General features: G+C 45.6%; 1 protein-coding gene across 1 annotated transcript; it reads left to right on the top strand.

Annotated features, from left to right (window-relative positions):
* Positions 1-33,422: 33,422 nt before the first annotated feature.
* On the top strand, positions 33,423-132,443 carry EGFLAM (EGF like, fibronectin type III and laminin G domains). The gene is made up of 20 exons (XM_058680050.1): positions 33,423-33,443; positions 41,317-41,434; positions 42,247-42,382; positions 60,527-60,693; positions 85,867-85,985; positions 86,563-86,881; positions 87,806-87,906; positions 88,942-89,042; positions 91,419-91,563; positions 94,840-95,029; positions 98,352-98,477; positions 99,648-99,891; positions 103,658-103,769; positions 107,539-107,655; positions 110,261-110,441; positions 118,630-118,708; positions 121,279-121,422; positions 128,218-128,301; positions 131,232-131,335; positions 132,099-132,443. Exons 4-20 carry the CDS (start codon positions 60,573-60,575, stop codon positions 132,251-132,253), a joined length of 2,442 nt encoding a protein of 813 aa, XP_058536033.1. The 5' UTR covers positions 33,423-33,443; positions 41,317-41,434; positions 42,247-42,382; positions 60,527-60,572; the 3' UTR covers positions 132,254-132,443.
* The last annotated feature ends 11,736 nt before the right edge of the window (positions 132,444-144,179 follow it).

The raw sequence follows: 144,179 nt of genomic DNA, 5'->3' as shown, positions 1-144,179 counted from the left end.
GGAGTCAAATTGTGTGGCAGGGTTGGAAGGAAAGAAAAGAGTAGCATAAAATGCCATATAAAATTTATAGTTATTACACTGGGTAAGTTGAAGTTTCTATGAAGAATCATGACTATTTTTTTTTTAAACCACGCTCTGTGTTCCTCTGGCTAAGGAACATAGAACAGAACGGTGCTCTTGTGTGAAGCAGGCCTACTGGAAATCTCTTTTCCTGTTTTGTGTCGGTTTTTAGGTTGCATCCTTTATTTCTGCTTTTGAGCCCAGACTCCATGTGCTTTTCATTGCCACTTAGAAGAGTTTGAATTGTTGTTCACTGAGAACTTTTAATCCAATAACCCCTTTATTTTTAACCTGTTAATTTGTCTAATGTTTTAGCCCAGGAAATGCCTTGCTTTCTAATTGCTGCACTTTGGTGCAGGATGAACACGGGCTGGAATCAGAAGACCTGGCTTTGAATCCTAGCTCCAACCTCCGCAGTGTGACAAGAGACAAAACCTTCAACCTTTCTGAACTTGTTTTCTTGTTTGTAAAATAAATTAGGTTGACAAAGCTTTCTGCTCTACAGAGCCATAGTGAGGATTAAATTCAGCCTATGCATCCTACAACTTTTAACTGGTTTTAAAAATGATCACTGCCCTAGTTGTACTGCCACTGTACTTGGCTGCCAAGAATTCCCCCGTAGGATGATACTCTGCTGGCTCTGTCTTCAGACCAGAGAGGGTATACCTAAGAAGCCGTAGAACTTGACTGGACAATAAGATGCTGGACTCTATGTTTGGTATATGCTTGCAATGGGGGAATCTCAACTGAACTTGAACTGTGGTTATGCAACAAGGTGGAGGAATCCACCATGGTGGGAGGGTTTGGGGAGGGGTGGGGAGAACCCAAGTACCTATGAAACTGTGTCACATAATACAATGTAATTAATGAATTAAAAATAATAAATAATAAAAAAAATAAATTAAAAAAAAAAAAGAATTCCCCCGTAGGTCTTCTTCCATTCCTGAAATACTTTAATCATAAACAGTTATCCACACAAGAAACAAGGGAAAACATGTTTTTGCCTTAGCAGTTGCCTTTTTTTCTGGTCCCCAAAGTATGTTCTTAAATGACTCTTGCAACTATAAATGATGCAGTTGTGGATTTTATGGGTTATTTCCTAAGATCAGTGCATTCTATATTATATTCCCAGCCTTTTATGATGGTTTTGCAAAATGTAACATATGGGGTTTGGCATCGTCACAAGTGACTTTGATTCACAGGAGAAATATTTACCTTTAAACAGTAAAAGCATGTTCTTGGGTTGATACTCACTCTGGGATGTGCAGGTGGGACCTGAGATCTGTGGAGAAAAAGTGGATTCTGGATCTTCTTTCATATTTAGTCCGAGTGCTTGCTCACAGGCACCCTTTATATTGATTTTTCTTTGTTTTTAAATTACTCTTTCAACCAGAATAGTTAGCCACACTCAAACTCAGTGGCTTCTAATATGGTCCATTCTCAGCGGTGTCTCTGCTGATTTCTGTGGTCAGGCTGGTCCAGGCTGGACGTAGGTGTACAGTGCTCAGGTTCTTCTGGGCTTTAGTCCTTGTCACAGACTGAACTGCAGTCTGCTCCCCATGGACCTGTGCTGGGATACAGGCGAAGGAGGCAAACTCAGATGTGAAAGACCCCTTCACGCATCTGTTGGGTCATGTATGCTAGCCTCTTACCAGCGGAGCAAGTAGTATTGCTGAGCTTTGAGAAGGGGAGAAGGATATGAATTGTGCTTACCATGTGCCAAAGCAAGCCACATGGCCAACTCAGTGGCAGTGGGTCTGGAATGTGCACTAGTTCCATGTGGCAGTGGAAAGATTAAATATTTTTGATCAGTAGCCTAATCTGTCTCTATTGCGAAGTGCATAGATAGTTGAGTTCATGCTAGAAAATCCATCTGGCTATGTGATTTTTCAGTACGAGCACAGGTAATCCGGTGCTGCTTCACTTTAGTGAGGTGGCATAGAGGGATGGTCTCAGGGTCGGTCTCTCAAATAGAATCATTCTCACTGCTCGGTAAAGATGAGAAAGGCTTCACTGTTGTCCTGCTTGTAGTTGCAATATCCAATTCTTTTCCATTTTTGGAAAATATGCTAGAATTTGAATTCAACTGATATTAATGAAGCCTTCACTTAAAATCTATCTTGATTTATTTTAAAATGCAAGTATTTAAAAATATTTGAAGGTTGAATCTTTGAACATTCCACAATGTTCTCTTCATATGTATGTATTAATACGCACATACATATGTTCTATTTTTCCTTAAAAACAGGGCCATTGATATCACAAAATGTAAGATTCATGACAATGATCATAATGTGAAGAGAGTAAGATATATTATATACATGGTAGAGTTCAGTGAAACAATATAAATAAATAGCAAACAATATAACTTCCACACAGTTTAAATATTCCTTCTATGTGTATTAACTTCCACAGTTGAGGTAAGATGTATGTCATTTGTTTTTCTGGGTCATATCAAGTGTCAGGACTCTTTTTATGGCTAAGTAACATCTCATTGTGTACATTGGCCATATTTTCTTGATGTATTCATCACCTGATATAGCATCATCTAGGTTGATGCTGTATTTTTGCTATTGTGATTTGGGATCCATAAACATGGGAGTGTAGATTTCTCTTTCATGTTCCAATTTTATCTACTTTAATTATATTCCCAAAAATGGGATAACTGGATCATATGTAGATCCATTTTTAGTTTTTTGAGGAATCCCCATACTGTTTTCTATACTGTTGTACCAATTTGCATTTCTACCAGTGGTGTATTAGGGTACCCTTTACTTGACAACTTCACCTGATTTTTCGTCTTGTGATTTGGGAATAGTAGCCATTCATACTAGAGTAAGGTGGTTTTTATTTATATTTCCCTGAAGGCTAGTGATACTGAGTTTTTTTTTTTTTCAGGTGCCTGTTGGCCATTGTTGTTGTTGGCCCTGTTTTGTTGTTGTTGAATTTCTTGCATTCTTTGTATATTCTGCATAGTAGTCTTTTATTAGATTCAAAGCTTGTAGATATTTTATCCTATCATTTCTCTCTTCACTTTGCTAATTATTTATTTTGCTGTGCAGAAACTTCTTAGCTTGATACAATTCCAATCATCTAGTTTTGTGTTTATTGCCTGTGTTTTTGGGGTCATACCCAAAAAGTCTTTGCCTAGGCCAATGAAAAGCAAATTATTCTTAAGCTTTGGGACTTTACATATTATTAGCAGCAAATTGCTTGTAAAACAAAACCTCATCTCAATAGCAATACGTCATGATTAAGAAACATAGCTATCGGGCCCGGCAGCATGGTCTAGCGGCTAAAGTCCTCACCTTGAAAGCCCCGGGATCCCATATGGGCGCCAGTTCTAATCCTGGCAGCTCCACTTCCCATCCAGCTCCCTGCTTGTGGCCTGGGAAAGCAGTTGAGGACGGCCCAAACCCTTGGGGCCCTGTACCCACGTGGGAGACCTGGAAGAGGTTCCTGGTTCCCGGCTTCGGATCGGCACGCACCGGCCCGTTGCGGCTCACTTGGGGAGTGACTCATCGGATGGAAGATCTTCCTCTCTGTCTCTCCTCCTCTCTGTATATCTGACTTTGTAATAAAAATAAATCTTTAAAAAAAAAAAAGAAACAGAGCTATCTCCCACTAACTTTCAGCTACTGTGTCTAGACAAATGATTACATAATGAAATTCATGGGACATTGAATTCTATAAAAGAATTCCCATTAGTAAGTGTACAAATGAGGAAAATAGGAAGTCATCCAGGCAAATACTGCAATAACTGATACAAGAAGGGTCTATGATAGATGCTAAAATCAGTATGCAAAAGTTTGAGAGAAACAGCATACTTCCTAGGAGCTGTAGAGCCCCCACTCAATGCTAGTTGTTCATTTCAAAGGGGAAACAACAGCTTTAGAATGATTGACAGATCCCTTTGTGTGACCAAAATCAGAGCCCCAGCAATCAGACATGCTGACAATGTGTACCCCAGGATATGATGCAATTCAAGGGATACATCTCTACTGCATATCCGTACCCAAAATATACAACCTCAACCTAATTGTAAAAAAAATCACAAAGCCAAATTGAGCACTATTTTATAAAATGATGGACGAGTACAGTCTAGAAATGTCAGTGTCACAGAAGACAAGGAAAGACATGATAGATTGGAGGAGGTTAAGGAGACTTGCCAACTACATGTAATATGAAGTCCTGGATTTGATCCTGAAACAGAGAAAGAACATTAGTGGGAAACTGGAAAAATTTGAATTGGTGTCAATTTGGGGGGATTTTCTCATTGCATTATGGATATGTAAGATTTAATCTTGGGGGTAGCTGGATGAAGTGGAAATAGAAACTTTCCATGCTATTTTAAGTTGCTGGAGCAGCATGTGGCATAGCAAGCTAAACCTCCACCTGTGAAGCTGGCATCCCATAGCGGCACCAGTTTGAGTCCTGGCTTCTCTACTTCTGATTTAGCTCCCTGCCAATGCACCTAGGAAAGCAGCAGCAAGCAGATGCCCAAGTACGTGAGCCCCTGAACCCATGTTGGAGACCTGGAAAAAGTTCCAGGATCCTAACTTTGACCTGGCCCATCCCTGGCCATTGTGTAGTCTGAGAATGAACCAGTGGGTGGAAGATTGTCTCTGGCTCTTCCTCTCTCTCTCTCTCTCTCTCTTCTCTCTTCTCTCTTCTCTCTTCTCTCTTCTCCTTCCTTCCTTTGTAATTCTGTCTTTCAAATACATTTTAAAATATAGATCTTTTAAATTAGTTCAAAAGAAAAAATAGAAAAGTGAAGAAAGATAATGGTATGGTTAAAATTAATACTTGTTAAAATAAGTCCCAAATGACTTACAGAATCATTAAAGATTTGTCCTTTTACCAAGTAAAGCCCATACTTTTTATTGTTTACTTAAGCAGAAACACAGATATTTTTAGAATCTTTAAAATGTTTTATCTGTTGGAAATGAATTCCAAATTGCATATTTTTTAAGCATTTAACTGTCAGTTGGATATTTTATTCCCTTTGATTTGTGGATTTTGGAATTTTTCTAAGCACTAGGCAATATGAACAGTAAATCGCATCAGAATCAGAATACTTCTAAGACACTGTGCCTTGACCCAAGCTTCCTTGAGACTCTCTTCTGTAGTAATTACCTGGTGTTTATAAAAGTCACACTTCACAGACAAAAAGCTAGCACGTCATTCATGTGTACCCAGGAGCAGCGGCAAAACATTTCACCCCTTGTTCCTGGACTCTCTTTCAATAACAGCACCAATATTTTTCGGTCTGTGAAACCTCCCACTAAAAACTCAAAGCTGTTCCTGAGCACCCGCAGCCCCTGCATTGTAAATCATCTGGTAGAGAAAAGTGGCCAAGGAAATGACAGCCTGCAGCTGGGATCACCATGCTGGGGCCAGGAGCCCTCCCGTGCAAGGCTGACAGTATCCAGTGCCATTCAGCCCCTTCTGCACCACATGTAGGAAACACTGTGTGAGAGAGAGGCTTTGGAAAAGCTAGCCTCTCCTCCAGGGCTTCTGTAGACTCAGATGGACCATGTGTCTGAGTTTGACAACAGAGATAACAGAGGAGGGACAAAGTGATTCTCTACATGCTTAGCCCTCAACCTGTGCCGGTGAGTCTATCTTTGAAGTTATCTTCTTTTAAGTCTGTGTGGCAATCAGCATTGTTAAAGGCTTTGCTTTTAACTAAGATTCCAGCTGAATCTCAGCAATGTCAGAGTAATCTTCAGAACAATTTCCCAAGTCCTGCTTCCAAGGATGGTTCTTTATGTAAAACATCCCAGCTCCTTGTACCTTTTTTTTTCTGTTGTTCCTTGTTGCTGCTCTTGCTGACATTGTATAGCTCACTCAGTTCTAATGAGCCCAGATTTACACGAGCCGCTGTTCTTTGACCATCTCAAGCTGTAAGTTACTTCTAACCTCCTAGGTTTGTGTTTTGAGATGATAGTAAGTGCTCGAATGTGTGTTAACTACTACACAACTCTATAGAAAGTGTGAGTGTGAAAGCAAAGATCTTCACTAAATCATCAAAACTGAATTTCAGTACAACATGTACTTTACCAAGTGTTATCTAAAGTTTTGGAATGTTTATTATATACTAGGCATTGTGCAAGTTCGTTATCTTATCTAAATTAACCCTAAACTTAAAAAAATCTTTAAAATATAGGAATAACTTTTCTGTACAATTTTACAATTGAGACAGCCACGGCATGTAGTTTCCTGGCCAATCTCCTAGGTTGTTAGATAAGATTCACCTGAATGTCTTATGGATAAGGCATCATTTGCGGTACTTGAGGATGCCCTAAGTGAGCAAAAAGAGAGATTCTCTGCCATCTAGACCGTCCATTCTAGAGGGAAGATGAAGACTCTAAAGAGCATGCCAACAAGCACATGAATGTATTTTGATGCTAAAGAAAATCTAGAACCCTGATGAGTCCTGTGCAAAGACGCTGCAGGGTTCCCATCAGGGGGCTTGTTTGTTTGGGTTTTCTTTTATGAGTAACTCTCTGACTACTGGGTGGAGAATATACTCTAGGGTGCTAAAAATAGAAACAGGGAAACCTGTTAGGAGATTATTTTAAGCATCCAGGACTGGAAACCTGGTGACTCAGTCCAGGGTTGTCGCAGCGGAGGTAGAGAGAAGTGCTTGAATTGGGTTGTATGTGAAGATCAAGCCAACAGGATTTCCTGACACTCTACACGTGGGATATGAGTAACAGAGGAAGGAGCCAAGAATGACCCTGAGATCTCCAGCCTGAGCAACACCATTGAAAGATTTCACTTCAATCCAGATGAGTGAGGCAGTGGCTCAGCAGGCTCAAGGGTGGTGCTAGGCATCAGAGTTCTGTCTTGGGTGTGTGACATTTGAGATGCTTGGTATGCCATCCATGTGCATCGGGGAGGCAGCTAAACATGAGTCCAGAGTTTAGAGGAGAAACTGTGGGCACAGCCATGATGTGGAAAGCCAGCAGTGGGTAGGGGAGGATTCTAGATAGGCAAATGCTAAGTCAGTGAGCCAAGGAGAAACTAACAAGAAATCTCAGGAGGAATTAGGTAAAACCCAAGAGGAAGCCAGGGGAGTATGAGGCCCTGGAAGGCAAGTGTGTCAGCAGGAACAAGTGAGGAGCTTACAAACACTGGGTAGGTTTTGTGTAATGACAACGGGTAATTTACTGATGAAGTTAAGAAAGGCATTTCAGTAGCATGGTGAGGGTAAAAGCCCGACTGAGGGCAACAGGGGTGAGAAGAGGGGACAGAATAGAGGCAGTGAGTGTAGACAGGTGACTCTTCTGGGGAGTCTTGCTGGAAAGAGGAGGATAGAAATGGGTTAGAGTTTCCAGGAAAAGTAAGATCAGGGGATTTATATATATGTAATAGTAGGTTCAAATGATTTATAGGCCAAACCCTTTAAATATCACCATGACACCTTTCAATACTGGGGTTATCATATAAAACAGTGTAATAAGATATTACTGCTGGGGTCTTGGGGCTTGGAAATCAAATACAGTATAAACAAGATGAGAATGATAATTGGAAGAAAAAAAGGTTTGAGCACTGACATTTGTGCAATTCTGTATATTTTCAGAGCTGGTTACTAGCTATGTCTAAAACTGTCCAGTGTCTTGTGCTGGGTGAGTTCCTAGTGCAATGCCTGGCACACAGTTGACATCAAGCTCCCCTCACTCTGCCCTGCCCCCAACGGCCACAAAGGTGCAGCTGAGGGCTGTGAGAGGAAGAGGTCAGTCTCCTTTAGATGTGTAGACTTCATAACCTCGACTGCAGAGTGGCAGAGCTCAGACAGCAGTTCTTCACCGTCTCAGTGTGCTGGACATGGCACAGACAAGGGAGTTAGGCAAGTTTATGTTCCGATCTCACATGGACAGGCACCTGCCCTGTGACCCATGGCCAGCCTCTGAACCTCCGCTTCCGTAACTGAATTCTGAGAACCATCATGATGACCACTCCATAAGATTGTTTTAAGAATTCAATGAGTTAATAAACCTAAGTTCAGATGTTGGCAAAAAGCAGGGAGAGTAGAAATGACCTCAGTTTCTGTTCCTTGGATTTGTTTTCCCTCAGTCGTTCAGAAGTGCGTCTTCACACCTTGACGTTTTAACACTGTTTCTTTAAGAGATTTTTTTTTTAATTTGAGGTGTCTGAGGATAAGATAGAGCACCTGGGAAACAAGCCTTTTCTTCTCACGCTCAAATAACTGTAAAATGAACAGTATAGATTTTTCTAAAGCTTCCTTCACACCGGGTAAGTGACAAAGTCCTAGTTATTTCAGTCCCCGGGTAATTTTCTGAATCAGCGCTAAGTGTCTGAGTGAAGGTTTCCTCCATAATCCCCACCCTTGTGATTCCCCAGCTCTCTTCTACCCTCCCAGGGGCAGGGAGCTCATCCTGGAGTCCAAGGGTTAGCAGGTGTCGTCTCTCCTGCACGGCTGCTTGTGAGGAAGGTTGGGGGGAAGGTTGCCTTCCCCATCACACAGGAGAGGGAAGGAAGCACACACCAGCATGGAAGAGCACTTCTTGCTCCTGGAACTCGCCCTGCAAGCTCTCTAAAAGGCTCCATTAAAGAGAAAAAACACCAGGGCTGGCACTGTAGCGCAGCAGGTTGAGCAGTGCCTGCAGCACCAGCATCCTACATGCGTGACGGTTTGAGACCAAACTGCTCCACTTCCAGCCCAGGTCCCTGTGGATACACCTGGGAAAGCAGTGCAAAATGGCCTATTTGCTTGGAGCCCTGCCGGGACTCCTGGATGGAGCTCCTGGCTCCCTGGCTCTGATCCAGTCCTGGCTGCTGCAGTCATTTGGGGGATCAGCTAGTAGTTGGGAGACTCATTCTTTCTCTTACTCTCTCGTGTGTACATGTTCTCTCTATCTTTGAAATAAACAAACTTTTTTAAAAAGAGAAAAACACCAATTTTTCTCTTCCCAAAACTGTTGTGGTGTTCTTACTAGTCCTCAATTAGTGAAAAATTGAGGGGAAAGGAGGCTTAGCAGGTGCCTAAAGAGTGCTAAATATCTCAAGGAAGCAAAACTTTCACTGAAATGAAATGAGAACTATCGTAGCTATCAGAACACCTCTCAGAGGAAGTGTTCTGTGTTGGGAGATAAATTTTGATTGTGATGCTTTGGGTTGCCGTGAATGTGGTGAGTGCAGTTATGTTGAGGGTTTCTAACTTTCACTGAGAGAGCTGTGCAGGCAGGGGTTAAGAGCTGGATTTCTAGGCAAGAGGACTGAAGCTTAAAACCTGCAAGACATGTCACCCCTCTTCACCTTCCCTTAGGTAACGAGCAACCTGTCTTCCTAAGTAATTCTTGCTTGTGTCTGTAAGAAAAGTACTGGTTTGGGTTTCAGATGTTAGGGGATTGCTGGAGATTCAACACACAACCGCTGCTACACAAAGCTCTAATTAAGTTACCTTATCAATATTTTTGGAAAAAAAATCACAACATTTTTGAAATTAAAAAGTAAACAGAAATGTGATAGGTCCAATAATAGCCCCAGTAAATAGATTTCTAAACTATCTGCAAGGGAAGTTGAGGGTCCATCAGATTTATATCTTGGAATTTCCTAAATTCTCTAAGATTATTAGCAACAAGTACCTCCGGAAGTGGGAGGTGAAAGGGGAACCTAAAATAAAGACTAAAGCTAGCATTATGAAGGAGAGTTTTGTATCTATAACACTTGCAAAGCTGGGGTATGGCTTCCTTCCCAAAAGACCAGTGCAGCTAAAGTTCTGTTCAATGGGAGCACCCACCACGATAGGGGATATAAACACCACAGTGAAATTGGATAGGCTCTGGATGACACTCTTGCGGAAAAATAAAGTTAATAAAATATCTAGCGTGGATGAATGTCTGGAGATTGGCAAATGATGATTAAGTAAAACAAAATAGCAAAAGTCACATGTTATCAAGGGAATTGAGGGAGATTGGAACATGAAAGTGGATGCCATATGTGAGGGGCTTTGAGGATACTGCCTTTACCAAGGCAGGAGGAAATACTTCGTGCTTGAGTCTAGTGTCTTTGAAAAATACTGGCAAGGGCTCTCTTGCATAGAATGAAGCCAGCCGTGTGAAGGCACCCTGGTTTTGTTGTGGATAATGATTCTTGGGTTAGAGCGGGCGAGCAGAAGTACTTGCTACATAGAGTATCCTAACTAACTGGCAGCTGAGCTGAGAAGTCATCCGAATAGGTTTCGGTGAGGCAACAAAAGACAATAATGAACAAAAAAATCATAATAATTTAACCTGTTAGGTTTAGGGATTATTTTTCAGTAATGGCTACTGTATGACTGTATTTAATGTTTGTATCCATTCATCTGTTGCACCTTGTAGCTAATATAGCCCCCTACCGATCTGTATTGGCTTTGTTTTTCAAGCAGTCCTGAAAAAAGTTTGTTGTTCCTTGTGCTTTCTGCAGATTTTTGCAAATGATTCTTTTGAGGGTGATATTTGTCTTTGTGTAGCTATACAAAGTATTTTAAGCTGCTTAGATATACAGGAAATTCAATGCTTTACTGTCTATGAATTCAGTGACCAGGATTTTCTAGTTTTTTTTTTTTCATCACCAGAATTATACTGGCCTTCAGTCTTTGTACCCTGTGTGGGCATAACTTCCCTTGACTTTGCTGTTGTAACTGTTGATTCTGTTTGCTTTCAGCTTCTAGGGGAGATCTGCTTATTCCATTGCCATAGTTTTGTGTGGGAAGGAATAGTTTCCCATAAAAAAATGTCAAGAGGCATCCCCATAGGAATAAACAAACTTCCTCCGCCATGCTCTTTCCAAGTTGTCCCCATCAAAACCTCTTCCTTTCTAGAACTGCTGTATGGAAGAAGAAAGGATGCTGTTAGGAATGACCCATTACTGGATCTCTGACAGCCAGTAGGCCAAAGAAAGGGGTGGGCAAATCCAAGAATTCACAGAATGTAATGTAGTAATTAGGGACTGAGGGGCAGCAGAACTCAATGCTTTAGAGAAAGAAAGAAATGACTTTATGGACAGAGATGACCTCTGACCAGTCAGAGGCTCCTGCTCTTTCTTAAGAAATATAAACATTCATGAGGAAATATTCCTGGCACCAGTTAGGGATGGGAGATTGTCTCTGTGTAATCCATAGGGGACTAGAATGAGGACCAGGGTCAACAAAGGGCAGGATGCAGTTATATCAGATTAAATCCTTATACTAGCTATTACCATATAAATATGCTACAGCCCATGCATTCTTTTAAAATCCGCCTGCCCTGCTCCTACCCTTTTAATCCCATCCTCCCCAGGGATGGGAGACCCTGTGGACCTGTGAGGCCACCGCTCTTCATCCTTTTGTCTCCTGGTAAGGCTCTCACTGTGTATCTCCAGCTCACGACAGAGGAAGGAAACTTGGCCACTTGGTACAGCTTGGTACATCTGAATCAGAATCCCAAATCTGGCTTTTTCCTAGCTGTGTGATTCTAGGAAGCTGACTTGGGCTCTCGGGTGTCTTCAGAGATGGGCTCTCGGCTTGCCTTCAGGCTTGCTTTCCTAGGTTGTTCCAGGGTCTAAAAGTAAACTGTGTAAAGAAGCTAGAACATAGAATGTGGAAAACTAAGACCAAAACCCACAGATAACAATATGAAAAGGAAGAAGATGATGAATAGATTCTAGAGAAAGAAATAGGGATGAGAAAGTTCATGAATGCTGCTTTCTGTCAAGCCTAACTTAACAAAATAGACAGATGAAGACTAGGGGAGAAGAAATAATTTTTTGAAAGATTTATTTATTTTTATTGGACTGTCAGATACACAGAGAGGAGAGACAGAGAGGAAGATCTTCCATCCGATGGTTCATTCCCCAAATGAATGCAACAGCCAGAGCTGCGCCAATCCAAAGCCAGGAGCCCAGAGTCTCTTCCAGGTCTCCTACATAGGTGCAGGTTCCCAAGGTTTTGAGCCATTCTCTACTGTTTTCTACAAGCAGGGAGCTGGGTCAGAAGTGGGGCCACCAGGATTAGAAACAGCACCCATATAGGATCCTGACGCATGCAAGGTGAGGACTTTAGCAGCTAGGCTGCCACACCAGGCCCAAGAAATAAATTTGAAAGAAGAAACCAAGATGCAGTGTGGTTTGCATATCACATATAGGGTTAATGTGTTTGGTTGAGCAGCTATGAACTTCATTGCCCAATCATACAATAGAATGTGGTGACTCTCATTCCCTGGAGATTCAAAACGCAGTAGTGGTAATCCTTACCCTAAACTGAAGTCTAGGACCATTTCTGATGCTTTCTCAAGAATGGTAGCAGAGAGCTAGATTGGAAGCTGAGTAGCTGTGACTTGAACCACCGCTGTGAAATGAAATGCTGATGTCACAGGCAGACTTTTAAACCACTGTGCCATGATGCCAGACCTGTGTTGGCTCTTCTGATTTGACTGATTTTTAAAGATGTTTTTGGGGGCTGCAAAACTATATATATGTGTGATGTTTTGAAATAAACATATATTCAAAAAATATATATATATTTTGAGAAAAATATATATATATTAGCTTGATTTGGTCATTCATTGTATGTATGGCCAAATTTATATATGTATGTATGCATATATGTGTGTGTATATATATATATATATATATGAATGACCAAATCAAGCTACTTAACTTATGCATGTTTCACATATTTATTTAGGATAAGAATGCTTGAAATTTAGGCTCTTAGCACTTTCAAATGTATATTATTGTTAATGATAGTCATTGTGTTTTGTGAAGTATATCTACAACTTACTCTAACTAATTGAAACTTTGTACTCCATGAACACAGTTCTGATTTCCCACATTCTCCTTCCCTACTGCCTACTACTCTCTACTACCATGAGTTCAGCCTTTTTAAAATATCATCTGGGGCCTAGCATGATGGCTCAGTGGCTGAATCCTCACCTTGCATGCCCTGGGATCCCATGTGGGCACTGGTTTGTATCCTGGCTGCTCCACTTCCTTTCCAAGCTCCCTTCTTGGGACCTGAGATATTGTGCCTTTAGATATTGGTGTCTGTGCCTTAATTTTGGTGCCCAATCCCCTCAACACTGAGGTATTAGTTTCAGTGATTAACGTGTCCTGTTTTTTCTCTCATAAAAGTGACACATGCCTTTTAGAGGAAAATTCAAATGTACAAAAAGAAAAAAAGTAGAAAGAAAAATTGTTCCCTTTGAGCTTACTGTAATTAAGCTTTTGCTGACTTATCTTAGGATTTTGTATTGTATGGTACTCATAGACTGTCATGTATGCATAATAATCATTTTCTTGTTCTATAAAGTTTATGTATTATAGGCATTTGGGGATGAATATGCTTGTGCCGGAAACTTTTTTCATATCTGCAGTTATTTGCTTAGGATAGATTGCAAGAAGCACACAATACTTGAACACATTGATATATACTGAAGAGTCACTCTATGGTCAAATTATTTTATGGAGGATTTACACTACATAGAACCACTATTCAAAATGTGTGCAAAGGGGTGGTTATTGTGGTGTAGTGGGTTAAGCTGCCGCTTGGGGTACCTGCATCCTATGTTCCAGTGCTGGTTCTAATTCTAGCTGCCCTGTTTCTCACTCAGTTGCCCTCTAATGCATCTAGGAAGTAGTGGATGATGGCTCAAATACTTGAGTTCCTGCCACGTGTCTGGGAGACCCAAATGTTGTTCCTATTAGTAGTTTCAGCCAGACCCAAAAGGCCTTACTGTTGTCGCCGTCTAGTTGTCTACGTCTCTCACTCTATCACCCTGCCTTTCAAATAACTGAATAAATCATGAAAGAAATTTATACAAACACTCCCTTTATAAAACTGGGTTTCATCAGTTCAAACAATTAATTTATAGGTAGGCAGTAACCCTCAGGATTGCAGTAAGTTGTATTTCTTTAACTACTCATGTGTTTGGGTTTTATTTCTGTGAAATTTCAAATTTGATCATTTCTCATAATTTGTGTATTTAAGCCTCTTGTTCATTTTATCTGTGGACCATAAAATGTTGATGCTGTGTTTTGAATGGGCTGTTTATATGCTAAATGATATGAATATCTTGTCTGTGAACAAATATTTGTCCTCAGGCTGTATTTTCATTTTGGTTGTTGCTTTGTTTGGAAGGAATTATTTTTAGAAATAGTGGTATAAGCTGTTTTTTTGTGCGTTCAAGTTCTCCTATTAAGGAAAACTTAAAAGTAATTGTACTAGGGTGGGTGGGGTGAATGGGGAGAATTGTCTTGTTTTATGGCTTTACAAATGTCTATTTCTTGAATTCTTTAATCCATCTGCAGTTAAAGTTATGTTGGTGTATAGTGTGAATTAAGGCTAGAAATCGATTTCTTCCTCTAATTTGCTAACCAACTGTCCTAGTGTCATCCTCTGAATAATTCTTCCATTCCCCATTGATCCAAGAGTCCTTTCTTATCGTAAATTAAGTTTTTATACATTACTGAGCTATCTGTTCAGTTCTATTGATCTGCCTGTCCATTCTTATGCCAATACCCTAGTGTTTTAATTACAGGTGAAGGCTATTTTAGGAGACAGCCGGGCAGAGCAGGAACAGTTATATGAATGGGGAGATGGTGGACAATGCATTGTTACAAACATCTGAGAATTTCCTTGTCCATCTTTGGATATTGAGCAGGTCACAGAGTGATTGCTGTTTGTTGAAAAGATATACTAAAAGATGTAGAAGTGTCCCTGGGCAGACTAAATGGAACTCTTCAAAATGTATTTCAAAAGGGGTGGGTACTGTAGTGAAGTGGGCCAACCTGCCATTTGGGATGCTTGCATCCCATGTTCCAGTGCCCGTTCTAATCTGGACGGTGTCCTGGGCATTAGGTCCCTGAGATGGGACCTGGGTGAACAACACCGTTGCCTCTCTGACTCTATGCTGCACATGAAATCTGACCACTCACCCAAAGGACACCTGTTGCACTTCAGTGGGGCTCTATGACTAACTCTGCTCAAGGAAAAGTGAATGGTAAGGGAAGCCTAAAAAGTGAGCCTGTGGTTTGCCAGGCTGCAGATAAGGGTGACTCAGTTAGGATGGTTAAGGGAGAGCTGCAACCAACCCTGAGTGGTTTTGTAGAACCTTTGGTAGATAAACTCCTGTAGTAGGCCACTGTATTTTACAATCAGTGTGGCAATAACATAACCCAGAGAGACCAGCATGAGCCCTGCCTAACCAAATAGCTTCCTGCCGTGACAACTGTGCGGAGGAGGGGTTCAGAGGGGATGATTTAGCCTTGTACTTCATTCAAGGACACCCCTTTAAGGTGACTTTGCATAACTCAAATCTCATTTCCTGGGTATTGATTTTCTAGCAGGTTTTATAGTCTCTGGTGACTTAAGGCCCACTGGTCCTCTGCTGTGCTACCACAGACATGAGTTACTTGTGCCAGAGAACAGACAGCTCTCAGATCTTACAGTTACTTACGCTTCCCTCTTTCCTTCATTGGAATCGTAAATCCAAGTGGGTACAGTCAGTGTGTGCACTGCTTTGTGGTGATCACCTTGGAATAACTGCTCACCTCTGTTTCACAGATTCCTCACCTACCTCATAGAGCTTTGGTGGGCCATGATGGATCCAAAGACCCTAGAACTGTAATTTCTGAATCATAAGTAAGCAATGTGTTTTTAGCTCACTGTTCTTCATTTCTGCATCTTTGTGGTTTTGGCATCTTTTGTTAGTGATGTGGCATCCCTTTAATACTGCAGGCTCAATTCTGTCGCATTTTACAGCCTTCCAAAATCCATGTTCCCATAATGTGTTCCTCTTGACCTCTTGAATGTCTTTGACATATGAGATTCAATCCTGCTGTTCTTGTTTTTCTCCTGAAGTATGACCTCGGGTTGTCTCTCTGAACCCAGAGCTTTCTGGTGTCACTTTTTTAAGATCTTCATGACAGTGGATGGAAGGCAGAGAAAGATTTGCTGTGTTGGTCCAAAGACAGAATGAGCAATACATGCAGTTGCAATAATTCCTGCTATCCACTGCTCTCCCACTGAGCCAATCTGTATGTTTTTTGCACATTCCAGTAGTTATTCTGTCCCCAAACCTGGAAGCAATTAAGAACATGGATTTTGCTGTTAGAGAGACCTGTGGTGAAATACTGACTTATCTAACTTCTTTGACCTTGAGCATGTAAAACACCGTCCTATTTCCTCATTTGAAAATGGATATAACACTGACTTTACAGTTCAGTTGAAGAAATTGAAGAGAGCAGCATACATGTTATGTGTAGCTGAGAGGGTACCAATCTGCAGTCTAGCCTGGTCTCACCCTGTTAGACCTTGGATTGTTGAGGCCAAAATTATCTATGAGGGAGTATTCTGGGCAGAGTAAGGATGGGTGTGAGAGGTCTGGAGGAAGGTACATTTGCTCATCACACCTGTGCTTGACCCAAGAGTTTTCTGGCCAGAATGGACAATCCTTTTTCTGCTTGCCTAATATGTCCTATGGACTTAGGGGTAGAGGATCCTCTTTGGGAAATGTCCAGACTGCCAGTTTTAGAGGTAATAGCCAGAAAGTTGGAATTGTTTGCCATCCGTAAACAAGGGCATATGCCAGTACTGTGAACCTGTCATCTTCAAACTTCCCAGATACGGAGGTAAAGCTAGGTGCTTGATTTCTTTTCCAATTTTAAATGAGTAGTGATCTCCATTCTCTGAAAGGCAGCTTTTCAAAATTTATTTATTTTTATTCGAAAGTCAGATGTACAGAGAGAAGGAGAGACAAAGATCTTCCATCCACTAGTTCACTCCCCAAGAGGCCACAATAGCTGAAGCTAAGCTGATTCAAAGCCAGGATCCAGGAGCTTCTTCTGGGTCTCCCATGCACATGCAGAATTCCAAGACTTTGGCTCATCCTATACTGCTTTCCCAGGCTACATTCAGGGAGCTTGAAGGGAAGTGGAGTAGCCAGCATATGAACCAGTGCCCGTATAGGTTCCTGGCACATGCAAGGCGAGGACTTTAGCCACTAGGCTACTGCACTGGGCCCAAGACAGGCATTCTTAAGCCTTTGTCATTATGTACAGCTTTGTGTGGCTTGTTAATTATTGAGCTCGTGTTTACTAATCCAGTGGTTTGACCAGGAAGAAGATGGAGAGGACTTGGCACAAATCCTTCCTGCTGACACCATGAACATGGAAGAGGCCAGATTGTGGCCCAACACAAAGGAAAAGGAAAGCAACTTGTTTAGATGGTATAAACTGGGCACACCATCACCAGATGTGCTGCCTGATTCTGCCAGAGATCAGTGCTGGCAGGAAGAGACAGGACAGGAACCTGATCCTGAAAACAAGAGAAAGATTAAAGCTGCTCTCACCAAGGAGTCCACTGCTGGTATGGGCACCTAGCTAGGATCCAGTCAAGGTCTCAATTTCAGTTCTTCAGTAACTGCTGAGACTTCACACAGGACACTCAGCTGCTTTGACTTTTTAATCTCCTCAACGATATTAGTATCAGAGGTTGAACAATCAAGTTCAGGAACAAACATGGTATCAGAAGTTTCTGGGAAGTTAGTAGGAATGCAAAGTATTGGACTCCACTCCTGCAGAAACTCAGGACAGGGCTCAGGGATGTCATTGTAAGTCTTTTAGGAGGCACTGATGACCCTGTGAGAATGGCTGTGTAGAAAAATTTGAAACTCCCTTTTAGTTTTAAAGTTTTGACACCATAGGGAAGGGCATCTGGGGCAGCAGTGCGCAGGGCTCAGAGCCACTGCTTCAGACAGCCAAGGCCGTGTGGAATGGGGGTTTGCTCCCTGGAATTACACTGCTAGTCACGGATTAGTCTGGAATGGGGGCAAAGCTCTGAGCCCTTAGCAGTGCTGCCCCAGCACAGGACCAAGGAGAGGCGTCTGAGGAGTCCCTGGAGCATAGGGGAGAAGGATAGGTGTGATCTGTTTGATGCTGATGTGACTTCCAGGCTTCTAGAAGTCAAGACAGATTGTGATGCTATTGACTGGATTACCAGAGAGACTAGGGTTTACCAGAAAGATGATGCATCCCGCCTCACCTGTGGAATTGGAGAGCCCATCTTACATCTGGTGCACCTAGCAGTCGGGCATATTAGGCCAGCCACTCGATATGGAAGAGCTGAACTAGAGGAGCAGATTTTTGGGGCTGTAGTGTGGATGTGGTGGTGCCTGCAGAGGGTGCCGCCAGAGCTGAGGGTAAGGCCAGGCTGAATCTAAGAACGCCAATGCCAAGGTGTGGGGAGAGGAAGAATGCCTCTACCTTGTTCCTCATTTCTGCCTCCTTCTGTCCTCTGCTGTCCAACTCTGAGATCAGGTGACTCTAAGCTTGGTTTCTCTGTATAAGGTGGAAACAGGGTCTTCCCCTTCTATCCCATATTGTCATGAGGAGCCACTGAATTCTGGAAACAGGGTCAATTGAGCAGACGGTGCCTGGCTAGTCCTTTTGTTTGCCGCTAAAATTGTAGGGGGAAACGAAAACTGATTGCTTCTAAACTGGAGTGGAGGGAAGTGGGAAATGTGTACCAGCCAGACAAGAACTGGGGGGGGGGGGGGTGGCAGTGATCAGGCATTTGGCATAGAAGTTAAGTCACTGTGTGGGACCTCTGTTGACTGTGCGGGTCTGGCGCAGGTCCCAGCTGCTGTCCTTCCAGTCCAGCTTGGATGCACAACCTGGGAAGCAACAGGTGATGGCTCAAGTAGTTAATTCCCTGCTACCCCTACGGGAGATCCAGATATGGGTCTAAGCTCCTGGCTTTGGCCTGGCCCAGCCCCGGTTGTCGTAGACATATAGGGAGGAGGCCGGATAGAAGATCTCTTTCTGTCTCTTTGTTTTGACCTTTTAAACAAAATGTAAAAAGGAAGTTGGAATCAATAGAATTTGGAAACCAAAGGGTACATGGACTGGTGGCAACAGATTTAAAACTCAGGAAGATGATTTCTAGGCCAATAGTGAGTAGGAGAACAAAATCTGTCTAATGTTTGAGAATTGTTTTGAAATTTATGAAGTTCTAGCCTAAACCATCTCTCTCCCCCCCTTTCTTCCCCTCTCCCTCCCTCTCTCCCTCGCTCTCCTCTCTCAAGCAATAAATGTTCAGGTGGTGGAGATCCTCATATATCACAAGGATAAACCACAATTTGGTTAGCCCTTTACTGGTGGGTGATTGGGTTGTTTCTAATAAAAAGAAATGAATGAGTAAATACAAGCAAGGGGAACCAATGGAGTTCCCCCTTCACCATGTACTTTATTTAGCTTTGTTTTATTCCTCTTTTTAAAATAGGTAATCAAAACTCCAATTATGGCATTGTGTAAATATTAGTTATTCTGAGAAAGAGAAAAGATTCTCCCAATCAGTGTGTGGAGGCCAGAGAAGATACACCGGCCTGGTGGGAGGATTGTGGGCAGCCTGTTGGGAGCACCGGGCTTCCAGCCAGCTCTGCCTCAGACTCCTCATGGGCATGGCAAGCCAGGACCCTGCTCTTAGGTGCGTCCCTCCTCCCATGCACACTGCAGGGCTTGACCGGAGCCATCTCCCCAGACCCTGCCTCCTAAGAAGCTCAGCATAAGGGACAACATCGTGAGACAGCGTTGAGAAACACATTGGAGAGAACCCAGGGCACAAAGAGCAGGACATTTTTCAGTTAGGACCAACCATCAAAATGGGAACCTTTCCTACAGCAGCCTTTCCATGGCTCAGTAACCAGTTCTGTGCATCATCATTCATGGTGTCCATTGCCTCCTTCCTGGGTGTTATCTCCTGTTGCTGGGGAGGTTGGTTTGTGTGCTAGAAGGTTCTTTTATGCAGGTACGTTGACTTTGTTGCTAACAGCTAAAACAGTGAAGTGTTTTGGCCTCACTGCTAAATGGAGAAAAACGGATCATAAAGCTGAGACAGCACTGTTTACTCTAACCTGACTGGTTCTGAGTTCTTGAGGCATTATTTTATGGATTTCCTTTAGAATCAAGGAGCATTGTTACAGCCACAGCCATGCAGCTTTTGGTCTTTGTATACAAAAATACTTCTGAAAGTAACTTTTAAAAACTGTGAAAAGGGAACACTTCTGGAAGGCTTGCCAAGTACAAGCAAATAGGGTAGGAAGACATGCTTTATCTCAGCCACGCTAACATAATAATTAGCCTTTTCCTCTTGATTTCAATTTGTTTTTCAAATGACTGTGTTACATAATGGTAAAGGTGGCAATTGAACATACTCTTTTGTTTAACACTGCATTATAAATTGGCCACAGCGTGATCCAAGTTCTGCTTTTTAAGAATAGCCTTTTCACTTTGAAATGCATTTAGGTTTATAGAAGAGTTGCAAAGGTAGTGCAGAGAATTCCTGTACACTATGCACCCACTTTCTCCTTTGATTAATACTGCATGCAACCATGGTACATGCCACACGTAAAAAATGAACTAGTAAGAGGACTAACTAGTGATAGTACAGTAACTGACTCACAGAATTCACAGAGATTTGATTGGTTTGCTCACCAATGTCCGTTCTTTGCTCCAAAGTTCAACTCATGATACCTCAAGTTTTGTTTCCCTGCAAGTCCGTTCAGGGAATGCATTGTAATTGACCAGTTGCCCTATGCACACATGTTCAGACCGTTGATGGTTTCTTTGTCTCAGGCGCAGTTCCAAGAATAAACACCTTCGTGTGCTCAGCCTTCTCTTCTATGAAGGATCTTTCTCCATGGGAGACTCTAATCACACACGTGTCTGGGAGCCCCCAGCATAGCAGAGGATTAATGGCACCGAATCTCACTGTGCTTCACCACATTGTCCTCCAAAATGCCCATCTACTCACTTCCACTACCATCTGTAATTTTTTGAAAGTAGCACATTCACATACTCTTGTCAGTAGGAGTTATTAAGTACTCACCCTTAAATATTTTGGCTCATTGAATAAGTAAAAAAAATCCCAATTTTTAAAAACTGTTTCTTTAATAACTGACAAATTTGAATATTTTCATGTGTGTGTTTACTAGCCTTCTTCTGTGAATTGTCTGTTCATATTTTATTTATTCAGGTCTGAATATGTTTTTATCCATATGTATGAGTTTTATAATAAAGAGATCTCTTGGCCTGTCATTTTGCTAGTTATTTACCCCTTGATCTGTTGTTTTGGATTTTTCTCTTGTAATTTTTGAAGAGTGTAATGAAAGTTTTATGATTTAGAGTCCATTACTTTTCTTTTGATTTATTTTTTAACTTCTTCTAAGTTTAGGAATGTTCCCACTCAAAAAAATCTGATTTTAAAATCCAATTTTTTATGATTTGCTTTTCTATATTTAACTAGTTCACAGGGAGTGTTTTCAGTATTTGGTTAAAATGCTGATCTGACCTCCTCTCACTCACCACTGTGCACCTGCCATTTCATGGACAGAAAGAGATATCAGCACGTTCCCAGCTAAATGAATTATACAAACCTCCTCCTGTGGTGTTGGCCAAGCCAGAATCCTTGGAGTCTTCTGGCATCCTCCTCATCTTCTACCCATAACTATGCAACCCTGGGGTTCCATGGTGGCTATTATTATTATTATTTATTTGAGTGACAGGAGATTACTGCTCAATAGTTCTCTTCCCCAAAGCGTACAACATCCAGAGCCAAAACCAAGAGTAGGAAAGTAATCAACCCAGGGCTCACATTTGGGTGGCAGGAACCCAGTGATTTAAGCCAGCACACTGCGTTCTAGGGTCTGCAAGTTAAACTCAGGTGCTTCAATGTGAGATGTGGTGTAAATGCCTGCTCCTATTCATGGTTATCCTTTGGGAAAGACCGTATGTTGCTTCCTTGCCATGGGACCTATTTTCCATACCCATATTGTCCACCTCATTTATGTTCATACGTCAGGTAGAGTATGTCCTTTTGTGTGCTGCCAGAGTGCCCTATATTTCCCAGTTTCCTTACATCCAGTTGTTACATCCTGCTAACTTGTGTTTTCACAACTCTTTCTTATTGTAGCATTGTTGACTAACCCAGTGCTTGGTGTATAGAGAGAGCTCAGTATATATTTGTCATATATGATAAATGAGTGAAATGCCAGTGGCAGTCACACATAAACTGTGTTCCTGCATGGTTTTCTTTTGATCCTTCCCTAGAGAATGTGAAAGGCAAGGGATAGTATATTGGAATTCATGTTTTCTATTCATACCAAGATGTCATGCTTACCTCAGGCTTACTTGTTCACCATCCACTTTAACCTCCCAGTGCTGTCACTGTAATGATGTGGCTGAAGAAGAAAAAAAAAGCTACATTGGCTAGGCTCCATTGTGTCCCGTGTTCTGGGAGAATGTGAGGTCCCACTAATCAGATGTGCCCTTGGTGGGCATAGAAAAAAGGAGGGAGGGAGAGGTCGGTTTCCTACTGTGTTTCTCCAGTCAGGGCCATCACAGCATGAAATTCATCATTCTTGAGGGTGGCTATGGCCAATCATGGCAGTAGAGAGTGTCAAGACTCACTTTCTTGCGATGGAGGCTCCTAATTCCTTCCCTCCAACTGTTCTACCAGCCTTCATTACTTTCCTTATTGCTTGAAATGCCAAGAATGCTTTCTGTTTTGAACCATTGCAGTTGCACAAGGGGTGTGAGGTCTAACTCTCCTCTTATTGACCACATTAACTTGCCTCAGTTGATTGCAGTTTTCTTGGGGTAGATGGAGTGAGTGCTATTCCCAGAACTGTGGATAAGACTATTCTTACTGGTCATTTTATGCTTCCGTAAGGGACTGGTCAATTATTTCCTTTATCTTTCTCCCCTTTTCCTTCCACTTTCTAGATTGTGTTAGCATAGACTTCTTAATTCAGCAACAAAACTGGCCAGTATTACAATCACAAAACTACACAGGAGGGCTAGAGCTACATGATAGTCTAGAGGCTAAATCCTTGCCTTGTATGCCTGGGGTCTCTCATATGGGCATTGGTTCGTGTCCCAGATGCTCCACTTCCCACCCAGCTCCCTGCTTGTAGCCTGGAAAAGCAGTAGAAGGCAGCACAAAGCCTTGGGACCCTGCACTCATGGTGGGAGACCTGTACTCCTGGCTTCTGGCTTCAGATCAGCTCAGCTCCCGACACTGCAACCACTTGGGGAATGAACCAATAGATGGAAGATCTTTTTATATGTCTCTACTTCTCTCAGTATATCTGCCTTTCCAATAAATAAATAGCTAAATAAATAGCTAAATAAATAAATAAATAAATAAATCTTTTAAAATATTTAATCCAATTTTGAAAACTACATAGGGAAAATACTGGTGAAGAAATAAGATCTATAACATATACAAAGTTCTTATAAACCAATGATATAAAAAGTATTAATGGCTATATTGGAAAATGTGCAAAACATGAATATAGAAAGAAAAGCTGTCTCTTTTTTTTTTCTTATAAAATTTCTGGAGTTTTTTTTTTTTTTAGTTCACTCTATTTTACCCAAATTGAGAGGAAGGTATAGAGATTTGCCAGCAGCCCCCCTCAGAGTGGCTCATATGTTAGACTTGATGAACCCAAATGGACAGTTACCACTGGAAGCCCATAGTTCACATCAGGCTTCACTCCCCAGGTTGTCCATTCTGTTAGTCTAGAAAGATGTGTGGCAGATGTCCACCATTGGAGTATCACAGTAACTAAGTGTTCTGAACTCTGCTCCCTCCTCTTTCCCACACAATCCCTGATCACACAGATCTGTTCTCTTCGTCGTCTTACCCTTTCCCATCTCTAGCTTGGCAGCCTACAGGATGTAGCCTTTTCTAATTGGCTTGTTTCACTAACTGAAGGCCTCTCAGTTTCCTGCCCATCTTTTCGTGGCTGGATAGCTCAGCTCTTTTTAGTGTTGAATGATATTCCATTGTATGGAATACAGTTTACCCACTCAGCATTTGAAGGACATTTTGATTACATCCAAGTTTTGGCAGTGATGAGTAACGTGCAGGGCGCTCATGAACACTAATGTGCAGGATTTTGAGTCAATGCTAAGGGGTGCAATTGCTGGGTTGTATAGTAAGAGTATTTCTGGTTTGTTAAGGAATTGCCGACCCATCTTAGGGGGCTGTGCCACCCTTCATTCCCATGAGTGATGCTGGGGAGTTCTTGTTGCTCCAGGTCTTTGTCAGCATTTGGTGCTGGCCTGTTCTGGATTTTAGCTGTTCTAAGAGATGTGTAATATCTCATTGTTACTCCAATCTGCATTTCCCTGATGACATATGACATGTGGTGTGCTTGCTTGGTGACTGTTAGGGTTCTAGCCTAATTTTAAATCTACCTGTTTTTCTATGAATGCGTTTTAAGAGACCGTTGTTGTCTTACCTTTGTTCAACTGCTGTAAATTAACTAGGTTGTATATAAATAACAGAAATTCATTTCTCATAGCTATGGAGCTTGACAGGTTCAGAATCAACATGCTGAAGGATTTGTTGTCCTGTGGGGTCCCTGCCCTCGTTTGAAGATAGCCGTCATCTCACTGTGTCCTTATGCAGCAGGAGAGATGGAGGTTTCTGGAATCTCATGGGAGGGGCACGAGTCCCATTCGGAGTGCTCCTTCCTCATGACCTTATTGCCAAATACCGTCACATGAGGGATTGGGTCTCAGAATCTGAATTTTTGAGAGAATGCAGATAATCAATTTGTATATTTTGGATAGTAGCCTTTTAACAGGTATGTCTTTTGCAAGTATTTCACCCATTGAGTGGCTTATCTTTTCCTTCTCTACGCAGTGTCTCATGTAGAGCAGAAATATTTAGGCGGTACAGACCTTAGGCTGTGTTACTTATACCAGACATTTGCATCTATGTTGGTTAACTTTCTAGGGTTAAGCTTGATTATTTTTATTAGAAGTCTGAATTCTTTTCAAAGATCAATTTTATTTATTTGAGAAGTAGAGTTGCAGAGAAAGAGGGGAGACAGACAGACAGACACACACAGAAAAAGCTCCTGGGACACAAACCAGTGCTCACAGGGCAAGCTGGCATTGCAGGCAGTGGTTCAGGCCACTGCGCTACCATCGTGGCCCCAAAGTCAATTATATTAATCAGTAATTTTCAACAGGGACATTTGTAATATCTGAAAATATTTTTGGCTGGGAGTGCTACTGTCACCTCTTGGGTAGATTAGGAATACAAGGAACAGCCCCCACAGAAAACTATACTTCTCCACACGTCAGTGGTGACAAGGTGAGAGACAGAAATCCTGCCGTCAGAACTCACCCCAATAAAACCATTGGGTATACTTACACATTCATTCATTTATTTTTGGAGGGAGAACAATAAGTTAAAAATCAGTGAAAAATAAAATGCATGCACCCTATACTTCTAGAGGATACCCAGCCTAAAAACAACTCATATGTGTGCCTGAGAGACACATAAGTAGTGTGTTTGGACTTAGTTTGAGCAGTATCTTTAGAAAAGAGTCTAAATGCCGATCAGTGAAGTAATAGTGACTGTGTATGCATGCTCTGCATGGCGTGATCCTACGTCCTTTGGCTGTGATCCTATGTCTTTTTTCAGTGCCCTCAGCTGGATAGCAGATTAGTCCCCATGGCTCTACATCCTGGAAGGCCCCAGTTTGGAAACCAAAAAGAGAAAAAATCTTTTTCTCTCTTTCTCGTTAGTTGAGCCTAGAGAAGCCATGTGGTCTAAATTTGTCCAATTAGATTGGCATTTTAATCTTGAACTAAGCAGAGCCAGAAACAGCACTGAAGATTAAATTCTTTAAAAAAAAAAAAAGTAGGCTTGAAAGGCAGAGAAAGAGAGAGAGAGATCTGCCATTGTTGGTTCATTTCCAATAGGCCACAACAGTAAGGGCCGGGCAGGCCAAAACCAGGATTTTGGAGCTCCATTCAGGTCTCCCACATGGCTGATGGGGACCAGGGTGCTGTGGCCGTCATGCACTGCATTAACGGGTGCATCAACAGGGAGCTGGAATGGAAGTGGAGCAGCCAGAAAGCAACCCAGCGCTCATCTGATGTTAGGATGTTGCACGTGGTAGCTTAACTTGTTGCACCATCACACCAACCCCAAAGCCTCGATTTTTGAGTGGCAACAGTTTGTACCTGTCTTTGCAGCAGGAGGTAGCTGCTCCCTGACCTCACAGCCCTTGCTAAATGACAACATTGAGCCTTTCCTTGGTCCACCAGGAGAGATTTAAGTTCTGTGGAAACATCACTGAGGGTCCCCGGCAATAGAGTGGTGAAGAGACTACGGTCTCCGAGCATTGCAATATCCTCACTGATGTGATGGAGATGTACGTGGAGCTGTTAGAAAGCCAGTTGGGCACAATATTAGCAAGTGGTAAATCCAACTGGAGATCATTCATTCGCTTGAGGAGTATTTGTGAGTTCTTCCTATTTGTTAGTGTCTGTACTCTGAATAAGGCTCACCTAGTGCCTGTTCTCACGTAGAATGAATTAAGATAGCAAATGTCAGGTCCAACATTGGAACAAAGCTGGTTGGGCTGCCCTCCTGCAGCTTCAGCAGCCGGTGTAGGCACCATGTCAAGTCCCAGCTGCTGCGCTATTTCTCTCACTCTCTGTAACTCTTTCCAATAAATGCATAAATTTAATTTAAAAATGACAATATCACAGTCTGACAATAGTAGAATGATAAATACTGTTTACTGTGACACACTCACAAAGTAATGGTTATACTGGTATATAATCAGATTATGACGCATGCCGTTAAAAAATAATGATTTCGGAGTAGATGTTTAGCCTAGCAGTTAACAAGACGCTGACATTCCTCAGCCAGGTTTCTCAGTTCATATCCCAGCTCTGGCCCCTGATGCTGGCTTGCCCCACACCTGAGAGGCAACAGTGGTGCTTCTTGTTATCCATGCTGCGGGCCTGGGTTGTTTTCCTGACTCCAGCTGGGGCCTAGTGCAACCCTGGCTTGTTGGGATTTGGAGAATTAACTACCTAATGGGAGCTCATTGTCTCTCTCTCTCTCTCTCTCCCCCTTAAATAAATAAATTTTCAAAATCTTAAATTATTATTCTAATGATAGCAAATACCCTATTTATCTACTTGTACGTACACACACATACGCACTAAGTGAAATGATATTTAAAGCTATGTGCATATACAAGGGATTTTTAAAGTTCATGGGAAGTTGAAGCAAAAGTTAAATGTATTTTGGTGCAAAAGAATTTGAATTCCATGCATGTTTTTTCTTAATGCCTATTTTTCTCTCTGTTTTTAAAAGATTCATTTCCTTTCACTGGAGAGGCAGATTATAGAAAGGAGAGGAGACAAAGAGAACCATCAAGCTGAGCCTATCCAAAGCCAGGAACTTCTTATATGTCTCCCATGCAGGTGCAGGGTTCCAAGTTTGGACTGTCGTCCAGTGCTTCCCCAGGCCCTAAGCAGGAATTGGATGAGAATTAGAACAGCAGTATAGGATGCAGACGCTTGGAAGTAGAGGATTAGCTGATCGAGCCATTGTGCCAGCCCCAACAGAATGCATATTTTTCACAAACTTGTTTGAAAACTTCTTTTATGCATGAATTTCAACGTTTTTACTAATGATATCAATCATTTAATTCCATGTTCTATACAATATTTGAAGTATTATCATTTACGTATTTATATGTATACAATTACTATATGTAATAAACAACAGTAAGACTAAGAAAAACATACACAGGTGCACACAGAATGAAGCAATTTTTTAATTGCAAGTAATGATATAGGAGGTATACCAAAGTGCTGACATGCCTGAAAGACAGACTTATAAATGGAAATTTTTGATCACTTCTAAGTTTTGGCAATTTGTTTATGTTGTTTTTTGAAGTTATAAACTTTATTTATAACTGTAAAATCATTTAAGTAGGCAGTAAAGCATCTGAATTTTCTAAAAAATTTATTTGAAAAGCAGCGTTACATAGAGAGACAAAGACAGATCTTGTATCTGGTAGTTCATTCTCCAAATAGCAGCCAGAGCTGGGCCAGGCAGAAGCCAGGAGTCAGAGCTTCTACAGAGTCTACCACCTGAGTACTTGGGCTGTCCTCCATGGCTCTCCCAGGTGTATTATCAGGGAGATGGACACACACTTGTATCCATACATGATGTCCACAGAGTGGCTTAACCGGCTTTGCTGCAGTGCTGATCCAAAACACTGGAATATTTTAAATTCCATCGTATACCCAACTGTTTCTTAAAGGTTCTGTGATAAGAATATACTAACTGCAGAAGCAGACAGATCTTTATAAAATATACATGATATTGAGCAAATTAAAAATTTATCATCTGGGGGCTGGCATAATGTCATAACACCTCTGCCTGTGTTGCCAGCATCCCATATAAGCACCAGTTCTTGTCCCAGCTGCTCCGCTTTTCATCCAGCTTTCTGCTAGTGGCCTAGGAAATTAGCAGATGGTCCAGGTGCTTGGAACCCTGAAATCACGCGAGAGACGCTGAGGGAGCTCCTGGCTGTCAGCCTCTGGACTGCCCTTAGCTCTAGCAGTGGGAGTGAACCAGCAGGAGGGAAACCTCTTCTTTTCTCTCTAATTCTTTCAAGTAAAACAAATAAAATTTTAAATTCATCTTCTGCTTTAATCCACCCCATATTCGTCGTGCTAGGCAGAAGTGATTGGTCTTGTTCCCTGACGCTCCCTCTGCTGGTCCTGATCCTTTGGTTGCTGCAGAAGGGACTGAGGGCAATGGGTGGCTGATTTTTCCTGCCAGACTGGGAGGGGACAGCGAAGTTCTGTCTCTTGCAGAGACATGGCTGTGTTTCCGGCCTGGGGAGCGGTCTTGAAGAATGTTCTCCAGCTTGTATGAATACACCAAGTGGGATGCTTGGAGCTTCTAACATGATCTCTTTTCCTTGGGGGACAGGCAAGGTGGGGCCTCCTCTGGACATCAAGCTCAGTGCATTGAACTGCACAGCTTTCCGCATCCAGTGGAAGATGCCACAGCAACCCAAGAGCCCCGTCACTGAGTACACAGTGAGTACCTGGGCCCAGGACCCTCTGCCAGGGGTGTGTAGGTTGACTGTCCATCCTTCCTGTCCTCATGCCTCCTGTGCAGGTGGAGTGTCCCCAACCCCAAAATGCTGGGACCAGGAGTGTTTCAGATGTCACTGTGGATTTTAAAATATTTACATATAGATAATGAGATTTCCTGGAGATGGGAGCCAAGTACTAAACCTAAGATTCACTTATGTTTCAGATACCCCTAAACACATATCCTAAAGATAGTTTTATTTATACAGTATGTTTAGTGCCCCGTGTGCTGACTGTGTGCTGTCACATGAGGTCAGGTGTGGAGTCTTCTTGTGATGTCATTGTCAGTCTCCACCAGTTTCAGCTTTTGGAACATTTCCGATTTCAAGCTAGCAGCACTCTCTTGTTAATAACGACCCCCTTCTCTGTGGCACTAGCAGGAATAGTTCCCCTTCAAGAGCATTTGTAGTGCCCTAAACATTGTATTTGTATTTTACATTCCGTTCTTTCTCTGCTGAGTGATGGGAAAAGATTTACACAGTAGGAAACATGATCCCTACTATCCACCTGCCTATACACAGATTTGGAGAAGAGTACAGAGACCTGAGAAAGCCAAGGAATCACCATGGAATGTTGTCAAATAGATGAAATAATATACAACCCAGATTAAAGGAGCGGACTGATAAAGGGAAGAGAGTGTGTTATCAGTAAGAGATATGAATTGGGCAGATTGCAGTTTACCAAAATGTTTTCTGTGCACAGTGTTTTTAGAAATGACTTGACCTATTGAAGTCAGGACATCGTATACAAACATTTGGAGTTCTCCAATCTCAATGGTGTGGATAGAGCTGGCTATGCTGTGTCCACATGCCTTTGGGCACCTGGCCCATTTGGGCTAAGCTCCCCATGTAGATGGGGTGTAAGCTACTGCATGACACTGGGTCCCCCCAGCTCTGCACCACGCCACTGGAGAACAGTAGCTGTTGGTCTTGGCCTTTTCCTGCTGCCTCCTTAAAGTGCAGAGTTGTATTTCTCAATTTGTGTCCTGTCAAAATGGAGAGTATGAAAGCTTTCCTGAGAAGTCACAGTTTAGAGGAAAGTTAAGAGGAGCTGGGCCGAGCCCTCCCTCACTGACAGGTGTCTTCCTTCTGGCTTCTGCAGGCTCCTGGCTTTGGAACCCTGTCAAGAATGCCTGTTCCACAGAACTAGTGTGTGGGGCTGAAGCCATGGACTCCACTACTGTGCATGGGGTTCAGATCTTGGAACTTGGAGAATAACTGGCTCTGCCCTCACCGTGGTGTCTGCCTCTCTTGCAGGTCTTTTACTCTGAGGTTGGCACAGATAAGTTCCTTCAGGAGCAGTCACATAGGGTGCCTGTCAGCCAGGACACTTTGGCCATTGTAAGTATCACCCTCATGACAGTTTGCTGCACACATCTGGGCACTTAGCATTCAGGAACACTCAGGTGGATTTCTGCTTTGTTGTATGTGAGCTGCTGCATATGTCATAATAAAAGCTACTGATCGTTTAGCCTGTGATGATTTCTAGGAACGCTGAGGTTTCGCCTAGTGCTAAAGATGCCTGTTATAATGCCCGTGTCCCACATTAGAATACCTGCATCCAATTCCTGGCTGAGACTCCTGACTCCAGTTTCCTATTTATGTAGACCCTGCGATGCAATGGACAGGTCTGGTACTTGGGTTCCTGTCACCCATAATCCAGGGAGATGTGGATCGATTTCCAAGCCCCCAGCTCCAGCCATGGCCCAGCCATAGGTTATTGCAGGCATTTGAAGAGTGTATCAGGATATAATCAATCAGCTGATCAATCTCACTTTTTCTCTCTCAAATAATAGTAATAGTAATGAAGACAAATTTCTAACTATCTCACATATACATTACCTGCATGACATGCTGTCTGTATCTTGCAAAAGGCAGGTGTCAACCCAGAATCCTGGGCTCAACTGCATCTTATCAGACGAGGAAAAAGCCATTCTACAGCTGTGTTCCCTTGTTCTTTTCTTCATAAAGTTCTGAAATTCCAATAAAGCTTTATAAATAAATATGATGCATTTGTGTCTTCCCAACTGCCTGGAGGCACAATGCTGTAGAAAATGATGTAATTTGAAGTATGTATTCAAACAGGCAAGTTGTGTATTCTCTCCTTTCAAGCCCAGCATCCTGTCCTTCCACTAGCCAATTGTTGGCTCCTCATCTGTTTCCTGTCAAGGTCTCTCTGGGTGAACTTCTTGCCTTAGGCATCTCTCATCTCTCCTTTCACCGCCCTCCTCCATTCCTATTTGTCTAATCCTCTCTCCAATCTCTTAAATTGCTCTACAACGGGTTACACCACTGCCTATGACACTGTTATAGCCACTGTGGTGAATGTTTGTGGCTTTTGTTTAGTAAAAGCCTTCTGAGTGTGGCACGTGGCTCTCAACCTGTTTGCCGTCTGCTGCTTGGTGAATAACTGTCACTTTGTGGAGCATCCAAGACCTGCTGCACGACCGCTCATGCTTCGTGCTTCTTTGGCCATTGGATTTTCACAACCATCCTATGACCTGATTTGACTGACAAGGACGTGACACTTTAAGTTATTTCAAACAAGTAGATTAACTTTCCCAAACCCCACCTTAGTAGGTGACAGAGTCCACTGCTAATGTAGGACTGACCGGCTCCTGAGCCCTGGCTCTAGTTAGTTTCCTAAGAACTTGTAGGACTCAAGAAGAAGAACTGCCCATCTCCAAGGTGCTCACACTGTGCATAACAAGCTTTTGATCTCTAATCAGATTTTTGCTGATGTACCCCTTTGGCCCCAGTGACCCTTGTCCCCAGTCTACGGTATGCTCTGCCCTCAGACGGGTAGACAGGATTGGCCCTATGTTGAGGTTCCCTGTCCCCTTTCAGCCCTGGGGCTTCCAGCAAACCCAGAGGGCCACCGAAGGACTGCATTGTCCCTAGTTCTGTCCCCAGCCATCCTGGCCTTGTGTCCTGCAGGTCTCACTGCTCTGTGGAAAATACAGTCCAGCTACTGGGGACATCGTGATGGAGACAGATGCCTTGGAACCTGCACATTGCCTTGGCAGTATATGTCCCGCCCATGATATGGAACTTAGGCTGAAAGCTGGTGTCTCTGTGAAGGTCGCTGCCATGAAAACACAAAACAGAAGGAACAGGACCAGGAGGGAGATCAGTACCCAGGCATCCAGACCTGTTTCTTCCACTCCTGGGTTGGAACTTTGGCCAAACTGTCAGTAACTTTGGCCAGAGTCACTTAACCTGCATAATCCTTAACTTTTTCATATGAAAGGAGTATAATAATTTACTGCTGTGAGAACAAAACAATCACATATGGAAAAATCTTCAGTAAAATGTAAAACATACCTGCATGTGAATTGTATGATAAGCATGTTCTCCCCATGGCAGCCATTAGACTATGCGACTAAATTCTAGCATCTGATCACCTTGCTGGTTTCAACAAACTTGCCTAGTGGCTTTTGTATGTCCAGCAAGAGATAAAGCAGTTACTGTTTTGAGGCAGCTTTGGGTTTTGTTGAGAAAACCACATTCCCACTGACAAAACAACAAGGGAAGGACATAAGGCCAGATGTCCTTGCCATGCCATTTAGTAGATAACAAGTATTTAAGAAGGAGAGATGAGTGTGGGAACAGTGGTATAGAAGCAAGGCTCAGGGGGCTGGTAGTTGAAATAGGAAATTTTCTGGAAATTCAGACTTGTGAGAAAGGTATCCTAATGAGAGGGAATATTTGAACTGAAGGAGTGTGTGTGTGTGTGTGGTTGATAGTGTTTAGGACATACAGGCTGGAGAGAAGAGGTAAGAAGTAGAAGTGAGGGGAGTGGGTCAGGAAGAAAGAGGCAGAGGCTGGTATGGCTTCCTAGGTCTCAATTTCCCATCAATAATGTAGGACCTCGAGGAACACTAATATACAGTTCCCAAATTGGGCCAGGGTTTCCTGACACTCTTCAATGATCACAGCAACAGCGTGGAATATTTAAATATTTCAAGGGAAAAGGCAAATCTTTGGGTCTGCTGCTACTAAGTTGTTTGGATCTAACTACTTAATAAGTGGAACTGTTGGGTGTGATTTTAGCTTAGAAGTGCCTTGGAAATATTACTGAGACACCAAGCATGCGTGAGCAGAGAAAGATAGGGAACCTCTGTCCTGTATCATGTCATCCCATAGCATAAGGACAGTGTGAATATACAGTGAGGCAATGGTTGTCGAGCCCTCAGCATGACACTTGGCAAGGCATAAGAACTGAGTAAGTGGTCGGGCTAAATCATATGTGAGTGAGAGGTGTGTGTGTGCTAGACCGTGACTGTGACCAGAAAGGGCAGAGGCTTTGTGGATTCATTCTAGACATGAAGGTTTTCTTTTGCTCTTCTTTTTACCTTCATTTTCTCTCCTCTCCACGGACAACGGGATCATCAGGCAATTTTTGTAAGTATGTTTCGGAAAAATGAACTCCCCAACCCAACCCAGGCTGCAGGAATCTCTTTTCATCAGCCTGCTGCTTTTCCCACTTCCTCACACCCCCGCCCCCCAACAACAACTGGTCAGTTCTAGTGCATCTTGGGACTGTCACTTGTACAAGGTGAATTTGTCATCTTTTAGAAAGGGCCCTTTCATCCTGTGTGTGCTCGTTTCAATTTCATGTGGCTGAGTGAGGTTCAAAGTAACATTTTTATAGGGCTAATAGTTTAAGCACCGTCCAAACCCTAGGTGGAACCAAAAGGGAAGGAGGAAAACTTATTTATTTATTTATTTACTTGAAATGTGGAAGTAAGAAGGAGAGAATCTTCCATCCACAGAGTCACTGCCCCACATGGCCACAACAGCCAGGGCTGGGCCAGACCAAAGTCAAGGGCTAGAATGGGTCTCCATCATGGAGATTTGGATCAGCGCTAGAACAGCTAGGACTTGAACCAGCACCTCAATGGGATGTTGGCATCACAAACAATAGCTTATTGTGCTATACCGTAACACTGATCTAGAAAAAATGTGTCAATAAATGAGCAGCACCCTGGGAGTAGACCCCAATCTCCTCCCACCTAGCTGCTGCTTTGCTTAGCCATCCTAAAAATTCTAGGTTGTCTTTCCAATAAGGTGAAACCGCCCTCCCCACCCACCACCCCCAAAATGGTAGATTTGATTTCTAGATGGAGTGCCAAACATGATCAGATTGATAAGCAGTTCATCTGGCATAAATGATAACTAATAGTGTGGAATTTGATATTTGGTCATCTGCTTCTTGAAGCTTCTGATTTAGTAAGCATTTCACATGGACTGTTATCTTTTTCTGAGAAAAATCTGGACGTTTCCTTTTGGAATGCAAACTAGTAAAACAAATCAGGGCAATTTGGTAACTTTTTGGAGTTAGTAGTGAAGAAGGTTTAGACAAGTGGTCTCCATACTTTTCTGATCATGTATACTATCAGTTTAAAATATGCATCATCATATGTATACATGTATTTATAAATTATGTATATACTACTATATTAATATTTTAAATGCATTGCAAAACTCCAGGAAATTTTAAAGGAGGAGCTAATATAGAAATAGAAAATAATTTTTTTCCAGAGCATTTTGGAGGGTAGTCATGTTAACCCTTGCAGAAGTGCCACCATCCTGTTTTGGAAACCACAGATCTGGCTGACCAGAGCAGTGATTCTACCTGGGTCTATCCAAGGTTAGAGGGGAAAAAAACTTAACCTGAGTCAGTAGACTTGAATTTAGTTCCTGCTGTGTCATCAGGGCAAGAGTGAGTGCCTCTGAATTTCTCTTCAGCTAGGAAAGGAAGAGATGGACTATCGGTGGTTTGCAGGTGGAGGCACCTTGACCCCTGAAGGGGCATATGGAAATATGCATGGGCATTTTAATGGACAAACATCAGAGATGCTAATTTTCCTGCCACACACAGGACAGATCTTCACATGAAAGATTTGAGTCATTGCCAAAGCCAGTGCTGCCTCAGCAGCAAAGCCCTGGGAAACGCTAACTTTCCATGCTCACTAAAGAAATGGCAGTGCCTCCAGCTTGTCCCTCCACTCTGTCCTGTGTAGCTTTCCCTAGTGCCACGGCACAGAGTGCTTGGAAGGGACCTCTTTTTCTATTTCTCTACTGCTTTAATCAGAGGGTGCTAGGTGTTCTCAACAGTTGCTAAGACAAAAAAAGGCTGAACCATGTTGCAAGGTCAGTAGTGAAACCAAGTCCAAGTTTATTAGCTATCCGTGAAAGCTGTTGAAAGAAGATTATTCAGCATGTGCCCTAGAGAGACCAAGTAACACACCCAAGGCTACACAGCCAGTTTGGCGATGGAACCTGGGTCTCCCGGCTCCTGGTCCAGTGCTCTTCACACTCAAGATTCTTTGAGCACAGCTGGCCTGGTCGTGAGAGGACAACAACCGCTAGCCCCATTTGCGGAGGCAAAGGAGCTGCTTCCTAACCATAGGAACAGAGAGCAGCAATGAAGGTGAGTGAATTTAGAATGATAGACTTACGTTTAGAATTATATAGTCCCACCTTCTTGAGGTAGGGCTTGTCATACCTGCTTAACAAGGTTGTTTCTGTACATTGGGTCATATACCAGAGGGTGTAAGACTAGCAGTTCAGAAACCCATGACAGCAGAGATTCTAACAAGGTTTGTATTTGTGCTTCCCTATGTGACTGAGAATAATCAGTTTAGAGCGTTCCTGCTGACTTCCCTGTATCAGTGACCCCATTTCATTCCATCCCATTGTTGTACTAACATTTTAAGTCCTCCTCTCTGTAGTTCAAAATGGATCACCACTACGTTGGAGTTCTAATCAATAGATGAGGGAAACAGAAGAAGCAACACACCCCTCTCCTAAAGAATAACTCAGCATTTTTACTGGAATCCTATTGGACAGGGTGTAGTCACATGGCCACACCTAGATGGTGGGGGTGACTAGTCCTTGAGTAGCTATGGCCCAGCTGAAATAAACATTCGGAGAGAAGAGAGAACGGATGCCAGGTGTGAATAAGGCAGCTCAACATCTCTTCTTACCAGAAAATCGGAGATGCTTTGGCTAGAAGTCAGGCCATTGGAAGCACATCAAGCTGTGGCATGTTTTGTGAGGGGGAAACCCCCTGCCTACACCAAGGCAAGTTATATAAACTCTTTGGTGGGTCTGTGTTGGTCATCTAAAATATTGAAGTAATAGAGCTGACCTCTCAAGGCCATTAATAAGGATTCAAACAGGCAATGATGTACAAAGATTTCATGAATTCCAAGGTGCTGCATAAGTGCAGACTATTAATGGTTATGCCAGCCAATCAGAAGAGGGAAGCTGGGTGTGATGGCAATCTATGAAAAAGGAAGGGTCCTGGGTGATAGTTCACTTGGCTCCAAGCAGCACAGGCTTTCTGCTTGAGCTTTGTAACATGACCTGCCCAGCTTCTCTGTTCTACAAATGTCAATTCACTGATCCGCATGACAGTCACCAGTGAGGCTGAGAGAAACGGAGGGGTTTGCCTTTTAGAAACAGGCAGATAAGCCCAGGGAAAGGTTATTTTGCAGCAGTGAGGTCAACTTTGCCCCCCTAAAAAATGTGGGGAAGGGGTGGAGAGACTGTTGGCTCTTTCTGACCTCTCCTCCATGAAAGAAGTTTGTCTCACTCCACTTTGCAGCCTGTCTTGTGTAGAAGCAAAATCCAAGAGAGAAACTGCTTGCTTTATTTTCAGACTTCCATAACGCAACCAAAAAAAGAAAAAAAAAAGGCAAAACCCTGTTTGTTTTTCTACTTGTAAAAGAGCATATTCAGCATCATCTCCAGTGTAGCATGAGACTGAAGTAGTAAGGCAAGGTATTGAAGTCACAGTAGGAGGAAGGATTTCAACCAGCAGGAGGGTGTCAGGAGGAGATTACAGGTCTGTCATGAGCCAGCCCCTCTCCACAGCCCCAGCCACTCACTCCCTATGGGCCAGCTGGTCAGTATGTCGGCTCGGGCAAATGGCATGTGGAGATGTGCCCCTCTGCCTCTCGGAGTACACCCAGCTGCGGGGAGCACTCATCTGTGTCTAATAAAACGATTCAGCAAATAGTTTTTCTTAGTTTTCCGTGGTAGCAGTTTTTTGCTTGGGAGGCAGTGAGAGATAGAGTGAACTCCCATTCACTGATGCACATCCCGATGCCCATACGACCAGAACCACACTGGGGCCAAGCTGGGAGCAAGAATCTCAGTGCTGCTGGGAGTACTGTCCCTCATAGGTGGCAGGAGCCCAGTTACTTCAGCTGTCACTTCTACCTTCCAAGATCTTCATTAGCAGGAACTTGGAAACAAATTGGAGCTTGGATTCAAACCTAGGCTCACCCATGTGAGCCAGAGGCATTTTAACTGCTAGGCCCAATGCCCATCCTGTTGTCATATTTACATTTATGTTACATTACCTTCCATATTTGTAGATGAAGTGGTACCAACATAGTCTTCAGTGTCCTTTGATAAGTCTGGTTGTTGACAGAAACATTACTTAATATTTCTTGCATGCGTATCCAATTAAAACTTGGACCTTGGAATCAAAGTGATCAGGGTTCAAGTGTCCCATTACTGCATATTGAAAGCATGCCCTTGAGCAAATTATGAGCTTTGTTTTCTTGTAATTGTGAGTTTTCTTCTCTGCAAAGGAAAGTAAGAATGATATTTCACTGAACTGAAGAGTTAAAGCCATGTATGCAAAGACCACTTGTGCCTAGAGCAGAGAAGCTACCCCACAAGTAGTAATCAATCATAGCTGAACTTAGCATTGGCTCATAGCTAACATCTACCATAGCCTCTGAAGCTATGGCACCACTCCTATACTTCTTACAATATGACTTCTCCCAGAAAAGCATTCTAAAGCCATGTGAATGTATGGTGTTGGTTTGAAAGTCTTTCTGCTTCTATGGAAAAATCCTGGAGGGGGACAAGAACTGGGATGTTGGAATCACCTGTTACCTCCAATCACTTGACCATCCAACATTGACATAAGGCAGAGCTAGAAGGCATGCATGTGCAGAAATAGAGTGGGAACCAGAAACTGTGAAAGCAGGCCTGTAGTTTTGTGAAGCTGCTGTAGGGTGGAAAGGAAATGACAGGGAGGGAAGGAAGGCACAAATTAGAGACAGATGTCCTCAAGAGGCTGTGGAAATGGCTCAGGTAAGCAGTCCAAGGACCCTAACCAAGGGCACCGAGCTAGGAATGGAAGAAGGTTGCAGGTGTGCAAGGCAAGGTGGAAACGGGCAAGGGGCCGTTGGGCCTATCTCTGGAGTAACTGACTCCTGGGATTCGGGCCAAAAGTCTCTGTTGGTTTGCTTTGTGTTGCTGTAGCAGAGTACCACGACCTGGGTGATTTACAAAGAAAATATATTTAGCTTATGATTCTGAAGGCAGAGAGGTCCAAGGGCATGACTTCAACATCTGTTCAGCATCTGGTTAGGTCTTTCATTCTGTGACATCCCATAGCAGAAGGCAGAAGGTGGCTGAGCTCACTGTTAGAACAAGTGCAATTTCCTAGCAACTACCCAATTCTCACAGTGAGATCAAGCCATTTGTGAGGGCTCTGTTGGCATGACCTGAGTGCCTCTCATCAGATTCCATATCCCAGCCTCTTGCTTTAGGACTTAAGTTCCCAACATTAGAACTTTGAGGGACATATTCAAGCCGTACAGATGCTATGAATCAACGTGGAAGGGTCAATGGTAGGTGCTGGTTTTGTGATGAGGTAATGTGTATATAAGAGACACTTTGGCTCTTGATGTCTTTTTTTTCCAATTCAGTTTGTTTATTCATTCATCAAAAAGCAGTCATAAGCATTTGCTCTATGCTCGATAATATGCTAAGCTCTGGGATAACAGAGAGGTAAGCTTGCTTCTTGCCCTCAAGTGGGGGAGAAGGTGACAAATAAACAGACAATTACAAGAGAAAGTGAGTGGTGCTGAGATCGGAGATGCCAAAGAAGCATAGAGGAGGGGCACCTAACCAGACCGGGGGCTGGGGTCAGAGAAATGAGGTAATGTCTCAGCCGACTGAGTCATGAAGGATGGGCAGGTTGAGCTGGGGAAGAGCAGAGAGAAGGGCATTTCCTGTATAGGGAGCAGCAGGTTCAAAGGCCCAGAGGCAAGGAATTGGATGGCATAAATTTGAGCCCTGCCAAGTTGTTAAGAATGACTGGAATGTAGAATGCAAGAAGGGGAGGTGGCATGGGACAGTGCTGGAAGGATATATGTGGGATAAAAAGATATTATGGATTTTTAAAGTGGAAAGTGACTTGGGATTTAGGAAGACGCTTCTACTGTAGCAACATGGAATCTAGGCTGAAGACGGTGGGCAGTATTTGGTGACAGGGAGAGAATTAGAGTCCATTGTAATCAGGACTTGGACTTAAATTGCTGGCAGTATGAAATGACCTAAACAGATTCAGGTGATGTGAAAGTGGTGGCATCAGCTGTATTAATAACTGATTGGATTGGTGTTTAGAGAGGAGGGTTGAACACAAAGGAGTGGGTAATGAAAGGGAGGAATGAGGGGACATTGTCCACGTGTTACATTGTTCTGGAGAATAGGAGGAGGTGTGATTAGTTTTGAGGTAGAGATATTCAACAGGAATCCTGGAAGTCAAGAAGCAGGCTAGAGCCAAAAGCATGGATTTGAGGTACATGACCATGTAGGCGGTGCCTGAGGTTGAGGGAATAGGAGAAAAGACAATGAAGCTGACGATGGATGATCTTGAAAGTACCAACACTTGGAAGGAAAGTGGGTGAAGATACTAGCAAGGAGCAACCAGAGACCTAGGAGACCAAGGAGGGGCAGAGTCAGGTTGTCCAGTGAAGCAAAGAGAAGAAGACGCAAGATTAGCCAGGCCCACTGGATTTACTGTAAAGTTGCTGTGAGGACTTTGGTTAAGAGTATCTCCGTAAGTTTCTAAGAGAAGGATGCCAGGTGGGAGTAACATGAGGAGAGTACATGGAATGAGAAGGTAGACATAATTCCTCCAAAAATTTGCCTCTGAGGGAGAGGAGCCAGAGGTGCCTATGCTACGAGATGGTTGTTCCATGGGAGAGAGAGAGACTTAGCATGGTGGCTCTGGTCCCCAGACATTGTGACTTAAACAGCCCAACAGCTACTCCAGGTATCAGCACTGTTTCCTATTTGCAGATGATTCTCATGTGACATTAGCACTTTTTCATATGCAAATGATTATGATGTGTGTTTAATGTTTTTAAAACCTCTATATATAAGTGTTAAATCATTATTTAAAGGTGCCCTTTGGATCTTGTTAATTCTTAGCAACAACTAGTGGTTAGTGCTCTACAGAGGTGCTTGGGAAAACACATAAAATACAGTCCTGCCCTGAGATGGCTTGGGCTCTCATAGAAGAGTTAGTAACAATTGTAGTAGAGGAGAGTGCCTCAGTCATGGCACAGTACTAAGTAGGGGGAGGTCACCACGCCCATGTGGTCGAGGAAGTTGTCACTTGACAGGCTGTGAGAGCCTTGGACTGATCAGGAATTTAGGTGATCTGAGAAGAGGAGGGTGTCTGCATGGCCAAGACAATGATCAGTAGGACCCAGGTGAGAACACCCTCTGTGCCAGCGACCACACAAACCTTATCCCAAACATCATGATCACAGGAGATGCTCATGTCATACCCACTTTACAGAGGAAGCAGATGAGGCTCAGGGAATTTCCCATGAAGGCTGCAACTAGTCATAAGTGGCCTAGACAGGATCCGTGCCTGGGACTGGCTGACCCCAGTGCCAGAGCTCTTTCGTCACCTTGTGCTGCTATTCCTCAGCGATGTGGGTCAGGCCTCTCACTTCGCCATTTAGTGCTGGAGCCTTGGAAACACCCCAGTTTTATCAGGGCACAAGCAGAGCACATTGTCTTCAACTGGGGCTTTCTGGTAAGAGTGAACCATGCGGGAGAAGTTCGCATTTTCTCTGTCTCACACACACATCCATCATCAATGCCAGTGGGTCTCAATAGGTGATCCCTGGATTAGCAGTAACATGCCAGCACAAGTTAAAAATGCAAATGCTCAGGCCCTGACCCCTCGACCCAGAATTCTAATGCTTGATGGTGAGAGTGATTTTCAGTTCTGGGACAATATGGAGGTTCCGTAAGGGTAATCTTCCAATCTTGGAAAATAGTTCATGATGTTTTCATTTTTAGCCGATTTTAAAACTGGATCAATCCTCCTCAAAGCTTAACTCCTTCTGACTCGAGCAGTGTCTCAGGGGCCTGGGCATGGAAACTTCATGGTTTATGCAAACAGAGCTAATCATTGGCACCTCTCTTGTTTGGTCACTGACAGGAGGAAGTGATCGGAGATTTGCAACCAGGCACTGAATATCGAGTGAGCGTAGCAGCTTACAGCCAGACTGGCAAAGGACGGCTCAGCTCGTCTCAGCATGTCACCACCTTGGCCCAAGGTAAAAAGAGGTTGAAATTAATTGATAACAGCAAAGGAATAGATTGAGACCAGATAGCACACCAGGATATGGGAATTCAGTGGTGGCCAAGGTGCAGCCCTGCTCCCATGGTATTTGCTGGGTGAATTAAGATACCATCTAATTAGGTGCTACTCACACCTCCAGGAATGTGTGGCTGGAATAAGGGAAGAACTTTCTGAACAGATAACAAGGAGGTGGAGATCTGGCAGGAGACTGGGAATTAGGAAAGTGAGGAAAATGCAGAGGAAATAAGGGCAGATAACATGTTCTAGGTCCACCTGGTGGAATTCACAGAGGCTGGGAGGTACCAAAGTCAGCATCTGACGATACTGACAGCAGCTACATGTGGTGATAGGTTCATGGGTGATTCCTACCTCTTTACCCACCAAGGTGTTTCCAAGAGGGCCTCTCACTGCATTTCATGTTTTCTACTAGGTGCATATCAATTCCAACAGACAAACAGAAATGAAAGATCATTAGGATATGACAGTGTGATTGGAGAGCCTAAGGGGTCACTGTATTGGATGTCCCAAAGTCACTGGTTGGGATGTAATGGCTGGATTTCCAGACTTGGGTGCTGGAAGAAGATGAGAAGAACATCTCCTATTAGCACAGATGTTCCCCAGTGTATGCAGCTGGGATGAGTATGTTGTGTTTGCTTGGTTTTGTTTCTGAGGATGTTCTAGGTGAAGCACTTGGGTTGTAGGCAGCACATGGGTTTGTTATGTTTTCAGTCTGGCTGGCAGCTGGGACCACCAGCCACATCTCAATGTTGTTGTCGCCCTGCCTAGATGCCTGCCTGCCTCCAGCAGCGCCCCAGCAGCCACATGTGGTTGTAGTTTCTGATTCCGAAGTGGCTGTGTCGTGGAGACCTGGAGAGAGTGCAGGGAGCTCCCCAGTTCAGTACTATTCTGTGGAGTTCATCCGGTAAGTTGGTGTGTCGCTTTCAAGAGCCAAATGTGTAAAACTCAGGTGTTCTGTAAGCCCAAGGGGGAATCCTTCCAGCTCTCTCCCACATGTGTATCTAAGAGCACACACAACAAGCCAACCCTCTTTTCACGCTTGAAATTGGTCACCCTGGCCTTGAAACATTGATTCATTTATATTTGAAATAAATAATTAATGAATTTTTTTTTGCCTTTGGAATGGGGGAGCCTGTTTAATATTCCATGGTTTCCTTCATATCCCTGTTACCCAGGGACATACATCTTGATTTGCTCTCAGCTTTTTGTGTGTGTGTCAACCTCTCCAGTGTTTGGTCTTCAGCTTGTCACAGGGGAGACAAGTGATGAGAACTTCCTATAGAGCTTACAGATGTAAAAACAATGCATCTTAGTGCTGCTATGTAAGTTTACTCAAAAAGAAAAAACTAGAGGAAGCAAACAAGCATAGGTGAACAGAAGGAATACTCAATCGAAGGACTGTCCTGAACTCTGCCTGCAGCTCGATTGAAGACTGATGCACTGGTTGATGAGTTTGTCTAGGAGCAGTGCGCATGGAGCCGGTGTCTCTGAATTAAACATGATGGGGCCTGTTGGAGGTCTGCTGCCTCGCGACTTCACAAGCAGCCCGGTGCAGCACCTCATTCCGAAGGCTCTCTGAAGCTGGGACAAAAGGATTGCCAAGTTTTGATGAGCTCTGCCTCTGCTCTGTGACTTCCTAGCCTCTTGCTTGGTAGTAGAAAACAGACGTTAGTTTCTGTGGGGAAGCAGTGGGCTGGGTCTGTAACAGGGCCACTGATTGCTGGAGTGCAGAGCTTGTGTCAGGTCAGCCTCCTTCAGCTGCAGGAGCCCGAAAGGGCAAGATGAGACAGGTGTGTATTCAATCCCATGGCTGTAAGTCTCATGACAAATTGAAATTTAGGAAAGACGACTGGTCACCTCAGCCGTGTTCCCATCCACCTTTCTGCTTGGTTGCCTTCATTGTCAGGCCTTTCCTGTAGGGTGGCAAAAGAGCCACTCAAGGTTTGCAGTCTAGTGAATTAGCTCCATCCTGGAAAGAAAACAGCCGTTTTCCCATAAGCCCACCAGGGCCTTTGTGGTCACTCTAACTGATCGTGCTTAAGTCCCTTTCCTTTGTCGGAGCCAATCACTGTGGCTGTGTTGAGAAAAATTCAGTGTGTGTTCAGGTATTTGTCCCATTGTAAGCTCTGGAACGAACAACTGGTGGGCCTGGGAGTTGATAGATTACAGGTTTAAGAGAGTTGGACTCTCAATGGAAAATTGTACAAGTTACTAGATGGGTAGGAACAGATGATAGGAAAATCAAAAATAAGTACATATTACATGTGTGTCGTATATGTGTGTGTGTTTATGCATATATCCATCCACCACAGAGCCCCAGAAGCTGCTCCTTGAGGACAGTCTCAATCCTGCTGTTGATAGACTTGGTAGGCAAAACCTGGAATACGTCTTGAATAGAGAGAACTCTAATCGCATCTCCAAACCCAGCCCAGTGTGCAAAGCAGCATTTTAACACTTAAGCTTTCTCTGATGTAAAGCCTGGGATAAAATAATTACAACTGACTTAATGCAAGTAAATGAAACCCCAGCAGATCAAAACCGAATACTTGGAGATTTATAAAAATATGAAGATTTTTTTAAAAGATTTATTCATTTTTACAGAAAGGCAGATTTATAGAGAGAAAGAGATTCAGTGAGAAAGATGTTCGGTCCATTGGTTCACACCCCAAGAGGCCGCTATGAGTGGAGCTGAGCTGATCCAAAGCCAGGAGCTTCTTCTGGGTCTCCCACACAGGTGCAGGGTCCCTAGGCTTCAGGCTGTTCTCGACTGCTCTCCCAGGCCACAGACTGGGAGCTGGATGGGAAGTGGGACTGCTAGGACACAAACTGGTGCCCAAATGGGACCTGGGTATGTGCAAGGTGAGGATTTAGTCACTGGGCCATCATGCCAGGCCTGAAAATGCCAACATTTTTTTAAGGTAATCTAGCAGATCATGTCTGCAACCTCCAGAAAGTATGAGTTATTTTTGGTTTTGTGCTCAAATGCATGTTTTTTTAAGCTTGCTGTGTGTCTGCTGTTTCTTAAAAGGTGGGTAGCACTTTGATGAAAGATTCAACTGCAGAGGACCAGGAGAGGGCACTGCCCCTCCTGCTTGCCAGCTGCGTGAGCCTGCACAGGTCACTTCTCTCTTAACTTCAGTGTCTCTCATGGTTTGGGATCGATTCCAGAGTAGAACCTTGGACAAAGACTTGGTTGCCAGTAGTTTATTTGGAAGTAGCAATGAAAGCATGAGGAAAGTGACCCAGGAAAGCAGGTGCAACGTAAGAGTGTGTTACTACAGTCACTGGACAGGCTCCCTGTGGCCTTGCTTCATCGTCGGCTCTCCAAAGCCTAGAGAATGTCTCTATCTTACTCGTCCATAAAGGGAGAGGAGACATTTATGTACTGGCTTCTGTTCGCTCCTGTTGTTTGAGGGTTCCTCTGGAGGCACACCTTAGTCTACACTGCTGGCTATGCCAGCATGTGGCTTAAAGAAGCCAATGACAAACACCTCAGGGTCTACCCTTCACAGGTGAGTGTCTGAGATAGCTGTTTGGAGAGAGCTTTCCTGGCTGTAAATCAGAAAACCGCAGTTCATGTGCACACTGTGGGCTGAAAGTTAGTCCTCCCGCCGCCCCACCCACCCAGGTTCATCTGCAAAGATCCTAACCTTGAAGTGATGATATTAGGAGGTGGGGCTTTGGGGAAGTGACTGGGTCATGGAGGTAAAGCCTTCCTGACTGAGATCAAAGAACTTTTATTTTTTTTTTTTAAAAAAAAGGGTCCAAGAGAAGTCCCTCATACCTTCTGACATTGGAAGGATCCAGAAAAATGTTGCTGGGAAGTAAGCCCTCACCAAACACTGCATCTTTTAGTGCCTTGATCTACGAGTTCTCAGATACCAGAACTATGAGAAGTAAATTCCTGCTGTTCATAAAAGTTCTCCAGTTTATGGCACATTCTTTAGTGTCCACTGGTTTCAGGACATGGCTCTGATTGGATGATCAAGTGTCTTACACAACATAACATAGTGTTTGCCTGCCAGCTATGCACATCTCTCTGTGTACATCAGGTCATCTCTAGATTACTAATGTAACCTAAGAGAAGAGCTATGTAATTATTTGCTCATACTGCATTGTTCAGGGAATAATGATAAGAAAAGATCTCTGTACATGCTCAGTATATATGCAATTTTGTCTTTAAATATTTTTATCCAAATTCATTGTAGTTCATAGATATAAAGCCTACATAGAAAAAGGACCAAAGTTATATTTTATTATAAAAGCTTCAGTAGATCAAGACAGTCTGAAAGGCTTTTTGGTTTTTACAATTATTCTTTTCCCTAGATAAATCCATTTAATGTTTAATGTTGTCTATTTTCCCAGGAACCTCATGTGTACAGAAACACATTGACCATCCCCATGTGACCCAAGATTTCCTCTTTACTAGCAACTAGCACATCTTTTTTTGTCCCATGGCTAGGAAATGGTAGAAATCAGTTTATCTGAGAGGTTATCCTCTAAGTTCCACCTCTCCATATGTGGTCCTTGTCTAGGTGGTCACTGGAAACGTAGGCTCTGGTCCTGCTGCTGACACAGAGGCACTTACACAGCACCTGCTCCCCATCAGTGGGGATGATGGCATCAAAGACTTTGGTAGGGAATAGTCCAATAACAGATTGACCCGAGAAATTACAATAGACCAGAATACAGGAATGCTATTTATGAATATTTGCTAGCTTTTTTCTTTTTATTATATTTTTAAAAGATTTATCTATCTTGAAGTCAGCGTTACAGACAGTGAGAGTAAGAGATGTCCCATATGCTGGTTCTCTCCCCCAAATGGCTGCAATGGCCACAGCTAAGCGAGGCCAAACTCCAGAGCCAGGAATTAACATGTGTGGCAAGACTTGGATCGTCTTCCACTGCTTTCCCAGGGAGCTAGTTCTGAAACAGAGCAGCTGGAACATAAGCCGCTGCTCACAGGAGATGTCAGCACTGCAGGCAGCATCTTAACCAACTGCATCGCAGCACTGGCCCCTGTTTGCTGGTGTTGTGTACTTATGACTATTGCTTGAGTGCTAGCGACAAAGCGTGTTTTTGTCCCTAGTCCACCTGAAGGAGACCAGCTCTGGTGCGAGTGCCTGGAAGGGATGCTCTCTGATGGCCTCAGGATGAAAGCTTTTCCATGGCAGTTGTTGTGTGATCTTCCCTAAACTTGGCACTCTTCATTCACTTCTTTGATGCAAGTAGCTTTATTAATGTTTGAACAGTATAGAAAAAAATTGAAGAGGCAAATTCTCAGTTAATCTTTAGGCTGTAGCATATTTTGCAATTTTTTTAAATGCTTCTACCTGTCTTTCTAAATCAAAAAAGCCGTGCATTTGAGGAAAAGGAGACTACCTCTTAAGCAATGCTTAAATTTACTTTGTAGACATCAATGCTTAGTGTTCGTTAAAGTAAGAACCAAGCATAAATATAGCTACCTATGTTTTGAAATTGTTGGGCTATAAATAGCTGAGAAACTTTACTCCTGCTGCTGAAGAATTTCCCCAGGGTGAGTTCCCCTCTCATAATAATATTTTTGTTTAAAAAAAAAGCTACATATATGATGGCAGTGAAAGCCGAAGGCCTGGGAAAATGTGTCTCATCCTATCATTACTGGTCTTCCAGCTGGGGTGCCTTGCTGCCTCTATATTATTCTGGTCGAGCTTATTACAGGGAAAAGCTAGTTTTCATGAAACTTACTGCACGGTTTTTCTGCAGGCATCATGTGACTGGTTAACATTTTGTCATCCGCTGTAAGAACAGATTGAACCTTTCAATGATGGTTTTCAATGGAAAGTCTCCCACTGAAGGTGGGCATTAGGCACAGTGGTAAAAGCACCACTTGGGACTCCTGCATTCCATAGCAGAGTGCCAGGGTTCAAGTCCCAGCTCTTCTTCCATTTCCAGCTTCCTGGTAGTTCGCACCCTAGGAGGCAGCAGGTGGCAGCTCAAGCACTCAGGTCCCTGTTGCCCACATGGGATGCCTGAGTTGCGTTCTGATTTCCTGGCTTCAGTCTGACTGTGGTGGGCATTTGGTGAATGCATCTGTGGGTGGAAGATATTCTCTGTCTATCCATGTGTCTCTCTGCCTTTCAAATAAATAAAACTAAGTAGATGAATAATACTTTTTTAAAGTCCACCACTGGTTTATTTTGAATGTATGTGATATTTCAAAATATTCCTTTTTAGGGAACCAGGTTAAGAACTGTTGTTCTCTCAAGCTCTGCACAAGTCAGTTATATAGTAAGTGAAAAGGGGTAAGACTTTCTCTGGTCTCCTTTTTTCACACTTTTCTGCCTAAATAGTTTCCTGGTTCCTTACAGACTTGCAGTCCCAGCTTTACACGAAGTTGCTTCTGGGCTAACTGCTGCCGTGCCTGAGGCACACTAGTTTTGTTTGAGAGCATCACAACTTGCCACCTGGGTGGGATTTAAAAATTACTCTTCGCAACCTGATTTTTTTTGTCAAAGGTCACATGTCTTCCCATCCCATCATAAATGCTTCTTTAATCTGCAAATAATGAGCATCTTCCTTAGTTTCATCACAGAAAGGGACCCTGCAAGGGCCGTTATTGAAATGAGGCTGGAGTCTGGGATTTGGACTAGAAGCTGAGAAGACTGGATTTTCCTTAAGAATCTCAGGAATGATGTGATGGAGTTTTGCATTCATAATGGAAACTGACACCCTGATCCATGGTGTCATCGCAGAGGTTTAAGTTGGTCCACACATGCAGTCAGATGTGACTGCTTTGGGCCAGCTTGACAAAGTCTTTGGATTCCAAGTCTCATTTTTCTCACGTGTGAATAAGGCTGAATTGTGTAAAACACCAAAAACTCCTGGGCTCTTATGGTCAGTACAACACAGGTGGGACAGTGTAGACTGGTGACTTAATACTCAGGCACCGAGATCAACTCCCCAGATAAAGCTTTGTCCCTACCCCTTTTCAGTTGTGTGATCTTAGGTGGATGGTTTAACTTATCTGTCTTAGATAGTAGAACAAGAGAGAGTACTTATCTCACTACCCAACGGGGTTGAGGCACAGGGGAGCTCTTCAAGCAGTGCCTGGTGTACAGTAAGTATTTAGTGGCCTTAACAATGTGCCTTTCTTTTTCTCTCTGGTGGCCATGTTCTTTCCTAGGATGTTAGCTTCTTAAAAATACTTGAAAGGAGCTCCAAAGGAAGGATAGAGAATTTTTTCCTGGCCTTCAGTCTTAGAGGTTCACAATCCAAGCTCAGAGAGTTCCATGGGTCAGGCACCTGCGGAGGTCAGAGGCTGGCAGAGGCACACTTACGTAGGTGAGCCAGGAAGCACCCTCCTCCTTTGGGTATGTGTGTTTCTGCTATGTTATGATCAGGGTACTACTCCACCACTGCAACCACATCCAAGCCAGTCATGTCCCCAAGACTCTATCTTCAGACACCAGAATGTCGCATAGACACTGCCCTTCACTTGCCAGCCATTAGCATAAATCCGTTGGCTTTTAACATGAGACTTTGATATTATAACATCTTCATCAGTTTGGGGAGCCAAATCCTGTTTGAATCATAACACCTGGTTGTAAGTCTGTGTTTTCTCTGTCAGGAAAACTATTGTCTTCTTAGCTTGCTTTTTTTCGGTGGGGGGGGGGATGTTTTTTATTTTTATTTTTAAATTTGTTTGAAAGGCAGAGAGAGATGGATCTTCCATCCTCTATTCACTCCCCAAATGCCTCAGACGGTTGGGGGTTGGACCAGGCTGAAGCTCCAGGAGCCAGTAATTCCATCTAGGTGTCTCACATGGGTGGCAGGGACCCCAAGTACTTGAGCCATCAACTGCTGGCTCCCGGGGGGCGGGGCACATTAGTAGAAAGCCAAATCCAAAGCAGGGTAGCTGGAACTCAAACCAGGTACTGTAATGTGGAATACAGGCATCCCAAACAGCAGCTCAACCTGCAGGGCTGGACAACCTGTCTCCACTTTGCTTATTCTTATTATTCATCCTTCTAGACCCCTCCACAGCTTCCAGGAAGCCTTGCTTTACTGCCTCCTTCTACTTACAGACTAGCTTATGTATACCTGCACCACTCACTTGCAGTACCCAAAATACTTGTCTTGTATTACTTTCCCCAGATCTATCTTATTCATGCAACAGGGAGGCAGGACATGTTCCCCTTTGTACAATACAGCACCTTGCGTGGACTAGACAGCTCACTTGTTCACTTGGTGCTGGTGAACACTTGGACACAGAAAGTCACAGGACTGAATTTAGAGAAGTCCAACCATCAGGTAGAAGCTTGAACGAGGGGCTTAGTCCTGTCAGCCTCCCTCTCAGCTGTGAACTGTGGATGGTAGGACTGGCTACATCTGAAGAGCTGTGATGGTGAATAAGACCTGTTGGCACTTGGCAGCAAGGCTCCTGCAGGGTCATTTGTGTTGATTCTCTTATACTGGGCCACATGGAATTGTACTGCTTCACTAGGTGCTCTTTGTCTTGAAGCAGATCATTTAAAATTTGTTAGCTACAGTGGCTCGGTGAGTCGCTTAGAAGTAATGGCAGAGACCTCAAAAGTAACAGCATCCCCCTTCCCTCTAGAAAGAAAAACCAGGGAACCCAACACGGGTCTGCACAAACACAACCTCGTAGCCTCCACTGCTGCACCTTCCTCCCCAGCAGGTGACTGATGGCTCTTGTTTGCTCACCCTAAAGGGGACATGATAAAGCTTCCATAACATCCAGATTTCTCGAACTTCAAAGTTCATACTGTACTTTTATTTCCTAATAGAATGCAAATCTATATTCCAGAAACCTGCATAAATAAGTGAATTGCCACCCTTTCCAGCGCATTTTGCTAGAGTGTATAGCAATAATGAAGCAAATGTCTGTAAGATTTTAGGGCGAGGTAGCGCGCCATGAGTTTTCTAGCCACCAAAAAATTAGAATTGAAAATATTTAAAGAGTTGTTTTTATGCAATGAGTTCATTTGGGGGTGAATGGGAAAAGCAATTCCAACTCTCTTTTCAGGAAAATGTTCTAGAAGCTGAGGTATTTAAGTATGAGCTTTCCATATCACCAGCAGTCAGAATTAGAACTAAGCATGAAGGGGCTTGCTTGGAGATCAGCTGGGATTTCATATTAATGAGTAGTGAGTGCTTCATGAAGAATTTGTTTTCCTTTAGTTTTGAACTTCAAAATATCAGGTGCCCCTTCACAATCAGTTCCTGTTCCCAGAACTGTCCTCTCAGGCTCAGCTGGAAGGGCTGTCCACAGGTTTTCTGCAGGAGTCTGACCTGCAGTTCTACACATTGATCCCTTAAAGCTCCAGGCCCTCCCACCATGAGCACTCCTAATGTAATTCGTGGTCAGACTGATGGGAGTTGACGTAAATTGAAATCTTGTGTAACAGCTTTGGGAGCCATTTGAAACCTGTAAATGAATAGTGTGCTTTCCTATCACCTAGCCTGGACAGATTGCCAGCCGAGTTTATCATCACCCCTTTCTACCCATCTGTTTGTCATTTGGTTGGGTTAAACCAATTTTGTAGATAGAGAGGCTTAAAACTGAAGGTCAAATAATACACGTTTAAAAAAACAAACTACTATTTAGTGGTTTGGAGCTTTTTCTTCCAATTCATTTTCTTGTGAAACAAATCCCGAATAAGACCAGCCTTAAAATTGACAGGCCGGTCCTCAGAGTGTGTGGTTCTTTCTCAGTGATGTCCTGTTTGTCCTGCCTCATCCTGGGGTTTGTGTCTCTTCTCTTAGATCAGGGTGCTGAAGCTGCATCCGTAGATCCCCCAGGGCTTCCAGGAGTGAACTCAAGGGGTACCTAGACTTTGGTTAGGAATATAAAGAGCAAATCACATGGAAATTAGGTGTCACAATTCTGGTGACTTTGTTACCATTCAAATCACAAGTATTTTCTTACTGTTTTATAATTGTTGTGCATATATTAAAATAGCCATTTAGGTTTATTACTACTATGAAATTATCATAGATAGTAAATTTATTGCTGGGTTTCATAATTTATTGTGTCAATACAGAAGCATGTAAATTGCCACATCATGAGTTCTATGATTGTGGCCATTGTCTTCAATCGGTTTCCTTTTTGTTCCTATGGATTTATTTCATGCATTCATTCTGAGAAGGGATTTATAGGCTCACCCAGCCTGTCAGAGCGGCATTTGCAAGGTTAAAGGTAGATCAGTGGGTGGCAGGCTTTTTCAAAGGACCAGATGCTAACCAGCAGGTGCTTTGCTAGCTTAAATATCTCAATGTCGATCTTCACAATAAAAAGGCAGCCATAGACAATAAAATGTTGAGTGCATGTGTATCCCCCTAAGATTTTACACTGGTAGATGGCTGAAATTATTTGGATTTGGGACAATATGTTATTCCTAATGTTAAATTCTGAAGATACTTAATTCAATGCAACCATTTTTTAAATTGGATACCTACTGGGAGCACATAGTCATCCAAACATGTGTATTGAGAATCTTCCATGTGTAGAAGTTGTGTAAGAGGTTTAGCGGTGAATGAGCTGTAGCCCCTGCTCTTGAACGGTCTATTGAGGAGTGCAGGTGTCCACAGTACAGGAGCGGGATTGTCACAGGCAGGGACGAGGACTCGGGGCCCAGAGACACATAGGCCTGACATCCAACCCAGTTTTGAAGGTGACTGCAAAAACTTCTTACTGGAGCTGTGAAGGACACATTAGAGATACCCAGGCAAAAGAGCAGGGAGATAGTAACATGAAAGGCTTAGGAGACAGGAAACCACTTAAGCAATGGCTTGGAGGTAAGGAGAAAATGTTCTTGGAATTACTTAGAAAGCCTGGAGCTCTGTATAGTGAGCAGTGGCAAGCAAGAATGGCATCATAGTGGAACTTGTATTTATCCTGAAAGGAATAGGTAGCTATGGACAGTTTGAAGTCTGGAAGAGACTGGTAGTATTTGCATTTTTGAAAGATCATACAGACATCCCAAGGATAGAAAGGGTAAGACGAAGTCACCATGCTTAATAACCTCACAGCCTAATACGGAATATAGTATCACATGAAGAAGTGATATAATTAGTGTAAGAATAGAGTCAAGGGCCCAGTGACCCTAGTTGGCCTAGTAGCTGAAATCCTCACCTTGCTTGTGCTGGGATCCCATCTGGGTGCCAGGTCTAGTCCCAGTGGTCCCACTTCCCATCCAGCTCCTGCTTGTGGCCTGGAGGTGGGGGCCAGTTGAGGATGGCCCAAAGCCCTGGGACCCTGCACCTGCATAGGGGACCTGGGAGAGGCTCCTGACTCCTGGCTTCGGAACAGCACAGGTCTGGCCGTTGCAGCCATTTGGTGAGTGAATCATCAGATGGAAGATCTTCCTTGCTGTCTCTCTTCCTCTCTGTGTATCTGACTTTACAATAAAAAAAAAAGAATCTTTAAAAAAAATAGAGTCAAGTTCAAGGCATGAGATAAAGTGGAGGGGAGTCTTATTCTGCTTCTGAAATGATACTTAGAAGGAATAACATGGGAGAAGATCATTAGTAAATGAGCAGTCAAATAACCCAAGGTCCTCCAGGAAACATGAAGCTGTGCAGTGAAGGGCTCAGTGCTGATGAAACAGGACACACGCATGCGGGACTCCAGAAAGTTCATGGGAAAATGGAATTCGAGGGTACGTTTATTTTGGTACAGAAAAAGTTCTGGAAATTCATTCATAAAATTCTTGAAGGTTCACCAAGATTGTCTAGTATGAAAAAACAATGCATGGATTTTGTATTTTTGCAGCAAAACACATTCTAACTTTATCATTTCCGTGAACTTTTTAAAGCACCCGTTTATCAGGTTGTGCTGTAATTGGGTTTTCGGTCTACTTCCTCTGTGGCCAGTAGAGTGGCCTCTACTATCAAGGCCATCCCAAATGGTCTTCTGTATTCCCTAGAGGACAGTTTTATACTCCAATAAATTCCACTCTCAAAAATATTTTTATCAGGATTTAGCTACTTTTAGCTCAAATTCCTACTTACTGTCATATACTTGAATTTGTCTACTCAGCTCCAACTGTCTAGAACAGGGGTTCTCAAACTATGAATGATGACTTCTTAGAAAATAGTGACATTAGTTAGGGGGGCAGGGTTGCCCCACAGTAATTTTTGGGTGTTTTGGGTTGTTTTGTGCAATGAGGTAAAAGAAAATAGAAACTACCAGAAAGTGTCACCTAGTTAAAACAATCATCATTGGTGAAACTTGTGCTTCAGTTTGTAGATGTGTGAGAGAGAGCAGTGTTTACTGGGTCACAGTGTCCAATGTATGTCAACATGCAGCTCAATCAAAAATATGGCAGAACATTTCTCTGGAGTGTGGTGGATCCAGAGAATCTTGGAGCTTGACAGTCTTTATTTGCTACTTTCTGGAGATTTATTTAACTACAAGTAATAAATTTTTCCCACTGGAAGCTGTTTTCTCTGTTCTTGGAATTTGAGTTGGAAATACCATCTAAGATGTTCTGGGAGAAAAATGTCTAGTCCAGTGGGTATTAAATTTGTGGCCACACTTCAGTGAGTGGTGATATTAATTTACTGGATTTGTACTAGCAATTTTTAAAAACAGGAAAAGAAAATAAATTAAAAAGGGAGACAGGAGAGAACAAAACAAATACTTACATAAGGATAAACATTTTCTTTGAAACTTTTTCAGTTTTGTGTTCATACATAAGTAAGAAGTGTATGAAGACACTTCAGAAAGCTCATGGAAAATGGAATAAAAGATAAGTATATTTTTAATGCAACAAGGTTTGAAATTCATGAACTTATTGAAGAGTCCCTCATATATACATATTCAAATGTATAGGCATGTTGGATGATATGAAAAAATGTATTACTGTAGGTCAGAGACACTGAACTAAATTTAATCTCCTATCCTGTTCAGGAAGTTACTTATATACTAATATATTTAATTGATGGCCAACCAACTTCTCCTTTAAAAAAGAAAGATGATGATGATGATGATGATGATGATGATGATTTGAAAGGCAAAGTTAGAGACGGAGAGACAGAGAACAGAATCTTCTATCCACTGGTCCACTCCCCAGATATCTGCAATGGCCAGAGTTGAGCTGATCCAAAGCCCAGGAGCCAGGAGCGTCTTCCAGGTCTCCCCATTGGGTGCAGGGTCCCAAGGACCTGGGCCATCCTCTGCTGCTTTCTCAGACCATAAGCAGGCAGCTGGATCAAAAGTGGAGCAGCCAGACACAAACCAGAGCCCACATGGGATGCCAGTGGCACCAACGGAAGCTTAGCCTACTACATTGTGCTACCAGCCCCCAACCTCTGCTTCTTTCTGAGGCAGTCTGGTCAGCCACTGTTAATTGCCTTCAAGAAGAGTTGTCTATTATGAACTGTAACCAGCTTCCCTGTCAGGAAGTGCTGGTCTTCCTAGTTCATGCGGAAATCTTACATGGTGTCCCCATCATCCTCTTTGACACATGCCCTTTCTTTTCTGCCCGTGTTCATGTGTGTTTTCCACCAAGCCAAACAGTGAATTCTGCCTCTGAGGAGATGGGTAAGAGCATACCTTCCGCCAGGTGACCAAAGTGGAAAGCCACTTCTGCCTGGTATATGGACTCTCGGCCTTCTCAGCAGAACTGGTCCAGAGGAAAAAAAAAGAAAAATGTAGACAACCCATGTTTAAAATTCTTATTAACCCCCATTCCTCTTCTTAGCTTTTTGTCACACGAGGTTTGTCTTACAAGTATGCAACCAATTTTTAAACCAAAATCTAATGGGAGAAAGGAAGGGAGGGAAGGACAGAGGGAAATATTACATTCTTAGAATTGTATCTGTGAATTACACTGAAGCTGTTCTCTGTACTGATTCCACATTAGCCTGAGAATCACTGACAATTGTATTGTAATTATTATGCATTTTCTATGACCCTGAGAATCTGATAATTATTTCATTATAATTATTTCATTTATTTACCCTTATAATTATTTATACCCTTATAATTATTTATTTATTTATTTTCATTCATTTGAAAGGCAGAGAGAGAGCGGGAGTGACCGTGAGAGAGAGAGAGAAAGATGCTCCATCTGTTGGTTTACTCTCCAGATACCCAGAGTAGCCAAGGCTGAGCCATTCCAAAACCAAGCACTAAGAACTCAAACTGGGCTTGCACGCGGCTGGTATGAAATGAAGTACTCCAAGCCATGTCTAAGGCAGCTGTTCATATTCCCTAAAATTATTATGGCTATTTTGAATTACTTAATGGAGAGGGAGAGAGAGAAGCAAAGAGACAGTTCCCATCTGCTGGTTCATTGTAGAAGGAATGACTCAAAACAGGCCCCAAAAACTGACCCTCATCATCCCGGACTCCACACCTCCTTGAATGCACTACTGTAAATCCCCTGGGTCTTGGTCCCATTAAGGCCCACTTGCCTGTGTAAGCTTAGTGACCCTCAGGTTCAAACTATGCATTCCACCAATCCCCTGAGGCATTTGTCGCTGGTGTCCACTTACAGCTGCACCTGCCAGTCCCTAACCTGGCACCCCAGACCCACCTCAAGGCTATAAATGTGCCTCTTCCCGTTGTCCTGGTCCCTTTCTCTCCTCCTGGTTCTCTCTGTCTCTCTGCACTCTCTATCTGTTTTCCCCGCTCATGTACTCTTTCTGCTCCCTCTTTTCCCTCTCCTTCCCTTCCCCACAGCCACCTCCCTGCCTAACTAAGGGACCTCTCCTGTGACTCATGGAATCTGGTGTCTTGGGTTTGTGGCAGAAAAAAAAGACAAAACTATCACGTTCCCCAACTGCCCACGATGGTCTGCGGGATAAAACCTGGAGCCAGGGTCTCCCTTGTCAGTGGCAGGAGCCAAAATGCTTGAGCCATTACCTCTGCTTCCTAGGGTCTCCATTAGCAGGAAGTTGAAAGCAGATGCTGGAATGGAGCTCTCATGAGGGGTGTTGGCATACTAAATGATATCCTAATCACTAGGCCGAATGCCCCCACTCTGATTATATTATATAAGACTGCTTACGACTCCTCTGAGTTTAGACTCGAAATCCTCTTCTATTTTTTTTCTATGTTTTTAACTTTTGTGTAGAAAAGTCTATCAGTTATAGGTAAGAGAACAGAGCTGAGCCTTCTGTATTTCCTTGAGGATTATTTTCCCTGACAGATTTTCTTCTCCTTAACCATTTGTATTGTTCTTGGGAAAATCCTTCCCACATTCTCATTTGCCTTTTTATTCATTTGGACCTCCTGGAGACATGGGTAATTCAGGCAGGCTGATAACTTTGAAACCTAATGAAACAATGGTCATTAATGTTTTTCAACACTTGTTTACAGCAGAGGCAAAATATCTAGGAAAGTGTAATTAGCTTTTTTTTCCCCATTTTCTCACAAGACCCTCAGTAAGGTCTTTCAAGGTTTTTAGAATCCAATTTTGTGTTCTTTTGGATCAATTCTCTCTTAAGTAGGACCTTAAAAAACGGGAAAAAATATGTGTGCTTGTGTGCAAATACCAGTATGACTTGGATATAAGTAGGTTCAACAAGACTTCAAAATTCAAAGAAAAAAGAAATGAAAAGGTAATTTTGTCTGGGTGCAAAAAAGTTTAGAAATTCATGCATGTATAATTATGACTATAAAACTAGTGAAAAAAATGCCTATTCTGAGAAAATTGAATCTATACCTTTCAAAATTTTTTGCACCAAAACAAGCATCTTTTAATTGTTTTTTCCCCACAAACTTTCTGAAGTATTTTAAGAAATTCATCCATTCACAGACTTTACAATTTCTTATAGGTTTTTGTTAGGGAGAATAAAAGGATTTTTTTGTTTTGTTTTGTTTTGTTTTGTAAGAGTTAAAGAGATAGGAGAGACACAGAGAGAGATCTTCCATCCATCTACTGGTTCACTTTCCAGATGGCTGCAGCAGCAGCAGGAGCTGGACTGGTCTGACTGGGAGCCAGGAGCTTCTTCCAGATGTCACACATGGGTGCAGGGACCCAAGGACTTAGGGCATTCTCTGCCGACTTCCTGAGCCTCAGGCTGAGAGCGGGATGGGAAGTGGAGCAGCCAGGTGCCCATATGGGATATGAGTGTCTCATGTTACTCTCTTTAAATATGCCACTCAGTATTTTGCATCTAGTTGACACTTCATTTACTCACATCACACACATTGCTAGATTTGCCCTGGTCACTCCAACACCCGAGCCTGTTCTGTTCCCTTTCAGCCATGCAAATGCAAATACACTGGATAACTGGCTTAAGTTTTTCCTGGTCCCTATAGACTTTCTCAGGATTCCAGTTCACACTGACCTACTCAAGTTCAGCTCTTGAAGTCTGCACTTTGATGCTGGCTTCCTACTGATTCTCAGATGTATTATGTCCCCAGTTGCCTTAAAACTTCCTCGAGAAAGGCACTGTGTTTATACTTCCTTGGAGCCTCTGAGATTATATCTTCGGTGATGTCTGCTTGGTTGATCTTCATTAATCACTTTGCCAATTGACTTGCCCAGTGCGGCCACCTGCTGGGTTTCATGATACTGTGAAAAATGATTTTTTTTACTTAGGTTGAGATTGGCATTGGGCAAGGTTGTCAAGATGTCACAGAAAGGGGATAAAAACAGGAAGTTATACCACCCAGTGGTTCTGTGACTGGTAAATTATTCTCCCTCAGTGTCCTGTGGGTAGAAAGAGAAACTCAACTAAATCAGTGACTCTGGGAGCTTTCCAGCTTGTTATTACCTCTGAAAATCTGATAAATGCTGAGAACTCAGGAAAACAAGATGTGTTCATATAGAAAACATTGCACATATAGGAAACATTGCACATATTTTCTGAGTGTCCTGACACTCAGGTCTTTGGGCCAAATGATCTGAATCTCAGCCTGCATCCAGCCCCAGTAACCAAACTGGATTCTCATACTGCCATTGCTGATAGCAGGCGCTTTTCTTACCCAAATGTGCCACGTCTTTAGTGACTTGAATTACGGAGTTCTTAGGAAACATCACTGACCGCAGTGGATGGGTACCCCCAACTCAGAGCTTGTCCCAAAAGATGACCCAAGTGACCTTTTGTCTCCAGCTCTCTCACTACTTGGAAAAGGGCTTGAAGTAAACGCCTTGCTGGTGACCAGCGATTCTACCCTGGGATGATGCACGTTCTCAGTCAATCTCTCTGTACCTGTATAGTCTTTTCATTGTTGGGGAAAGTGCTGCAATAGTGTTGCTGTGGTGATATCTGAGCAGCAATGTGGTAGTTAGGATAAAATGATTTTCTTGATAAAGGTATTGTTGAGGATGATTTACACCAGACTTTTGCCTGGTTATCTCTCAGAGCCTCACCTTTGCACTTCTGTATCTCAGGGGAGTCTGCAAACATTCTAATGAGAACTCACAACTGGGGAAGAGGCAGAGGTTCAAGGTTTTGAACTGGCATTCAATCTGTCTCCATCTAATGAAATTAAATGTTAATGATTGCAGTCTTATTCATTAAAAATAGTTTTCCCTCCTGCACTAAACAAATGACAAATACAAAATCATCTCCTTGCTTTTTGGCTGTCATTTCTATGTGAAGATCAGTGCAGATAATTGCAGTAACAGGATAAAAGTAGTACATCCTCAGAAAAGATACCGAGTATTTCTTCTCTAAACATGACGCAGGAAGCTTAGTGAAGGATAACAGGAGGATTTAGTCTGAAGATCACATCTTTTCTGACTTGACTTTTTTAGATCTCCCCTGTGGCTTGGATGAGCATTCAGGTTGCTCCCGGTTCTTGTTGTTGTGAATAGTGCTAGAGTCCACATGGAAGTACAGATGTCTCTTCAACAGATGGATTTAATTTCTCTTGCATATACACCCACTAGCATGATTACTGGATCACACAGGAGCTCTGTTTTTAGTTTTTGTGGAATCTTCATCTTGTTTTCCACAGAGGTTGTCCTAATTTACATTCTCACCAACAGCATACCAGGGTTGCCTTTGCCCTCACTTCCTTGCCAGCTCTTACTATCTGTTGTCTTTTTGTTGTTGTTATTAACACTAGGGTAACTGGACTGAGTGGCAGCTCGTTGGGATTTTGATTTGAAGTTCCCTCATGATGAGTGACTGCTGAATGGCTTTTCACCAACCCGTTTTCTGTTTGAGAGATGTCTGTTTATGTCTGCTACCCCAGACTCTCAAGTGCTGAGTACATGGGCTAGTGGTGCCACATACAAGTGTGTGAGTACAAAGCTAGCAGCCAGCCAATGGTTATCTTGAACAAGTCCCTCAACTAGTGTTTACGGTGGGATGTCGTGCACTAGCCTACAAATTAATTTCTCATTTACTGTTTATGAGAGTCTTCTTTTATAGGCACTTTTGTCATGTCCATTTTACAGATGTGAAAACCAAGATTTAAACAAGTTGAGTAGCAGTTAGCAAGTGGTAGAGTCAGGATTTTGACTCAGCTATTTCTGTCTCCTACCCACTCTCTGTATATTGATTTCTAGAAGAGAACTTTAAGTAAAAGACCTCTCCATAACCTGCTCAGAAAGCTATGTGACAATTCTGTAAGCTGCCGCAGCTGTACAATTTGTTAAGAGGGAGAAAATGCCCATGAACCTATCATCTTAGATTTTTTCCCCATAGCAGTTTGTGCAATTAGTCACACTGTAAAGCTTACATTTGTTTATTTGTGATCAGGCCCCGATGGAATCTGTGCTCTCCTGGTCTCTGGGGTTAAGACTACCAAGGGCAGCCTTGTTTACAAAACATCTGGAAAACCAAATCCTTAAAACTGAACTCCCTTGTGTGGGTCTTTTTGTCACAGTCAAGGCCATGCAAGGAAAAGTAGATGGTCTTTAGGCACTGCTTAAAACTGGCCCTAAGAATGATCTATTTGTTTTTATTGGCAGGGACATGCAGATGATGACCCATGATTTAAAATCGGGACCACTGTCAGATAGGAAATGTTAATTCATTTTTATGAGCATTGCTTCCACAGTTTATGCAGCCAGCTCGCCGCCCTTCCCTTTTGGGTTTCTCAACTACTGCTTTGTGCTTATATGCATGGACACAGGCCAGACATCGACAAGCGTTGGACCTTAATCCAAGAGCGAATCCAGATGGAGTCCATGGTCATCAAGGACCTCGATCCAGATACCAGCTATCAGTTTGCAGTGCGAGCCATGAATTCTCATGGCCCCAGCCCCCGCAGCCTGCCCAGCGACACTGTCCGGACCACCCGTGAGTACTTGGCCTTGGAAAGGTTTACAGCCATGTGTTGCAGGCAGCTACCTCCTATGCTTTTCCCAGCCCTCTGGACGTCACAGGCTTCCAGCAGGGTCTCAGGCTGTGTCTGTGTCCAGAGGTCAGTACCAGATTTATTTTCGTATCCTCTTTGGGTAGTTGGAGGTCAGTTTTCTTTTCTGATTGCGTAATGGGCCATGATGCAGAATGATGGCTTTCCATCATCTCTGAGCTTGTGGGAGAATGAGCTCATCTTGGATCCACAGGATGGGAACCCAGAGCTCCCAGACTCTTCTGGGTTAGTGCTTCACCTGCTACGGAAAGAACTTCAAGTCCCATCCACCCTCTGAAGGATGGTCAGGAAGTGACTTGTTGCTTGAGGGTATTGCCAATGGTGAAAGCTGGGGGAAGCTTGGGTCGGTGTGTGTCAGATCACCCAAGGATTTTGCTGGATGTCACATTCTGTGTCTGGTTTAGGAGTTAACAAGTTCCAAGATGTGGTCATGAAGCATACATCAGTTAGCAAGGACTTCAGCTACTTGGCCAAGCCTAGCCCAGCTTAGAAATCTTTGTGTTTTGAAACAGGAGTGGTGGGGTATGTTTTGGAGTTTCTGATCCTGACTTCCCCAAGACTGAATTCCAGTTTTCTGTGCTAAGTGGGATAAGGTGCATGACATTTTCTAAGCTTTGTAAAGAATGTGCTGTAATGGACTATTTAAATTATGGTTTTGATCATGATCACTTATAATGTTAGAAAACATTTTTTTTTCTGGCACATTCTCTTAATTTTTTTCAGTGATTACTTTTGCTTTTGAAATTCATTTTTTCTACAGATAAAATTGCCCTATTGCCAAATAGCACTTACTCAAATTGTAACAGATTCTGAGTCTCACAGTTGCCTACCATGAATCAGGCATTGTGCTGAGTGCTATAGCTAGAAATGCATTGAATTCTCACAAAACCCCTGTGCCAGAGGACTGGTGTGCTCTCTTACGACTGAAAAACAAGGAATCTTTGAAAGGTTGCACATTTTGCTGGGACTGATCATTGGGAAAGTGAGATTGGAGCATGGATTTGGCTAACTGCAAAGCCACTTGCTTCCCCGAGTGAGACTCGAGTTCAGAGGTCACCGCTCTTCAGCTGCAGTGCAGTGGGCAGCATCAAGGTCAGTGACCACACCCAGGGCAGGGGCCAGTATGTGTCAAATCGATGGACTAAGAGAACTCTTGCAGCAAAACTTCCAAGAGTTCTTTCTTATATCTTGTCTTTATTTTACTTTTAAAACTCATGAGACACCATGTGCACCGTATCATGATTCAAATACTTATGAAGGCTGAAAATCAAGCCACAGGCTGAGAATAGCCTGGAAGCTTATGGCCAGCAGTGTTTTCCCATTGATCCAACCCACACCAAGCCAGCCAAATATTTATATCATAGTTACCTTTTAAAACTTGAAAAAAAATGTTGATTGACAACAATTTACATACTCATGGAATATTAGTGAGACCAATATTTATATCTATTGGGCCTTCCTGCTTCCCATTCTTCCTTCCCAACTATGTGGATGTTTGCTTGATTTAATGCCACTTTGCTTCATGAGCAGCCTACTTCACAATGAAAGTTCCGGAAAACCCTTGAGTCACAGAGTGCCCCTCGATCTCACCAGACATGCCCTGGGCTCCTCTGTGGCCCACTGTAGGCCTAAACTCACTCTCTTGTAAGGAAGGAGCACACATAGGCTCTATTCATCAGATAAGTGTTAACTTTCCGCTAGTCCTATTAGTGCCAGAGCAACTCTTAGCAGCTTAGTTACCTAGTGGGTAGTTGGAGACACCCCCTTGCTCTTCTGCCGTTGGCTGCGGAAAGCCCAGTGTTCTGGTTACAGGTGCTCAGCCCATGTGAGGGAGAATGCTGCTTCCGCTGGTTTCATGGGAGTGTTGAGAGGTGTGGCGCATACAGCATCCGCAGAGTCACAGTGGGAAGGAACGAATACCATGGCTGTAGTGCACAGGTGTGCTGGAGAGAAACAGAATCATTTTGGTGACCTTGAGCAATAGGATGTGGCCCTCGGTTTACTTCTGTCCTTTGATGGGACACTTCCCACACAAATCGGTGCCCACTGTTTCTAAGAGAAATCAGAAAGAAGACCAAAATCACCATCTGTCACTTTTTCTCTGCAAAAAGCAGCACCAGCAACATCACAGTTTGCCTGTGATCTGGTGCATCAGGCATCTAGCGTACACAGGGGGCGCTGTACGGGACATGTGTTCATTCGCCTCCTCATGGAGACCCCATTCATCAAGAAATCAAGGACGTGAATCTTCTTTCTTTTCCCCCACAAAGTTCTTTTTGATGAAAAATAACTCCCAACTGTAGCGTATGAGCAACTCGAGGGTTATATAACCTTCCCCGGGCGTGAGCCCTGGTCCTGTCACCCTGTGCCGCCGACGTTTTGTATTCTGTCTGCACAGTCTAGGCAGGGAAGGACTAATAAATTTTTCAAAGAAGTGAATTTGGTTTCCTCAGGGCAGTCCCTGGCAGAAGGTGTTTTCAGTTCCCAGCAAAACCCATTTCGCTGTTTCCTGCCTCCGGGCTTCGGCACCTGCTGTTTCCCTTTCCCGGAACTTTTCTTCCCCCGGATCTCGGATCTTGCGTGACCTGCCTTCAGCCCACAGCTCAGGTGTCCCTGCCTCACACAGGCTTCTGGCACCTCGGCCCGCACCCCTGCTGCGCTTCTCCACAGCACCTGCATTAGGCGCAGTGATCTCACAGCCTTTTCTTGCCTCTGTCTGCCCTCTTGGAGGAGCTGCAAGGACTTACCCAGGGCTGGAGTCTCACACCTTAGGTGCACTGCACATATGTGAAGTTGAGTACGTGTGTAAAGGTGGCTAACGAACCAAGGCCCAGGACTGCTTCAGAGCGTGAATAACCACTGGCTGCTGCCGCTGTGCCAGGGGGTCAGAGGGAAAGGGAGGAGAATGTTAACCTGGAAACCCAGCCAGGTCAAAGGGGTTCCCCGATGTTCAGGTTCATCGGGCAAAGTCGAGCCTCAAGAATTGCGATGTGGCATGAGTAGGGGGATGGTAAATAAATAGATGAGAGCGAGAGGAGAACTGCAAAGAAGGGAGACAGTAAGTGGAGTGAGTTTAAATTCAAGGAAGAAAGAGTGGCAAAGAGGCCTGGGAGATTCTGTGACAGTATGATTTGCCGCAGCGGTGATGACTAAAGGAGGCCCATTTTTCCTCTGGTCCTTATAATTCCGGTTACAGCCTTGGACCCTGGAGCACCACACAGCAAATACAGCATCATTTTGCTTTGGTTTCATGTTTGCCATACTCTTCTCCCCAGAATCCATTTTCCTTTGGAGCTTCCAAAATCCGCCCTTTCACTGAAATGAGACAAGTCCGCCTGTCTCAGATCAGTGCAATTTCTGGAGTCTGACGCCGCACTGTTCCCTTGCGCCCCACCTTCTCTAACACACTGCTGCTTCCTCGGGCAGGGCTCTGCACAGCTGTTGGGGTTGTGTCTGCTTATACCCTTCATCATGCAGTCGTCCATATGGGAGTCTGGCTTTTGCCCAGTTTAGCGCAGAGGCTGGCGCCCTGGTTTCTAGTTGCCTGTCTGCTCAGAGACCAGTCTCAGCCTATGAGGGCTCTGGGGTACACACTGTCACCTACACAGCAACCCCCACCAAGAGATTTCCCTTGTCCCCATTCATGAAGTGGGTGGGGTCTTCTTGGTAACATTGCCCCTGAACCAGCTGCAGCAGAAGCAGAAAAGAAACGAGTAGAGGCAGAGAGTGGTGGCCTGTTTTAGGGATCAGTAGGAAGAACCCCAAACCCACATGACTAATCCTCCCTCTGCAGTACCCACGCAGCCTGCCAGCTCTTTTAGTCAGTGCCTGTGAAAAAGCCTGGCCAAGCCTGCAGCCACTCCCCCAAGCGACAAGTCTTAGAGCAACATCCGACAAGTGAGTCTGAGCTCAAGGGACTTTGCTGTGGGAGTGCTTCAGGAAAGTGACATTCTCTCTCTGGCCCTCAGTTTCCTCATGTCTAAAATGGGTCCAGCATTGCCTTGAGCAGATAACAATTTTCTGCATCTCGGGATTGCTTGGAGGAAACCCAGGTGGAAAGGAAGTTCAACACCTGCTGCTCTTCAAGATGAAGGCAGCATTACTGAGTGTTTCCTCTGTGCAGCATGACTGAAGGATGGCAGCTCTGACCTTCTGCTGATGACTGCATGCCAGGAGCTCTGTTCCTGGACTGGAGACATCAGCATGTCCGAAGTCAGGGACAGACTCAAAAGGAAAAACTTCCCTGGCTGAGAAGAGAACAACCGGAAGAAGCCGTTAGATCGGAGAATGGCTGGTGTGAATCGTGGCTGTGTAGGGGAGCATGCTGTCCCCTCTGAGGTCCCATACGGCCCTGTGGATTCATCACAGTGCAGGTGTGCAAATATATCGTGTCCCTGGGAAAAAGCGAAACATCAGAGAAATCTAGAGGTTCATAAACCCTCTTCATTAGGGATAGGGGAGGCAGGTTGAAGGTAGAGTAAATGATTGTTGGACAGAAGATTGGGCTCCTAGAAGGAGCACAGGGACACCCACCTCCTGCCTCCACTCCTGTGATAGGAGTTCAAGAGGCCTTAACTGATGAGCTCTGCGGGGCGGGCTTCCTGCCATTGTGTTTCTCTTTAGACAGAGGATACTGTTCCCCACGTGCGCTCAACCTGAAATGATCAGCACAGGACAGTGGCTTCCGTCGGGGTGGCATTTTCTGAACTCCCAGCCTTCAGTTGGTTGGTTACTTTTCAAAGACTGCAGCAAAAAGAACATCTGAGAATTGAAACTGCCAAGTCACTATGAACTTTGATAATAAACCTGCATATTGCTCACCACCTAAGCCCATCCTATTTTCAAGCAAAAAGGAAAAAAGAAAATCTTCACAGAGCTACTGTATTTTACCAGCAGTCTTTATTGGTTGGTTGGTTTTTAATTACCCTAAATCGAACCACTTACTTAGACCAAGATCAGCAGATTTCTTAAAGAGAAAGATAGTAAATATTTTAGGATTTTCAGGCCAGCTTTGCAGTTGTAGCATTCATAGACAATAGATTAATATGCATTGACTATATTCCAATAAAATCATATTTATGGATGCTGAAATTTCTTAAAATTTGCATGTGTCACATAAAAGTTAGTCTTCCTAAACATTTTTTCTGGCCGTCTAAACATGTTACGACCACTGCTAGTTCATGTTCTAGTAGTGGCAGGCTGACTCTGGCCTGCAGGTGCAGTCTGCTGCCCTGGGTCGGCACTGGAGAGCTGAAGAATCTCTTCTCCTAAATTTCAAGATTCCCCAGGAAGTTTGGGAAGTTCCTGCTTTGTCAAGATCAAAGGGAAAGTGGAGATGCCTGTGACTTCATTTCACAGGAATGAGTTTTCTATATATTTTGTTATGTATTAAAGAGGCGAAGACGGGGGTGAGGGGCTGGGCTGGGCTGGGCTGACCCTGGAGCTGAAAACACAATACAGATCTTGTAACTCTTCCATGCAGATGGCAAGGACCCAGTTTCTTGGGCCATCCCACCCTCTGTCAGTGTTTCATTAGTGGGAAGGTGGGGTCAGGAGCCAGGCTAGGGGCTCCAGCCTGGGACTTGGGCATCTTCACAGCTGCAGTACCTGTCCCACGGCATGCGGATGTTCTTAAGAGAACCTGCAACTCGATCACAGGGAAGCAAGTTCATGGTGAGAGAGGGAGAGTTGTCATGCTGCGCATTCCTCCAGGAGCTTGGGATAGGCTGTTGATCAGTGAGCTGCTTAGATCTGAAAATCTTTAGAATGTAAGACAAAAAGGGGGAACAGCAGGCAAAATAAATCATTTGCTTCACTCAAAGCCTAAACAAAGCTGCATGTTAAGTGTGCATTTGTCCATAAACATAACTGGAAATGCGATTGTACTTCCAGGATGCCCTGCACTGTAATCACTCTATTGATTTGCTAATTCCTCCGTGGATGTAAATCTGAGTAACACTCATTTGCACAACTTTATTGGTGCTAAAGGGAATGATTCACTTTGCTGTTTAAATGCCTGCTACCTATTAATTGCTCTTCTGAGGCTTTTGTACTTCTCACATTACCATACATTTACTTAGAAACAGCAACCATTTCCACCCTCTCTTCCTGGATAGAGAAGAAAGGCAATGGATAAGAAAGTAGAATTTTCCTATGCCAAAGAACTCTAGTGCTGCTCTAGTTTAAACCATAGCATCTGTTTGGTGAGTTGGTTGAATCAGAAGGAGCTCATCTGATTAAGCACCAAAGAAATACATACAGGTCGATGTAGATGCAAAGCAACTGTTGGAGAAAAGGTACCAGCTGCAGACAGAGGAGGAGGGCCACTGGGCAGGAGCTGTGACTCTGAGATCTGGCATGTGACCACCACATGGGATAGAAGTAGGGGGAAGTCTCTTGACTCCTTCCTCCCCCATTCTGTGTCCTGGGGCACCTGCCAGTGGGCCAAGACCCAGTAGGTCAGCCTCCCAGGGCATAGTGCAGAATGAAGACCGGCAGAGGTGGAGGAGCAGGGGGAGGACCTCACCAAAGGGTGAGGAGTCCCATTGCACAGAGTACGAGCACCAGATGCTATTATGTGGAACCCCGAAATGTGGATTCATTTCCAGCCTCTTACTCATCCAATCTAAGGTACAGGAACCTCATCCTTCTCAGTGTGTTCAGCATATTGGCTTGAACACCACCGATTACAGACAAGCTCCAAAAGACTGTCAACTGCAGGAGCTGGGAAGGCCCTGCCCTCTCTTGAGGGCCTGAGAAACCGAGGCGTCACTCAGGGTCCTCCCCGGTCAGCTCAGCCGCAGATCTGGGACAAGAGCCCAGCTGGGTGACTGCTTTGTACTTGGGATCCACAGCTGTGCGATTCCTGTTTTTCCCTAAAGGATCTCCCCCCCCCCCCGCCCCACAAGTTCAAGTTCAAGGAAGAGTAAGAAAGACCATGTGTAGCAGAAGGAGGAGCTCTCTGGGAGGAGTGGGCAGGGCAGAGTCAGGCCATGGATGACCTTCGGAGGCCATCAGACTGGGCTGTGTCCCTGCCAGAGACACCGAGACTGGGAGGGAAGGGCACTTGACCAGAGGAGTGAGCGACCTTCCTTAGGGTTTAACAGCAGCAGGAAAATCTGTTGTAGTATAGAGGCTCAAGGACAAGAGCGAAGAGACTTAGGAAACCGTTGCTGTAATCCTGAAACGAAGTCTCTCTTTGGTTGTCTCTAAATAAGAAAAGGTTATTGTGCTTTATGAAGCTTATTAGAAAAGAGTCAGGTATTGTAAAAAAATTAAAATAATTAAAATGAAAATTGCCACTAAACATCTAGCCATAGGCACTGTTAATATTTTGGTGTATAGTATATCCCAGAAGTGTCTCTTATCCCTGTGATTAGATTGATGATTTTCTGTGTGATCAAATTTTATGTATACACACATAAAAATATAAATTAATGTATCATTAATGACCATGCATTCCATTGTAAAGTTCTATGACACCTACGTAGCTAATTTCTTATTGATAGCTATGTAAGGGGATTTGCTAATACAGAGTTGGGTCTCTTAATATTGTTTTGTACAACTGCACATTTACTCTTTAGGCATCTCTTGGAGGTAGAGGAGGCTGGCACCATTCCTCCTCCCACATGTGGATGATACGCACACATGATAGATGAATGTGCACAGCCAGGCAGCAAAGTGGATGACATCTGAAAGTCCAGCTTCATCATTAACCCATATTACAATAGGTAATCTGGACTAACAGATACTTCTTCCACAGATCTTTTGAGATGAGCATTTTTTTAAAAGCAAAAATGCTGTATGCTGTGGAGATCTATATTTATGAAATTGGGCATCATGTTGGAATTTTCTGGCTGTTTCAGCCTCTCATTTCCACAAATATGGAGAGCCAGAGGCCGTCTTTAAAACAACCATCACTCGCCACTGACTTCCAGCCTTAGCTCTGCCATGTTGAAAACACAGCTGTATCTCCGTCTATCACCATTTTGACCCAGTGGACTCCTTCCTTGACTGATCATGGTCACGTTTTCAGAATGGACTTCCAGAGGCCAAGAGCAGAGTCCAAGCATTAGGAGATGACTTGCAAGACCCGCTCAGGAGTCATCGCGCTGGCGGCGGTAGTTCAGAGTTTATCCAGCAGATGGCGATGACCCACAGACTTTCTGAGCTGGAACAGGCTTTCAGAGTCTGTGGGGTGTCCCAGAAGTGGTTGAGGCGAGGGCATCAAAGAGAAGGTGCCCTGGCTGTCCCCTCGGGTGACTAGTGCCAGCCAAGCCAGAAGTGTTAGATTTTACCTCTGCAGCCAAGAGTAGGGCAACTGATTGATCCTGAATTCTAATGATACACAAAAACCTATTCCTTTGTAAAATAAGAGCTGTCAGTTCAGAAAATCATAAATAGTAGGAAAGATGAGAGGAATTTTTAACACTTGAAAGTTGTCACACCTCTTTCTTTTGGGTTAACTTATTCTGAAAACTGTGTTAATGATGTGTGGAAAAACCGCCTGAACCTACAGTGGTCATGGCACTTGTTGGAGGCCCATACACCAGGACCCACTAAGGTGTGAGCAACACTGTCTCTGCCAGGCCATTCCGGGGTGCTGGGGTTTTAGCAGGAAATAAAATGGGCAGCAATGCAGGGCACCCCGTCTCAGTAAGTACCTAAGTCTGTATTATAACATGTGACATGAATAGTACAGTGTTTATGATGATCAGTGCTACAAGGAAAGGTAAGGGACAAGAGCGCACAGCGCATGTGGGAGCCACTCTGGGACAAGCTGTCGCAGGAGGCTGCTCCCGGAGAGAACCGAGCAGAGCGCCCCCATGTGGCAGCACAGCAAGTGCGAAGTTCCTGGAGTGGCAGTGCGCTCAGGAGAGGTCATGAACAGTAGGAGTCTCAGGAAGCCAGAGCCCCATATGGTCAGCGAGGAGAGAATGGTAGAAAATGAGGACTTCAGCGTTAGCAGGGGACTGCAAGTCAAGTCTTGTCAGTCTGTATTTCCTGTGAGGACTGGATTTTTCTTTCCTAGGTTAGAGGCGAAGAAGGTAGACAAGTAGGGGGTGCCTGTGGCATCTGTTGGTAGAGGCCAGAGACACCTGCAGGCCATCCCACAGTGCACTGGACAGTCACCAACTCAAAGCGCTCCCCAGCCAGCATGCCCGGCCACAGTGGTGAGATTAAGAAAGGACAAAAAATAAAATGTGAAAACCTAACCCCTGCTCATTGTAAAGCAGCCATCATCCTGGAGAACAAACAGGAAGTCCAAGAGAAACAGTGAGAGAAAGCATTTCTCAGACTTAAGGCACACATGAAATCTGCATAGCCAGCCAGGACACAACAGCAAAACGCCCGGGTGTGTGTGTGCCCAACAGCACGGCAGTTACCCTTGGCAAAGGCAGAGCTTTCCTTTGTCATTCTGCTCTGTTTTTGAACAATGTGGTTGTCGTCCACCGAAGGTTTTGTGCAGTCCACTAGTGGATTGGAATTTTTTTTCTAGGAACAATTTTAAGTCAAGTAGGCAATGGCAGTGAATAGAGCGTCGTGTAAGCTATTTTATTATTAGCACCGAAAGGTATAAAGTTGGAATGCATTAGGTAAGTCAACAAAAAGAACAGATGTTGATTTTGCAAACATTCATTGTTGCCACATGCTTTCTGAAGGGAGCCAAGGCTGCCCTTGCCCTTCAAGGGTTCAGGGTTGAGTCCAGTGGCCAGGTATCTGAACAGCCACCTGGTTTATAGCATGTGTCATAGAAAACAGTCTGGAGTTCTGAGGAGGGCAGGGTTGAGAACAATCACCAGGGGTTGGCAAAGGCTTTACAATGAGGTGACGTTGCGTGGTTCTGAGAACTGATTGATGTGTCCCCAAAGGGATGAGAAATCAGTTCACCCAGGCCAGCGATCATGTGGGTTGAGTGCTGAGAGAGGCCGTACATAGTATGCCCAGGTCTTGTCGAGAGGTTGAAAGGAATGAGGACAGACTGGTGAGGTACCTCAGCTGTTGAGCATCCTCTGCAGTGGCTCTCTGGTCTCTTCTTGCTCACAGGAGAGAGGTTACCACCCTCAGCCTGAGGTCAGAGTCATCCACATTCTACCACCTCCCTTAACTGCTCCTGGTTTCACAGCATGACCCCCTGCCTGAGCAGATAGCATTCCAGCTGCCCCAACTCCCCAGAGCCTGGGCTTACCCTTCCACCTTCTCATCTTTCTCTGCTCATTACATCCCAGCCAGTTGGCACTTTCTCAAGGTGCAGGTTGCAACTTGCTTCACCCACCATGTCATCCCATCCATTAAGCAGTGAGTGCTCAGCCTTAGCCATCACGGATTTCCCTCTAATGAACAACGGGTTCATGATGGCTCCATGCTGCATTGCTTCCCAGTGGCTGCGCAAATGGGTTTGGCTCCTAACCACTCCACTTCTGATCCAGTGTCATGCTAAAGCTCCTGGGAAGGCACCAGTTGATTGCTCATGAGGGAGACACAGATGGAATCCTAGGCGCCTGACTACAGCCTAGGCCTGCTCTGGCTGTGGAGGGTCTCTGGGCACCTCAACAGTCAGCATGTGCCAAATCTAGTGGATGGCAAGTCATTCCCTCTCTGCTTTTCAAAGAAATAAAATTTTTAAAATCTGGAGATGAGACAGTAACTTAAGCCTTGAAAGTCGCTTACTGTGGTGTTCCTGTTAGCAAAGACAAGAGAGAAATCAAGGTCTTAAAGAACTCTAATTGACAGATGCAAACCAGTTTTTCAGTGGAAGCAATTTGATTTTTTTCCTAGTTGTATTTATAGGGTAAAGCTATTGTGTAAAGAATATGGAGTGTTATAATGAACAGTGCCGGTCATAGAAGTTCTATAGTAGATAAGGATTTTATTTTCAGATGGCTAGATTTTTACTAATCCCCATTGAAATTAAGGACGTCAGTTTGAATTGCGGAGAAGTAATTGATTTTCTGCAGAGATGACTGAATGTAACAGAAGGAAAACCCTTAGAAAATTAAGTGTTGATGATTTAACGTATTCATTAGAATTATTTGGCCAATTCTGCATATACATTCTGGAGACTATCAGTAATATACACATCCTGCTATTGCTGGTGTTTTTCTAATAAACCAGAGTTGAAACTGATTTTTTTTTCATAAAAAGATGCATTGTTTATTTGAAACACAGAGTTATAGAGAGAAACAGGGAAATCTTCCGTCTGGTGGTTCACTTCCCAGATGGCTGCAACGACCAAGCTATGTCGGGCAGAAACCAGGAATGAAGAGCTTCCTCTGGGTCTCCCACATTGCTGTGGAGCCCCAAGACTGGAGTCATCTTCCACTGATTTCCCAGGTACATCAGCAGGGAGCAGCTCGGTCTTGACCTAGTGTCCATATGGGATACTGGCATTGCAGGCAGCAGCTTAACCTAGTATGCCACAACACCAACCTCAAGTGATAGTTTTTACTTTGTTTTATTTGTTTTAACAGAGAAACTGGTACATTTCCATCTACTGGTTCATGCCCCAAATGCTGACACAGGCCATGCCTGGGCCAGGCCGAGGCTGAAGCAAGGAGTTCAGGCTGTGTGTCCAGGGTGTGTGTCGGTGACACAGTCCTCTGAGTCATCACCAGGAACTGCATGGCCAGGACACTGACCCAGGAGCCAGAAACAGGCAGGGAACTGAGGTGTCCGGTGTGGGGTGCAGGCGTCTGAGCCACCAGGCTGACGGCCTGCACCCTAAGTGATAGTTCTGAAGTATTTTTGTTTTTGTTAGTGCAGATACTTGATCTCAAAATAGTTGAATTTCTTTGCCTTCTGAATTTGTCTGCTGTGGGCCGAGTCTAACGTTCAGGCATCACCTCCTGGACCATGTATTCCACCATCACCCATTTCTTAACTGTGATAACTTCTTTCCTACACAGAAATTATCCTAATGTGCATGTTTTATACTGTGAAACTTTTGTCTGTCGCTATAGAGCTATATTCTCTTCATTTTGTCTGAAATATTGTCCTTTTAAATTATTTTGCTCCACCACATGCAAAAGTCCTATTTGTATGCTTTTAAGTTATAGTCTAGTTCACTGTATTTTGATAAATACCAGCAAAACCTCTCAGTCGCTGAGTTTAGCTCTCGTCCTCTGTGCGCCACCTCGGCTGTCATTCTCTCCTGTTGTTCAGCCCACGTTCTCAGCACACTGGAAGATCTTCTCAAATTCATTCCCCACATCAAAGTTTCGAGTTTTTGTAGCACAGATTTTCATTTTCATTGTAGGTGCAAATTTTCATGCTCCCAGGTAAATTTAGGCTGTGGTTTCATTCTACGATGAATGACTTTAAGCATACTAGAAATACGAGAAGCATGCTACTCACCGTGTCCCGGCCCTGTTGGATTTTGTCAGGGAATACCTTTGTTCTGGGGGCTACAGGAGCTTTCTCAGCAATTGGGGCTACCCCCAAGTACTTCCCAACGTTATTCCCTTCCATCTTTATGAGAGAAGCTTGCAATTCATGTTTGTGATTCCCCGTAAAAGTTTTAATTCTTTCACTAACAAGTATATATAACAAATATATGTACTGGTAAACAGCATGGTGGTGTTTTGAATGTTTCAGCATTTCTTATAAACAGTATGATGTGGCAAGCTTCTTTGTGCAACTAACTCCCCCTATAATCTCTCCTCTCCCCAAGTTTTATTGCTGTAAGGGGTTATACCATGTGAATAACTTACTCCTCAGTTGCTTTGTTGTTAGACATTGAAGTTTCCGTTTTTGTGATGGCGAGCACGTTTGCGATGAGCAGTCTCACACGTGCCTTCTTGGACATGTGTGCGTGGAGGTAGCAGTGCTGGGCGGCAGCTCTGCTGAGCTGAAGTTGGTAAGAAGCCATGCCTCCAGGGCTCTTGTTCCACATCCTTCCAACACTTGTATTACCAGACTTTTAGATCAGATCTGTCTGATGACCATAAAATGATACACTGTTACCGTTTGGATTTACACTTCTCCATTTCTAATGAGGTTCGGTGTCATTCATAGCATCCTGTAAATCAACTACTTATATGATCTGTTCATTTTTATCGATATATTCACCTACTTAGTAAATATCTGTTGGAATACGGTTGTATGCTAATAAAATATATTTAATAAATGTTATCTATGCATGATTGATAAGTAATCCTTACTCAGTAATATGCATTGTAAATGTCTTCTGCTAGTCTGTGACAGCTTTCACCTGAGTTATGGTAGCAATTACTGGATAGAAGTATTTTACTCTAATGTAATTAAACACGTCAGTATTTTCCTTTGTGGTTCATACTTCCTATTTCTTACACTATTTCATTTTTCCAAAATCATAGTGAAATAACCTACAATTTATTCTAAAAGTTTTCAAGTTTTCCCTTTCGTGTGTAGAGATTTAAATGTAGCTCAACTTTACTCTTAGAGATGCAGAGAACCTAGCTTAGTGTTTTATCGCCCCCGGAGGACCAGTGTCCCCCACGCCTGTCTCCCATTTGTGTGTCTGATATCTCTGCTGTCGCTACATTTCCGCATCTGCTCCCGAGTTCTACCAGCTTCCGCCCCGCCCCACTTCAGGATCAGTGTTGGCTCTTCCCTTGACGAAGCAGATCCTTCCGGTAGATCTCTCTAGTCCTCCTTACATTTCTTCACAATTTCCTGTCTTTCTTTCCTGGATTCTTTGTCCTTCAGTGGAAATTCCGGAACAAGTCATTCTGTTTCATGAAAAACTTGGTTGGGATTTTAAAAATCAGAAATACCTTGAGAGTTAAAATTAGATTTGTATTGACTACATAAGTTAATTTCGGAAGAGCCGATGCCTTTCTGCTCTACAATCACACCATCGTGTCCGTGTTTCATCTCATTTGGATCACCTTCAAAGTCGTAGTGCACTTTAAGCCTTTTCTCCTTAAAAGTCCTTTATACCTTTTATCAGATTCATTGCCAAGTCCCTACACTTGCAGTCTGTTTAAATTTCTTTGATCAGGATTTTCAGTATCATCGTTCAAGTCTTACAGATCCTTGCTAATTTTGTATCAGTTTGATCTATCAATCATTAAGAGAAATGCATTTAAAAGTGCCCACAGTATCTCAATTGCACTTCTCGCAGTTTTTCTCTTGATATATATGTGCAGTTGTAATACTGGTACCTAGACTTTTAAGATCATTTTATATTCCTGACGATTCTTTTAATCCATATTTCATAGCCACGTTGTTCATTAATGATGTTTCTTCCTTTTTTCCTTGAGGCCTGGCCTGCCCAGTGAGAGCACAGGTACACCAGCTTGCTGTTGCCTGGAATATCTACGACATTGTTTCACTGTTGATCTTTTTGCGTCACCTTTTAGGTGCTTGCTGGAACTATGATGTGGCTCAAACTTTCAAAGTCCAGTCTGACAAAGTACTGTCCTTTAAACAACCAGTTTCTTACCCTTGACGATGTTATAATTGTCGGTGTGTTTTACATATTTCTGCAATTTTGTGGGGGTTTTTTTTGCTTAACTTTTCCCAACTTCTTAAATGGAGGATCTTTGCTTCCACTTTTGTTTTGCTATTTTCTGTAGGAGTGACTGTATTTTCTTATCTCTAATGGCTCCTTTGTGAGGATGAAATATGCTTTCTCTTATTTACTGTCTGCCCTCAACAGTCATCCGCATTGGCCTCCAAAGCCAGGAAAAGACCGGGATTTCATCTGTATGTCAGTTCTTCCCCTGGAACATTAGTTTTCAGTGTTTTTTTTTTCCATCATGTTTTTAATAGCCACACATTTAGGCATGTATTTAGTTGCTTGTTTAGACTTTTCCATACATTAACTTGTTTCCTTGCCCACAACTCGTTGAATATTATTCTTTCCTTCTGCCTGTTTGCTTGAACTAACTTTTGGATAAAGCCTCTCGCAGGCTTTGTCGTCACCTTTTGGTTTCACCCCCGCTGTGGTTCAGTCGGCTCACTGAATACAGATTTCTGGGCTGACAGTTCTTCCCAGTGCTTTGTCTTACAGGAGGGAGGGAGGGAGAGAGGTTGTGAGTACCTCCAGGTTGAACACTTTGTTCATCAGAATACTTAAGAGAGATTGGAAGCATGGATGTTGGCCAAATATGAAGCCACTTTTAGAACCACGGAAACCCATTCAGAGTTTAAGATATTGTATCTCCTGCCTAGTAGGTTATGACCTCATCTCCCCTCTCTCGGGCATGTCAGTGTCCCTGTTTTAGGTCATGGTCCCCAACTGCGAGATTTGAGCTGAGGCCCCTCCTGAAGTGAGCCACGGTAGTCGTGCAGGACTTCACCTGTCAATGGTTCTGAGACATGGCATTGCTGGGCCATTGCTTCCTTGTGAAAACCTCGGAACATTCACTTATGCACACCTGAATGGCGTAGGCCAGTCACTCACTGTAGCCTCCAGATACAGGCAAGAGATGCAGAAAACACAGTGCCCGAGACTGCTGCTGCAGGGACGTGACAGACAGCTTCACCGCAAAATGAATTTTGTAAGCAAAAAGAGTACATCCTAAAACAGTGGCTACAAAGTAGAGTGCAGCAACTTCATAAGCCAGTAGCTGGCATTTATCATGGTTGAGTGGTGCATACTGTACCAAACTGGATGGGCCATTCTTGTATGTGACTGACAGCACAGAATAGAACCCAGCGACACCACAACATGTGAGGAGTGTGGTGTGCTACAGTGTGACAGCAGCCAGTGTCATTGAGCCATGGGACCGTTTCAGTTTCACTGCGCTATATGCAATCCGTTGCAGACCGGAACATCCTTGTGTGCTGAGTGACTTTTTCTGGCACTCCTAAATCCACCTGACAATCTAATCTTTATAACTGAATTATTGCCTTTGGCATGCAAGCATGATTCCGTATCCACAGACAGGCTTCCCTCAACCTCACAGCCATCCGCCGGCCATCCCAGTTCTGTCTTCCTGTAAGCTGGAGCCACTGTGCAACATTCATGGCGCACTCTTTTCCGGTAGCCTCCTGTTCACCCTTCAGTCCACTCTGTGCGTGTGAAGAGCACTGAATTTTTTACTTAAATACCAAGTCATCTCACAGACATGTCACTTTCAATTAACTTTTTTTTAAAAAATTAAATGATAACAACCACTTTTACTCTTAGGATATTTTCCTATCAGTGGAATTACAAAGTCAGTCAACTGAAGCACTGCCAAATTATCCCATAGAAGCAGAGATGGGAGCGTGACATGCACGTGGGAGAGAAAGAATGGGGAGAGATTACTTTCAATGTCTCCTGGCCCTGCGGAGAGTAGTTTTCTGCCAGTGACAGGCAGTTCATAATTGCTACCCAACTCAGTGAAAATGACTTAGATACTTAGGGCATCCTCCATTTTTCAGTTGGGGTTTTCAACAAAAACTTACTATTGCATTTATCATGAGCAGAGTCCGTGTGAAAAAGATTTGGCTCTCGCAAGGAACATCCATTTACTTACTCCCGTATTTAACAAATTCATAATGTGTGCCTGCTGTATACATACATAACACTGAAATCTTGATGCTAACCACAATTTCAGCCATTTGGGATATATGAATTGCCTGTGTTTACCACCTCCACACCTGAAGTATAACTACAGAAGGTGGCTCAAAATTTGCCATTCATTATTCTCTGAAGTTTCAAAGACTTTAAGTGTGAGATTTCCAACATACCATGAAAAAAATAAAATAGGGCCTCAGGTTTACCTGCTGTGTTCACAGCCAGCTCTCACATTACCCAGTGTCTCTTCAGCCCTTCCGTGAGCAGGTGCAGAACACCTTGGCTTCTGGCCATCTTGGGAACATCCCACAGTCCCACTAACTGTAGAAGGGGGGCCTCTAAGGGAAGAAAATGCAACTTGTGCTGGAATGACTGGTTTAAGCTCTCCCGGAGGCGGGGACCCCTGGAGCTCTGTGCTGGTGGAAGCTTTGAAACCAGAGCTCTAGAAGTCAGTTGGTGCCTACAGTGCTGTGCTTGGACTAGGGTCAAAGAGCGAGTTTTGTGAAGCATGATGAGCAGAAAAGAGCAAACTTTTCTGCCCGTAACAGGTCCTGAGAGCTGCTCTCTCCCAGGCCTCCCTTCCCAACTACCATAGAAACACGCACGTGCACACACACAAACACACACACACACACACACACACACACACACACACACACACACACACACACACACCAGTAGGTTCATTCTGCCATAAGGCTGTGGCCCCTGGGAACACAGCCAGGCTTTGTAACTTAACCACTTGGCACAAATACCTGTTTGCAATATTTCCCAAAAAGGGATCTAACATTATAGTTTGATCATCATCTATTCCCACTGGTCATGCATGAGGTGCTGCGGTTCCACTCACCAAACCCACCTTCACTGCCCAAGACAATGTTCATCTCCAACAGTCTGCCACTTGCCTTTAAGCTATACAACATTTTGCTTAAGATCCTCGAACGGATTCTTGGTAGAGTTTAGATTCTTAGCATGCTTCTTGTGGTTGGATTTCTGTGAAAAAACCCAGCTGCCTGCTGCTTTTTATGCACTTTCATTATTCCTAATCCTGTAGAAAGTTTTTCTTGATTTTCCTGCGTTGTGTGAGTTCCTGCAGTGCGCCAGGAGTGAGCCAGGTGTTGATTGTACAATGGAAACCAAAATAGATCATATTGCTTTCCTAAGGATTTTACAGTCTGGCAAGAGAGTTACATTCATGAAATCATCACACTGTAAGCATACAGTTGCAAACTCAAGGTTCTACAGGAGGAAGACATGAGAAGAACAGGAAGGACATGAGATCTTAACTGGAGTACAAACAAGGCATCCCTATGAGAGTGATTTTGAGCCCAGGTGTAAAAAAGTTAAGAGTCAAGGGATTGGGCAGTGACAGGTATTTGGAAGCATAGGGACTAGCAGGTGCAGATACCCCGAGGCAGAAGATAGCATGAGTTATCAACAAAACTAAAGGAAGAATCAGTGTGGCTGGTGTAGGGTGAAAGACAGACATGGATGTGAGATGAGGCTCAAGCACTTGACCAAACCACAAAGGGTTCATTGAGATTGTCAGAGACTCAGGCCCTGGGTCTGATCTGTCATTGTTCCACCAACCAGCCAGTCGCTGAGCACTGCAGCAAGACAGTGCCCCAATTCTGCATCACTACGTGGGGATATACCTCGCTAGGTAGGATACAAAGATCAGTTACTCCTCACTAACTAAGTTATTGAAGATTTCTCTGTGCATCCCTCTTTTTTTTAATTAAATTTATTCATTAATTACATTGTGTTGTAATTACATAGAATCTGGGATTCTCCCCCCCACCCTCCCCCCATGGTGGGTTCCTCCACCCCGCTGCATAACCATAGTTCAAGTTTAGTTGAAATTCCCTCCCTGCAAGTATTTGCCGAGCATAGAGTCCAACATCCCATAGTCCAGACAAGTCCATCTACTTATTGGGAAGACCCTCTCTGGTCTGAGGGCAGAGTCAGTAGAGTATCTTCCCGGTCAAATAAAAGCACTAATATACCATCTGCAACAATTAACATCATTATGGAATTAATTGACATGGTATTGAGCAGTCAACATGTTAAAAATAAATGCGATTTCTTAACCACTTTCTGTGACCCCCCATTCACAGTTCAATTTTAGTTAATATACTACAAATGACATAATATCCATAACATAACATGATATGCTTAACATCATATCATATTAAATTAAGGCAAACATGTGGTATCTAACCTTTGGGGATTGGTTCATTTCCCTTAGCATTATGGTTTCCAGTTTGGCCCGTTTGGCCCATTTGGCCACAAAGAACTGCATTTTGTTTTTTTCAATAGCTGAGTAGTATTCCATGGAGCAGATGAACCATAGCTTTCTTATCCAATCCTCTGTTGATGGGCATTTTGGTTGTTTCCATGTTTTTGCAATTACTGATTGTGCTGCTATGAACATAGGAGTGCATGTTGGTTTCTCATAAAACAGGTGTTCTGGATATATTCCTAGGAGTGCTATAGCTGGGTCATACGGTATGTCGATTTTGAGTTGTTTGAATATTCTCCATACTGATTGCCATAGAGGCTGTACCAATCTGCAGCCCCACCAGCAGTGGAGTAGGGTTCCTTTTTCCCCGCAACCTCGCCAGCAAGTGTTGTTGGTGTTTTTCATGTGGGCCACCCTTACTGGCGTTAGGTGGTATCTCATTGATGTTTTAATTTGGATTTCCCTTATTGCCAGGGAGCTTGATGTGCATCCCTCTTAAAACTGTTCCTCAGTCGTTAATGTATGGCTTGTTAGATTATAAGCCTGCTTGGATTATCCTAAAATTCACTAAACTCAGTAAAATCTGGCTTGAATACTATAAGTTGCTAAATATAAATATGAAAAAAAAAAACACAAGACAGCTGAATAGTACCCTACAACCATTTTAAGGCTTACAGCAGTCGATTATGTATAAACTAAAATGGAGATGTCAATGAAGTAGTTACAGGAGGTAGTTGAGAACTTGCATTTTCTAGCACATTGGTCATTCAGTAACATATTAGTGAACTTCATGATGTTGTAAATTTCCATTTTTCTTTCTGTTGTTGAATTTGTGTTGTGGCTTTTCATTTGAGGGGAGGATATTCTGCCATTACTTTCAGATCAAAGATGGTTTCCCAATGAAACTGGTGAATTTATCTTGACAATAAGATGCTGGACTCTGCCTGGTCCATGCCCGCAATGATGGAATGAGGACTGTTTACGAGCTGTGCTACTGTAATAATATGGAGGGAATCAATGTGGGGGAGGGCCTGGGGAGGAGTTAGGGGGAATCCTAGAGCCTATGGAGCTGTGTCATAAAATGAAATAATAATACTAAAAAAATAATGTGCCTGGGAAGGCAGTGGAGCATGGCCCAAGTCCTTGGGACCCTGCACCAATGTGGGAGTCCTGGAAGAAGCTTCTGGCTCCTGGCTTTGCAGCTATTTGGGGAGTAAGCCAGCAGATAAAAAACATTTCTCAGTGTCTCTCCTTCTTTCTGTAAACCTGCCTTTTAAAAAAAAATAAAAGGGGGCCAAGCATGATAGCCTAGTGGCTAAAGTCCTCATTTTGCATGCACTGGGATCCCATATGGATGCCAGTTCTAATCCCAGTGGCCTGCTTCCCATCCAGTTCCCTGCTCGTGGCCTGGGAAGCAGCTGAGGATGGCCCAAAGCCTTGGGACCCTGCACCTATGTGGGAGACCTGGAGGAGGCTCCCAGCTTTTGGCTTCAGATTGGCCCAGCTCTGGTCATTGTGGCCACTTGAGGAATAAATCATTGGATGGAGGTATACCTCTCTGTCTCTCCTCTTCTTTGTATGTCTGATTTTCCAAAAAAATAAATAAATCTTTTTTTAAAAAAATCCTTAAAAAAAAAGAATACAAGGCTCAGTGTACAACCCAGTCCCGTTGATTGAAGAGGGGCTGTGCTACATGACGCTAACGTGCATCTTCTGGTGAATCTGTCGTCTGGACTCACAGCTACAATCCTCAGAGCAGCTGACTCCCAGGCTGCACTGTTTCTGTTTTTTTCCATGTAAGTAAAATTATCTAGTGATTCCTTTTCCAAATTTTGCTTGATGCAACGAATACTTGCGATCACTCTAAGTCAAGTGTGAATTCTGGGATCAGAGAATGTTAGTGCTGGGAAAGAGCTCGGACTTCATCAGTCCAATCCTGTTCCTTGTTAGCTTGGAAATGCTGTGACCCAGAGATGAAGGGACCCGGGTTATGTAGCCTTCTGGCAGTCAGTTGGATTCCATGACCAGAGATATTTCCAAGAATCTCCTATTTTTATATCCAAGAAACTCATGATTTATAGGAAACTCATGCTGCTCAAAATAAAGCAAACATACTAGGTTTTCTAAGACAGAAGTTCTCTTTTAATCTACTAACCAGAATTTACATATTGTTTATTGGTTTTTCCCTGTAATGGATCAACCCAGGAACTTGTTTTGCATTCAGTTAGTGGCCTGATTATTCCAGTTCTAATAAATGTCTCCCTTTTAATGTTCTCATTTCCTAATTAACCAAGTGCCAAGTAGAAAGAGATAAGTTATGCTGTTTAATTACAATAACCCCAGGCTCCTGGGAGAATTCTTATCACTGCCTTGAACTGTACGTCCTGTGCTAACTCAGAAATAGCACTGGTGAAATTGTTATGTACGCCATGGATTTGAGATCTGAGGTGATGGGTTGTCAGGGAATGAGCAGTGAACTTTAATTTAGGTTTCTTTGAGTCGTGCTGGGTCTGGTCCTCTTTGGGCTTATGTCTTTCCTTGAATTAGTAAATGACTTGTAGCCAACATTGTTAGGAGAGACAGTTTGGAGTGCTGGGAAGATCCTGGAGTATACCACCATTAATCCAGGTTTGCAGGTCAGCTTTGCTACAATGAGCTCTCTGTCACTCCAGGTTTGTCACACAGACTCTGAGCCTCAGTTGATTGCTCTGTGAAATGGACTGGGGATACCAGTTGATCTCTAAGTCTTCCACAAACACTACAAGTTCTTTGACTCTAAGTCCTTAAAATTCTGTGATCCCTTTCTCTACCTCCATTTTATGTTTTCCTTCCTGAAACTGAGTGACCTCTGATTTCAGACATATTTTTGTGAAAATCAAAGGACTGTATCAATGGAATAATATGTGTCTTAACTTACTAAGTGAGCAGTTAATCTGGATTTTTATTTTTAAAGATTATTTACTTATTTATTTAGTTATTATTAGAAAGGCAAAGTTACACAGAGTGGGAGAGTAATCCTTCACCCACTGTTGTTCTCCATTGTCTATGATTGTCAGATTGAGACCAGGCCAGAGTTGGGAGCCAGGAACTCCCTCCTGGACTGCCACATGGATGACTGGGGCCCAAATACATGGGGCATCTTCTTCTATTTCAACCAGAAGCTGAATCAGAAATGCAGCAGCTTGGATAGACAACTATTCCAGTGTGAGCTGCTAGCTTCAACAGTGGTGGCTTAGCCCCTTGCACCACAAAGCTGGCTGCTCGTTGTCAGTTATCCATTGTAATCATGACATCATCTCATAGCAATGTATCCGTGACCCTTTTCTCCAAGAAATCACTCCCAAGATAAGGGCATCTCCATTCCTCCACCAAGTTCTTTAGGTCCTGGGTTCTTCTTGGTGAAGTATCTTCTTCTTTTTAGTTCCAAAATGCATGCATGGTAAGGTATTTGGAAGGGTCATGTGATCTGGTTATACTTCAGGCTCTTCTTCCTGTGAGATGCATGATGTTGGTTTGAAGAGAATTGCATGGCTTTAGTTTCCACATCTATAAACCGTGACAGTTGGACAGATGGCACTTATGATCTTGTTCAGCCGCAAACTTCTAATTCTGTGAAAGGCACGGGATCAGAAGACTTTTTGGCAGGGGGTTGGGGACTGTCTTTGGATTGAGGGGCAGAGCCTCACTTTTCCTCTGCAGAAACCTCCCCTCTTAAATAGGCCTAGCTGAGGACAGTCACACCATAGTTTGATGTTGTTGGGAGTCCCTCCTCCACCTGATAGAGTGTGTGTATGTATGTGTGTGTGTGTGTGTGCACCTTTGGTGTATATGCGAAAAATATTGGTAAAAAGAAGAGTAGGAATTTCAAGAAATCTAAGATGTGGTTCCTACTGTCACAGGGTTCAGAATTGAGTTTGGAAATGCAAGGGCAACATCCTCAGGTAGGGAATTCAGAAGACGCACATACCATTGAACACATCTGTTCATTTCATCAAAGGCTGGCAGCTTCAGCATGTATCCATGAATGGATCACCCTATTCCAGGAGAGGAAGGAATGCCCTACCCTGATCTTGTCTCCCAGAAGGGTGTAATAGTCTCTACATTATCACAAGATTTTGGTCTTTTGGTGATCCCCCTTCCACTTTATCTCTGTAGAATCCATGCCAATGGGTAGGACAGGCAAGACATATGTAGGGAGATAGCGAAAGGAACAAGACGATAGTGTGGAGCAGAGTATTGGCCAAGATATATTCAGGACACACACAATTTCACTGTACTGTGGCTTTTGTAAGGAAAAAGAATAAAGTTGCAAATACAATTTGGAGTTAATAAGTAACCCAAAAGAGAGACCAAGGAAACACTCTTACATTTCCATCTCCATGTTTTTGAGAAGGTTATTTCATCTTTCTAAGTTTGTATCTCCACCTGGCAAAATGGGGACAATAACGCCAATTTCATAAGATTGTTGTGAGGACTAATAGAAACAAGATGTAAAGAATTCCACTGAGTGATGCGTGTGTGTTCATTTTGCACTTCCCAGGCTCGCTCTTCTTCCACAGTGTTGTCTTTTCTCGACTACTGGGAGAGAAGTCACCAGATAGACCTTGGATTTGAGTTAAGCTTGGCCAATTACTAAGTCATTGATTTTAAATTGTTTAATCCTTCTTAACCTCAGATTACTTATCTACAAATTGCGATTAATCATATTTATATTGCAAGATTATTGAAAAGCTTATAAATGTAACCATGTTAAATGGCCAAAGATAACAAGGAGAGAGACGGTAGGTTTGCATAAAAAATGGTGATGGATGCAAAAGAGGTATTGTCATGGAGATCCCTAGACCAGGGAGACGGACTGTACCTTGTGGGACACTGGAGGTAGCACGTCAGGTGGCATGCCGTAAGACAAAGATGGAGGATCTGGACATTGATGAGGATATGTACAAGAATGTCAAGAATATGCACAAGGCAAGGGGAAACTCCCTGGAAGTAGAGAGAAGTACCAGCTGAAGGCAAAGACCAGCTCTCTATGTACGCATTTTATCATTCTTTTTCCCAATGGATTCTTTCTTATGAAGTCCAGCGATTCTGAATACAGGAGAGAAATGGAGAGTGAGCAAAGGACAGAAGGAAGAAGGAGGGAGAGAACAAGGACAGGAAGATAGACAGATGGAGAGAGATGAAAGGAAGGTGCTGTCCTCTAGGGCTGGTTGTGTGAAGACAGTTGGCATGGCTGCGTTGCAAGCAGGCAGCTGGAGAGAACGCAAGGCAGAACCTGCGTCCAAGTGCACAGGTGGCAGTGACAGGCTCGAACGCCAGCTGACAAGGGAGCCGTTTTGAATAAAACTGTGGGGAATTGACATGAGGAAGTGAGAACATCACCTGCACTATGCTATCATACCTCCACCAAGGTGTGCCTGAGCCCCTGGAGTGATATCTGATGGGCATCAGCAACCTGCCCTCAGCTGCCGGAGTCAGCCCTGACCTAAAAACTGGGGCATGAAATGATGAGTGTAGGGCTAGCCTGTGCCCACCCAAGTGTGCTATAGTGAGGGATGGGAGTGTGCCATGAAAGGCTTTGAAAGGCCACCACCTGCCATGAATCATTATTTATATATATGTATGTATGTATGTGTATATATATATATATATCCCTAAATTATATATATATATATAACCCTAAATAAGACATTTACTTTCTGTTGATTTTTATATAAGTGGCATCCAACTGGGTGTGTGATCTTTTAGGAGTTGGAATTTTTTGCATGGTATCATGTGACTTGAAGCCATGTGACACATCACACGCTCATTCATTTCATTTCCCCTGATGTGTAGTTCCATAGATGTAGCGTGATTCACTTACTCATGCTGTGGTGATGGACATTTGCGCTGTTGGTTGTTCCTGTGAACAGCAAATATTTGGGCACTTTTTGCTATTGCCAATGCTGGTGTTAATGAACTGGTTTTGCACCTGCCTCTGGGTGCACACGTGCAAGAGTGGGATGTAATTTCTGGGTTCAATGCTATAATCATTTTCTGCTTTACTAATTATGTCGAAGTATCAGTTCTCTCAGCTAACATCTGTCTAAGAGTCCCCATTGGTCCTGTCCACAGTATTATTTTTGTTTTGCCTGGCTCATGTCTTTGCCGGTCTGCAGTACAGAATGGTAGTTCTTTCTCATATTCACTGGCATGTGCCTTAATTTCATGTGCGAGGAAACTTCATTTTTTTTTGTCACTGGTGCTGCTTCATTTTGGTGGAATTCTTTGTGTGTGTCTAGCACACCGTGACCCATTAGCCACACCCGTGTCTGTAGCTGCATTAAACAAATGCTCACCGGAGTTGTGTTGCTTTTGTCCGTGAAGGCACCGAGCAAGCGGGCAGTGGCCACTACGGACCCCGTTATATCACGGACATGGGAATCAGCGATGACGATGAAGACGAATTCGAAGATGACTTAGATTTGGATATTTCCTTCGAAGAGGTAACCACTGTCTCTGTTGGTAAAACCCAGGCTGTTCTTGTTGCCTTGCCAAACAAGGCAATTTAGCCAGTAGACTGTGAACATTTTGCTTAACACTTACACTAGACCATTTGCCGTTAGCTTTCATTTGTTCAGACTACAAGGCTCCAGGTAATCATTCATTAGTAGAGGGGAAGTACCTAACATACTGAGGTTCTATGGAGACATGAACAATCCCTGCCTATGATCCTCACCATCTGGAAGGAAAACCCTACTTAGATTTCCCACCAAGTGGCATGTTATGGAACCAGGTGTGACACAAACAGGATCCACCTCTTGACAAAGCAACACACCTGTGTGACTGCAGGGAGAGGAAATGCTGCAGCATTCTTTCAGAAGAATACAGAGCAAGCAGCTTAAGATCTCGGGGCCTCAGCTTCTTCCTGCCTAAGCTTGGATCAATGCCATTTGTCCCATCTGCACTCAGGGTTTTTGCAAGTATCGATAGTAAACATAGCTTCAACTATTTACCAGTAACTACAAGTAGAGCCAACTTGTTACCACTCTGTACGTGAACACTTCCCTTTTCCGACTCTAGGTTAAACCACTTCCTGCTACCAAGGGAGGGAACAAGAAACTCGCGGTGGAAAAGCAGAATGCACCTCTTGCTAATCCCAAGGCCGTTCCTAGGCTTGTCCCTCCTACCTCCGCCTCTCTCCCCACACCCACTGGGGCCCCCAGACCCACTCCGGTAGGGAAGAAGAGGAAGGACAGCGTGGCCGTGATGTCCAGGCTGTTTGACATGTCTTGTGATGACGTCCTATGCTCCAGCAACAGTTTCTGCGTTAATGACTACACCTGGGGGGGCGCACGATGCCACTGCCACCTGGGTAAAGGTGGGGAGAGCTGCTCTGAAGGTAGGTGCTTGGGGGAGGGGAGAGCATGGTGGTGGTAGCCAGGCTGGAAGGCAGGGGGGAGTCTGTAGTCTGTATGGTTCCTTTTTGAATGATGATCCCGTCCTTCTGTATCTGTCAGTAAGTTTATTGCACAGGCCAAATTGTGAGGTAGCTTTCATGACTTCTCATTAATTGGCAGCCCTGTGTATATATTTTTTAAATTTTTATTAATTTTTTTATTTGAAAGACAGAGAGATCTTCCATTGCTGATTCACTTCCCCAGATAGCCAAAATGGCTGAAACGGAACCAAGCATAAACCAGGAGAGTCAGAAACTCCATCAGCGTCTCCCACATGAACAGAAAGGGCCCATGCTCACGGGCTATCCTCCACTGCTTTCCCAGGCACATTAGCGGGAATGAGATTGGAAGTGGAGCATCCTGGACTCCAACAGGCTCTCCTATGGGATGCTGGCATGCCAGCTGGTGGTTTAACCTGCACTTGGATACCAGCCCCAGCAGTCCGATGACTTTGTCTGTCAAGCGAGCAGTCTTGGGGATGCTGGGCTTTTCTGTTCTCACATCTATTCTGACACTGCAGCTACAATATGTGCACAACATTTTAGGAGGATAATACTTAGGCCAGCTGACAAGACACATATACATAGCTGGAAAGCAGCGAGGGGCATCGAAAGCCATTGATTCTCTTTTGGGAAGCAAATGCCAATGTCCAAAACTCTAACTTTCTAAGTATACTTTCTAAGTATTTCAGAAGCTCCAACTTCTCAAGAGTGAGAATAGTAGGTGGGACATGGAGCAAAAGAGAGAGCTGAGTTAACAGATGAGCAGGTTTCCCTGGATGCTAGCCAGGCAAGGGTGGATGTTGATTTTTGCTTTTGAGGAAATGAGGAAGCAACATGTTGGTGTGTCTTCTTTTTGCTTTTCAGATATTGCTATACAGTACCCTCAGTTTTTTGGCCACTCCTATGTCACGTTCGAGCCCCTGAAGAATTCCTATCAGGCATTTCAAATTACTCTTGAATTTAGGGTAAGAGGGATTGTCTCTTCATGCAACAACATGCTACATCAAAATGGAGGGGCGGAGGGAGAGAGAAGGCAGGGGACAGGGCCAAGGGAGCCTGCTCTCACAGTGACCCACAGGGCAGCGGGAGCAATGGGCACTGGCACTCAGACAAGAATGCAACAGGAGGGCTGGTTCTGCCTGGCCTGAAACTTTTCAGCGAGCATGTTGCTTATACCAGGGACTGCCCCCATGCCACAGCTTCAGAAGAAGTAATGCACCCCCATTAGCAAATCCCCTTTCAAAGGTGCCCAGTCTCCGCCGTCATCACCATGGCTATCACTGAACACATGCCCAAACTGTGTGCTTGGCATATCACAAGAGTCCTGTGGATACTCTCTGATCGAAACCGGAATTCAATGACTGGTTTCAACTTGAAGAATATCTCCAAGAAACAAAAGTGTTTGCAAGCTTTGAAACCAGTTCTCTTGGGGTCCTAGTGGGTCCCTTACTATGTAGTCCCACAATGTTGACTCTAATAAATGACCTGTGCTTGGGGAGACAATGAGCTTGGCAATCTACTGGCTTGTTTTTAGCATCCTGTCCTCCTGAAGGAGGGGAAGGAGCAAATTTGCATGCCTGCCCAGAGGAGAAAAGGTGCAGGAAAAAGAATAAAGAAAAAGGAGTGCTCTTTGTGAGCACAGAATTAATGAGTGCAAGCAGTATTCTCTCCGTGACTGTGGTCTTTGCACAGATGGTCTTCCAGCCACCCTGCAGGTGCATCCACAAAGCCATGGAAAGAGCAGGTCGGAGTGAGTAGCCCCTTGCTCTCACTTCATTGCTATTCTGCACACGCTGTTTCCATCACAGTTGGAATCCGTCTACTGAAAGTGAACTGGGGCTGGATACCTGGGAATGAATCAGAGTCCACCTGTTTGCCCCTCTGTCATTAGGATCTCCAAGTAGAATGCTCACGCTTCATCCTCATGGGGGCTTCCAGATGGTGCTTTATGTTGGGGGAGGTGCTCATTGTTCATGGAGCTTTTGTTTGTACGATGACAGGCAGAGGCGGAGGACGGCTTGCTGCTCTACTGCGGGGAGAATGAACACGGAAGGGGTGATTTCATGTCCCTGGCTATCATCCGACGTTCCCTCCAATTCAGGTAACTGCTGCAAAAGCCCTGGGCATTTTTTGTACTGTCCTATATTATATTTACATGTTTATTCAGTGAGTAAATATATACTGGGCACATTCCAATGTATAAAGGAATGTTGGAGAGAAGATGAGCGTGGGCCACTTTACTAAGGAATTGGAGAACCAAAATTGCCCAGAAACTTGGAAACTTGAGTTTGGGAACTTTGGAAGCTTCCATTCAGTCAACAACCACTGATCCTTCTAAGATTTATTCATTTGAAAGGCAGAGTTACAGAGAGAGAGAGAGAGAGAGAGAGAGAGAGAGAGAGAGAGAGAGAGAGAGAGAAAGAATGACAGACACACAAAAATCTTCTGGTTCACCCTTCAAATGCTGCAACAGGCAGATCTGGGCCAGGCCAGAGCCAAGGACTCCATTTGAATCTCCCACGTGGGTGTTAGGGACTCAAGGACTTGCTGCTTTCTCAGGTACATCAGCAGGGAGCTGGACCAGAAGCAGAGCAACTGGTACTCCTACTGGTGCTCATCAAGGATCATCACAGGTGGAAGCTTAATCTGTTGTACTGCAGTGCTGGCCACCGCAACTGGTTGAGCACTCAGAGTGCTGACTCTGCTGCAGACCCCATCTCAAAGTGATGAAGTTCCCTGCCACCCAGAGGTTTCCACCCAGGTGGGTTTCTTCTAAGTTCCTAGTAGCAAATAGGACTGATATCACAGAAGGCAAGGAGGACCCAGCAGGAGAGAAGAAACTTTTTTCTGCCAAGGGCATTTGAATATCCATAGCATCACTCACAGGCCATATATAAAATGGCCAACTTAAAATTTTATCAGCTATACATTTACTGAGTTTTGAGTTGTGCCTGCCATTGCCTTGACAGGGCCCAACCAAGTGATTCCATGGGCCATATATAGCCTGTGGGCCAGATGCTCCCCCACTCCCATGACTAGGAGGTTCATGGAGGCTCATACTCCAATTCCATCTTCCCGTAGGGCTGTGGTAAGCATTGGCTTCCCAGCTCTGCCCTGATCATTTGTGCCCCAACGTGCTTTGGAAACCACATTTGGCTTCAGTGCAGACATCAACGGAACCAAGTTTTACAGATGGCTGAGAGGCACCCCCAGCACCTGTCTGCCAATGGCCAGTGCTCAGAAACCTTGGCCTTCTCCATGGTGCAGCAGCTGACATCCTGAAGGCACAAGCCGCTGCTGCCTGACCTGCCATGAATAACCTCCTCCTGCCTGTGTCTGCTCTCAGGCCTGTCTTGAGGATCGAATAAATTTATTCATTAACAGTGGTTACAAAAGTCCTGGTAGCAAGCACCAGAAAAATATTGACTGTTATTGTATTTTTTTCAATTACAATTTTGGCATAAAATGTAGTTAGGTTGGAGAAGACTTTTCAACATTTCATTAAGGTCAGAAAAAGGGGCTCCATCCTTTGCTAAATGATCTGATTCCTAAAAGTTTAATCTTAATCACCAGGATCCAATGCAGCCAATGCACGCTTGTAGGAATCCTGTACGTGGAGGGAAGGACACACTCTCAGCATCTTGGGCATTATTGGCAGGAAAACAGTTTTCCAACTTTGCTGCTCCTACCGAGTGATGCTGATATCCATTGCAGGGGAGGCTGGTGTCTCCATCCCACTCTGCAGAGGATCTGGGCTGCAGATATGGCAAATCCTATGAAGGACAGGGGCTGGGCACATTTCCTTCCCAGGATCATGTGGGAGTGGCATGATGGCAGCTTAGAAAATAGCCAGAAATGACTGAGGTTCTTCGCATCAGGCATCATGGACAGTGGGCACCCCTGGGCTTAGAGGTGGGGAACAAAGCAACACCACTGCAGCCTTCTGAGGATGCTTCTCTGTCTCTCACCTCGCACATGAGTGGGGGCCTCCTATGTAAACTTCACCTGGGTTTGCACCCAACAGAATGCAGATGGCAGGACTGGCCAGCTTGCCAAAACCACCATTAAGATTTGGGTTTTCCCACCTTACCAACACCCCTGGGCCTGTCCTTGGAGAGTCAGAGAAGGGCCCCCAAGAGTGCTCCGGAAGCAGAGTGACCCGGGCTACAAAAATCCACAGTGCTGGAATTCACTGTAAACACTTCAGGTCTTAGAAAAGGATAGAGTGGGTGCTGGGTTGCCCAACATTTCTGATCTGCAGAGAAAATCAAATAAAGCAGATGTTAACGTGAATAATGATCAGACTGAGACCACCCTGGGAAGGAGGGGTGCTGTTCTTCCATGTGAAGATTTGGAATGTACTAGAGACCCATAAATACAGTTCTGAACAGAGACCCTGGGAGCAACGTCTGTGAGTCTAAAAATATAGCAAGTTGGTTAATCCAAGCATCTTCCTTTGCTGTTTTCTCCATTGCAGGTTTAATTGTGGAACTGGGGTCGCCATCATTGTAAGTGAGGCCCAAATCAAGCTGGGGGCTTGGCACACAGTCACACTATACAGGGATGGGCTGAATGGGCTGCTGCAGCTGAACAATGGCACCCCTTTGACAGGCCAGTCCCAGGTGAGTTGGAACTGCCTGCTCCACCCCCACCCAAGAGGGGTTCATGGCACAGAGCCAAGGCAGAATCAGTAGGATTCAAGCTCTGGCCAGGTTCAAGTAGGCCCATTGTTATGGCAACCCCATGCAACTGAACTTGATACACCCCAGCTACATCTGATCACCTTAATAAGGGCTGTTGGGGCACACTTCCAACCCATGTCTACCACAGTTGGAGAACTGAACTTATGAAATTTATCAGTCTTGGGTGCCCAGGTCCTCTGGGTGCTATGTGTCCTCTAGGCCATGTGCCCAGAGACATGCCGTCTTTCCTCAAGGACCTTAAAGCCATGGGGAGAGGAAGGCCGTTAGGGTGAAGCATGGAACCCATTTTAGATGCCAAACACAAAGCTTCCTTTTACAGAAGAGATGGCGCAATCCTGTGGCTGTAGAAAATGACCCTGAAAGGTTCAGTATACAGGACAAATCCGTCCTTCCGCCTTGGTAGGGAGCCATGAGAGTAGGAAGTTGTACAATAATGGAATTTTCAGGCTACTCAGCGAATCGCCTAGGTAGTCACATATTTGTTATGCTCTGGGCAATTTGAGGACTGGGTTGGGAGTAAACAGTTTGGATTAGCAAACTGCCAAGGAACCTAAGCTGCAATTACAATCAGGAGATGCCTGTATTCTCTGAGGGAAAATATAGCAAGAGAGCCTTGGTGTGTATGTCTGTACCTCCTCCCTGGCTGGGCCCCTTACTACACTTGCTTGGTCTTGCTGATCCAAACATTTTTAAAAGTGAATAGAGAATAAATAACCTCCTGGATTTTGACCCTAAAGGAACACGAATCCAACTCTAGTGAGGGTGGAGCCAGGAGTTGCTTCTGTCCATGTTGATAGGGAAGCAGAAGGCAGGGTGCATGAACCACAGGGTCAACCAAAGCCAGACCATAGGCCCAAAGTGATCAAATGAGCTTTTATGGGAATAGCAAAGTTTAACACGTGGATCCAGAACACTAAGGAGAAAACACAGAGAAGCTATAATAAGCCTCATATCTCTCAGGGCTTAAAGCAAGGAAGTTCAATAGTGCTTAACAAACAGGACCATGTGATCACAACAGCTAAAGAAACTACAGGATGCAAGAACAGAAGCATAGCACCTAGAAAAGGGAGGTGCTGATCCTACTCTGTTCTAACAACTGTGTGACAGCTTCCAGTGGCTTGAGCGGTGACTCTAGTCCTCTAAGAGAACTACGTTTTTGCTTGTAGTCATATTCTCAAGAGAGCTACCTAAAGAGGGCAGATGGTGCATTGATGACATACATTCCTTGAATGACTAATCAGAGGAGTGTCATTTAGTTTGGAGAAGGTGGAGGTGTAGGTGGTGGAGTGTCCTTGGTAGAGTCCCAGGGAATGTCTTTGGGAAGAAGGATTGACTCTGCAGAGTCCCAAGACTGAAGCCCAATGAGAAAGCCTTGAGAATTTTAGCTGCACCTGAGTGCAAGGAAGTGTGTAGTATGGCAATGACTCTCCCTCCCTTGGACTGTTGCTCTGTCTTAGGGGAAAACCTTGTAAAAGTAACTCATCCAAATCTGTTGGGAAATGTACACAAGGAAGTGAGCAGCCAGTGGAAACTAGAGTTGTATGAGCTTTCCTACTTTTTCCAATTCTGAGACTCGAGTTTTGATGGTAGGTTTCCAGAAGCAAACCTGAGATGAGGAATCATGTACACAGGATGCACTGAGGGGGTGTTCCCAGGGAAACTAGTGAGGGGGAAGATGGACACAAAGAATGAAGCCAGCCAGAGTGAGCTCTCGGGAAGTTCTTCAGTGCTGGGCTTTAGCCTGACCCACAGGGAAGCTCTGCAGTGTAAAGGGTGTCGCAGAGTTTCCCGAACTGTTAGGGGATGCCTTAGAGGAAGGCAAACTCCAAGGTGTTTTCATTTCTCTGCCAAGCAAAGCAGTCCCCAGGGACAGCAGTCAACAAAGAGAGCCAAAGACTTGACTCAAAGGAGATGCCCTGAAAGGTACTGACTGCTTTAGGGAAAGACAGACAGAAAAAGAAGGGAAGGAGGAAAGAAGGAAGGAAGGAAGGAAAGGAGAGGAGAGGAAGGAAGGGAGGAAAAAAGGAAGGAAAGAAGGAAAGAAAAGTAGGAAAGGAAGAAAAGGAAAGAAAGGAAAGGGGAAAAAAAAAAGCAAGCAAGCCACCGGAAGTCCTATATGATCCTGAGTCAGGAAACAGGACCAGAGAGAGAGAATGGGGCTTGGAAGAAGGGAATTCTGAGGATCTTGAAATAAGCCCAGAAAGTATGTGACTGATCTAGTGAAAATAGAATGCTCAGTGACTGGTGAATAATTTAAGGATTAAAACCTGCTGTGAGTACCATACAACTGCCTCATAAATTTATTTATAAATTTTTTTTACTGTAGAAAGTATTAAAAAAATGCATTATCTACATGTTTATGATGAACACTTACAGAATACATATTGCTTTACCTGGCTTAGGTTCCTGACATTTTATAAGTTTTGTCAATATGTCTTTCCCAGCACTGTTTTTTGACCTTTGTTCCGAATCATTAAAATGCTTTTGTAACAACAAAAAGAAATGTTCAAGGGCGTCTTCGTTCCAGCCCATCTAGTGTTCAGCTCTGTGTTTGGTGACCTCCAAATCTGCAGTCTAGATTGTAGTTTGGCATAAGATTGGAAATCACCCTACCTCACTGTCATTAACACTTAAAGTTTGTATCCTTAAGTAGATTTCAAACCACTCAACAATGCGATCTGCTTCACGTTTAACTTCTACATATTTCTTGTAGGATTTAGTGCAGAGGTAACTTTAGGATCAAGGTCAAGTGAAGGGATCATAGTCAGTTCACTTACAAGCTTAATGACTTCTATTGCCTTTGAGGTACAGAAGGGTATGTCCAAGGTCTAGGGTGAATTGATGGTGGGATTTGGAAGGGGAAGCTCTCTGGATGGCTGGCCCAGTCTCCTTCCTGGTCCCCTGCTCCTCCCTTGCTGAGTGGGTTGGTCGTGGCTCTGGGCTGCCTTTTCCTTCCTTTCCAGCCATTTCCAACTCATCCCCCTAGACACTCAGCCCTCTGATAAAATCACTGAATTTCTCATGGTAACCACGATGTCATCTTCCCCACTGAACAATCATTTAAAGGTAAACACACCAAAGAGAAAGCAAACACAGGGGCTGTGGCCTGCACCTTCACCAAGAACCTCAGCAAAACATGCTGTGTTTTATCCATTGACTTGGTTTGCTGACATAGAGTTTTGCTCTTTCTTAAAGGGACAGTACAGCAAGATCACCTTCCGGACGCCTCTGTATGTGGGTGGAGCTCCCAGCGCATACTGGCTGGTCCGAGCAACAGGGACCAACCAGGGCTTCCAAGGCTGTGTGCAGTCACTCTCTGTGAACGGCAAGAGAATCGACATGAGGCCCTGGCCACTGGGCAGAGCACTCAATGGTGCTGATGTGGGTAAGCAGCTACCCCAAGAATTGGGATTGTATCTCCAGCTTGGGCCATGGAGGTGAGCGGTGACCTAGGTTGCAATCCTGGCAAGCTGAGGGAGGTAGAACTTCAGGAGGGAAGTACGGGCTCTGAAAGCATGTTGACCTTGAACCTGAGAACAGTATGGCACTTGGATGTGTCCCGCTGCCATCTTAGACCTCTTCATGAGGTGTGACAGTCTTACTGGACAAAGCAGCGAACGATTCATTCCCTTCCCCCAACTCAGCCAGTCACATAAGGGCTTTCATGGGCTCTGTTTTAGGAGAAATGTTGACATTCTAATTCTTGATCCCTGAACCAACATTTTCTCTTCACTCTCAGAGGAAGAAGGAATTATTATCTAGGGGGCAGACATTATTATACCCATTGTGTTTAGATAAAGCAACTGGGGCTTATAATGTTGATTAATTTGTACTCAGGCAGAGCCTGTTGCTGAGCTATTGATGAGGCTGTCTCCATAGCTATGTAAATGCACTGAACTTGCCAGCACCCACACATTCTGCCGCACCCTGGGAGTTGGGAGTCACCCACCCTCTGCCCGTCCTTCCCTGCTTGGAGTCGCCTGCCAGGATTCTCTTCTCCAGAGCCTAGTGGTCTCTAACTTTTAATGCTTTGGTGAAATCTCAGAAAGATTTTTTTTTTAATTTCAGTGGCAGACAGATTTTCCATCTGTTGTTTCACTCCCCAAATCCCTGCAACTACCAAGGTGAGGTTAGGTCAAAGCCAGGATCCTGGAATTCAGTCTGTGTGTCACATGAGTAGCAGGTGCTCAGATACTTAGGTCATCATCTGCTGCCTCTAAGTTAATACAATAGTAAGAATCTGGAAGCTGGGTTGTAGCCAACACTCAAATTTACCCACACTAAAATGGGATGCTGGCATCCCATGAGGAATTGTAACTACCATACTAAATGCCTGACTGAAGAATGTTTTTAAGTGCTGAAAAGAATATACATGATATAATGAGAGGAAACAATTATGTTGAAATGTAGCTGTATGATATTTTTAGGTTTTGATATTACAATAATATATGTGCTTTTCTATAAAGCATGAAAGAGCAGCATTATTTAATGGTGGGTGAAATGACTGCCACAATTTCAAAGAAGCAAGGAGTTGAAATGATGTTTTTGCAGTATCTGCCACAAATGGGATGTGACATCAACTGTGGGGTCTGTTGGTCACAAGGCACAGAGAACTGCTAGTGCTACAAGTAGGTTGTCTGCCTCAGTAGTTGCGGGAAGCACTCCATCGAAACACTCAAATTTCTCAATTTCAGGACTGAGAGAATAAAGAAGTGTTTTTCCCATCTGGCCAAACTCTTGCCTATTTGTAGCCTCTCTCAAGTCCTCACCAGTTTACACAGTGCTGTGCTTGGCGCAGCCCTGTCCGCCCTGCAGAGCTGGGAGCTTGGGCCCCTCTTTCCTTCCTCCAGCCATGGAGATTTCCAGTCTTCTTGCACTGTAGTTATTCCCACTCCTCCTCTACTTCTGTGGAACCAGTTCCTGTTCACAGCCACCCTTGTCCCTTCTTTCTGTGCTCGAGCCCCGTATCTGGAGACCACACTGGATTCTTCTACCTTCAGCCTCAAGAGTGAATTGCTGATTTCTGGCGTTCTGCCCCATCTCTGCCATTTCCTCTGCTTTGTGCTTGTCCAGGCCGTTTCCCTCCCCCAAGGATTTCTTGCGGTCGCACAAGCCCCCTGCCTCACGGCACTGATGCCCTGCCGTCACCAGGGCAATCAGACACTGCCATCCTCACATAAAGAGCTCTGTCCGTCTTCCCTGACCTCTCCCAACCCTGCCCTCACCTCTTAAAAATAAAATTGTTCCAATGCAGACACTCTGCAAAATAATTTCTTCCATGTGTGTCTAAAATAACCCAAGGATTCCACTTCCTCCTGTGGAGTCAGCCCTTTTCTGAGAAGAGAATCACAATCCCTGGCAGCTGGCAGGCCACGGGGACCTGCAAGTTTGTCTCTCTAAGGTCAAAGCTGGTACCTATGTGGAGACCACAAGTGCCGGGGGGCCATGGTCTTGGGGCTGTGCCTGCAGAGACCGCCCGTCCCCGCTGCTTCAGCTCCCTAATAGTGGCAGCCAGCTGGAATTCACAGAGGCCAGACTGCCCTAGCTAAGGCAGCAGACCTTCCAGAGGGCCTTTAGTAAATTCTCTCCACAGTGCCTGACATCAGACTCCTCTCCTGGGTCCACAATGGGTGTGCAGTCCTGCTGCCACCACCTCTGAGCCATTACGGTAAGCCTGGATCCACTCAGTGCAATAGATGGCAGGGAGAGAAAGGAGAGACACTTGGCCTGCTGAGATAACACCAGCAGCCTAGAGGGGGATTTTCCTCCTGCATGGGGCAGGTCCCAGTTCCAGCAGGTGCAGTCCCAGGAATAGAATAGAGAAGGGGCTTGACTTCAGGCAGCAGATGGACACCCCTTTTGCCGCCACCCCCAGAAAGGCTATGTTGTCTCACCTGTGCAGCTATGGGCTATACACATAAAAGCAGCAGAAAAGCAGCCCAGGAGCTCCCTTTGTTTGCACTTCATCTGGTGATCTTGAACATGACCATGCAGATCCTTCTGGAGGCCTCTGAGGCAGCAGGCAGAGAGCACTAATGCCTCCTGTGGCCAGCCTGTCTCTGCTTGTCACTCTGGAGCTACTTCCAAAGATGGAAACTTTGGAGGTAAGAATTGCGGGTTCTGGAACCCATGTGCCACGGAACCCTGGGGTCCTTCCTACCTGCCTCCTTTCCCCCAGACAGTGGAGTCAACAGTTCTGGTGAGTTAATAAGCTCTGACGCGGCTGCTTAACTCCTTTACTGCTTGTCCCACTTGTCTTCACTCTGAACCAACAAGGCAGGAGCACTTAAGCTAATTGGGGACATAGAAATTAGCATGCTTTTAACATAGATGCTTGGTGGACATGGGAGAGAGTGAAATCTGCTCGTGTGGGAAACAACAGAGAGATGGATTAAAGCAGAAATGACTCTGTCATCTCTATCAGGGCCATGACATAGCCCAGCAACTTAGTGTTTGATTTACGGTAGCCACCATATTTTAAACAAAGGCTCTGTGATTCTTCATAAAGGACACACCAAAATCAAATTAAAATGGTGAGAAGGCTGTGCTGCTCGTGAAAGCTGACCTGTGGTTGTGTTGTGCAGAGGGGTGCACACAGGAGGGGGGAAGGTGCCTCATTTGTCGAGGGCAGTGGGCTCTTGGCGAGGTTGACTTCCTCCCACGGCACTGACACCTGCACTGATTGGCTTTGGGACTCCCATGTTTAGGGGAATGCAGCAGCGGAATCTGCGATGAGGCATCCTGTATCAACGGTGGCACCTGCACAGCGGTCAAGGCCGACTCCTACATCTGCCTCTGTCCCCTGGGCTTCAAAGGGCGACACTGTGAAGACGGTGAGAAAGGAGCAAGTTGGCGGCGGGTTCTCCCTGCACACTGATTCACAGGGGTGCAGTGCTTCCTCAGTGGACTTTTAGTCCCACACATGATGGGGCCAGTGTTACTTTGTCAGGGAGGACAGGAGAATCTTTATTGGAACACTTGGAATATTTCTGAGTATCCAAGTTTCAAACCAACCAAAGACAGGTTCGTTTATAGATGATGAATGTGACTGGGCTCTGCTAAAGCTTGTCTTGTGTGGTTTACATCAGACTGAATTCAAAGCATTCAAAGTTCATGTCCTCATTTCTGACTCTTTCAAAGACTGGGGATTATGTGCAGAAAATCTAACAATGTGATGGGACACAAGTGATGTTGCTTTTTCTTTATACTGTTCTGCTGAGTGATTCTGCCCTCAGTATCCCAGTCCTGGACATGAATAAGGAGATGCACACATGCAGACACATATAGGCACACACTGTTTACACGTATGTATATATATATACTGTCATATGTGTATGCCTGCCTGTGCACACATACACACATGTACACAGATAACAACAGCACATGTAAAAGTTTTTTTTTTTTTGAAAATCAGGTGGGCTTGAGTATGCTTTCAGTTTTCTAGAATTTCAAAATGAAAAACTATGACGAAGATCACAAAACTAGACACAGGTCATAAGTCATTCAGATTTGGATCTGAAATACTGCAGAGGGGAAATTTAGAGTAACATCATCTTAAAGTTCACATTACTTGAACATGGGTGCATGAGTCGAGGTAAGCTGCTGCCGCCGCACAGCATCATGTAGTCCAGCAGCTCTGGGTAGTAAAGGCCGATTCTTGATCATGTCACAAATCCCTACAGGTTGTGGAGGGAGGGGGGAAGCAATGGCACTGCTCCCAACAGTCATTCGGGCACATGGAACATTCAGGGACATAGAATCTCAATTCCAATGGGTCTTGAAGTGCCTTAGAGTCCTCTTTTGATTTCCTGCATCCAGTCAGCAGGTGGGAGGAGAGAGAGAACAGGAAGGATGGAGAGAAGAAAAGCTTTAGGGGACAGAATTCAGTCCCACCACCCAGCTAACTGCAGGAAATGAGTTGGAGGACTGTACCCAGGAAGACCAGAGCAATTTGTGGGGGCAAAACCCTGCAGAGCTGCCTGACACCATTCTTGTCTCCTCAGCCTTCACCTTGACCATCCCACAGTTCCGAGCCTCTCTAAGGTCCTTTGCTGCCACGCCCTGGCCCCTGGAGCCCCAGCACTACCTTTCCTTCATGGAGTTGGAAATCACATTCCGGCCGGACTCAGGGGATGGCGTCCTCCTGTACAGCTACGACACAGGCAGCAAAGACTTCCTGTCCATCAACATGGCAGGGGGCCATGTGGAGTTCCGCTTCGACTGTGGCTCTGGGACTGGTGTTCTCAGGTGAGGACTGAAACCTCCCAGAATTCCCTCCTCCAAAATGCCAATCAGTAACCACTTTGAGGAGAAAAAAAAAAAAACCACTAATACAGGATCTCACCACTTAACACTCTTGCTGTCTTAATTCAGCCTGGTTTGGACATTCTGTCTGCTTCCTGAAAGTGACAGGCTTGCTATCCATGGTATTCTCCTATCTGAAGGTTTCCTTTACTCAAATAACTCTGTGGGTCACAGTTCTCTGCTTCCCGTGGAGGGTGAATGCCTTGCCTGCACACTAAACCTGACAACCTTGACAAACCGTCCCCTTACCCAATGCATGCTCCCCAGTGCATGTTGGCTAGGTAGAAAAGTATCGGCCAATCCTGTCATACAGAAGTGTCTTGATGACTTTACTTTCAATTCCGACTTTCCTCTTGAACCGCTTCTATATGGAGATGGCCACTGAGCCACCAGCAGTGCAGAGGCCCGTGCCCTGACCAGTATGCGATGAAAGCTTCAATGGCACAGCCACGAAGGCTTGCTTCTAAAACGTTTGCTGCTGTTGGGGTAGTCCAAACATTCCTCCCATTCAGTAGTTTGACTGTGAGAGCAGTTAGCAGACGGATTGTTCCTGTGCCACTGAGTCAGTCCGTTTTGGAGTTCCTCAGAGCCTGGGGTTGGAAGGGGCAGCATTTTCCCTCGTTGATGTCTCTCCCTTCTCACTATGACCCCCCTTGGTGGTTTTAACCTTCAAGTCAGAGGAGCACTAATTTAATGTTTCTACATTTATCTAATTCTTTCCTTCTGAAACTCAACTATACTTTGCCGCATGGTGCCCTAGATGGGGATATCAGCCAATTTGTTTTACAGGAAATTGCAGTTGTGTTCCATCACTGTTCTTATTGCTCACCTGCCATTTACAGAAAGTCCACAGGTGAGACGTCACCATCATCCATCGCCATTCACTGCTGATCACTTTGCCAGGCTAAAGGGAAATCCTCACCATGTTGAGTTTTAACAACTCTTTTAAAAGAAAAAGTTGGTTGGTTTTTGTCCTTGTGGCTAAATTACCACTCGTAGGTGACATTTCCCACCTTGGGGAATGGACAACAATTTTTTGTATCTCTGATTATGCAAAAACAACCTATATCTCATGACAATTTTGGTGGATATTTAATTGATTCAATTTACATATGATTATGCAAAGCAGCCTGAACAATTCACTTGGAACTATATGTCAAGTTGAGAAGGGAAGCCACCTTGAACATCACCTTGCACTTGGAAACAGCTTCTTCCTAAATGAGGAGTGACCAAAGGGAGCCAAGGGAGGCCAGGGCTCATCAGCCCTCCTTCCGGACAGGCTGCCCTCTCTGCCCTTTCTCTCCGTGGTGGCAGCTCCAGCTGCAAGATTGCGGGCACAAAAACCCTTACAGGTCTCACGTTTCTCCCTCTCATAACGCCATGCCTATTTTTGGCAAAGGATAGTTTTAAAAGTGTAAGACAGAAGGCAGTGCCTCTCCAGCTGTCAGGAAAAGGCAAACGGGAACAAAGTGCTTGAGTACTAGGGAGTGTGAAGGAGGCAGGAGTTTTCCAGGTAGGAAGCACGGTCCACACTCATCCCATCCTCTGGCCAGCCTCTCCTGGAAGTAGCGAACCTGTTCAATATTTTAGCTGTTCCCTTGGAAGCTGTTTATTTTGAAAACCATTTGCAAAGACTTCCTGCTAATTAAGAAAATTCAGTGTAAGCCTTATCTATACGAAGTTCAGGAATTGGCCATATCATATTCTCTCTAGGAAAAGGGAAAGGTAGTGAGATTCGTGATTAACATGATTCTAAAATTGATACATTTGGAATGAGCTCTTGATGGCCATGCTCGATAGCACTGAGCTGGGGAAGGTGGCATATTGACAGCACATGACCTCTGCCAGACAAGAACATGACGATGCTGCTGCTGTTAGTTATTATGGAGATAGACCACTTTCAAAAGGGCTTCTTTTTTATTGCATATTGATTTAACCAAGGTGATTAAATTCTAATTGCTAAGGACAAATCACAAAAGCTTTTGCCAACACATATACACACGCACACACAATCAAGTTATAGGGTGGTGACCCTGCAGTAATGATGCCCGTTGGTATTCCTTGTGGCTTTCTAAAGATGATCCAGGACTGACAAATAATTGAGAGATTCAGGGGTGGCTAGGAAGTATACATCATTAGAAATACACCTGTACGGGGCTCGGCTGCCTGGCCTAGTGGCTAAGGTCCTCACCTTGATCCCATATGGCCGCTGGTTCTAATCCCGGCAGCTCCACTTCGTCTCTATCTCTCCTCCTCTCAGTATATCTGACTTTGTAATAAAAATAAAATAAATCTTAAAAAAAAAAAAAAATTTAAAAAAAAAAAAAAAAAAAAAAAAAAAGAAATACACCTGTAATGAACATGCTCTTTCTGCATCCCTCACTTTGAAGTGAAATGCATACAGCTCCCATAAGTCTCATTTAAACTTCAAGTGCTTCTACCTTTAATTAATGATTTGAATTTTAATGTAGTTTTTATTTTTTACGCAATATCATAAAACACAAGCTCTAGTCTCCTTTCTCTTAGTCCATTTTGTGCTGCCATAACAGAATCGCTAAGACTCGGCTACTTATTTGTTTGTTTTAAAGATGTGTTTATTTATTTGAAATACAGAGTTACAGAGAGACAGAGATTATTTATCCACTGATTTACTCTCCCAAATAACCACGGCAGCTAGTACTGGGCCAGATTAAAACCAGGAACCTGGAAATTCATCCACATCTCCCATGTAAGTGGCAGAGTCCTAAGCTGGTTTTCTAGCACAAGCTGAGAGCTGGATCAGAAGTGGAGCAGCCAGGACATGAACCAGTGCCTGCATGGGATGCCAGGCAAAACCTTAACCCACTGCACCAGACTAGGTAATTTACAAAGAATACGTTTACTTCTGATAGTTATGAGAAGTGCCATAACTCACTGTCTACAGCTAGACGGCAAGGAAAGCTGGTGATGTGTTCCATCCAGCCTAGAAGGCCTAGCAACTAGGGGATCCCAGGAATTCAAAGGTCTGAGAACCAGGAGGCTGCTGGTATTAAGTCTTTGTTCATGTCTTGAAGACCACAGAATTAAGAACTTTCATGTTGGGCCTGCTACAATGGTTCAGTTGGCTAAATTCTTCCCTTTTAAGTGCCAGCATCCCATATGGGCACTGGTTCATGTCTTGGCTGCATCTCGACTTCGCATCCAGATCCTTGTGTGTGGCCTGGGAAAACAGTGCAGGATGGCACAATGTCTTCAGACCCTGCACCTGTGTGAGCCATCCAGAGGAAGTTCCTGGCTCCTGGCTTTGGATCACCTTAGCTCTGGCCATTGTGGCCACATGGGGAGTAAACCAGTGGATTGTAGATCTTTCTGTCTCTCCTTATCTCTATAAATCTGCCTTTTCGGTAAAAATAAATAAAAACAGACAACAAAAAATGTTCCATGTGAAAGGACAAGAGAAGGTGAATGTCCCAACTCAACAGTCAGAGAAAGTCCTTCCTTCCTCTCCCTTTTAATTCTGCTCAGGCCCCCAGCAGGCTAGCTGATACCAGCAACCTTGGGGAGGACAATCTCATCTCTACAGTCCATATACTAAAAGGCTAATCTCTTCTGAAACACACTCAGAAACACACTGAGGGAGACTGCCCAAACTCCTATTGCATCCGCTGTCTGGGCATCCCTTAGCCCTCAAGTTGACTCATAAAGTTAACATCATATCTTCCTTCAACAGGAGTGAAGACACCCTCACCCTTGGCCATTGGCATGAGCTACACGTGTCTCGCACAGCGAAGAATGGTATCTTACGGGTGGATAAGCAGAAGGTAGTGGAGGGAATGGCAGAGGTAAGAACAATACACTTTCCCTTGATGGTTAGTGTGAACCAGATTAATTTCTGCTTGCTATTAAACTGTGAGCATAGTGGTTAAGCACGCTAACTCCAGTACCTCAGCTGAAATCTCAGCTTTCCACTGGGCAAATTACTTTTCCATTCTTCCTCAACCATGAATGGGAATAATAATAATTGTACTGGCCTTAGTGAGTCTTTGTAGGGATCAGGTAAGTTATTACTTCATAAACACAGCACTTCACAGCATTGCATTGTACTCCCTTTACCCCCAAATTTCATCTCTGTTATTACCAGTTAGTGTAGTGTGAGTTAAGGCCAGTGGTATGGGGCACCTCGGACTAGAGAAGACTATAAAGCCAGACTCCTAGAGTTCAAAAGATAGCTTCACCACCACAAGTGGGATGAGCCCATGCTGGTTCCTGGACCGCAAATCACACTGACCTTTTGTGGATGAGGGTAATGTGATAATGCTGCTGTTTCTTTCATCAAGAAACAAGAACTGAAGTAATTATGTATGTGAGACACAACAATGCCCAGTGCATAATCAGGGTTGTGAAACAGTCTTAAAATGAATTTTCTAAGTTAGTTGATAATGTGCTATCATGGATTCAAGACCTCAAGATTTCTACTCAAGTGTGCAACTTTTTTCCAGGATTCTGTTCCTAACATCATGACTAAAGAAAACTGTTTAAGAGAAGAACATTTTTTTCAAACTATAACCTGATAGGATTCTTCATGCACAGAAATGCGCAGCCCGCAAGATGGAGGGAACTTTGAATTTGCCAATATCTGCGTTCCCAGTAGTCTTCCTTCTGTGCAGAGCAAGGTGCAAGAAGGGCATTAGTGCAGTAGCAGATTGCTAGAGAGGAAGGAACAACTTTGTTGGGAAATAAGATATTGGTCTAAGGAGGAAAGAAGAAAGGCAGACACTTGTCTAGGACAGTCTTAGGGGGCACAGTGGTGGCAAGAGGACCTGCCTTGGGAATGAGAAAAAACACCTCCTTGGGAATGAGAAGAATCCCAAACTAGGATGTGCTTCAAGAGGTGGACACCCTTCACACCTAGAAAATTCTCTGTATGTGTTTGAGGAAAGTAAAGGAAAATCTGGGAAAGGAGGAAGAAGGAAGGGGAGGGTGAGGAAGGAGAAACAGAAGGGTGGCCAGGAGGAAAAAGGAGCCCCCTCTCCTCCCACAGGGCCTCACCCCTGCACTGGACACAACCCAACCCACGCTTTTCCAGAACAGCCTGACTGCTCTGAAACCACCCCTTGCTCCTGCATCTTTCTCTGTCACTTCTTTCTTTCTTATTTAAACTTTTGAGCAAGAACAAAGTCAAGGAGAGACGCCTGTGGATTTGTGCTGGCAGCTCCTGTCTGGAGCAGTGTTCTGTGGGCCCCAAGAATTCCTGAAAAGCCCTCTGCTTCTTTGATGACCCCCGGTTCAGGAAGAACCCTCCATGCTGCCTGGGAGTTGTTGACCAAAGGCCGCTCAGTCCTTCATCCCTGTGCGTGCTCCCTAGGGTAAGGGGTACATTCTCTTCCAGGATCCCTCTGCCACCTACCTCCTCTCCAGCTTTGAATCCCCCCTTAATCTGTGCTCCTCCTCCTGGCCAAGATCTACCTGAACAAACTGTCCTCTTTCTTTTCAGCTTACAGGCAGTGTTTTATCTGTTAGGTAGAGTTATGTTGCCAGGCTCCTCCTAGCCAGGTTTATTTTAAAGGTGAGAAATACAGACAGGGATAAAGTGGGCCAGGAAGGGAAAGGATGAGGAAGGTTTTTACCTTCTGTCCTCAGAGTCCACCAGTAAGGAGAGAGAAGGAGAGCGGACCCCTCCCAACACGGGCTCCTAAGGGTTGTGAAAGGGAGTGGCCACATGACACCACCCCTTTGAGGTCCCAGGTAAAAGAAGGTATTCTCTGGAAGGAACTCATTTGATTGACAGATGGGCAGATAGGATTACATGGGTGGGGAAATGTGGCTTCCAAATTTGTGACCCTGAACTAGCTGCCTAAGTCTATCACCCAGAGTGTACTCATTTCCAGGTATCTCAACATTTTATTTATTTCTGTGACATTACAGGATGGTTTTTTTCTTTAATGAGATGGGCATTTTAAAAATTTTTTAGTAATTTTTATTGGAAATGCAGATTTACACAGAGAAGAGACAGAAATCCCAAATGGCCATAATGCCCAAAGCTGAACTGGGTAGGTTTGAACCTGGGAGCCGGGAGCTTCTTCCGCATCTCCTACATGGGTACAATGGCCCAGGAGCTTCTTCTGAGTTCTCCCATGTGGGTACAGGAACCCAGGGTCTTGGGGCCATCCTCCACTGCCTTCCCAGGCTGTTAGCCAGGAGTTGGATGGGAAGTGGAGTAGCCAGGACTTGAACAGGCTCCCACATGGGATGCCAGTGCCCAGGTGGAGAATCAACTGCAGCTATACAGGATTTTAACAGTTTTGTTGCCTACAGCTTGTAGTCAGGCCCACCTTCATCTGTGTGGGCTGTTAAAGCCGTTTCAAGGAGAAGTTTCTGGAAACTGGCTCTAAAGGTGTTCTGGAGAATTTGGAAGGGGAAGAATGTCTGTGCCATTTGTTTTTGATAACAAGGACTGCTTCTCAATCCATCCTGTCCTTTCTGGCCTTCTGGATCTCCTGTCCTTGCCTTACTGACTGTAATATAATGATGCCAGCCATACTGAAACAATGATATTGCTTGCAATTCTGGCCAAGTGCTAAATGAGTGTTAGTTCAGCCAGCAGGAGAGCCAGATGGCACTGCAGCCAGCCGCACTCACTCCCGAAGTGTCAGTAGCATATAACAAGGATTTAGTTCTCACTTGTCTGTGATTAGCTGCAGCTTTCATTTGAGGCTGGGCTGAAGGAACAGGGGCAGGGAGAAGAGGCCCTGGTGAACCATTCTCTGAAAGCTTCTGTCTAAAATGAATTCATTGTTTTGCTCACATATTATTAGCTAACACATGTCACATGGTTCCTGCTTCCCGCAGGGAGGGTGCTGGAGTGCTGCATACCAACAAACAGTAATGCAGGCTACATGTTCACCGTGACCCAACCACAAAGCAGATGCAAACCTACTTGAATGTTTATGGGCCATGTGAATAGAGAGATTCCAGAACTTTAAAAAAATCACCAAGTTTCATTTATTTGAAAGAAAAAGGTAGAGAACTTCCATCTACTGGTTCACTTCCCAAAATACCTACAACTGCCAGGACTGGAACGTGCCAAAGCTTTGAGTCCGGAAGTCAGTCCAGGTCTTCTATGTGAACAGCGGGCATCCAAGACCTGGAGGCGCCACCTGCCGTCTCTCAGGGTGCACATTAGCAGGAAGCGGGAAGTGGAAGTGGCACTGGATTTAACCCCAGTCATTCCATATGGGATTGCAAGTGTTCACCATGACATCTGAGCCACTGTGCCACATGCCCACCCACCCTTACACTTACAATTGAATTCCATTTTTTTTAAACTCTTTGAAGCGGTCTCTCAGCATAATTCCTATTTTATAGATGATGTTATTGAGCCTCAGAGTCAGTAAGAATTTGGCAACATTCAAGCATGTATTTGGTAGCAATAGGAAACACAGTGGAAGTCAAACCAGTGTGTAGAGGGATTATTGTGATGGGCCTCCTGGCTCTTGCTGCCATTGGACATTCTCACCCCCTCACGTCACCGAGTGGAATCTGAGACACATTTGAGTGTGATAAGTGTCCCCTCTAAAGTTATATTGTACTTTGTTTGTAATCTCTTTCCAGGGAGGCTTTACCCAGATTAAGTGCAACACGGACATTTTTATTGGTGGAGTCCCCAATTACGATGACGTGAAGAAGAACTCGGGCATCCTCAAGCCATTTACTGGAAGCATCCAAAAGGTAGAGGCTGCTTGCCTTTCTCCTGTCTCCTAGGCCACCCCATCTGTGGACAGTGGGATTGGGCATTGGGGTGCGTGGACTCTTCTGCACCCAAAGAAGATGCTTCCAGGAAGCTTTAGGATGGGATTGCTTTCCAATCTCACTGTCTTGCAACATCTGTTCTTGGGGTCTCTGCTAATCTTGTATTCAATGAGTGGCACTGTGTGAAGGTGGACTTTTTTTTTTTAGCAAATCCACCAGAATATTCTGGGACTGCAGCAGGAGGCAGCAGGTGCAGGTCACTGCAGGGACACACACTTCTGTAACAGGGAAGAAGCAAGCGAGTGGGAGTGATGGCAGCTCTTGACTTGTGCTTCTTGGGCTTGGAGTTTGCTCAAGAGCAAACGTGCATGCTCATCCCCCACCCAAGCAGTTGTTGTTCATCAACCATGTAACCAGGCTCTTTTTAAAGTTATGTGTTTATTTGAAAGACAGAGGAAGAGAGGACCAGATAGAGATATCCCCCATCCACTGGTTCACTCCCCAATTGCTTGCAGCACTCAGGGCTGGGCCAGGCAGAAGCTGGGAGTCAGGAACTCAATCCCTGTGTCCCACCTGGGTGGAGCCATCATCTGTTTCCCTCCAAGGAACACATCACCAGGAAGCTGGCCTCAAACTCAAACCCTCCCCTGTGGAGTTCAGGCATCACAGGCAGCATCTTCTCCACCATCCTCAACACCTTCCCTGGCCTGAAGCTCTTGAGAACACAGATGAATTCCTCTCTTGGAGGTTCCAAAAACCAAGATGCCAACCCCACCCTGTCATGGATTCCTTCTCTTATAATGCCAGAGATCTCTGGGTCTAAAAAGATGCTGCACCTGTGACTCCTGCCACTTTACTCATCAGCCCCAGCTCAAAGGACCACCAAACACTGGGGATGAAGCGGGGTGGGGACAGGGGCGGAGGAAGAGCGAGACAAACCATGTTGCTTTCTGGGTGTGGGCTTCATCCCGTTTTCCTTTAGTAACCAAGGCTGGCATATGAACCACATGTTGTTCTGGAGGCTGAGATGCAATGCCAGGGAGGTTAATGTAAGAGAGGGATGGTGGGAGAAGGTCCTGAATGGATCAGCACAGCCCAGCACTGAGAAGGGCCCCTGGGGTTGTTTCCTTTTTGTCTCGGATCCCAGGACTAAGCCCTGACTCTGATGTGCTTCCCTTGACGGCTGGACCACAGTGTCAGGGACACTTCATCGTCCGCCCCCCCCACATGAGTAGGACTGACTGCGCTAGCTGAGAGTTGACATTCCCACTGGGGATGCCAGTTTCATCCCCTCTGCCTACCCTTCTCACATTACACACAGCCCTTTCTTCCTATCCTCCAGGTGAGGCCACTCTCCCCCGCCCATGCCAGATGTACTGGCTGTGACACAATCTGCATTGAACCGGTGTCATTCTGGCCTCCATGCAAACCCCTGTCACTTGGTTTCACAGTCCGTTGCTTTCAGCCTGAAAAGGGAGCTTATAAAAGAACCACAACAACTCCCTGCACCGTCTTCGACTCAGGACTGTGGACAAGTCTTCTCGCTTTGCTCCCCGAGGGTTGGGCCAGCCTCTGGATGCCTGACAGGAAGTGCCACTGCTAACCCCTTAACGTCCTGTGGGCAATTGGGGCTCCCCTGGCAGGAGTTCTCTCTGTCCCTGAATTCTGCAAAAGCCAGAAACAGCTCAATGTAAATGTACCTTCCCAGTCAGCGGGTGGAAAGCTTGGGTCTGTTTATCTGGGTTCACTGATGCCCACAGAGAAGTCTCTAGTTTCCCTAGAGCTACATCGTGGGGGTAGGGGCACAAAGGAACTCTCCCTCCAGCCCATGAGATACATGCACAGCGGTGCTAAAACCATGAATATGACCTCAGGTTCACAGTCTACCTTTTTTTTTTTTATTGGTGGGGAGAGGGAGAGAACACAGAAATGCCATCAGGGAAGGAGGGCAAAGGAGTTACCTGAAGGCCAAGGAGGCCCACTTGATGGAGGTTAAGGAAAGGACACAAGGGCATGAGCCAGAGCACCTGCAAGCTTCGGTGGCTTCCATGGCCCCCAAGGCCGTTGCTGCCTTGGACTCTCGATTTTGTGTGCTCCCTAACTCAGCTTCCTAGTAGCAGCTCTGAGAGCCTTGTCTGAAGCTTCCCTGGTGATTCTTGGGAGAATTTAAAAGTCACTCAGGACTGGGTCCCTGTTCCCCCTTCCCCACACCCTAAGATTCTGGTTCCATCCATTTGGCTGGGCCAGGCATTGGCCATACTAAGGACCTAAACTCTCAGGTCCCAGGTACTCTTTTTGGATCTGGCAGGGGAGTTTGGAGGGGGAAAGAGTAGATGCAGAGGGGGGTGGTGGCAGTTAGTTTTCTGAAACCAAAGGAATGTTATCTTGCAGATTGTCCCAAGAACCCAAAATCCGCACTCAGAGTAGGTCCTGCACCACTTACAAGCCTTTAAAAGCAGGATGTGCACTTCCACGTTTTACACCCCTGCTCTGTTCAGCTCAGGAGGGTGTGCTCAGGGAAGTTAGGGAGACCTCAAAGATGTTTCTGCAACTGCTCAACCTCTTTACATTTTTCTCTCCCAAGATCGTCCTGAATGACCGCACCATCCACGTGAGGCATGACTTCACATCTGGCGTGAACGTGGAGAATGCTGCCCACCCTTGCGTGGGGGCACCTTGCACCCACGGGGGCAGCTGCCGGCCCCGGAAGGAGGGCTACGAGTGTGACTGCCCCTTGGGCTTTGAGGGGCTGCACTGCCAGAAAGGTACCCTTGGGGCGTCTCTGGAGCAAGTGGAGGGACCGCAAGAATTGATGGGTAACCCCCACTCTTAAAACAAAGGGTTGTACTGCTTCAGCTGCAATATTTTAGTCAATTATTTTAATTACTTATTAGATGATTAATGGTCTGTACATATCTAATTGCTTTTTTAAAATTAAAGTTTTATCTCTTTATTGAAAAAGCAGAGATAGAGGCAGGAAAAGAGAGAGAAAGATCTTCCATCTACTGGCTCGCTCCACAAAGATTATCAACTAATCTAGAGTTAGAGCTGGGCCAGAGTCCTAGGAACCCCAGTTTGCTAGGTGCGTTTGCAAAGAGCTGGACCAGAAGTGGACCAGCTTCAGTTCAAACCGGTGCTTATATGGGATGTTAGTGCTGCAGGTGGTGGCTTAACCCTTTGTGTTATAACACCAGCCACCCACAAATGCTTAAGAAGAATTGAAAGATGTTTTTGCTGATAGTAGATAATTAAGAGATAAGTTTGCTTTGGTTCAAAACAGGGAGAGAAACCCATACCCGCAAGGGATTTTCAACAGGGACATAGAGAGTGGCTATGGCGGAAAAACTATGCGTGACTTTCAAAACCATGTGCACTCAGACCTTCCCATGAGCTTTCTGAAGTCCCCTTGTATGCGAGCCAACACACGTCTTTAGAACAGTGCCTGGTACGTAGGGAACCACTAGGAGTCGTTACTGTGATAGGTGGGAGAAAGGAAAATGCATCAGTCCCTGCCTGAGCAGTGCAGGTGACCAAACGCCCACTTGCTTTCTGCACCTGCAGAGGCTGTGGCCTTGGCATCTGGGGCTGCCCACACAGGTCAGTCGTGTTGGACTACATGGGCTGCCTTGCTTTGAATGTCAGTTTGACTTCACCTGCACAGAAACTAAAAGTAAAGCAAACAGACCTGAGGAAGAAAGGCAATGAGCTTGCAAAGCAAGATAACTCGCTCTCTTTTCTACCTATTTCCTGGCTCCTTGGGTTTTTATCAAAACTATGGCTTAGGGAAAACCTATCAATTACAGATGGATATTTCAGTATGAGGTAATGGGGGGGTTGTTTTGCAGCAGCCCTGGAGAAGATGGAGGTGACAGTTTTATAACCAGAAGACTTTGGCAGCATTTCTTATATTTAAATTAAATTGAATAGCAAAATGGGCACTGCAACTTTTTTTTTTTAGCAAAGAAGAGTAATTGATCCATTTGTGGATTATCCTGATTATAATTCTAACAAGCAAATTGTTGTTAAGCTAATGAGATGTACTTACAGAGATTAAGTTCAAGAGTGGCCCATTCATTCAGAAAATTGGGTCTGAATTTCACACATCAGTGTTTGGGTCTGCAATCATGCCAAGGGCATTTCAGACTTATTCTCAAACTAGCAGCCAATATATAAATGAGCATTTAGCTTTGGGAATTAAAAGAAGAAGGAAAGGCTAATTTGTGATCTTGTTAGCTGTGATTTTCTGCTATAGAACATTAGCCTGTTGCCTATATGAAGTGCTCCCATTAGTAGCTTTGTTATTACAGCCTCAGGTTCAATGAGAAGCAGTTGCACTAGATGGGGCAGATCCCACAGGGGAGCTGGCCTGCTGGCAGGGTCTGGGGGAACACACACAGGTAGGAAGGACTGCAGGGCTTTTGGGCCTTTCTTCCTGCAACCAGAACTGGGAATAAGTTGTCCTGCGGCTCCTAAGCCAGGCTGGCTTTCTCTAGTCTCAGCAGGGAGGTGCCAGGTGGAAAGGACTGGGACTGCTTGTTTTTGCTCCCCTCTTGGTGGCTCAGGAGAGCAGGAGCCACTCCGAGAAATTCTGGAGCAGTTGCAGGCACCAGACTAGCATGGTGGTCCGGGGATTTGTCATGTGCTGGGCTTCTAAGGTAGCCTCGGGGTGCAAGTGAGACCTGAGGCAAACTCAGCTGCCCCATCCCAACCTCAGAAGACCCTGGCAAGTTCTTCTCACTGTTAGCTAAGACAGCAGGCATCAGCATAAATCATAAAGTTTGCAGTTGGTGGCCCTTTGCCTTCTGTTTGGAGACATTTTCTTTAATTCTATTTTTTTTTAATTTGAGAGGGCAGTAGGCACACAGAGATCATCCATCCACTGGCTCATTCTCCAAATACTAGCAATGGCTCTTGGGTCAAGCTAAAGGTAGGAACCTGGAGCTGAACCTGCAACTCAGAAGTGGATGGCAGGCACCTGGGTGCTTGACTATCACTGATTGCCTACCAGAGTGCACATTAGCAGCAAGTTGGAACTGGAAGTGTATCTGGGACCTGAATCCTGCACTCCCATATGGGAAAAGGGTGACCCAAGTAGTACCTTAGCCACTGTACCAAATGCCCACCCCGGGAATGCCCCCTTTTAGTCTTTTTTTTTTTTAAGTCAAAGAGGCAAGGAGAGAGAGAGAGAGAGTGAGCGAGACATCTTCCATCTTCTGGTTCACTCCCCAGATGGCCATATAGGCCTGGCAGCACCTCCCACCCCAGTGCTTCCCCAACACCTAGACATCCTTCTCATCTCTCTCAAGAGCTTTTCACAAGGCCTCCTCAGAAAACTCAAGTCCCAGCCTTAGAGAGTCCTTTCTTCTTTCTCTGCTCTTATCCAAATGTACCCATCTTCTGTTCCAGTCCCTCAGAGCCCTCGCCTCTATGCTACTAGTAAGCAACAACAAATTTCACAAAGTGTGTAAAACCTATGTTCTGAGGAATGATAATGTCCTTTCTCTTCTCTTCTTTCTCTCTCTCTCTCTCTCTCTCTCTCTCTCTCTCTCTCTCTCTCTCTCTCTCTCACACACACACACACACACACGCACACGCGCACACACACACACACACACACACACTCTGAGGTCCAAGACTTGGCTCATAAATAAACAGCTCTGTCTGCTGCAGGCCTTTACAGGGCCTTGCTGTGCCTGGGTGTCCATGGAGGAGGAAGGCACAGGTGCTTCCTCCTGGGGTTCTCCTACTCAGTAGTGGACAGCTCACTGGGCAAAGAACTGAGCTGTGATCCTCGTATTCCTCCCCCTCCCTGCCTGGCCGAGAGCAGCTCAGACGGACAAAAGGATCTCACAGGCCACTAGATGGGGCTGTTTCTCTGCTCAGCACGCTGAGGCTGGCGTAGCCCTAAGCCTTGGGCACAGGCTGCGCAGGCCTATTGCTGAGAACGGAGCTTGCCTGTCAGTACCGATGGACCACACACGCAAGTGGCTGTGCTGTGCTGAAGCTGGTTTTGGTGATTTTTTTTGTCACAGCTTATAAAATCGTAGCTTTTATGAAAGTAGATCCTACTTTAAGAAGACTGTATGTGAAGGACAAATTAATGAAGTATATGTATTGGGCCTGGCATTATAGTTTTAGCAAGTTAAGCTGCCACCTGCTGGGTGTCCTATGGGTGCTGGTTGAAGTCCCAGCTGCTCCACTCCTCGCCCAGCTCCCTAATAACGCAGTGTGAACGCAGTGGGGAAATGACGCAAGCGCGCATGTGAGAGACCCGGATGAAGAACCAGGCTCCTGGTTTGGCCTGACTCACATCTGCCTGTCAAGGCCTTTTGAGGAGTGAGCCAAGCAAAAGGAGATCTCTCTCTTGCTCTTGCCCACTCATTCTCTCTCTCCTTCTCTCTCTCTCTTTTCCTTCCAAATAATTAAAAATTTTAAGAAAATATGTATTATGAATACTTTAGGAAATTCATTTTCTCAGGACAGGTGTATCATTAAACAGTGAGAAATGTGGAGATGTTTATCCTAGATGCTGGTATTTAGATAGCCACAATGTAGATAAATGAACACTTTTACTATAGAATCTACTTACTTACTAAGACTGGATATCCCTTATCTAAAATTTCTTAGGACCACAAGTATTTCAAAGTTCATTTTTTAAAAATTTGGTATATATAATGAGATGCCTGTAGGAGGAGAGACTTAAGTCTAAATACAGAATTCATTCATGTCTTACATGCATGTGGCACACATGACCTGCGGGTAATTGCATGCAGTATTGGCAAGGCACTTGTTTTTTGACATGACCCATCACAGGAGTCAGATGTGAAGTTTTCCACTGGTGACATCATGTTGGCGCTCAAAAACTTTTGGATTTTGGATATGTAGGGCTTAGATCTTCGGATTGGAGATGCTCAAGCCGTAGAATAAAGAATGTCATCCCAAGTAGAATTGTCCAACAAGGTACTGCCCCCAGTGGAGGTATCCCCCTGAGGGACCTCCATCAGCTTTGCAGCTGGAGTGGTCACTTGCCAAGACCTGCTGGGCAATGATATCCACACGTGGCTTCCTTCCCAAGTCCTGAGTATGCATGAAAGAGCCGTTGTCCCATCAGTACTTTATAGTCCGTTGGGGAGTGTCAGTCCCTCAAGTGGAAAATTCGCTCGGCCTGGGCTGCAGGACTTCTGGCCCAGAGCCCATTATTCCCTGGGGTGTTGTTTGTGAGAGAATGACAAGACGTGGTTCACAGACCCTTCAGTGAGCTCACGGCTCCAGAGAGAAGCACACAGCAAAAGTCAGGTACAAAGCTTTGGTTAGAAGACGATCGTGAGTATGGTAGCAATGACACAAACTGCCAAGGCCACGAGGGGCTGGAGCCCCTTTCCAGCTCCCACGTGCTTGGACAGAATGAGTATTTCCCTACGCGATGAACCTCTTCATGTTTACTTCCAGAGCAGAGAACTAGGGCTCGGGCATCTTGCAAAGGAGGCTGAGGTTGGGGTTAGGGTGCTGTTTTCCACAATGGAGAGAAGAGACAGCTGGCAGACTTATCTGTCCTCCCTCCAAGGCTCTGCAGCAGGGAGCTCTTTCTCCGGGTGTGGAGGACAAGCTGGGTAGAAGACAAGGGCGCCTCGGAAGTGATAGAATAAGAAGAGAGCCGATTATCATGAACACCTCCAAGTTGTTAAGCAGCCCATGGGGGCAGCGGGGGAGAAGTGAGTGGGTGTCGCTCACACCCATCAGTGATAACCAGTGAGACCTGCCAGGGCTTGTGGTCTCATTCCCAGAGAGGACCTTGTGGGCATTTGGTAGGGCTGTGTGAGAGAAGCAAGCCCGTTTCCAAGTGCTTGCCTGTGTCTCCGGCATGGCTGGGGTTTGACAACGGCTGCTAAAGTCTTCATCTCCCTGTTCTCTTTCACGCTGGCACCGGGCAGAGTGTGGGAACTACTGCCTCAATAGTAAGTACAGTAAGTCCTCTGACAGGCCGAGACACCCTGGGCTCCTGCCAGGGCAGGCTCTGGCCAGGCCCTGGGCACAGCACCAGCCAACTGCATGCAGAAGGGACCTGGGGTTAACGGGGGGAGCAGTGGGGAACTCAGACCTGTTGTCCAGGGGCCCCGGGGGGACCCTGCCTCTGCACCCTCTGGCCTGGGAACACGCTGAACTTGGGGAGTACTGAGTGTCTGAGCTGAGGGCTTAGCCAACTGGCCACAGGGGCTCACACAGACCCTGGGGCTCCGTGTGCAGAGCTGATGTGTGACAAACACGTCCTGACCACTTCAAGGAGTGCAGGGGACAGCAGCCATGCGCGGGGGACATTGGCTTCAGGCCCACAGCCATGGCCAATAACAGCAGGGACGAGCCCAGGCTGTACCTCTCACCTGGGGCTGAGCCAGATACTGGCAGGGGGAAGGGGCAAGAAGGGGGGGAGGGAAAGGCTGCTCCTCAGGGATTGGGGTGTTCTGGGAGACTCCTCGTTGGTGCCCTTGGACCAGCTCTCCTTCCTGTTCTTTATGCCCGCCCAGTTCCTGAGATGGGGCCACCACATGCCCTCCCCCGTCACCTCCTCTGCTTTTTGCTCTCTCATTTCCCTCCCCCTTTCCCTCCCGTTCCTGTTCTGTCCCCTCGGGTGGATTCTCTCTCACTTCTCTGCCTCCATGCCCCCCCGCCCCGTCTGGTGGCCGCCATCTTGCTGCCTCTTGCTCTTCTCCCACAGGGTTGCCTGCTCTCCGGGGTTCCCTCTGTTGGCCTCCTGTTCTGCCCTCTGGCCTTCTGTTTTCTCCCAGGCTCTTTCCCCTCCATTCCTCCTTGGGCTGTTGGGCCTCCCACTCCTTCCTGTCTCCACCTCCTTCCTCACCGCACTCTTCCTCCTACCTGCCTTGACCAGGAGGCGGGGTGGCAGCAGCCTCAGCTTGTCTCCTCCCTGTCCTCACCGGTTCTCTGGCCACAGGCCATGGCCCAGGGCTGTGCTGCCCCAGAGAACAATAAGGCAGTCTCTTGCCTGCTTACCTCATAAATGACCTGTGAAGTTTGTATTTCTCTTCCTTTGCTTTTTTTTTTTACTTTTTCTCTTTCCCTCCATGCTCCTCAACCCTTCCTTTTTATTTCCTATGAAAAGGTTTTGGGGAACCTGCTAACATAGGAACTTGAACTTAGGGGACCAACATTTGTTTTATATCTCTCTTTTGAATGTTTAAAAAAAAGGTTTTTTCCCGTTATTCATGGACACCAAATAACTAGACATTTTTTTCTCTTGATGCAGAGTTCTGAGTTTAACGTCTTTTTCTTTGCATTGATTATATATTTTCTTAAAACTACTTCAAAAAAAATGACTTACCTTTATGTAGAAGGCAGAGAGATAGAAACAGATCCTTCATCCACTGGTTCAATCCCCACATGCCTCTAACAGCAGGGCTGGGCCAAGCCAAAGACAGGAGCCTGGAACCTAACCTAGGTCTCCCCTGTAGTTGGCAGGGGACCCAGTGCTTGAGCTACCACCTGCTGTCTCCCAGGGTGCCCAGTAGCAGGAGACCGGGAGCAGAATCAGAGTAGGACTCCAATCCAGGCACTCCAGTGTGAGATGCATCAGCCCAGGTTTCATGTTACCCATTGCACCAAATGCTCACCTCAGAACTACAGAGGAGGTGCATAAGCTGGTTTATTCTCTTTGATTTTTGCACATTTCTTTATGTTTGAAATTCATTCTACCTTAGTCCCATTAAACTTCTGTGTCTGTGTCTTCCCAATAGGAAGCAGGTGGTGGTGTTATCTCTCAGAGAAATCCCCTAGCCTCATTCCCAGGTTGTGGCAACAAACACAGCTGCCTAAGCTGTGCTCTTTCTTTCTTTTTTTTTTTTTTTTAAAGATTTATTTTTATTACAAAGTCAGATATACACAGAGGAGGAGAGACAGAGGAAGATCTTCCATCCGATGATTCACTCCCCAAGTGAGCCGCAACGGGCCGGTGCGCGCCGATCTGAAGCTGGGAACCAGGAACCTCTTCAAGGTCTCCCAGACGGGTGCAGGGTCCCAATGCATTGGGCCGTCCTCCACTGCTTTCTCAGGCCACAAGCAGGGAGCTGGATGGGAAGTGGAGCTTCCGGGATAAGAACCGGCGCCCATATGGGATCCCGGGGCTTTCAAGGCAAGGACTTTAGCCGCTAGGCCACGCCGCCGGGCCCGCTGTGCTCTTTCAATAGGGTGACTCCTCGGAATAACAGTATGATGAGAAATTGAGAGGAAGTAAATGCATTTCTGAAGTATTGGAAAGCAAAGAGGGACTAGGAGCCAGAGGGAAGACAAGGCAGTCTGATTGGTTCATGGTTTGTTGCTTTGCGTGTCACTTTCTGTGCCTTGTTTCCTCATGGTGTGATGTGGGAATAACCAGCCCCATCCTTCCCCCATACTTTCTTCTACTTAGTGAGACTGTGGCAGAGACCTTGGGAAATGCCAAAGTGAACAGTGATTTACAAACCCAAGAGTTCAGCCTCATACACAGCTCTTCCCCTGTCTCTGGAGGTTGGGCTTGTCCTGGGATAGAATAGCTCCAAATGAAGACATCCTAATGGACCTTGCTGAGGACTTGTTTTCTCCACCTCCCCTGGAGAACATCTGGGGTCATCCCCAGCTGCGCCTCAAGAGCTGTTTCTCTTAGGCTTCCAGGAATCCCTGTGAACAGTTGTCAGCACATCGCAAGGCTTTCTGGGTAGTGTTCTGGCCAGTGACAGGGACAGCCAGCCCCCAGGGAGAATACGGGGAGAAGCCAACTCCAGGCTGTGAGGTCAGGCCTCTCTGAACCTGGCCAAGTGCATGTGCAGCCAAGAGGAAGGGCCTGATGAGCTGCTAAATGTCACAGTGCCAGGGGCTGGCTTTCTCAGTGTCTTCCTGCCACATGTGTGAGTGCAGAGGTCAAGAGCGTTGCACACCATGTAACCTCCTTCTTGTGTTCTGTCCCAGCAATCATAGAAGCCATTGAGATCCCGCAGTTCATGGGCCGCAGTTACCTGATGTATGATAACCCAGATATCCTCAAGAGGTAATGTGCTTGCACAGCAGCTTCCTTGTCTCCCTATGTGACCATTTCTCAATGTCTTTCTCAGGGCCTTTGCTTATCTTTCATTCCAGAAGATGATTCTCCAAGAAGGCTCTTTAGCTGTGGCCTCAGGAGGGGGAAAAAGGCACACAAAATAAACATGGAAACTACAACACAACAAAACAAAAACAAACCAAACTTGGGGGGAAGAAAAAACAACCTTCATAACAACCCTATTACAAATGATGCAAATCCTTTCTGGTCAGAAGGGTTTGGAGAAGACTCAGCTGTGGGGTTTCCAGTGTGGAGGCTTTGAGAAGCAATGAGCATTAAACGCATCTGAAGTCAAGGTTACTAGTCTAATTCTGTGAGCAGGCCAGTTAGCCTGATGCCATTCTGTGGCCATTGTCTGCAGTTCTGCTGGGCACCAGCAGCTGGTGACCTAGCTGCACCCTGCCCAAACAGCAGCTCCAGGCACATCAGCTGCTGGCTCTGGGGCCTGCCCCCCATCTACTTCCACAAGGATCTCATATCCTCAGTCCCTGGCCTGTTCACAGAGGTGCTTCTCTTCATGTAGACACAAGACCATAACAAAAGTAGATGTCCAAGTCACAGCCAGAAGCTGCAGTGCTGAGCTAGAGTCCTAATTCTTGGTTTCACCTGTTCATATGACAAAGGATATGGCTGGCAAAGTCTTTCAATAATCCAGGCTTGTCTTGGACACTTTCAGTTAGGCCCTTCTTTCTTTATTTCTCCTTCCCTTATTTTTTGGAATTTGTAATGTGCCATGTCCCCAGCACAGTCATGCTAGGGAATGTTCTTTCCTCTTCAGGTTGACTACATCTTAACAGTTCAAGCAAACCCTTGAGCTAAAGGCAGTTCTCAAGACAGAGCTTGTGGCTCTGAAAAAACTGCAATGGTTGAAAGAAAATTTCCCGGGACACTGGATGTCCATGGTGACTCTGAAAGTATACCATATGGGCCAATGCTTCATTGCTGGAGTCCCACGTGGTGTTTCCCCATGTTGTCTTCACATGGAGACTTAGGGGAAATGCATTCCCAGCCAAACAGATCCTCTTCCTTCAATCCTTTCTCTCTCCAAAGAGAGAATGTCATTCAGTTCCCACAATCAGGGATCATGTGAAAGGGGCCGTTGGTCTTCAGCCCTTGCCGCTTAGGGAGAATCACTGAGCGATTAGAAAGAGATGATGGGGCAGGTGCCAGTACAAGGTGATGTATCCCAAGCCACAGCTGCTCTGATGGAGTGTATGTGTGCATGTGCACCAAGGTACCAATGCATGTAAGTCAAATTCAGGATCTTTTACTGGACACTTGATAGCGAACAGCAGAAAATTAAAAACATCTTTAACATGAAGGGTGTTTTTGAACTTCCTGTAAGAGGAAGTTCAGACATAGAATGGAACCTGGATTGTCTAAGGTATGTAGAATGCCAAATGCATCATCCAGGCCTGGGTCTCATGCCTATTTCTACCACATTATCCTCTTCCTGTTCTCCAAAGGCCACGCCCCAGGCTGTCCATCAGATGCTTGCAAAAGAGAGCATGCCCAGTGAAATTTCAAAAGACTTCCTTTCTATTTATACATTTATCCTTTGCTCAATTTATTCTTTTTAGAAGTGAAGACCCTGTTAGCAGGACACTCCTAGTGAATTTCCCTCAATGGCAGTAGGTTCGATGCCCACCCCTAGATCAATCACTGCCAAGAGAAATGAAAGTGTCTCGTTTGGCTGCATCAGTCGGTAGACCCAGGGCATGTGGGAGAAGGAAGAATCGGGGCGCAAGAATGGGAAGAGCAGATCCCTTGGGGACTAGCCAGGGCTGCGTGGCTGGTGGACCTTGCCTCTGCTTCACTGTTCTGAGGCTCCACAAGCAGCAGGCAAACTTGGTCTTCCTGCCTAAACTGGGTTCTAGCAATCCAAGACAAAATCCCCTTCAACTTTCCCCCATGAAATCCACTCAACAGCAGCCAGCTCCACACTGGGAGTGTGGAACAGACAGGCAATGGGAACAAACAGAGTAAGGGAACATGGAAGAAGAAACCTCTCCAGTTAAACCATATTAGTAGCAATACTCAGTTGTGTTTACTGCTCGTTCACCTCTGGTTTGAGAACCTCAGGCCTGCTCCTCTTGCCTAGATCAGATGAAAACAGAATTGCTACAGTGAGGAAGAATTTTCAAACTAGTCTGTTCCCCAGAGGGGATAACAGCACCCACACCCCTGTCCTCACTTCTGCTCTGGTGACAGACACCTCTCTTTTCCTCACAACTTCTTGACTCTCTGGCTCTATACCCCTCCCAGCCATGATCCCATCAATCCATCTCTCATGTGTGAGACCCACCAGCTTTCCAGTCGCCAAGTCCAAGCCATGCCCCCAGGTATGGCCTTTCACAGCCATGATCAAAGCTGCTCCTTGAACACCGTGTTCATTGGGAAGCTTGCTTTCTGCTGGACGGTGAGGAGCAGTTTCCCATTGCCTTTAAAACAAACCCCGGGGATTGCTCAGAAGTAGATGTTGGTGGTGGATTGGGCACACTTGTTTATGTTTCTTACAGGGTATCGGGATCAAGATCCAATGCATTCATGAGGTTTAAGACAACTGCCAAGGATGGCCTGTTGATGTGGAGGGGAGACAGTCCCATCAGGCCCAACAGTGACTTCATCTCTCTGGGCCTTCGGGATGGAGCGCTGGTGTTCAGGTAACCCCCCTGCCTGCTGCTTTCAGTTGTTTCTCGTTGTGTTTCTCAGATGGAGTGGAGCACGCTAGAGTGCTCCACATGTGGGCCAGAGGCGCAGGATGCTGGAGCCTGAAGCTCTGGGTTTATCCAAGGCCCCTGCCCTTGCCAGTTGCCACCTCCTAATGAAAAGCAAGAGGCTGCAAATGATAGTGGGTAGGCCAAATCTGGCTCAGCCCTCAGTATTATAAATAAAGTTTTTTTGGAATACTACCATACCCCTATCATATGTAGGCCTATGACCTGGTTGCAATGACACATCTGTGTAAATTTCAGTAGGATTCCTATGGAAAAACCTAAAACATTTACAATCTTTGGTCCTTTCAGAACAAATCCAGGACCCTATTTTAGTATGTTCCTTCTGTATGCACCCCTCTCCAGTCAGGAAGAAATAGAAGAGGACTTGGATCTTGCTTTGTTCCCAAAGAGTCCTCAGTTTAGGCGCCCCGCCCTGGGACATCTGAAGGTCTGAACTGTGGCCCTAGATTTGCATTTGAATTTGAGCTCTTGTTGCTGTACAGCTGTGGAAAGAGAATGTTTTCCAGGCTTCTGCTGTGGGGAAGCCAAGCGTAGCCTCCCACCAACAAAACTGGTTTTAACTTCTTTTGAGTTAGTTCAGTTTGCTCTCGATGTTTTAGATGCCTGGTTATGAAGAATTATCTGGACAACTGCTCCCCATCAGAGTGAGTGACAGCTGAGATTCCAAAGAGCTGTATTGGCGCAGGCTGGAGTGAGCAGAAGTCATGACCCAGTGGCTCCGTCTGGTTCTCCCCTGTGGGTGGCAGGTGTTTAAGCACTTGAGTCATCTGCCACTGCCTTGCTGGGAGCATTAGCAGCATGCTAGATTGGAAACAGAGCAGCCGAAACTTGAAGTCCTGTTCCAATACAGGATGCTGGTACCACCGGTGGCAACTTAACTGGCTGCACTGCACGGCCCTGTGACAGTCTCTTCAGCAGATTCTGTCCCTTGTTAAGATGTCAGCCACCCGTGCTCCAGCTCTGACACATGGAAAGGCATTTCTTGGGTTTTATTTCTTTTATGATTTTTCAAACTTACTTATCTGAAAAGCAGAGAGAGAGAAATCTCCCATCTAATGTTTCACTTTCCCATCCAATGGTTCAATTCCTGGCCCAAAACAGCCAGAGTTGGGCCAGGCCAAAGACAGGACCCCAAAATCAGCCTGGCTCTCCAACAGAGGTGGCAGAAGGCAACCTTTTGAGCCATCACCTGCTACCTCCCAAGGTTGCATTAGCAGGAAGCTAGACTGGACAACAAGTCTTAAAACTTGAATCCAGGTGCTCTGATGTGGGGTCCCAAGAGACCTTAATCACTGTGCCAAATTCCTGTGCAAGCTGTTACCTCTTTAACCACCCCCTGTGGGGTGCTAGCCCAAGTATTCACTTAAGTATATTAAAGTAATGAGGGTTGGAACAGACAAGGCGGGGAGAGCTGAGGGACAGGGAACTCATCAGGCAGTAGCTGGAATGACTGACAACCAGGAGTAGGGCAGCATAAATCTATTCCATGTGAGGAAAAGGCATTGATGTCCAACATCATATTTGCCCCTAAATAGCAGTGCATACTGAATGGTATAATCCCATGATTGGCAGGGACTTTAGGCACATAGGTGTGTCTTTCAGGCTAGAGCCTGGCAGGTGCATGGCCATGTCTCACCCTCTCTGCTCCCTTCCTCTGGGGAGCCCACCCAGAGGTCAGACCTGGAGCTCCCCACACTCCGATTCAGCCAGGCTGCCTCAAAGCCTTTTTCTTGTGGTTTTCCTGTGGTTAACCTCGCCAAAGCCTCAAGTACTTGACTGTGCCCAGAAAAGGGAACTGAAACAGTCACTCGGCCTTGGGGTGGGATAGCCTAGCTTCCCCCAAAAACTGCCAGCAAAAGCCTATTTGCCATCCAACTAATTCCAGACCAACAGGAAACCTGGGTCGGGTCTGATCCTTCCCCTGCCCTGAGAAGAGGGCTCCTTGCCCTCTCCCGTGCCCTTCAGTGCCCTTCCAGTAGGCCCTGTTCAGTCTGTTCAGTCTGGCTGCATCTCAGACTTCTGGCTGCATCTCCTGGCCCTACATTTCCCCCGTGATCCTGGCGTTTTCTGGTTGTGCTGTGTGTGAGATGCACTGCCGGACTCGGGGTTGCGTGCAGACGTCTGCATCTAGGCCTGGGGATGGAAGCCACGTGCTTGCTGCTCCGCCAGATTCCCCTCCATCTGGGCAATGATTCTGCCCCATCCCCGCGCCCAGCACAGACCTGTGAAAGTGCTGTTTATGGGGTGGGAGGACCGGGAGCCGAAGGGAGGTGTAGGACAAGTGTGTGCAAAGTGTCACAAAGGCTTGTTTCAAATCCAGCTCCACCCCCCGAGATTCTGATGGGGACAGGACTAGTTGGTCACCGGGATATGATGGGACACAAGTGTTTCAGCTAGATCCAGATCCGGGAACTGTGTCCTGAGAAAACAAGGTACCAAGGGGGTTTGGAGTCACACATGCCAGATTTTCATGGCTGTGTGATCCCGTGCAAGTGACCTAACTTCTCTGATTATTTGTTTCTTCACCTGTAGAAGTTCAGGGTCATCTGTGAGGAGTCAGAACTAGTTCTCGAAAGGGTGAGTTCATGACAGAGCCAGTTGCTAGGGATGATTCTGGAATTAGCATCCTGGAATGGTGTGTTTTCTGGGCTCCCAAATCCCCTAACTGGGAAAGGGAACATGTGAGGAAGTCAGCACAGTAGAGCTGCTTCATACACTTTGGCTTTTTTTTTTTTTTTAAAGATTTTATTCATTTTTATTACAGCCAGATATACACAGAGGAGGAGAGACAGAGGAGGAGAGACAGAGAGGAAGATCTTCCGTCCGATGTTTCACTCCCCAAGTGAGCCGCAACGGGCCGATGCGCGCCGATCCGAAGCCGGGAACCTGGAACCTCTTCCGGGTCTCCCACGTGGGTGCAGGGTCCCAATGCATTGGGCCGTCCTCAACTGCTTTCCCAGGCCACAAGCAGGGAGCTGGATGGGAAGTAGAGCTGCCGGGATTAGAACCGGCGCCCATATGGGATCCCGGGGCTTTCAAGGCGAGGACTTTAGCCGCTAGGCCACGCCGCCGGGCCCCACTTTGGCTTTTTAAATAATTATTTGCTAACTGTGTGGGAAGCAGAGGGTCAGTGAGTGAGTTCCCATTTAGTTCAGCAGTTTAATCCCCAAATGCCTGCTGTGGTCAGGATAAAGCTAGGAACTGACTGCTCCATATCGCTCAGGCAGCTGGCACGAACTATTTGGTCTATCACTGCTTCTCTCTGGATGTGAACTAGTGGGAAGTTGGAACCAGAGGCCAGAGCTGGGAGTTGAACCTATACTCCGTTAGTGGGATGAAGGCATCTGAAGCGCTAGGCTGAACACCTGCTGCCTGGGGCCTGCTGTTTTTAAGAAGTCGTGGTCTGCATCCTCCAGGAATTCTCATCACTGGAGCCCAGAGAGCATGTCATTCTGTGTAGGCAACACATCAGCCTGGAGGTGTTCATACTTGCATGGCTCTAAAGCAAACACAAAATCCCAAGATAACAAAATGCTCTCTCAAGTCTCTGCCTTCACCTAGATGTTCATCCTTTTTCTACTTTAGAGCTCCAAGCCCTCCAGCAAAGGGATAAGGTAGAGCAATTGAACTCTTTTTTAAAAATTAAAGGGCCTGACACAGTAGCCTAGTGACTAAAGTCCTCGCCCTACAATACGCCGGGATCTCATATGGGCAGCGGTTCTAATCCCAGCTGCTCCACTTCCCATCCAGCTCCCTGCTTGTGGCCTGGGAAAGCAGTTGAGGAGACCCAAAGCCTTGGGACTCTGCACTCATGCGGGAGACCCAGAAGGGGCTCCTAGTTTCGGATTGACTCAGCTGTGGTCATTGTGACTGCTTGGGGAGTGAACCATCGGACGGAAGATCTTCCTCTCTGTCTCTCCTCCTCTCTGTATATCTGACTTTCCAAAAAAAAAAAAAAAATTTTGAAGATAACAAATGAATTTATACTCTGGGTTCTACTGCCTCACTCAAATGAGTATGATTTGCTGTTTCATGATTATACATTTGACATAAAACCAACCAGTGGGTTTATCTGACAGTTTTCCCCACGAATTTTAACTTCACAACATCTTCATGTTGCAGAGACAGGAATGAGATCTGACAATAGCCAAGTGCCAAGTGCTGGCATTTAAAGGAGATGTGACTCACATGGTCAGTACATGATGGCAAGAAGGTGACCAGGTCCACAGGCTTTGGTGATATCAGATGTGTACTCATCTGTGTGTGCATCACAGCTTGGGGCATAACTATGTGTAGCGCGGACGTGTTCAATGTGTAGTTTAATGTTTAGCAAGTAAGTGTTGGAACAAGATCCATGTGCTCCCTTCACCTCTTCTAGTGAGAGAAACCACTCCTCTGGGTCACTTACTGTGATAGGACGGGGAGCTACGCTGGGATGAGGTAGCCTGGTGGCCTGCCTGGGGAAGCAGGAGATGATGGGTGGGTGTGACGTCAGAGTGGGAGTTTGGAAAGCTGAGCCAAGAGAAGCGAGCTGAGCTCCCTCCTGTGCTGCAGGGCTGATTGCTGTCCGCAGGGGTCACTGTGCCTGCTCTGAGCCCCAGGCAGCTGCAGGAGAGTTCTCAGGCTGGGAAGCAAAGACAGCCCACGCCAGGGCCCTGTGGTTCCCTTGCAAAGTGCTGCAAGCACATTCAGATCCAGCCTCCCTGCTCTCAGACCCACATCACCGGCTATCCACTTGGCTCCATCCACATGCTCTGCTTTGTACAGTGCCATGTCTCCATCCCTGCCATGCTTCAGGGATTGGGACCTGCATTGAATAAATGAGGAAATTTAGGCTCAGAGACATGAGGCAAAATGCCCAAGGTCACAGAGCTGGGAAGTTGGCACGTCCTTCAAACCCGAGTGTCATTCCTCCATCAGCCTGTGCTGCCTCTCAGAAAAGCCATGGCGAATCATTTGCTGGTCTTTCTGCCAACCAGCTGCTCGCCTTGTTTCATGGTCATTCATTCCTTTAGGCATTTGGCCACCACATAATGAAATCTGCAAATTCCACCTCCAGGCTGCTTTCTACAAGGAGACACTTGATGTGGGAAAATTCACTAGAAAACAGTGGCTTGTTCAGGGGCGTGGTGGCAGCTTGGTCCCATGGCTTGTCCAGTCATCCCAAGTTGTGCTCTCGGGTAAATGTCAGAGGACTGCATCTTTGAGCCTTCATGATCAAGGCGATGGCCTGGAGTGTTTTCTCTGGGGAAAGCCAGGCACTTTCTCTCCTTGCTCTTTTCTTAGAATGCGTGCTCAGTAGCTGATCCAGGCTGCCTCTCCACATTGTTACTTCCTGGGCAGTGACGTAAGGGCACCTCCTTTCGGGCACCAAAGAGAGAATTGGCGTGAGTGGAACACAGTGCCCATCTCGGGCCTGATTACATGGGCTTTATTTTATTATCTAAGAAAAAAATCTCAGCAGTTGGCTCAATGCCTGAACTCAAGCAGTCACTCCCTAAATATTTGTTGAAGTGAATTGAATTAACATAATCGAATGAGCATTGGATTAAGAGGGATATTTCTGTGGTAAACAACATGCCCACGTCTTCTGATACCCTCAGAGTATCGGTGTATCTGGGAACTGAAACACAAGAAAGGAAGCAAGGGGACAGACCTGCCGTCGGAGTGAAGTGGGGCATTGGACAGCTAACACCTCAAGTTCAAGCTTGACATGTTAGCATCATGATTTTGGGCAATTTCCCTTCATCTCTTCGGGGCTCAGCCTACTCTATCATGTAAACAAATGACCACAACGTGGATGGTTAAAATGATAACACTTCACTCTGATAGTTCCGGAAGCTAGAAATCCACACGCTGTGTGTTGCCAAGGCTGCAGGCTTCTAGAGAGTCTACCCTGTGAGTCTGCTAGGTTCTGCCCATCGCTGGCCGTCCTGGTCCTCCTTGGCTTGTGGACGTGTGTCTGTGGTCTCTGCCTCCATCTCCACCGAGCATTCTCCCCCTAGGAGTTCCGCCTCTGTCCAAATCTTGTCTTTTTGCAAGGATATCATTCCTATTGGATTATGGGTGTCCAGTATGATTTCATCTTAATTGCATCTGCAAAACCCCATTTCCAAATAAATTCATGTTCTGCGGTTCAGGGTGGGCATGACTTTGGTGTGTGTTATCGGGGGTGGGGAATGCTCTGCAACCAAGCACAGTATGTTACAAATGAGAAAGCCCTTCTTGTGGCTGGTGCTGTGCTAAGGCTTCTGTCCATGGGCCTTCATGACACTGCCAAGTGAAATAGGCCGAGCACAAAAAGGTAAGTTATGTGTGATTCCGCTTCTTTGAGGGGTCTACAATCTCACAGTCCACGGAAACATAGCAGGAAAGAGTGGTTATTGGGGCCAGAGGGTGGAAGACAGAACTAGTTGTTATTTCTTATGTGTAGAGCTTTCATTTTGCAAGATGAAAAGAATTCTTTGCAAGATGAAAAAGAAATCACTTGTACAACACTGAACTTTGCACCTAAAAAATAGTTAAGGAGGTAAATGTTATGTATATTTTGCCACAATTAAACATTTTAAAAACATTTTAACTATGAGCTAACCTGGAAATCAAACTCCTCTTATGTCATGCCTTCTGAATTCCAAAAAATTGCTGCAATGAGCTTGGATGTGTGTCCACGCCTAGGTGTTTCATTCTGTTCTCTGTATTATTTTGCTCCAATGTCTCTAGCTACAACCTGGGCAGTGGCGTGGCATCCATCATGGTAAATGGCTCCTTCCACGACGGCCGGTGGCACCGAGTCAAGGCTGTCAGGTGAGCACGGAGCATGGGGAGGGCGCTGGAGCCAAGCAGTGGTGGGATGTGGTTCCCAGTGCTCTTTTAGTCCCACCCTCCTGCATCCCTCTTTCGCCTGGTACCTTAGTACCCCTGAACCAGGGCATGTGAAGCATTGGCTGCCAACTTTCGCCTGCACCCTCTTTGCACTGACACTGGCAGGCGGAGACTGCATCCCCACATCCTCACCAAGCAGTGAGCTTCTGGAGAAAAACAGTCTGCTTGCTGGCTGTGGTAGAGGAAGAGTCTCAATCTAATGAGAAGACAGCTCAGGCAATGGACTTTCAATAAAGCTCCAAAGCTGGCTGTATAGGCAGTTGCATTCTCCCCATCCCCCTGGCGTGTCTGTCTTGTTCATCTTTAATGGTACATGTTATTCAGCCATCCCCTGTTACACCTTAGCCCCCTCACAGAGGTAACCCTGGCTTCTGCTGGACTTTGAGTGACTTATTCCTTTGATCTTCTTCATAGTTTCGCTCTTAAGATCAATATTCATAGTAGTTTGCTTCCAAAAAGCAAGTAGCAAAGCAAGTCATGGAAATGTCATTACTGCAGGCTACGTGCAGGTCCTAGGGAAGATCAGCCGAACAGAACGTCTGTTCGGGGTTCCCCGAGGATTTACCATAACCCTTTCTGGAGGAGTCCATGGGTAAGGTCATGAGCAGGCCCTGGGAAGTTGGGGGCTTCGTGTTGTCAACTTCCTTCCTTGCTCACACAGGCTATGGTTGGATACCCTGCCCCTGCATCCTAAAGGAAGTGAGAGAGCAGAGGCAGATGTGTGCCTGTTTGCTCGCTGGGGGCCTAGAAATCCCGTGAGACAGGTATGCTGTGATTTTCATGAAGTCCCCATGCTAGCAAGTTGAAATGAATGTTATGGACCTGCTCTCAGACATGCTCTAGAATATAAGTCAGAATGTGCAAACACCAACCTAACTCCCAGTTGCTTTAAACTATGTGGCTGCTGAGTTCCTCATTTCCCTTACCCTCCCTTAAAAGCGTGTGCACAGAAATATCCAGATAGCAAACACTTGCATTCTTAGCTCCAACCACACTTGATCCCTGCAATCCTCACTTTGGTGACATCAAGAAATACAGTGCCCTTGGTTTCCTTGCATAGAGCTGGTTGGTAGAATGCGCAGACATTGTGGAGGGATTTTGAAGTCTTTACCATTGTTGTGGTTCAATTACATATAGCAAGATACATGCTACAGAGAAACCACGCACTTCCTAGACATCTAAGGAATGTGATGCTAAATGACTTTCTGAAAGCTATACAATCATTTGTGGGCAGAGCCTGGACCAAAGCCGTCTCTGTGCGACCCCGTGACACAGCCCACACGCAAACGGAATGTCAGCTGTTGGGGAGGGGTAAGGCGGTGAAATACACCCCCAGGGAAGCTTCAGATGTTGGATGGAACTGAGCCAATCCAAAGCCAGGAACCAGGAGCCTCTTCTGGGTCTCCCACGCAGAAGCAGGGTCCCGGGGACCTAGCCCATCCTTTACTGCCTTTTCAAATCATAAACAGGGAGCTGGATGGGAAGTAAAACAGTTGGGACATGAACTGGCACCCATGTGAGTTGCTGACACTTGGAGGTGGAGGACGAGCCAATTGAGCTAGCATGCTGGCTCCCAGATAGGACATTTTATACAAGCATTTCCAAAGAGAACTGGCAGTGTGTGATCCCAAGGGTGAGATGAGAACAAGAGAAAACAAACCAAGGCTCAGACTGGAAGGGTTTCTAGTAAGAGGTGAGTCAGGGTTGGCAGACACACACTCCCACCCCCAGGGCTGCAAAAAAAGATGTGTTTTTCTGAAGAAAGCTTATGGGACTGGAGATGTTTAGATAACAGTTTTTAAAAACTGCAAAGGGCCTAGTGGAGTCACTCAACTGGCTAATCCTCACCCTTCAAGCGTCAGAATCCTACAGTGGCACCAGTTCATGGCCTGGCAGCCCTATTTCCCATCCAGCTCCCTGCTTGTGTGCTGGAGAAGTAGCAGAGGACAGCCCAAAGCCTTAGGACCCTGCACCCATGTGGGAGACCCAGAAGAGGTGCCTGGGCCCTGGCTTCAAATCAGCTCAGCTCTGGCTGTTGTGGCCGTCTGGGAAGTGGGCCAGTGTATGGAAGATCTTTCTCTGTCTCTCCTTCTCTCTATAAGTCTATTCTGCCTTTCCAATAAAAATAAATTAATTAATAAAAATCCACAAACCTTGCAAAGCCCTTTCCGCAGATGAACAGCTCCCCCCTCAAGACCTCAAAGTCACTACTGCATTCTGTCCTTTAGGGACTTGTAAACCAATTTCCTTGTGACCTTCATGCACAAAAATGGCTTTTTTGGCTCCTCTGTGTCCCGCCCAGCTGGCCCAGCTCACCAGGCCTCCCCATGCTGCCACTGCTCCTGTCCCTGCTTTCATTTACGGCTCCATCCCTGGCTCCCCCTCACCTGCAGGTTCAGTTCCCAGGTCCTTGCCAGTACCTTCACCATCTGCCTGTGGCATCATCGTCCAGCACGCTGTTCTCTCAGCTCATTGTTGTCTGACCTTAGTCTAACCCCCATACGTGTTGCTTTTCACTGGATGGCATTAGGCCCTGTCCATGTAATTCCACAGCACCCTGGCATTGTTGCCGAGCGGTGAGCCATGTTGTCATTCACAATTTGAATTGTCACCTTCCTCCCGAAGCCCAGGACTTTGTTTTGTTTTTGATTCATTGGTCCCATGTAGTGCAGTACCTGGCACACAGTGGTTTTATACATGTTTATTAAAACACGTGCACAGTGGGAGAAGTGCCAAAAAAGGCAGTGTGACACCTAGCATTCCAAAGGAGAATATAAAATTAAAACTCCCCCCCCCCAAAGTTTTGTGTGGTGGTATATCTGTTTGATGTGTGTATATGTGTGTGCTTACAGGGACGGACAATCAGGAAAGATAACCGTGGATGACTATGGAGCCAGAACAGGGAAATCACCAGGCATGATGAGACAGCTCAACATCAATGGAGCTCTATATGTGGGTGAGTGACCTTTGGCCACATCTAAATTAGGCCAGTACTTTTCCCTGTTAGTCATCCAGTTGTCTCACTGGGGTGTGCGCTTCACTGGGCCGGTCAAATACCTGGAAATCAGGAAGCTGTCCAGATGCTCAACTCTTGCATTTTCTGAACTTCTGACTCATCGCTGAAGGGCAGAAAGGCATTTGCTCAAGTGCTTTGGACCAATTCACCAGGAAAACCATGCTTTTCTTGTTTATAGAACAGGAACCTACTACAAATAGCTCTGTGAATTCTCCCAGAGGAAGGAGGAGCTGCCTTTCTGGCCTCTCTCAGAATAGACTGTGTAGTATTTCTGTAAGTGGCTTGTAATGTACCAGTGCAGAACATAAACATGATGAGATGGCGTTAGCCAGCCGAGATTTTCCAACAGTGAGCTATGGAAGCGTTCCATGTCAGTGTATTTCTTGTGGTTTAAGATGACATCACCTCTAATGACAGACTACATTTTGTTTTCATTATATAGTGTTACAGAATTTACTAGATACTGTATGTGGTCATTTGAGCTAGAAATCACACGAAAACACATGTATTGAAAGCTTTTGGTTTTGTGCCAAACCAATCCAAGCCAACCTATGTCTTCAAGGATACTTCAGAGATGTGAGGTAGTGAGCAGGTTTAGGGACCCACAGCCCTTGGACTGTGGACATTCAAGGGCCTCAAAGAGAAACCTGGCTGCTGACCCTTGACTTTTGGCTCACCTCACCTCCCTCTTGCTTCCTGGCAGGTGGAATCAAAGAAGTTGCTCTGCACACCAACAGGCAGTACATGAAAGGCCTCGTGGGCTGCATCTCTCATTTGACTCTCTCCACTGATTACCACATTTCCCTCGTGGAAGACGCTGTGGATGGGAAAAACATCAACACTTGCGGAGCCAAGTAACATCAGCTGGCCTTGCTCAAGGGCCAGAACCTCTAATCTGATGATCCCAGGGACCCTAAGAAAGGACACCCTGATGAGAAACTGAGAACCAGGACAGGAGTCCCAGGGGGACCTTTCCTGCTGACACCCCGAGGGCCCAACTCAATGGAACACTCTGTGTAGGAAGCATCCGACTTTGCCCATTGAACGTGCAAATACATCAGTACAAATTCCAGAGCCTGTCTAGTGTAGCTCAGTGACTGTGTTGTGATTCATAGTGCAGGGAGAGGGACTGAGACCCATGGGGCAGTACTGAAATACTTCTCTCTTTCCCTGACGAATGACATTCTTACAACAGGATGACTGTGTGACTTTGAACTTCATAATTCCCACATTGGTTCAGGAATTGTTCCTTTCAGCCCCTTTCCTTGCTCACTGGTTACTTCAATGCACTGTGGCTATTCCATGAAAATAAAGGTTGGGGGAGACTAAGCATAAAGTCATGATCCCAGTGTGGCCCACTGTCCCTGTTTACCGCTAATGCAAAATCCCTACTTTTTTATAATGCAGTTGTAGGAAAATGGGTCTCATGATTTTGTAGCTGTACTTTTATATGTGAATATTTTTATAGCTGCAGACTACCATGCTTTTGGAAGTTTGGGTGGACCATTCTGAATTCTTGCATACTTTCCTAAAAAGACTTTCTCCCAAGGGAGACTCATTTAGACCACACGTGGTGTCAGTGGGGTGGGACAGGTGATGTGAGCGGGCAACACAGGGGCCAACCCTTCCTCCTCCAGCAAGCGTTGATGACTCCAGGGGGTGGAAATGAAGCTTTCCAGAATAAGCAGATTCAAAGGAACATGTGTTACTGTGGTGGGTCACTGTCATTTTTGTATTAAGAAAGGGGTGTGGTATCTGTGTGCACTTGAATAAAAGGGATAAAGAAGGCTAGAACTTAACTGCTCGTTCATTCAATGGTGCAAGAGTCTGATTTTGCAGAGGTCATTTGAGATGAAGAGTGTCCTCAAGGCTGGAGGTGGACACGCCCTCCGTGTGGTCGGAGCAACTAGGCATGAGCTGAGGCGATGGAACTGCTTCCTGAGAATCCGCACACGTGACCCTGGAGACAGCTGCTCCCGTGGCGGACGCCTCATGACGGGACTTGCTGGGGACAAGGTGAGATGAACGTGGCCCTGGTGAGGAGCAGAGCGTGAGCCTGTCACTAGCCCCAGTCATGACTCAGCCCTTTTTGTACAGCATTTATTCCGCAGTTGCTGGTGAGCTGTGTGCAAAATCCTGCCACGCACTTTAAGAATTCTAAAAGATGAGTAACTGGCTAAGAGAAGTTTGGCTCATGCCCAGCGTTCTGCCTTCCACTTTTGGGTAACTTGGATGGCCAGGATTCTTTCTACCAAAGGAATGGTAATGATCTTAGTGACAACAGGAATAAAACTCTTCCTCGTCCACCCACATCACCTGGTGAGTGCAATCTTGGTCTTGCCATCTCCTGGGTACCCTTACCTCAACACCTGCTTAGGAGAGTGCTGGGGCGAGGGCTTCCCAGGCTACGATAGACCTGCTTTTGCAGCACAGTATGAAGGGATTGCCTCCAGACAAAGAAATCATTGTGATTTTAGCAAAATATTCAGCTGAGTCAAAGCCAGGAAAGCTATCTTGCAGATGAGTTATTCCATGCAAATGTAATCCAGAGAAAAGTGCAATGACCCAGGGCTGGGGGCTGGGAGTGTGTGTGGGAACTGAAGAGGATTTCGACCACTTTCCCCTGGGTGGGAGGCAGAGGGGGCTGAGAGGAGAGATGTGACAAGATGATGGGTGGAAGGATAGCAGGTGGGAAGCTGCAAGAGAAGATGACAGCACCGGAGACTCGGTAGGAGCAGAGCAAGACGCCGTGTGCTGCAGGCCGGGGCGCGGCTCTCGGGCCTCCGCGAAGGTGAAAGCTGGGAAGTGCAGGGCGAGTCTGCGTCAGAGCTGGTTATGGCTATAAAGATGCTGTTCTGAGGCTAAGGGTTCATGTTGGGTTCCGATGGGCAGGAGCACTTGGAAGGATGCAGCCTGGACTCGAGGATGTCCCAGTTTTCTCTCTAGGTGTTTCTGTTGTTTATGGCCACAGCAATTCTGTTCCACAACCACCACACCTGAGTGATGTATGGAAGACATATGAAGTGACATATGAAAGTGACATATGTTTGCACCTCAAGTAATGGACTTGGCAGCTCAGCTCAGCTGATCCTGACTCGGCTTGACCAGGCAGTCCACCTGGTCTCAGGTGGATATATTCACATGTGTAGGAGTTGCTAATTTCACATGTATTGGTTGGCATGGACCTGCTCCATTTGTCTCTCATCCTTCTTGGACCATGGGCTATTTCTTTTCATGGTTGTGGCAGGCAAGAGCAGTAGAATCATTCAGCCCGGGTTTAGAGCTATCTTATAACCATCTTCATCACAGTCTATGGATTCAAGAGATGAATGAGCCTTCATGGTGGCATATGGACTCTTCTGTATGGCATTGGAACCACTGAGCCCGACAAGGGGCATGGACACAGGGAGGTTTGAAAAAGAAAAAAAAAATCAGTCCAATAATACCATCAGTCCACCATATCAAATCACGTTACAGAAAGCAGTGTCGAACATGGTTGCAGTGGGGTGTGTGAAGGTCTCGGTGATTGGCCAGGCCCGAAGGGAACGGCATTCACCCCTCCACAGCCTCGCCTGCTGTGCCCCTTTCTCCTTGTCCATCCTTCCACCTGCCACCTGGCGCCTGACAGCAGTGTTGTGTGCTGAGGGACCGACAGGGAGACAGGATCTGTGGTGAGAGGCCTGGGGGAGAAGGCTGAGCGGGCTCTTAGAGAGAGGGAGACTTGGCGAGCGGCCAGCGAGCTGGGAGGTTACTCAGTCCTCTTCCTGTGCAGGAAGGAAACAGTGAGACATGGGTTCCTGAAAAGCTTTTGTCCCACAATCAGGACCCGAGAAAATTCCCCAGAACTCATATTATCCTGAGCAGGGGTGACCGGGGTGGAGTGAGAGAAAGCAGAGCTCTTGCTTGTCCTATCAAATGGGAGCTTCACAACTCCGTGTTTCTTCCAGGTCCAACCCCATGGACTTTCTTATTGAAAGCTCTGTATGCTCTTGACCTTCACGCTGCCCGGAAGCTGCTGAAGCCTAGCTGCCCTGACTCTGAAGGGTGGGCCCTCTCTCACCTTCTCCTTGGCCTTTCATTGCCTGACCCAGGCCTGCACCCAGCCAACAGGCTGCCGCTTTCCTGCGCGGATGGCCCTGGCCTCACTGTAACTGGTGTTTGCTTCCTGGTGTCCCTCCTCTCCTCTCCACCAGCCACCTCCTGGCTTCTCCCCCCGGCCCCTGAGTGGGAGGAAGGATCTAGGAAATGTGCCCAGAGCTGGCTGGCCCCGTGCTTTCCACTTGGAGGAAATACCGCATTTTTTGCCTTTAACCCAGAAAAATATGGTTCTCAGAAAGCTTGTTTTTAGCACTGTGAGTTCCCAAAGGAAGACAAGGAGGGGGTAGGAGGGGGCCCCTGCCCCTCCTAGAGCTTGGACAGCCAACCAACCCATACCTCAGAAGGCTGGTCTTCCTGGGTAAAAACTGCCCAGGGCAGCCTGCTGGGGCCCAGCTGCCCAGCCAGGTAGGACAGGGAGTAAAGGCTGAGAATTGCAGCTGCCAGGGGAAAGATGAGCCTGTAAGACAGGAGCCCGACACAGCAGCACCTGCCCCATCCAGCAAGGTACAGTAGCTGCCCTGGACACACCCTTGGAGGAGTTCAGATGAGTTTTTCTTAGGTGGGGAGAACTCTCAAGGACTTCCACCCTGGAGGTGGCCTGAGGGAAAGAGTTGCTTGGCCTGGAATCAAAATCAGACCAAGGAAGGGGTTGTGAGCTTTATCCACTGCCACCATCCTTTCTCAGCATGGACAATGTGGGCTGTCCCACAGCGTTTGCATAAGCGAGCCCACAGCAAGCCAAGGAGGGAAATCCCAGTGGCCCTGCCGCAGCCAGAAAGTGCCAGGTCAGAAAGCATGTAAGTGGGTGGCTCTTGGTAGAACTGAGACGTCCCAGTCTGCACACAGGCCAACAGAAGGACGAATCCAGTTCAGCCATGTGAGCCACCTTCTGCTGTGGACCCTGTGAGTAGATGCCCTTGACCTCCTGGTCAAAGAATGGTTGCATATTTGATCTTAGCAATAGCCCTACTGTGATAGCCACAGCAGATGGCCCAGGTGCTTGGGAAGACGGAAGCTGACCAAAAAGCCCGAGTGACATGCCCAGGGTCCCACCATAGGGATGGAGCCAGAATGTTGCCCCAGATGCTTTTCTAGGCTTTCCCTTCCCTGCCCGGCCTTCCATCAAGAACACAGGGGTCCCAAAGCAGCAGCCCGAGGCTTCCTTGGGACAGCTGTCCTCGGCAGTTTAGCCCTGTGGCCAATGGCCGGTTCCCAGCAGGCTGTTAGTCTCTTGCCATGGGTGTACGGAGAGAGCTTTGGGTCAAAGCGAGTCTTGCAAGAGCTCTAGGTTGGGCAGATCCCAAAGCTGAAACCGGAGCTCTATCCACCAGGATGCAGGCTTCTCCAGGGGTCACAAAGCCCAGGGTGAATTCTTTTCCCTTTTGCCTTGGCTTTCATTTCCATAAATAACCTCTCTCCCTCCGGGGAGTTGGTGTGAACTATTTCTGTGCAGCGGAGTGCTCCCCTGGGCCCCTCGCCGGGCCCTGACCAAGCTATGAGCTGCAGTAGCAGGGCAGGCATCAGGGAGAACCTTCTCCCGCCCGCTGCCCTTCCTGCGGGGTTTCTTAGGTTTCCGGGAGCACAGACCTTTGCCTGCAGGGATGGGAGCGGGGATCATGTCTCAGTATTGGGAGGAGATGGCCATTTTTCTATTAATTTGTCTTATCTTTCCATTTTGCTCAAGATCCACATCTACCATGTGGAAATTCTGCCTGCACGTGTCAGGGCCTCCCGCTGGGAGTCCCTGGCTGCCTCCGTCTAAACCAGGGCCCACGTGTTGCCTTGGATAGCCAGGTACTAAGGGGCTGCACTCCGGCTTGGCTAGGGAAGGAACTGGATCAGAATGCCTCTGAGCAGGAAGGCTGGGGAGGCACGAGGAATTTGCCATTTATACTCATTTAAGCACCGAACGAGGAGGCACCAGGCCAGGGGATTCGCTGAGGAAAGCCTGTGGGAAACCAGCAGAGGCCGGGAAGATGGACACGTCAAGGCCAAGGGCCAGGGGGGCAGAGGTGGGAGGTGGCCCAGTCCCTGTGTGCTGACTGCAGCCCTTGTGGGAGGCTGGGATGAAAGGAGGCCCTTTGACATGGAGGGGGACCCGGACACTGCGCATGCCCGCTGTCCAGGCTGGAGTCACACCAGCTCAGCTATAAAAGCCCCGCTCGAGCCCCTTGCCCGGGCTGTGGAAGTAAATGCCATGGCCAGGAGTGGAGACCCCGCTGGCTGCGTGTGTGTGACCGCCTCCGGCCTAGAGGCCTGAAGCTCCACGGCTCTGTTGGGAGGAAGCAGGGCCAGTGATGTGATGAGCAGGGGCCTCCCAAGTGTTGCTATAACTCTCTCGCTGGCCCCTGCAACGAATGAGCTCTCCGCTCCTGGCCACATCGTTTTACCTCCCCCAAATGTTCACTGAGGGTTTGTAATTTACAGACAACCCCTGGATGAGACATGCAGAGGCCTCGAAGGCAGTGGAAGGCCCCGTGCTTCAGCACCTGACTGTGTCAGGGCTACCCACATCATCTCCCTTTTCTAGTTTTTGGGAAAAAAAAAAAAGATATTTGAAAGGGAGAAGAGGCGAGAGGGAGTATGAATTCTACCTGCTAGCTCCATGTTACTGCCACAGCTGGGGCTGGGCCAAGCTACACTCAGGAGCCCAGAGCTCCATCCGGGTCTCCTGCATGAGTGCCAGGGGCCTTGGCACTGGAGCCATCCTCTGCTACCTTCCCAGGCACAATCCAGGAGTTGGATTAGAAGTGGAACAGATGGGTCTTGAACCTGTGTGCTGATACAGGACCCCAACATGGCAGAGTTTTGGTGGCTCCATTTCCCAGCCCCTACTCATGTGCCTGGGCAACGGGGAAGCTGGCTCAAGTGCTTCAGCTCCTGTCATCCACATGATGGTGGACCAGGGGCCCCTTCTCACTGGCGCGTTAAGGGAAACAGCTGGCGTCTGTTAGGATGTGGGTGCCATGTGTTAGTCTTTGCAATCAGGTGTCCTGGGCTGCTGGGTCAGGAGGAGGTTATGCATCTTGGGGGAAAGCCTCACGTGTTTTCTGTCGAATGTCAATTGGAGCTATCAACCAACTAACCAATAAGAACCAGCTCTGCTCTGGGCCAACTGTGAGATGTGTGAGCCCCCACCCTCAGCCTTGGAAATGGCTGCCTCTTTGAAGGACCCTCTCCGTGCCCCTGGGAGCTAGCCCTCGCCCACGTTTGCTCTTGTAGAGATCCCTCCTGGTGCTGCTGAAGGTTTCCATTTCCTTCACTCACTTTTTGAGCCACTTCTGCTGTACACGCCCCTCCTCATCCGTGCTCCTCACCTGTGTCACGAGACACAGAGTGGGAAAAAAGAACTGTAAGAAACTCAGACTCCGCAGCCACCCTTGGAGCCGCATCTGGGATGAGCAGAAGGTGAGTAAAGATGGACAGCTTTGGCTTCCTTTTGCTTTTCGTCCCAGAGGTTCTTGCCGTCTTCCATAGTCGCTGGTGGTTATCACTGCTGGTACTCCAGCAGCCCATTAAAGGCGGTTAGCGTGGCTGCTGGTCTCAGACAGAGGCCAGACTTGCTTGGGCAAGTCCTGGGGAGGCTGCTGCTGCTCTGTCTGCCTCAGTTTTCTGAAATCTCGGGAAGGGAAGTGGGGAATGCCTCTGGCTACCGAGGCCAGACAGACTTGCTTCTGGTTAAGCTAAAGAGGGACTAAACCCTTAACTTGTTGTTCCTTCCTATTTGGATGGATTATGTTTTTCTCTTTGTTCTCTGCAGTTTACAATTTGTTGATGGTTTTTGTCTTTAGCCCTTGATAAGAGGGTTATTTAGTTTTCTGTTGCTTGGGAGTTGGTTTGTCATCTTATTTTTTGGATGGTTTGAGTGATGACCCTAACTGTCTCTGGACAGCAGCTTTGGTTAAAACACTGAGGTTAAAGGGATTGTGATTCCCTTGACTTTGACCAGATGGTTTACTCCTGCTGTGGGTCTTGAGAATGAAGGCTCAGAATCTAGTCTAGGGACCTGCAGGCCTCCAGGTGGATCCCTGAACTTTACTGGGAAAGCTGAACATCGGGTTCACTTTGGGCTAAAACGCGCGATAAAGTTGTGAAAGTCTGTGTTTGATAGTTCCAGCTGATATCAACAGAAAGCACAGGAGGCTGCCCTCACGCCGTGTGGAGGTCTGAGGCTTTGTGCTCTGCGGTTAACGGGGGGGTGGGGGGCGACTTGGCCGTTGTGGTCTTGCATTAGATGGCTTGTCCTGCGTGCTGTTGCTTCATGGTGATGAGGGGTAGTGGCCTCTGCCTCCTGACTGCTGCTTGACCCTGGCCAGGTGTGCACTGCGACAGGAGCTGGCTGCCCTCCTCCACCTCACTCCATTCTTGCTCATACCCCTCCTCTTGTCTGGTATGTCCTGGCACTAAAGGTTCAAAGCCAGGTGTGTGAGGGCGCAGTGGGGGGAGTGTTGCTGTTAGTGTAGGGCTCTCTGGGCGATGTGCCCATGAGTCTTGTACTCTGGGTGGAACACTCACAATGGGCACAGTGAACTGCTGGGCAGACAGGAGATGGGACGCCCCTCGTGGAGGAGAAAAAGCATTTCCAGAAGCACAGGCTCCTGCACAGCAGAGGCACAGGTGGAGTTCCTGGCTCCCGCTGACCCAGACCCGGCTGGTGTAGCCTTTTCAGAGAGTGCATCAGCAAGTGCAAGTTGGCTCTCTCCCACCTCCCACCCCCAGCCCATCCCAGCTCTCTTGTTGTATCTCTGTCTTTCAAATAAACATTTCAAAGAATAATTCCATGGCTAGGAAAATATCTTTTTAAAGATTTATTTATTTGAAAGGCAAAGTTACAGAGAGGGAGGTAGTAATTGAGATCTCCTGTCTGCTGGTTCAATCCCCAAACAGCCCTGACAGTCAGAGCTGGGAGCTTCTTCAGGCTCTCTCATATGGCTACAAGGAACCCAAGAAATTGGACACTCTTCCACAGCTTCCCCAAGCAGTTACAGGGAGCTGGATCAGAAGTGGAGCATCCAGGTCTCAAAGCAGGGCCCATGTGGGATTCCAGCACTGCAGCAGCGGTGCTAGCCGCGAACCTTCAAACAATCAAGTTCTACAATAGAACGTATACTACCCGTGTGTGTGTGTGTGTGTGTGTGTGTGTGTGTGTGTGTGTACAGCTTTAAAAAAACTTCTGGAAAGAAAAAAAATGCTATATAAGCAAATTGTGTGATTGCTTTTCCCTTCATCTGTATTCTGACTTTCCTTGGTAACACTTGCTTGGTCTACCTGGAATATATCTCCTTTTGAAGAACTGGTCTTTGCCCAGTGCTCAGGAAAAATGGCCCTCTGAATGGAAGCTTGACCTGGCCATTGGATTGGCCAGTCATAGACACACAACCCTGACTAGTGTGAGTGCTGGGGAGTGGTGGGGTTAGGACCCTGTACTGTGACATTGTAAGCTTGCAGGAGTTTGGGACCACCAGCCTAGCACTTTCAAGAAGTCTGGCTTGAGGGAAGAAAATTTCAGCATTTAGAGAGACTGGGTAGAGTAGGATAGGACGGTACTGTGGCCTGGGGGACAAACCAGGGCTTATCTGCCCACAGAGGATGGCTGAGCCATGAGGGGTGGGGTGAAAGACAGTCTAAAGACTGTCTTCCTGATGGGTGAAGTCAGGAATCAGAACTTAGCAAGTGAGCTGTCCACTTCGGCTGGAAGGACACAGGGAAATAAGGCGGGGTCAGAAGGGCCGTAACCGTTGGATAAACTCCACTCACCCCATCCGCTGCACTGCATCTCCTTGGAGACAGCGAGGGAACCGCGTTCAGCATGAACTTCAGCAATGACTCTCAGCAAGAGGGCACTGTACTGCCTCCTCCCTGCTAAGCACAAAGTGTCAAATGGGTCCTTCATTTCCCCCATAGTGAGAGATGATTCTAAGGGGTGGCGGGGGGTCATGTCTCTGAAACCGTCTAGGTGTATCAGACAAACACATGAAGCCACTTCTTGTCTTCCGAGGCACAGTACTGCTCAAACACTGGAAATGCGGCAGGTGCATGTGCTGTCCGAGCTCTGCGAACGGGGCAGTGACTAAGACACACTACTCAATTCCTGCCTCGGAATGGGGCCTTAGAACAGGGCATGGGTAGAGGGACATTTGGGCTGTGAAGGCTGAGGACTGAGGCCCTGGGGACCCCTAGAAGGCCTCGCTGAGCCTATGGGGTCTCTACTAGGGTGCGAGGGCAGAAGGAATTTCCTAAGAAGATGGGCCCCAGGCCTGGATCAGCCCCATAACTTGGCTGGCAGGCCTAGTGCTGCGTGGGGAGATGAGATGAGATCCAAGGTATGTCTAAACCACTGTGAAGACTTATGCTGCTAGGGTGTTGGCCAGGAAGCCTGCAGGGTGCCCAAGGAGCGAGGTGTGCACTTGCTTAAACACAGGCTTTACCTGTGCACCTGTCCAGTCTTGCCAAGGTGGACCCATGTTTCAGGAAGGAAAGATGATGTGAGGGTCTTCCAAGTACAAGGTGGTGAGACCAGGGTCAGGGCTAGGTCTTGCAGCTTTCCAGCAAGCCTGTGGGGATTGTGTGCAAGCTGCGGCCGACACAGGAAAGCAACACGGCTGCAGTGGTCGGCATTGCATCAGCCTGCAGGCTACCTGCTCACGGTGGTGTGTGTCTGGGGCTTCTGGGGCTGGGAGGGCCCTTTGGTTCTCAGCACTGCACTGCCCCAAGGCCTCCTGACCTGGGGTGGCCTCCAGCACAGGGAGGACCTGAGGGAGGGTTGCATGGGATGGGATGAGAAAGGCGGAGTCCTGCGCAGGCTGGTCCCTGGCAGGTGTCTTCAGCAGGGAGGTGCTGGCTGGAAGCGGGAGGGGAAACAAAGATGAAATCTGAGCTGAATCTGGGAATGCTCTCACCCTCAAATGCTTACAGATAATGAGAGACCAAGAGGATGTTAGCATGGCATTCACTTTAACGTTATTTCCACTTAACAGTCTTATCAAAAATCATCTTGGAAAGCTTTTCTTGTTTTTTAAATCTCAGACTAATCACCCAGGGATAAAAAGCATCTCCAAGGTAATCCCAAATTGGTTCAGGGCCTCTCTCACTACTTTAACCACCTTGGGTCTCGAAGACTGAGTGCTGGTTCAGTTTTACTGCTGGTTATTACAGTGGCAGGGGAATGGTCAGATGTAAACCAGTCTAAGCTATTTCAATTTATTTATTTTGATTGGAAAGCCAGATCTACAGAGAGGAGGGCGAGACAGAGAGGAAGATCTTCCCTCCAACGAGTCCCTCTCCAAGTGGGCACAATGGCCAGAGCTGAGCCGATCTGAAGCCAGGCGCCTCCTCCAGGTCTCCCATGCAGGTGCAGGGTCCCAAGGCTTTGGGCCGTCCTCAACTGCTTTCCCAGGCCACAGGAAGGGAGCTGGATGGGAACCGGTGCTCATAGGGGATCCCGGTGCATACAAGGTGAGGACTTTGGCCACCAGGCTACCACGCTAGGCTCTCCAAATCATTTTCTTATGCAGCAGTTTGGTAAAGGACTTTACATGGTAACATTTCAGTGTGATGTTAAGAACTGTCCTTTCCAAAGAGCTCATCTCTCTAGTCTTCCTCCCCTCAAAGGCTGTATCACCCTTCTCTTTTGGCCCTTTAGAAGTTTCTGAGGCTGATGGTGCTACACATTTTGGGTCACAAATTCACCATCTGGGAAACAAGTTCTCCACCGAGACCTGACGTACCGCATCTTCCTGGTGCGGCACTGCTAACGTGTGTTTCGGTTAATTTAAAATTAGCTGCAGTTTCTCAGGCCAAGTCCAGGCCTGTTGAGAGCTCAGGTGTGACTGTGGTTACCCTGGCCTATTAAGATGGGGGCAGCTCTTTCTCCTCTTAGGAGCTTCACTTCAGATGATCGCTTTAAATCTTAAAATTACTGTGGTTTTGCCGCCTCTGTGAGCTCGGGAATTTGAGAGTGCGGACACTCGCCGACCCTGCAGAGCCACTAAGCTCTGTTCAGGGAGCTCAATGGCAAACCTTACCAAAGGGAGCAGGACTCATGTGCTGCCGCCGGATACTGTTTGTCACTTTGATGTTTCCTTCTCTTGATAAGTAGAATGTTGATTTCCTGGAAGGTTGCACAAATGGCATAGCAGCAGACTCGAACTTAGAAGCAGCCGTAGCTCTGGATGACTGCTTTCCAGCTACTGCAATTCTTAGGAGCTAAAGGAAGGACACTGTGACAAAACAGAAGCTACTTTTGTAAGTACTTAAAATAGGAGAGTGCAGAAACAGCGCCAAGCAGCAATGCCCAAACCTATCAGGGTTAAGATGTAAGAAAATATATTTATTTTTCCATGACAATACTATGATAAAATCGTTAAATACATGCATGTTGTAAAAACAGACATAAGTAACATCAGTTAACAGTCAGGCAGACTAGATTTATATTTATGGTGTCTTAGTAACAGGTTACTTATATTCTATGTTCTTGCTATAATCATGTTTTCCAAAAGATACAAACTAAAATCTGAAATGATGACATGAAATTTCCCATCCTAACAGCAACATAATACTTGAGTTCTCACTTCTGTAAGTGAAGTTTTATTCCCTATTGAATTCCAGATTCCTCAGACTGAAGCACACAGGTGTGGTTTGGTCGATGGTTTTATTCCGGTATGTGCATGCGTCAAGGTTGCCTGGT

Source organism: Ochotona princeps, chromosome 23 (assembly GCF_030435755.1).
Source record: "Ochotona princeps isolate mOchPri1 chromosome 23, mOchPri1.hap1, whole genome shotgun sequence".
In the NCBI taxonomy this organism is placed as follows: Eukaryota; Metazoa; Chordata; class Mammalia; order Lagomorpha; family Ochotonidae; genus Ochotona; species Ochotona princeps.
Note: the sequence above shows the minus strand (reverse complement) of the source record. Positions and strands in the feature narration are given on the sequence as shown.

Coding starts and splice junctions, on each gene's coding strand:
- EGFLAM (XM_058680050.1), top strand. CDS start 60,573: ATGGAGTCCATGGTCATCAAGGACCTCGATCCAGATACCAGCTATCAG. Junction 91,564..94,839: donor CTTTGACAGGCCAGTCCCAG/GTGAGTTGGAAC, acceptor TCTTTCTTAAAG/GGACAGTACAGCAAGATCAC. Junction 131,336..132,098: donor CAATGGAGCTCTATATGTGG/GTGAGTGACCTT, acceptor GCTTCCTGGCAG/GTGGAATCAAAGAAGTTGCT.